This window comes from Monodon monoceros, unplaced genomic scaffold (genome assembly GCF_005190385.1).
Source record: "Monodon monoceros isolate NGI ecotype Baffin Bay Population unplaced genomic scaffold, NGI_Narwhal_1 Super_Scaffold_6, whole genome shotgun sequence".
Classification (NCBI taxonomy): Eukaryota; Metazoa; Chordata; class Mammalia; order Artiodactyla; family Monodontidae; genus Monodon; species Monodon monoceros.
Window position 1 is genome coordinate 95,313,609 of NW_021703783.1, and position 143,284 is coordinate 95,456,892.

The following is a 143,284-nucleotide window of genomic DNA, read 5'->3' on the forward strand; positions in this document are numbered from 1 at the left end:
CACGGTTATCTCAGTCTTCCCCAAAGGACAAATTTCTCCTTGCTACTAAAAACATGTATAACTAGGAAATGGGCCCAGAGGGAGACTGGCTCACAGGGCAGGCCTTTGCGAAGCCTTTTCCTGGAAAGGACACCCAGGACTTGGATTTCTGATGGGGCATTTTTTAGTAGATATAATTTGGGTAGATGCTTCAAAGGTTCCCTAGTTTTACAGAAGAAGGTCAAGAACAGATTAAACGTGCAGTTTCCCAGACTGGATGCCCTCCTGGTCTTGGTAGTGATAAGAGTTAACATGGAAAGGAAGAAACTTACATCTGGAGAGCTCATACTTTATAAATGGGTACAGGCACTGCTCTTGGTTTTGACTCATTTAGCCCCAAACTACCTTCTGAGGAGGCTGAAATTTTCCACATTTCACAGAGCAGAGGTGTGACCTCCCTGCATGGCACTGCCATTAAGTCATTTAGTCACAGAAATCTGTGACTCCAGAGCCCAAGTTCATCTCACTACACTAACCACCCTGCCTTAAAATCCATCAATCTATTGAAGCTGGGACTTCCCTGGTAGCACAGTGGTTAAGAATCCACCTGTCAATGCAAGAGACACAGGTTCGATCCCTGGTCCAGGAAGATCCCACATGCCGTGGAGCAACTAAGCCTGTGCACCACAACTACTGAGCCTGCACTCTAGAGCCTGCGAGCCACAAGTACTGAGCCCGCATGCTGCAACTACTGAAGCCCATGCATCTAGAGCCCGTGCTCCGCAACAAGAGAAGCCATCGCGATGAGAAGCCCGCACACCGCAATGAAAAGTAGCCCCCGCTCGCCACAACTAGAGAAAGCCTGCGTGCAGCAACTAAGACCCAACGCAGCCAAAAATAAATAATAAATAAATAAAAATTTTAAAAAATGTATTGAAGCTTTTGTCACATTTCATATTGCTACTTATGGTCTAATGCAAATTCTAATGTGGCAGATACACATTTGCAATGACTGGTCTACAAAACTAAGCGCTTAGACAACCCAAATCACCTCTCCAGTATTAGCTATTCTGGCAAAAATGTTGGAGAATCAAAACCGTCCATTGATGAATCACTGAAAGCAATTCTTAGACTGGGGCTGGGGGAGTGTAGTTTGTAAATCCACATCCAGTATGCTGATAAGTACCTTCAAAGACTTCTCTTTCCCCATCCCAGCACAACCACCAGGACCAGAACGGAACTTAGTTTTCCTTCTCTGGAATCTATTTACCAATTCAACTTCTTTTAAAATGTTTATATTAATATTCAGACACTGAAGCCACATTTTTATTATTGTATGTTTTAAATATTTTTAACATCTTTATTGGAGTATAATTGCTTTACAATGGCGTGTTAGTTTCTGCTTTATAACAAAGTGAAGCAGTTATACATATACATATGTTCCCATATCTCTTCCCTCTTGCGTCTCCCTCCCTCCCACCCTCCCTATCCCACCCCTCTAGGTGGTCACAAACTACCTAGCTGATCTCCCTGTGCTATGCGGCTGCTTCCCACTAGCTAGCTACTTTACGTTTGGTAGTGTATATATGTCCATGCCACTCTCTCACTTTGTCACAGCTTACCCTTCCCGCTCCCCATACCCTCAAGTCCATGCTCTAGTAGGTCTGTGTCTTTATTCCCATCTTACCCCTAGGTACTTCATGACCTTTTTTTTTTTCTTTTTCTTAGATTCCATATATATGTGTTAGCATACGGTATTTGTTTTTCTCGTTCTGACTTACTTCACTCTGTATGACAGACTCTAGGTCCATCCACCTCACTACAAATAACTCAATTTCGTTTCTTTTTATGGCTGAGTAATGTTCCATTGTATATATATACCACATCTTCTTTATCCATTCATCTGTCAATGGACACTAAGGTTGCTTACATGTCCTGGCTATTGTAAATAGAGCTGCAATAAACATTGTGGTACGTGACTCTTTTTGAATTATGGTTTTCTCAGGGTATATGCCCAGTAGTGGGATTGCTGGATCGTATGGTAGTTCTATTTGTAGTTTTGTTTTTTTTTTTTTTTTGCGGTACACGGGACTCTCACTGTTGTGGTCTCTCCCATTGCGGAGCACAGGCTCCGGACATGCAGGCTCAGCGGCCATGGCTCACGGGCCTAGCCACTCCACAGCATGTGGGATCTTCCCGGACCGGGGCACGAACCTGTGTCCCCTGCATCGGCAGGCAGACTCTCAACCACTGCGCCACCAGGGAAGCCCCTCATTGTAGTTTTGATTTGCATTTCTCTAATGATTAATGATGTTGAGCATTATTTCATGTGTTTGTTGGCAATCTGTATATCTTCTTTGGAGAATTGTCTATTTAGGTCTTCTGCCCATTTTTGGATTGGGCTGTTTTTCTGTTATTGAGCTGCACGAGCTGCTTGCAAATTTTGGAGATTAATCCTTTGTCAGTTGCTTCATTTGCAAATATTTTCTCCCATTCTGAGGGTTGTCTTTTCGTCTTGTTTATGGTTTCCTTTGCTGTGCAAAACCTTTTAAGTTTCATTAGGTCCCATTTGTTTGTTTTTGTTTTTATTTCCATTTCTCTAGGAGGTAGACCAAAAAGGATCTTGCTGTGATTTGTGTCATAGAGCATTCTGCCTATGTTTTCCTCTAAGAGTGTCTGGCCTTACATTTAGGTCTTTAATCCACTTTGAGTTTATTTTTGTGTACAGTGTTAGGGAGTGTTCTAATTTCATACTTTTACACGTACCTGTCCAGTTTTCCAAGCACCACTTATTGAAGAGGCTGGCTTTTCTCCACTGTATATTCTTGCCTCCTTTATCAAGATAAGGTGACCATATGTGCGTGGGTTTATCTCTGGGCTTTCTATCCTGTTCCATTGATCTATATTTCTGTTTTTGTGCCAGTACCATACTGTCTTGATTACTGTAGCTTTGTAGTATAGCTTGAAGTCAGGAAGCCTGATTCTTCCAGCTCCATTTTTCGTTCTCAAGATCGCTTTGGTTATCCGGGGTCTTTTGTGTTTCCATACAAATTGTGAAATTTTTTGTTCTAGTTCTTTGAAAAATGCCAGTGGTAGTTTGATAGGGATTGCATTGAATCTGTAGATTGCTTTGGGTAGTAGTCATTTTCACAATGTTGATTCTTCCAATCCAAGAACATGGTATATCTCTCCATCTATTTGTATCATCTTTAATTTCTTTCATCAGTGTCTTATAATTTTCTGCACACATGTCTTTTGTCTCCTTAGGTAGGTTTATTCCTAGATATTTTATTCTTTTTGTTGCAATGGTAAATGGGAGTGTTTTCTTAATTTCACTTTCAGATTTTTCATCATTAGTGTATAAGAATGCCAGAGATTTCTGTGCATTAATTTTGTATACTGCTACTTTACCAAATTCATTGATTAGCTGTAGTAGTTTTCTGGTAGCATCTTTAGGAGTCTCTATGTATAGTATCATGTCATCTGCCAACAGTGACAGCTTTACTTCTTCTTTTCCTATTGGGATTCCTTTTCTTTCTTTTTTTTCTCTGATTGCTGTGGCTAAAACTTCCAAAACTATGTTGAATAAGCGTGGTGAGAGTGGACAACCTTGTCTTGGTCCTGATCTTAGTGGAAATGCTTTCAGTTTCTCTGGAATCTATTTACCAATTCAACCTCTTTTAAAATGTTTATATTAATATTCAGAGACTGAAGCCACATTTTTTAAAAATTCGTTTTACTATTAATGAAACTAAGGTATAGGGCAGGTTACAAGCAATGCCTCCTCATCACTCTTGCCCTGATCAATCATCAAAATACCCTGACGTTAAAACATTCTTGACATGGTTCTTGAAATAAAATTAAAGCTAAAGTAAATTCACTGTAACTGGAAAATTCTTTTCTAATTTTAAGGGTGAGATTCCCATGAAATATTTTACCTGTTTTATATACTTCCAGTTAAGCTTATATTAACTATTGAAAAAGAAAGTTTGTATCACCACCTGGATTAGTCATGAAAAGATCTAGAAAAGGGACACACACTGTGAATTCCAGGGATTAGGAAGAGAACCCCCGGCCTTCATTCCCAATGAACCTGGCCTCCTGAAAAGGCACCACACTGCAGTCTCCTTGGTTTATACAGGAGGGGGTCAGAGGAGCTCAAGGTTCTAGAAAAACATCCTGATTATAAGACAGACTATCAGAACCTGTTTTTTAAAGTCTCTGAAGTTCTATAGTTCTCAGTGACTTCTTTTAAAAACAGATGTAGCTCTTAAAAAACGGATGCACATTTCACATCTTCTGTACTTTTCCTCTTCCTGCATAGCTGATTAGCTTGGGAAGGCTGTCAAAATTTTAAATTAAGATTAGATCATGTAAAGATGTTTAAAAAAATAAAATAAAATAAAAAAAATAAACTGCAAACTACTCTTTGAAAGCAAAAAAAAAAAGATTAGATCATGAATATAGGGAGACATCAGCAGGAAATAATATTTTAACTTTCCATTTGGTATAAAGAAAGGAACAGTTAAATCAAGGTTATGAGGAAACATGTGATATTTGTGAGGACAAAGGTTCTTTAAAAGCAAGAGAACATTACCATACGACACAGCAATTCCACTCCTAGGTATGTACCCGAGAGAAGTGAAAACATATGTCCACATAAAAATTTGTACATGAAATTTCACAGCAGTATTGTTCGCAGAAGCCAAAAAGTGAAAATAACCCAAAGATCCATCAACTGATGATAAAGTGCGGTGTATCCATGAGTGGAATATTATTCAGCCATAATGAGGAATGAAATACTGATTCATGCTACAACATGGATGTTTAGCATAACTAAACATTATGCTTAGTGAAAGAAGCCAGTTACAAAAGATCATATATTGCATTATTCCATTTTATGAACTCTCCAGAATTGGCAATCTGTTGTGACGTAAGGTATCAGTAGATTAATGGATGTCAGGGATTAGGGGAAGGGGAGTGGAGTGACTGCTAATGAATCCAAAGTTTCTTTTGGGGGTGATAAAATGTTCTGGAATTAGATGGTGGTGATGGTTGCACAACTCTGTGAGTATATGAAAAACCAGGAACTTGTCCATGTTTGAATGGTGAATTTTATGATATGTAAATTATATCTTTATAAAGCTTTTATTTAAAATGCAGATACAACAAAAGGTGACATGTAAAAGAATCAATATATACTATTTGTGAAATTCTGGAAGTGAATAAAGGGGATACATTTTTTAAAAGAAGAAGAGAAAAGCTCTTCATCATTCCTCCCCTTCCCTCCTTCCCTGTCTGTTCCCTCACAATTCAGTCCTACAGTCATTAGATGGGGCAGACAAAAGTGGCGTCTGCAACATGGGGGAGCCGTGCTCCAGAGCCGGGCTGGAGGAAGAGGGCATCCACCTGGGGGTGGAGGTGCTGGACATGGGACATGAGTCACATGCCAGGGAGGCTGATCAAATAAGTGAATATACTCAGAACACAGAAGCCAAGTGGCTCATTGTCTGAAACGGTAGTTACAAACATAGAAAGTGAGAAAATTACAATGAACCCTGAGGTACGGGGTTAGAACTGGCGGTATTGGTGTGCACTCACGGTTTTCAATATATAGATTGATATAGAAATACATGTAGATGTAAGTGTATGTAAATGTGTATATATGTTTATATATGGAATATATCCCCTGGGGCTCTGCCCACTTAGAGCGCCTGGAGCAAACAGCAGCTCTGGTATACTCAGATCCCAGATTCTGGATACTTGGTTCCATTAAAAGGAACCAGAGCTCTTTGGAGAAATGGATGATTCTGGGACCGAGGCAAGGAAAGTACAGGTGAGTTTATAGTATCTTGTATCAGAAAGTAAGGAAGTGCTCAAAGAATGATGGACACATGTCAAAAGGACACAGAAACCAGCATGAAGCGGCTCCTACTGGCTATATTAGGGACAATTGAAACATCAAAATAAATAATGAAAATAATGGATCATAAGCCACTTAATAAAACAGGAAATCCCGAGTCCCTGCAAACATATAAACAATAAATGAATACATGAAAGTTTGGTGAGGAATGGCATATCTACATAGTTTCAAAGTTTCTCCCACAAAATGCTTATTAATTACAAAGTAGATAAAGAGCACTCCACCAGGAAAAAGACAGATGGGTCTGATAGATTCCACCTTAATCAAGTGACTGCAGTGAACATCAGCAGTAATGGGACAGACGGAAATCACCTGTAAGCTAAGAAAAGCGTGGAGAAGAGCACAGCGTCATTTCTGTGACATTCCTGCCAAAGATGCAAGCCTGAATCTAGTCATCAGGAAACATCCGATAACTCAAGTCAGGGACATTCTACAAAATAACAGGTCTGCAATCTTCCAAGTGTTATGGTCCTCAAGACTAAGGAAAGACTGAAGAAGTGTTCTAGACTATAGGAGACTTGCCAAATGCACTGCATGATTGTGACCTGGGGCCTGGGGCTGAGACAGCTGACATGAGATGACATTACTATCCTCACCATGACGGCTGGATTGTGGGTGTATAGAACAGGGCTCTGGTTTTAAGGAAACATACACTGAAATATTTGAGGTAATGGAGCAGCTTACCCCCAAATGGCTTATGAAAGAGAAAATTGTTCTTTTCACTATACTTCCAACTCGTCTGTGACTCTGTGACTGCTTTTTTATAAACAATAAAGCAGGGCTTCCCTGGTGGCGCAGTGGTTGAGAGTCTGCCTGCCAGTGCAGGGGACACGGGTTCGTGCCCCGGTCCGGGAAGATCCCACATGCTGCGGAGCGGCTGGGCCCGTGAGCCATGACCGCTGAGCCTGCGCGTCCGGAGCCTGTGCTCCGCAACGGGAGAGGCCACAACAGTGAGAGGCCCGTGTACCGCAAAAACAAAACAAAAAAACAAAACAAAAAACAATGTGAGAGGAACCTGAAAGAGGAGGAGCAACACTCTCTGTGTACGCGCTCTGTCCACACTTCCAGCTGGCGCTTGAACCATGTGTGTGCGGGTCAGACTCAAGAGCCCCAGCAAAAGACCAGAAAGCTGAATCAAGATATGAATGACTGCCCACTGCAGGTGAGGGAGAATTTGCGAGTTAACTGCCTGTCAAAGCAAAAGTATCAAAAGTCTCAGAGGAATATAACAGAATCCAGAGTCTCCACAGCACAGCATTCGTGACGTTTAGCGCTGCACCGTTTAATGAACAGCCAGAGCCATACGTGACTCCTGAGCACTGGAAACGTGGCTAGGGCAACTGATGAGCTGAACCGTTTGTTAAATTTCATGTTAATTTATTTAAATTCTAAAACTAACTTCGCTTTGGGAAAACTTTTAAGTTTGGAATGACCGGGTATATGAATCTAATATTTCAACAGCAACTTTTATGAACTCTAAATACAGATAAAGTATTCCCAATGGAAATTTAGTGTCAGCATTGAGGTCTTCTGTAAGTGTAAAGTACATACCAGGCTCTGTAGACTTAGTACACAGAAAAGAATGTAAAATATCTTATTACCAATTTTAAATAGTGATTACATGTCGAAATGAGATCATATTTTAGATACATTTATTTGGTCAAATAAAAATATTATTAAAATTAATTTCACCTATTTCTTTTTGTAATGTAGCTACTAGAAAATTTAAAATTATTTATGTGACTCACATTATATTTCTGTTGAATAGCACTAGTCTGGGATATTATCCAAATATGCTCAGAAATGAAGAACCAGAGAAATGTGACCCTTCTCAAAGGAAAAAAATCAAAGCAGGCCAACCCTGAGATGATCCAGATGTTAGAATCACCAGATAAGGACTTTTAAGCAGCTATTTTAACTACGCTCAATGTAGTCAAAGAAATATGCTCATAATTGAAAGAAAAACCAAGAAATCTAAGCAGATAAATAGAAATTATAAAAAAAAGAACCAAATTAAAACTCTAGAACTGAAAAATACAATGTCTAAAATTAAAAATTCACCGAATGGACTTCATAGCAGAATGGAGATGCTAAGAAAGAGTCAGTGAATTTGAAGACACATCAATGAAAATTATGCAATCCGAAAGATAGACAGGAAAAATATTTTATAAAATGAACAGAGCCTCAGGGGTCTGGAAGACAATACCAAAATGTCCAAGAGAGCAGAGGAAGAGGTAGAAAAAAATATTTGAAGAAATAATAGCTGAAAACTGTCTGATTGCTCTGCATTGGGTTGAGCATACAGTAGATGCTCAATAACCACTTCAGGTAAGAACAAACTCAAATACTAAGTTTCAAAGTACATGTTGACCAAATACTCTTTATATGGAAGCCTTAAAAAATAAACTAATATGACTATAATACTGCTACCCACAAAATATGACCCAAGCACATGATAATTGTCCCAAACCTGCCAGAATTTAATTGAATTGTGACAAACAAAACTCTATTTGGGACAGTGGGGGAAAGCCAGACGAGGTTACATGCTCCTGTAATATACTGCATTCCCTCCTCCATACTGGATGATTCTGAGCCTTTTCCGCACTGTACCTGAGCCAGCACATCTTGAAACTGTTCTCTCGTGAGAGGCAGCAGGAAGGTTGTGATGACTCTTCGCAGTTCATTCTTTGTCACCGTCATGTTGTTACTGATGTCGAGCAGGTGAAAGGCTTTCTTCAACTCATCTCCTTTATCAGTAATTTTTTGAAATAAAATCCGCTTAACATCTAAGGACGACAGTATTGGATGTGCAACAGCTGTGGCTATAAAAGAGAGACAGCTATTTATTAAACGCTCTTAAAGCTAAGACAATAAACAGCATTTCACTGTGTACTAGAATCCAACAAACTTCTAAACAGTATTTCTTCCACTATATCTAGGTTTACAAGTAGATGACCTGCAATTGCAAATCTGCAGTCATTTGTTGCACCTCTGAAATTTACATTTCAATCAATATAAAGTAATAGTAGTAACATTAGAAAAAAAAAGCGAAGATAATCTTCCCTATAAAGGACCTATGTCACAAGTGAAAAACATGGACATTGAAATAAAACTTAGTTAAGAATCAATTTTATCTCAAATAAATCTTCAAAATATTATATTCACTTTTCATCCCCTTGCCAATTTTTGAGGGGAAAACACGTAATTCTTAAATCTACAACCTTTTCCTTTCAAAGACAAGGAAGAGGTAAGCATCACTGGATGCTAAAGGATAATGAAGAATGTTTAGTTCTGGAATGAGCTTGCAGGGCGCCTGCACTTCCTGGTGGGGAAAGGGGTCCCAGCTGTAATGGTTTAGGTCCCAGAGTCCCCGTGTCACCAAAGGGCAGCTGACACCCTACAAACACAGTAACTACAAATTAACTCATGGTGCCAATCGGTATCATAAACATGAAGATGTGATTAGTCCCTTTTGATATTTTATAACCTAGTAGGTAAAGAGGAGGCTAAGAACCATGGTAGCTTGGTAAATCTCTTATATCTATTAATGAGATTGCAAAGCCTGGGTGACCATCATTCATTTAGGATGCTCTGCTCCTGGAAAGCTTAGACTCTGGAGGGGGAAGCAAAACAAGAAACAGACAAATGAATGATGAGGTAACGGTAGATAGTGCCAAGTGCCGCAAAAGCAGCAGGACAAACCAACGAGGTGGGGGGCAGCCGGGGAGCTTAGGACGGGGGTCACAACGGAGCTGCTGTTTGTTACGGGGGGTGTTTCGGGATGTGGAACCAGATGTTCACCTAGGAGAAGACAGACAGGCAGAAGAGGGCTGGGCACAGAGCCTGGGGGAGAAGGGTCTTAAATCTCCCACAGGAGCTCCAAGGATGCTCAATGTGCAGAGTGGCTGCCTGCGTCCCTCTGAGTTTCTGACTGTCGCTTCTCAATGCGCAGAGTGGCTGCCTGCGTCCCTCTGAGTTTCGGACTGTCGCTTCTCAATGTGCAGAGTGGCTGCCTGCGCTCCTCTGAGTTTCTGACTGTGGCTTCAAACCTCAGAAGCCGCTGATTCACGTGGCGGAGCTGCAGGGCTCCACATCAGCTGGTGGAGAGTATTTCTCCCTCTGCCCACCCAGCCTGGAATTCCTCCTCCTGAACCCAGCGTCACAGAGGGACCCCTTTATGTCTTTATGTCTCCATCTTGCAATCTTTTTTCAGAATTTTCATGCGCATTTTCAGGTGCTTTCCAAGCAGCCCCATCTTGGCAATCAATAATTCTAATTTTGAAGTATCAGAAATATTGCTTTGAAACTATTTGAGTTAACTTGAGGGCAGACTTTTTATTTCACAAGCCTAATGCAACTTCTGGAATTTAAAATGAAAGCGGTAGCCAAACTTGCACAACCTGCTGGTGGGAGAGTACTAACTGATATGATCTTTCTGGAGGGGAATTTGACAAAATTTTCTACATCCGTTTAGGATACAGAAAGTCACAGCAGATTGTCATTCTGACCCTGGCACTGAGAACAAGTAGGATAAGCTAAAAAAAGAGAGGGGTGTGAAACCCACCAAAGAACTGAGGGTACAAATAAACTAAACTCCAGAAAGGACCAGCCACTCCTCAGAGAGAAAACACCCATGACTCCTTTCACCCTTGAAGAGTCTTGGGCAGAGAAGCAGATTCATTCCACACAGGGGTATGGAGAAAACAAGTGATTGCTTAGTAGCCACGTGGACCGATCCCATGGATTTGCATCCCAAGAGCCTCAGTCACAGTACGAGTCTGCACCCGTCCTCGTGGGCCTTCACACGTTGCACAGGAAGCACCCCAAAGCTGGGAGTGAGGCAGAAGAGCTGTGTGAAATGCCCCGAGGGATGCAGGGTCTTCCCTAAGTGTCAGGCAGCTGCTCACCGTGCCTGAGCACAGACGAGCGGCAAACCCCTCTGAAGCATACGGGGCCCTCACCGAGTGCACCTCAGCAGCCCACTGCAATTGCAGGCAGGGCAGCAGGGCGGAGGGCGACCTCCTAAGGTGCACGAAGCTAGCAGCTGAGCTGGAGGACAAACAGAGCTCCCCAGAAACCCTCCAAAAGTGGCAGGAGGGCTGGAAAGCAGAGAGCCTGCCACAGGATGCCAAGCTGGCAGCTGGACTCTGAAGCAGAGATGGCTGGAGTCTCAGCAGTGCTCAGCAACCAAATCCAGACGAGTTCAACTGAGAAATTAAACTGAGCCAGCCCACCTCACCAGCAGCCTGAGCAGAAGGGGCACTCCTTTTCCTGGTGGTAAATATGATTTACTTCTGTCTCTACTCTGTTTTACACAAATGTCTGGTGTTAAATGCTTTTAAAATTGCAAGACAAATAAACAAAGAAAAGGTGACCTGATCAAGAGCAAAAAAGAATCATGGAAGACCCACAGAGAGAACAGATGTAGAAACGATCAGGTATTTAATCCAAGAATGACAAATACGTTAAAGAGATTAAGGGAAAACTGACAAAATGCTGAACACTAGGGAATTTCAGCAGAGAAGTGGAAACTTTTTTTAAAGCACATGAAAAAGCTAGAAATTAAAAATACAATATCAAAGCGAAGAGCTCATTTAATTTGTTTAACAGCAGAACTGTACACAGTAGAAGAAAGGACTAGTGAACAGAAAGTCAGGTCAACAGAAATTATTCAGATTGAAACATAAACATAAAGCAAAAACATCTTAAAAGGAAACAGGGTGTCTAATATCTGTGGCTCACAGATTCACCCATTAATTGTGCTTTCTTTAATATGAGTCATATAAGTACATATCTACACGTGTGTGTGCATGCATGACATGCATGAGAGACAGGCCAGCCAAACACTTAATGGTGACCAACTCTGGAGAGAAAAGGGGTGCTAGGAGACATTATATATGTATGTATATAATTTTTAGCTAAATATATTTGTTTCTATATATATAATTTTTATTTAGAAAAGAAAAAAATAATTCAGTACTTAAAAAAAACATAAATAAAAGGCAAATGAAAAAAGATACTGATGGCACATAAGGCAGATAAAGGATTAATATTTTTAATACAGAGAGCTCATACAAATAACTAAAAAGACCAACCCACAGTGGGTAAATGGGCAAAGGACATGAAAAGGCAGCTGACAAAAGAAAGACATAAACCTGATGAACTTGACAATCAAAGTTAACCTCACCATTAGAGAAATGCAGATTAAAATCACAACAGAAGGGCTTCCCTGGTGGCGCAGTGGTTGAGAGTCCGCCTGCCGATGCGGGGGACACGGGTTCGTGCCCCGGTCCGGGAAGATCCCACATGCCGCGAAGCGGCTGGGCCCGTGAGCCATGGCCGCTGAGCCTGCGCATCCGGAACCTGTGCTCCGCAACGGGAGAGGCCACGACAGTGAGAGGCCCGCGTCCGCAAAAAAACCAAAAAAAAAAAGAAAAAAATCACAACAGAATATTGTTTATGCATATCAAATGGACAAAATGTAAGAGATAATATTCTGTGTTAGGATATTCAGAAACAAGTACTTGTGGGCATGTGCAGTACAAGCTTCCAAAAGGCAATTTGGTGGTGCTCACAAGCCTTAAGGGTGTGGATGCCCTTTACTCCAGTAATCCCACTTCACCCCATTCTTCTTTGCACTGTCAGAAAGCTAGTTAAACTGAGATACATCCAAAGTATACTCTAGGCGTGGAGCTATTGGGCTGGAAGACATTTATTATGGATGATAAATGTTTGTGTTGGAAATTGCCAGTTATCCCTCAACATCCATTCTCGCCTCTTTCCTGAGATTTGGACAGACACATGGCCCACTTGAAATAGTCTCTCTGGTAGATGCCTGTGGCCTCTCACGGATGCAGGTGAGCACAGGTGGCGAGCGTGACTTCTGACTAGATTGCCTTTCTTCTGGTCCATCCTTTCACTACGTCCCACTGAGTCCTTCCAGTTCCTCAGGCTGTGCACTCATAGCGCTTTGTACGTGCTTCTGGACCGGCACTGGTATTGTTCTGCTGGAATTCCTCCTCTCCCTCTCAAGACTGTGGGATCCTCCAGGGCAGACTCTCTACCGGACCCATCTCTTTATCCTCCATCCCTGTGACAGTTCTTGTCACATATTAGGGCTCAGAAAATGTTTGTGAAGGAAGGGAGGGAGGGAGGAATGAACAAATGAAAAGACACATTTTGGGGAAGTTATAATGTCAAATTTTATTGCTTTAAAACTGGGTGATCCAAATAAGTTAAAATTTTACGTCCACACAAAAATCTGCACGCAAATGTCTATAGCAGCTTTATTCATAATTGCCAAGGCATGAGAGCAACCAAGATGTCCTTCAGTAGTGAGTAAACTGTTGTATCCATACAAGAGAATATTATTCAGAGAAAAAAAGAAATGAACTATCACATCATGAAAAGACATGAAGGAGCATTAAGTGCATATTCCTAAGTGAAAGAAGCCAATGTGAAAATGCTATGGACTGAATGATTCCAACTAAATGACATTCTGAAAAAGGCAAAACTACGGAGACAGTACGAAGACCAATGGTTGCCTGGATTGCAGCGGGGAGGGATGAATAGGCAGAGCACAGAGGATTCTCCGGGCAGTGAAACTACTCTGTATGAAGCAGTAATAGTAGACACATGTCATTATACGTTTATCAAAACCCAAAGAACGCACAACACAAAGAGTGTGAACTCTAATAATGTGTCAATAATGGCTCATCAATTCTAATGAATGTACCACACTAATGCCAATGCTGCTAATAAGGGAAACTGAGGATGGGGAGTGAAGAGGTGTATGGGAATTCTCTGCACTTTAGCTCAGTTTTTCTGTAAACCTAAAACTACTCAGGGAGTTCCCTGGCAGTACAGTGGTTAGAACTCGGCACTGTCACTGCCATGGCCCAGGTTCTATCCCTGGTCAGGGAACTAAGATCCCACAAGCCACACAGTACGGCAAAAAAAACCCAACAAACAAACAAAAAAACCTACTCGAAAAATATAGTCTATTAATTAAGAAAAAACTGAGGAGTGAGGCAGTATACTAGATAACATAGTAGTTAATTCCATGGATCCTGGAATCACACTGTCTGGGTACAAATCTCAACCCTGCTACCCAAAAGCTATGCAACTTTTGGGCAAGTAGCTTGATAAACCTGTATCTCAGATTCCCCATAAAGAAAACTGGGACAATAACAGAATTTATTTCACAGCTTTACTGTGAGGATTAAATGTCATGTGAGGCCTTTGTACAGAGTCTATTACATACTAAACATACATAATGATATCTACTGTTAGCGTCATTTGCTCAGGAATACTCACATGAAGAAGGTCTGAACACATTTTGGAAACCATTCCTTGAATACACTCTACATGGTCAAGAGTGGGGTCTCAAATGAGTGAATTTTTGTGTGTGAGGATACAAAGTATGCCAATCTGGTACAACTGCCGTTTTGCACGTTAAATCCCTGTGATATTAAAAAAAAAAATAGGTTACATTATCTTCAAGCACATCCTATAAATGTGGCCAACCTCCTATCTACCTCTTCTGAGAGGGCAGCTGGAGACTGTAGAAATGCCGCTAATCATGACCTTCATGCCAATGTTTCAAAGACTATTCTTAAAGGGAACACAGAATTGTGATTTTAGACTCACTTTTACAGCAGATCCAATAATCTTCAAAAATGGGACAACAAAGAGGCATTTGGATAGGAAAACCCACCTGCGCCTCAACTACCAGTGACTCATTTTCTGGGGGGGTGGGCAGCAGGGGTGGAAAGTGTGGGTACTCTGAGCTCTCCTGAAGTGCCTCACTGCACATCCAACACACAGTCAGAGGCACAGCTGGGGAAAACAGCACCGAAAATGGTGGAGCAACAACCTCTGAAAATCACCTCTAAAAAAGTAAGGAGAACACTGGCGAAAACTGTCCGAATCAGCTGTGTCAGAGCTCTGGAAATTAACCAAAGGTTTGCAGCAATCTGGGGAGTGCTTACTCATGAGAGATGCCAGAATCTCAGAATGAACACCAAGTTGTATGGCATTTTAACTTCTCCTATTCCCATCTCCCCTCACCTCCAAATCTGCAATAGCCTTGAAACCAACATCCTACAATCACAGTGAAAACCCAGCAGCCTGCCAATCACTGGAAGGGAAAGAACAGGGTTAAAACTCCTTCCAAGCCCCATTATCAGAAAATTTTCATCGTATGACTTACCTGATGGCTCCCTGAAAGACCCCTCTCACAAGGCTGTCTTTATTAGAACTGACTCAGAGCTTGCCCAGTGAGAACAAGCTATTGTCAAAAGGCATTTGTTGAAAAAAATTCAGGGGCAATTGTTTAAAATTTTAGCTGCCTGAACGGGTGGATAACAGAGCAAATAATAGCCTAACCAAAAAGCTTAAACCGAAAAGCTGAGGAATGAGACGTCCATAGTGGCTTTGAGAAGCTCCCACATATTCCTGGGAATCTAGAAGGCTGTGAGCATGTCCAGGGCTATGTGCTTGCCTAGGAAAGACCTGAGAAGGCCCTAAGCTCCCAGCTCTGGCTGACCTTGAGGCTCTGCCCAAGCAGGAGGTGGAGGCTGAGGCTGTAAACTGCCTGGCTGAGGGCTGACAGAATGCTCCAACACACACCAAGAGCCCCTCGGCAAAGACTGGAAAACTGCTGCGTCCAGGCGTTTAAGGAAAGCTCTGTCCCATCACACACTGACCAATAAGCTAACCAGTCAGGGACTTCAGTGGCCACACGTGACAAACAATACAGACCTTACCAAGTTAATTTAGAAAAGTCACTAAACAAACAAAACATGGAAAGGAGGGAGAACATGATTTTGAGAACTGCCACATTCTTAGAATGTCTAGTTTTCAACAAAAATTTTATGAGACGTGCAACAAAAAAAAAGTACGCCCACACATACGTATCTTCAGAAACCATACAAGCAAGGAAAGAGTGGGATGAAACGTTTAACCTGTCAAAGGGGAAAAACCCACCAACCTAGAATTCTGTATCCAGCAAAACAGCCTTCAGAGTTAAAGACAAATAAAGACTTGATCATACAAACAAAAATCGAGGAAATGTCACCAGCAGACCTGCTTGTAAGCAGACCTGCTTGTAAGAAGTACTAAAACAACTTCTTCAGAGAGAAGAAAAAATCATATGGGTCAGAAACTCAGACCTACATAAAGAAAGAAAGAGCATTAGAGAAAGAATAAAGGAAGGCAAAATAAACATATATGCATCTAATAACAGAGCCCCAATATACATGAAGTAAAAACTGGTGAACTGAAAGGAGAAACAGACACTTCAACAATAATAGCTGGAGACTTCAGTGCTCACTTTCAGTACGGACACAACAATTAGCCAGAAGATTAACAAGGAAACAGAACACTTGAACAACGCTTTAAACCAATTAGACCTAACAGACATCTATAGAACACTCCACCCAACAACGGTAGAATACACCTTCTTCTCGAGTGGACGTGGAACATTCTCCAGGATAGACCATTTGTTAGGCCATGACACAAGTCTCAATAAATTTAAAAGGACTGAAAACATCAAAGTATGTTCTCCAACCACACGGGAATGAAATCAGAAATAAGTATCAAAAAAAATGAGATAATTCGCACATATGTGGAAATTAAACAACACACTCTTAAATAACCAATGAGAAATTAGCAAATACTTTTAGATGAATGAAAATGAAGGCACAACATACCAGAACTTATGGGATGCAGCTAAAGGAGTGCTTAGAGTAAAAATTATAGCTGTAAATGTCTATATTAAAAAGGAAAATTTCAAATTAATAATTTAACCTTCTTCCTCAAGAAACTAGAAAAATAAGAGTAAACTAACCCCAAAGTGAGGAGAATGAAGGAAATAATAAAGATTAGAGCAGAAATAAATAAAATCAAATTTAGAAAAACAATAGAGAAAGCCAACAAAATTAAAAGTTAGCTCTTTAAAAGATCTGCAAACTGCCAAGTTTTTAGCTAGACTGACCAGGAAAAAGTGAGAAACACTCAAATTACTAAAATCAAGAATGAAAGAGAAGACATTACTATCGACCTCACCAAAAAAAGGATTCTAAGGGAATACTATGAACAATTAATTGTATGCCAACAAATTAGATAACCTACATGAAATGGAAAATTCTTTAAAAAATGCAAACTACTGAACCTGACTAAAAAGGAAACAGAAAATCTGAATAGACCTAAAACAAAAGACTGAATTAACAGTCAAAAATCTTCTTGCAAAAAAACCCAGGACCAGATGGGTTCGCCGGTGAATTCTACCGAGTATTTAAAGAAGAATAATTAAAACCAATTCTTCAAAAACTCTTCCAAAAAACAGAAAAGGAGAGAATACTTCCCAACACATTCTATGAGGCCAGTATGACATCAATACCGAAACCAGACAAAGACACCAAAAGAGAGAGCTAAAGGCCAATATTCCTTATGGATACAGGAAATATCCTCAACAGAGCACAAACATACTGAATCCAGCAACACTAAAAAGAATCAGACATCATGACCAAGTGAGGTTTATCCCAGGAATGCAAGAATGGCCGGACATAGGTGGGCACAAGGCACCGAGCTGATCTCCCTGTGCTATGCGGCTGCTTCCCACTAGCTATCTAGTCTACCAAATGTAAATTAGATAGCTAGTGGGAAGCAGACGCATAGCACAGGGAGATCAGCTCCGTGCTTTGTGACCACCTAGAGGGGTGGGATAGGGAGGGTGGAAGGGAGATGCAAGAGGGAGGGGATATGGGGATATAGGTGTACATATAGCTGATTCATTTTGTTACACAGCAGAAACCAACACAACATTGTAAAGCAATTATACTCCAATAAAGATGTTAAAAAAAATAAAAAATTAAATTAAAATATATGCCCCTAAAAAAAAATGAATGTGATACACACCACATTAATAGAATCAAGAAAAAACACACGATCAACTCAACTGATGCAGAAAAAGCATTTCACAAAATCCTATATCCTTTCACGATAAAAACACTCAACAAACTAGAAATAGAAGGGAACTTCCTTGACCTGACAAAAGGCATCAGTGAAAACCAATAGCTAACATCATACGTAATGATAAAAGAATAAAGGATAAAAGTTTTCCCCTAAGATCAGGAACAAGACAAGGATGTCTATTCAATATTGTATTGAAGGTTCTAGCCAGAGCAACTAGGCAAGAAAATAAATAAAAGGTATCCTGATTGAAGACTAATAAGTAAAACTATCTCTATATGCTGATAATATGACTTCGTACGTATAAAATCCTTGGGAACACACACACAAACACACACAAAAACACACAAATACACACAACTATTAGAAATAATAAACAAGTTCAGTAAGGTGTAGGATACAAGATCAATATACAAAAATCATTTAAAAATTAAAAATATATATATACAAAAAACAATTGTAGTTCTACACAACTGCAGTGAACACACTGAAAAGAAAATTAAGAAAACAATTCCATGTACAATAGTATCAAAAAGAATAAAATACTTATGAATAAACTTAACAAAAAGTACACAATTCGTACACTGAAACTACAAAGTATCACTGAAAAGAAATTAAAGAAGATCTGAATAAACAGAAAGACATCCCATGTTTATGGATAAGATTATAATACTCCTCAAATTGATCAAGAGATTCAATTTAATGCTCATCAAAATCTCAGCTGCCTTTTTTGCTGAAATTGACAAGTTTAGCCTAAAATTCATATAGAAATTTAAGAGATTCAGTATAGCCAAAACAATCTTTAAAAAATAAAAACAGGGGCTTCCCTGGTGGCACAGTGGTTGAGAGTCCACTTGGCGACGCAGGGGGCACGGGTTCGTGCCCCAGTCTGGGAGGGTCCCGCGTGCCGCGGGGCGGCTGGGCCTGTGGGCCGTGGCCGCTGAGCCTGCGCGTCCGGAGCGCTCCGCGACGGGAGAGGCCACGGCAGTGACAGGCCCACGTACTGCAAAAAAAAATAAAGTAAAAACAAATAAAAACAAAGTTACAGGACTTACACTTCCTGATTTCAAAATTTACTACAAAGCAACAGTAGTCAAGACAGTGTGGTGCTGGCATAAGGACAGTCATGCGGATCAATGGGATAGAATGGAGAATCTGGAAACAAACCCTTAAATGTAGCATTAACCAATTTTTGACAAGGGCTGCAAGATCATTCAATGCAGAAAGAATAGTCTTTTCAACAAATGGTGCTGGGACAACTGGATATCCATATGCAAAAGAATGAAACTGGACCCCCACTTCATACCATATAAAAAAATTAACTCAAAATCAACCAAAGACCTAAATTTAAGAACTGAAGCTAGAGAGATTGGTTCAAGATGGCAGAGTAGAAGGACGTGCGCTTACTCCCTCTTGCGAGAGCACCAGAATCACAACTAACTGCTGAACAATCATTGACAGGAAGACACTGACTCACCAAAAAAGATACCCCACATCCAAAGACAGAGGAGAAGCCACAATGAGACAGTAGGAGGGATGCAACCACAATAAAATCAAATCCCATAACTGCTGGGTGGGTGACTCACAAACTGTAGAACAATTATATCACAGAAGCCCACCCAATGGAGTGAAGGTTCTGAGCCCCACATCAGGCTTCCCAACCTGGGGGTCCGGCAATGGAAGGAGGAATTCCTAGAAAATCAGACTTTGAAGGCTAGTGGGATTTGACTGCAGAACTTCGACAGGGCTGGGGGAAACAGAGACTCCACTCTTGGAGGGCACACACAAAGTAGTGTGCGCACTGGGACCCAGGGGAAGGAGCAGTGACCCCATAGGAGACTGAATCAGACCTACCTGCTAGTGTTGGAGGGTCTCCTGCAGAGGCAGGGGGTGGCTGTGGCTCACCGTGAGGACAAGGACACTGGCAGCAGAAGCTCTGGGAAGTACGCCTGGGCGAGAGCCCTCCCAGAGTCTGCCATTAGCCCCATCAAAGAGCCCAGGTAGGCTCCAGTGTTGGGTCGCCTCAGGCCAAACAACCAGCAGGGAGGGAACCCAGCCCCACCCATCAGCAGACAAGCAGATTAAAGTTTTACTGAGCTCTGCCCACCAGAGCAACACCCAGCTCTACCCACCACCAGTCCCTCCCCTCAGGAAGCTTGCTCAAGCCTCTTAGATAGCCTCATCCACCAGAGGGCAGACAGCAGAAGCAAGAAGAACTACAACCCTGCAGCCTGTGGAACAAAAACCACATTCACAGAAAGACAGACAAGATGAAAAGGCAGAGGGCTATGTACCAGATGAAGGAACAAGATAAAACCCTACAAAAACAACTAAATGAAGTGGAGATAGACAACCTTCCAGAAAAAGAATTCAGAATAATGATAGTGAAGATGATCCAGGACCTCGGAAAAAGAATGGAGGCAAAGATTGAGAAGATGCAAGAAATGTTTACAAAAACCTAGAAGAATTAAAGAACAAACACCTAGAAGAATTAAAGAACAAACAAACAGATATGAACAATACAATAACTGAAATGAAAAATACACTAGAAGGAATCAATAGCAGAATAACTGAGGCAGAAGAACAGATAAGTGACCTGAAGACAGAATGGTGGAATTCACTGCCGTGGAACAGAATAAAGAAAAAATAATGAAAAGAAATGAAGACAGCCTAAGAGACCTCTGGGCCAACATTAAACACAACAACATTCGCATTATAGGGGTCCCAGAAGGAGAAGAGAGAGAGAAAGGACCCGAGAAAATATTTGAAGAGATTGTCAAAAACTTCCCTATAATGGGAAAGGAAACAGCCACCCAAGTCCAGGAAGCACAGAGAGTCCCAGGCAGGATAAAACCAAGGAGAAACACACCGAGACACATAGTAATCAAATTGACAAAAATTAAAGACAAAGAAAAATTATTGAAAGCAGCAAGGGAAAAATGACAAATAACATACAAGGGAACTCCCATAAGGTTAACAGCTGATTTCCCAGCAGAAACTCTACAAGCCAGAAGGGAGTGGCATGATATATTTAAAGTGATGAAAGGGAAGAACCTACAACCAAGATTACTCTACCCGGCAAGGATCTCATTCAGATTCGACAGAGAAATCAAAAGCTTTACAGACAAGCAAAAGCTAAGAGAATTCAGCACCACCAAATCAGCTCTACAACAAATGCTAAAGGAACTTCTCTAAGTGGGAAACACAAGAGAAGAAAAGGACCTACAAAAACAAACCCATAACAATTAAGAAAATGGTCATAGGAACATACATATCGATAAGTACCTTAAACATGAATAGATTAAATGCTCCAACCAAAAGACACAGGCTCACTGAATGGATACAAAAACAAGACCCATATATATGCTGTCTACAAGAGACCCACTTCAGACCTAGGGACACATACAGACTGAATGTGAGGGGATGGCAAAAGATATTCCATGCAAATGGAAATCAAAAGAAAGCTGGAGTAGCAATACTCAGATAAAATAGACTTTAAAATAAAGAATGTTACAAGAGACAAGGAAGGACACTACATAATGATCAAGGGATCAATCCAAGAAGAAGATATAACAATTATAAATATATATGCCCCCAACATAGGAGCACCTCAATGCATAAGGCAACTGCTAAAGGCTATAAAAGAGGAAATCGACAGTAACCCAATAATAGTGGGGGACTTTAACACCTCACTTACACCAATGGACAGATCATCCAAACAGAAAGTTAATAAGGAAACACAAGCTTTAAATGACACAACAGACGAGACTGATTTAACTGATATTTATAGGACATTCCATCCAAAAACAGCAGATTACACTTTCTTCTCAAGTGCACACAGAACATTCTCCAGGACAGATCACATCTTGGGTCACAATTCAAGCCTCAGTAAATTTAAGAAAATTGAAATCATATCAAGCATCTTTTCTGACCACAACACTATGAGATTAGAAATGAATTACAGGGAAAAAAACGTAAAAAACACAAACACATGGAGGCTAAACAATACGCTACTAAATAACCAACAGATCACTGAAGAAATCAAAGAGGAAATCAAAAAATACCTAGAGACAAATGACAATGAAAACACAATGATCCAAAACCTACGGGATGCAGCAAAAGCAGTTCTAAGAGGGAAGTTTATAGCTACACAAGCCTACCTCAAGAAACAAGAAAAATCTCAAATAAACAATCTAACCTTACACCTAAAAGAACTAGAGAAAGAAGAACAAACAAAACCCAAAGTTAGCAGAAGGAAAGAAATCATAAATATCAGAGCAGAAATAAATGAAATAGAAATAAAGAAAACAATAGCAAACATCAATAAAACTAAAAGCTGGTTCTTTGAGAAGGTAAACAAAATTGATAAACCATTAGCCAGACTCATCAAGAAAAACAAGGAGAGGACTCAAATCAATAAAATTAGAAATGAAAAAGGAGAAGTTATGACACTGCAGAAATACAAAGCATCCTAAGAGACTATTACAAGCAACTCTATGCCAATAAAATGGACCACCTGGAAGAAATGGACAAATTCTTAGAAAGGTATAACCTTCCAAGACTGAGCCAGGAAGAAAGAGAAAATATGAACAGACCAACCACAGTAATGAAATTGAAACTGTGATTAAAAATCTTCCAACAGGGCTTCCCTGGTGGCGCAGTGGTTGAGAGTCCCCCTGCCGATGCAGGGGACACAGGTTCGTGCCCTGGTCTGGGAGGATCCCACATGCTGCGGAGTGGCTAGGCCCGTGAGCCATGGCCGCTGAGCCTGCGCGTCCGGAGCCTGTGCTCTGCAACGGGAGAGGCCACAGCAGTGAGAGGCCCGCGTATCGCAAAAAAAAAAAATCTTCCAACAAACAAAAGTCCAGGACCAGATGGCTTCACAGGTGAAGTCTGTCAAATATTTAGAGAAGAGCTAACACCCATCCTTCTCAAATTCTTGCAAAAAACTGCAGAGAAAGGAACACTCCCAAACTCATTCTATGAAGCCACCATCACCCTGATACCAAAACCAAAGATACTACAAAAAAAGAAAATTACAGACCAATATCACTCATGAACATAGATGAAAAAATCCTCAACAAAATATTAGCAAACAGAATCCAACAACACATTAAAAGGGTCATACACCATCATCAAGTGGGATTTATCCCAGGGATGCAAGGATTCTTCAATATACACAAATCAATGTGATACCCCATATTCACAAATTGAAGAAGAAAAACCATATGATCATCTCAATAGATGCAGAAAAAGCTTCTGACAAAATTCAACACCCACTTCTGATAAAAACTCTCCAGAAAGTGGGCATAGAGGGAGCCTACCTCAACATAATAAAGGCCATATACGACAAACCCACAGCAAACATCATTCTCAATGGTGAAAAACTGAAAGCATTTCCTCTAAGATCAGGAACAAGACAAGGATGTCCACTCTCACCACTATTATTCAACATAGTTTTGGAAGTCCTAGCCATATCTATCAGAGAAGAAAAAGAAATAAAAGGAATACAAATTGGAAAAGAAAAAGTAAAACTGTCACTGTTCACAGATGACATGATACTATACAAAGAGAATCCTAAAGATGCCACCAGAAAACTAGTAGAGCTAATCAATGAATTTGGTAAAGTTGCAGGATCCAAAATCAATGCACAGAAATCTCTTGCATTCCTATACACTAATGATGAAAAATCTGAAAGAGAAATTAAGGAAACACTCCCATTTACCACTGCAACAAAGAGAATAAAATACCTAGGAATAAACCTAACTAGGGAGACAAAAGACCTGTATGCAGAAAATTATAAGACACTGATGAAAAAAATTAAAGATGATACAAACAGATGGAGAGATATATACCATGTTCTTGGATTGGAAGAATCAATATTGTGAAAATGACTATACTACCGAAAGCAATCTACAGATTCAATGCAATCCCTATCAAATTACCAATGGCGTCTTTTACAGAACTAGAACAAAAAATCTTAAAATTTGTATGGAGACACAAAAGACCCCGAATAGCCAAAGCGGTCTTGAGGGAAAAAAACGGAGCTGGAGGAATCAGACTCCCTGACTTCAGACTATACTACAAAGCTACAGTAATCCAGACAATATGGTACTGGCACAAAAACAGAAACACAGATCAATGGAACAGGATAGAAAGCCCAGAGATAAACCCACACACCTACGGTCAACTAATCTATGACAAAGAAGTCAAGTATATACAATGGAGAAAAGACAGTCTCTTCAATAAGTGGTGCTGGGAAAACTGGACAGCTACATGTAAAAGAATGAAATTAGAACACTCCCTAACACCATACACAAAAATAAACTCAAAATGGATTAGAGACCTAAATGTAAGACTGGACACTATAAAACTCTTAGAGGAAAACATAGGAAGAACACTCTTTGACATAAATCACAGCAAGATCTTTTTTGATCCACCTCCTAGAGTAATGGAAATAAAAACAAAAATAAACAAATGGGACCTAATGAAACTTAAAAGTTTTTGCACAGCAAAGGAAACTACAAACAAGATGAAAAGACAACCCTCAGAATGGAAGAAAATATTTGCAAATGAATCAACAGAAAAAGGATTAATCTCCAAAATATAAAAACAAACAACCCAATCCAAAAATGGGCAGAAGACCTAAATAGACATTTCTCCAAAGAAGACATACAGATGGCCAAGAGGCACATGAAAAGCTGCTCAACATCACTAATTATCAGAGAAATGCAAATCAAAACTACAATGAGGTATCACCTCACACCAGTTAGAATGGGCATCATCAGAAAATCTACAAACAACAAATGCTGGAGAGGGTGTGGAGGAAAGGGAACCCTCTTGCACTGTTGGTGGGAATGTAAATGGATACAGCCACTATGGAGAACAGTATGGAGGTTCCTTAAAAAACGAAAAATAGGGGCTTCCCTGGTGGCGCAGTGGTTGAGAGTCCGCCTGCCGATGCAGGGGACATGAGTTCGTGCCCTGGTCCGGGAAGATCCCACATGCCGCGGAGCGGCTGGTCCCGTGAGCCATGGCCGCTGAGCCTGCGCGTCCGGAGCCTGTGCTCCATAGCGGGAGAGGCCACAACGGTGGGGGGCCCGCGTGCTGCAAAAAAAAAACAAACTAAAAATAGAATTACCATATGACCCAGCAATCCCACTACTGGGCGTATACCCAGAGAAAACCATAATTCAAAAAGGCACCCCAATGTTCACTGCAGCACTGTTTACAATAGCCAGGTCATGGAAGCAACCTAAATGCCCATCGACAGACAAATGGATAAAGAAGATGTGGTACATATATACAACGGAATATCAGCCATAAAAAGGAACGAAACTGGGTCATTTGTAGTGACGTGGATGGATCTAGAGACTGTCATACGGAGTGAAGTAAGTCAGAAAGAGAAAAACAAATATCGCATGTTAACGCATATATGTGGAGCCTAGAAAAATGGTACAGATGAACCGGTTTGCAGGGCAGAAATAGAGACACAGATGTAGAGAACAGACGTATGGACACCAAGGGGGAAAAGTGGCCGGGGGGGCGGGGGTGGTGTGATGAACTGGGAGATTGGGATTGACATGTATACACTGATGTGTATAAAATGGATGACTAATAAGAACCTGCTGTATAAAAAAATTTTAAAAATTAAAAAAAAAAAGAACCTTCTGTATAGGGCTTCCCTGGTTGCACAATGGTTAAGAATCCACCTGCCAATGCAGGGGACATGGGTTTGAGCCCTGGTCCAGGAAGATCCCACATGCCGCAGAGCAACTAATCCCGTGTGCCACAACTACTGACCCTGCGCTCTAGAGCCCACGAGCCACAACTACTGAAGCCCACGTGCCTAGAGCCCATGTTCCGCAACAAGAGAAGCCTGCACACCACAAGAAAGACATAAATAAATAAATATACTTCTTTTCTAAAAGAAAAAAACCTGCTGTATAAAAAAATTAATAAAATAAAATTTAAAAAGAACTGAAACTATAAAATTCTTAGGAGAAAACAGAGGTGTAAATCTTTGTGATTTGAGGTTATGTGATAGTATCTTAGATATGACATCACAAATACAAGCAACCAAAGAAGGAATGTTAATTGGACTTCATCAAAATTAAAATTTTTGTGCTTCAAAGGACACTATCAAGAAAGTGAAAAGACAACCCACAGAATGGAATCAATTATTTGTCAATCATATATCTGATAAGAATCTAATATGTAGAACATATCAAGAACTCTTTCAACTCAATAATAGAAAGCCAAATAACCCAATTTAACAATGGGCAAAGGATCTGAACAGACACTCCTCCCAAGAAGATAAACAAATGGCCAGCAAGTGTATGAAAAAATGCTCAGCATCGTAAGTCATTAGGAAAATATAGATCAGAACACGATAAGCTATCACTCTGCAGCCACTAGGATGGCTATAATCGAAGTAACAAACAATAACAAGTATTGGCGAGGATGTATTGCTATTGGAACCCTCATACATTGCTGGTAGGAATGTAAAATGGTTCAGCTGCTTTGGAAATAGGTTGTCAGTATCTCAAAAAGTTAAACATAGAGTTAGCATATGACCCAGCAATTTTACTCCCAGGTATATAGTCAAGGGAACTGAAAACCTATGTCCGCGCAAAAACTTGTACATAAATGTTCATAGCAGCATACCCACAACAGCCAAAAAATGGAAACAACCCAAAGGTCCATCAACTGGTAAATGGATCAGTCTATTCATTCAGTGGACTATATGTAATTCAGCCATAAAAAGGAATGAAACACTGATTCGTGCTACAACAAAAATGAATCTTGAAAATATTAGGCTAAGGCAGACCCAAAAGACCATATACTATATGATTCAATTGATATAAAACATGCAGAATAAGTAAATCTATAGAAACGGAAAGTAGGTTAGTGGTTACCAGGGGCTAAAGGAAGGGGGAAATGCGACTGCTAACGGGTATGCGGTTTCTTTGGGGGTGACAAAAGTCAGGTAGTGGTGATGGTCACACAACTTTGTGAATATACTAAAAGCCAGGAAATTGTATACTTTGATTCATTTTATGGTATGTGAATTACATCAGAATTAGAAAGAAAAAGGAGGAGGAGGGGAAGAGGGAGCAGTGCTTGGTGGGCAAAGAGAGAAGCTGCTCCCCTGGACGCCTCTGGCATGGGGGGTGCCTTCTCAATAATTTTTAAGGTAATATGTTTACTTGATGGTTATTGAGAATGCGATTAAAAGACCTTAGAGGAAGCAAGGCCAAAGCCGGACACAAAACCAGATGCATCCCAGAGACAGTCCCGGGGGATGTCCTGTTTATCTTGGGCGCTGTGGGTCTCACCCAGGCTCACGCCCCCACTGTTAGAGTGAACCTGGCCGCGCTCCCATGCCCACCAGCAGAAGGCCCTGGCGCTCAGTGGTCACCACGTTATTACATGCAATTATGAATTTATAACTCATGGATTCTGCCAGTCTGTGGCTTATTGGCATTTCAAAAATCAGGGCAAATTTTCTGCTCATTCCTTTCTGGCTGCTCTCAGCATCAGAGCAAGAAACAAAACTCTCCCTTGCCTCAAGTGAATCAGGAAGCCTAAGTTCCAGCTCTACAGGGAAGTTTTATAGCCATCAATTGTCTGAGGCTCCTAACTTGGCTATCCTTCTCAGCAAAAAAAAAAAAAAAAAAAAAAATATCCCTACTGGGCTTCACATTTAAACGCAAGTGCGTAATGAATAATATTCGAAAACAGTTGGATGTGCATGGCACTATACGAGTATAGAAAATCAGGCTAGGCAACACCTCTAAAGCACTTGATCTGAAGAATCTCAAGTTTACAGGGTTGAAGAAATGAATCCGAACTTTTTCATGTATAGGAAATCCACATTGGCCAGTGCTCTGCTTCCCTCTTCGGGCAGCCCTGACTACCTGGCACAGTATCAGTCTGGACCTGTCTTATCTGCCACCATCCGTTGGCAGGTCCCTGTGGGCAGGGACCATGTCAGGGCTGATGCCATGTGAGGCTGAGAGCTTCATCCAGAGTGCCAGATACATCCTTCTTCAACTAGGTACATTTAACTGAACTGAAACCTAGAATCAAAACATAGGTAAATTTCCAGAAGAACGTGGCTTGGTACATGTTCATACAGTCAAAACGTGTTTATTAATCTCCTTCTAGAAGCTTGAGGGTCAATGAACAAAACTGGCACAATCACGGACCTTATATTCTAGTAATGGAAGACATACAGTAAATAAAGTAAGTAAATTATACACATGCGTAAGGGCTATGGAGGTAAATGGAGCGGAGGAGGAAAACAGGTGACATTGAGCAGAGATCTGAAGGGAACCAGAAGGGGAACAATGCCACGAGGAGGACAAAGAGGCAGCAGGAGGCTAGATGGAGGAAAACCACATGGGTCCCCGTGAGCCGTAGGCTGTGCGTGATGTGTGAAGCAGCTGGAGGGTTTTGTACAGAGAAGAGGGTTACACAAAGGGTTATGACCTGGACTTTGCATTTAAAGGAGCCCTCTGGCTGTATGTCAAGAATAGATCTGCATTTGGGGAGGGAGGGAGACGCAAGAGGGAAGAGATATGGGGATATATGTATATGTATAGCTGATCCACTTTGTTATAAAGCAGAAACTAACACACCATCGTAAAGCAATTATACTCCAATAAAGATGTTAAAATACAAAGATCTACAGAGGCAAGAGAGGAAGCAGGGAGTCCAGTTACAAGTCTACTGCAATCATCCACGCAAGAGAAGCTGTGGCTTGGACCAGGGTGCTTTTGGAGAAAGTGTTGAAAAATGATCAGATTCCAGACACATTCTGAAGGAACAGCCAATGTATTTCCTTACACACGTGACCTGGCAGGCAAGAAAAAGGCGGGATTGAATGGCTATTAACTGAGATGGGAGAGACCGTAGGTAGGTCAGGTGTGGAGGAGAAGATCAAGAATTCCTTCTGGACATATTACAGTTGAGATGCTTATTCAGTAGCCCAGTGGAGATACTGAATAGGCAGTTGGATGTATGAGGGATGAAGACAGAAGTTTGGGGATTGTCAGCAAACAATGTACATAAAGGCATGATATCAGATCAGCCCACCAGAAAAGTAGGTGTAAAAAAGGAAGAGCTGTCAGGGCCGAGCCTTGGGGTATGCCGACATTCAGAGCTCAGGGAGATGAGGAAGAACTGGCACAGGCGACTGAGGGAGAGTGACCAGTGAGAGAGGAGAAAAACCAGGGGACTCGAGTGTCCAGGAAACCAAGTGAAGAAAGTGTGTCAAGGAGGAGGGGGTGATGTTGTGTGTCAAAGGTGACAGGGATAATCACGTAAGATGAGGACCAAGAACTGCCCTCTGGATTAAGCCAGCTGGGAACCACCCATGACCCTAATAGTAGCCATACAGGTGGAACTGGGTGGTTGGGAGGAAGCCTGTCTAAGTGAGTTCAGATAAACTCAGAGAGGAGTCAGTGACAGCAGACAGAGATGCCTGTTTCAAGGAACTCTGCTGTAAAGCAGAAGGGTGGGAACCGGAGGAGGGATGGGGTCAGGAGAAAACCGTCCTTAACACAGGAGAATCAGTAGCACGTCTGGATACTCGTGATCACGACCCAGCCTCAGGGCCAAGAGGGATGAAGCGGGAGAGAAGGGAGAGAATGGCTGGTTCCCATAGGTTTGCCTGCGGAGACAGGGTCTCCTCTCGTGGCCAAGCCTCTTCTAGGCGCACGGACCGTTCACGCCTCGTGACGAGGAGAAGAGAGCGCGTGTGAACGAATGCGTAGAGGAGGGCGTGTGGCAGTTCCCTTCTGCTGGTGTCTCTTTTCTCTGTGAAAGCTGGGTCATCAGCAGCGAGTGAGGACGGGGAAAGGATATGGAATGAAACGGTCGTCTGGAAGGGAAGGCAAGCAGGAGAAGCAGCAGCAGTGCCGGGAGTGCTGAGCCCCCCGAGGCCCGTGGACAGGAACTCATGGGCCAGTACTCGTGGCGGTGCCGCGTTTCTCCAGCCACATTCAGCTGCACGGCAAGGCCACTGAGCTGGGTTTACCCGGGGTCAGAGTTTTGAAGAGCACATGTGATACGGCAAGGTGAGGGCACGTGCAAGGGACGCGATGACATGGCACAGAGGGCTCAGAAGGAGCACCAAGGATGGCGGGGATGATCGTGTACGTGAGGTAACTGGACCAGACTGAAGAAGAGACAAGGGACTCAAGCTTAGGAAGAATTTTAAGAAGGGAAAAAAATGATTCAAATCCAATTAGCATTTAAGAGGGACTTACTTTGAACCAGGAAATGTGCTTAAGATTGATGAAAAACTCATTTAACCCTTCCCAGGCCCAATCACTTACTGCTCTTCCCGTTTCATAGGTGAGGAAACGGGTGCTCAGAGCAGGCAAGCAATTTGCCCAGGAGCACAGTGCTAAACCCCGAGCTGGGTCCAGAGTCAGGCTCTTCCCAGGTATCAAGTTTGCATGGCTGTCAACAGCCAAGGCTTTCCTGCCTTTTGCAAAATTCACAAGTTCCTTGAAGGCAGTGGCGAGTCTCTGGCGCCCCCGTTGCTGCCTGCACGGCTAAGGTTCTGGTCTCCTGCCCGACCTGCTCTCCAAGCACGGGGGTGGGGGGATCCGCTGTAACTGCGTTCCTCGTTGTGGTTATCGCTGATGTAGTTAACCACTTTATTTTATCCATAAATTCCCTTCCTAATAACAATAAGGCGTGCCAGGGCTTTGGCCTCATGCCTTATTATACCACCTGAGGAGTGAGATAATCACCCAGAAATGTGCTGCCTGTTGTGCATTTTATTACTTGAATACAAAGAGATTCGATTCAAGAAACACTTAGTTGAAGACAGCACACACACAAAAGAATAGTAATCATATGAAAAGTAATGCCTCCTAATGCTACTGAGTATACTGCAGGGAATAATCCTCTTCCAGCGGGAGAACGGGCTGGATGACCCGTTGGGTCTTCTCCAGTTCTAATTTCTACCAACTGCAGGGTCATAAAAGCTAGTGAGACTTCAATTACAATACTAATACTCGGAAAAGCCAAATCTGGATCACTCTGAAAACGGAGCCTATGTGGATGTTACACCTAAACGATCTTGGTTGTAAGCATTTTCCAACCAACTCTGCTCTCAACCGCTCGCTCTTCAGCGAATGCTGCAGGCCACACACTGGCGAGAGTGGAGGAACAGAAAGAGAAGTATGGCCCACCCAGCCCCCAGGAGTTCAAGACCTAACTTGGGATGTAAAGAAAATGGCACGTTTTAAAAGAACAGAAACAAGGTATACCCACAGGACGTCTAACTACCCTGACGTAGCTTACAGAAACTCAGTGACACCTGTCTTCCTAGAGTTGATGAGAGTTGAAGTGTACCACCCCATCGCAGGGGTTACGCTAAAGACTTTGCCCAAGGGATGTCCTCACCAGTTCATCTCAAGAGGACAGGAGCTATTATTCCATTTTTAGATTCCTCAAGCAGACATAACATGGTTTTCTATTGTTACTAAAACCATTATTTTCTACATGCATTTATTTTCTATTTAAAAAAATTAGTTTTGGGAACTTCCCTGGTGGCACAGTGGTTAAGAATCCACCTGCCAATGCAAGGGACACGGGTTCGAGCCCTGGTCTGGGAAGATCCCACATGCCACGGAGCAACTAAGCCTGTGCACCACAACTACTGAGCCTGCGCTCTGGAGTCCATGAGCCACAACTACTGAGCCCGACTGCCACAACTACTGAAGCCCGTGTGCCTACAGCCCATGCTCTGCAACAAGAGAAGCCACCGCAATGAGAAGCCCGTGCACCGCAACAAAGAGTAGCCCCCGCTCTCCGCAACTAGAGAAAGCCCGCACACAGCAATGAAGGTCAAACAAAGCCAAAAAATAAATAATTAGAAAATAAAAAAATTTTTAAAAGGCTATTGAAGCAGACATGCAGCTTTGAAACAGTGGTTCTTAAAATGTGGTCCCTGAACCAGCAATATCAACATTACCTGGGACCTTTCTAGAAATGCAAATTCTCAGGCTCCAACCCAGACCAACCAACCTGAAACTCTGGGGTGGTGGCCCAGCCATCTGTGTTTTAACAAGCTGGGACCACTGCTTTAGAAGAAGCTGAAGCTGATTTCTAAGTACAAGTCTATAGTTTTTAAGGAGGCTCATGTGTAAAGTTCCCGGCTTGATATCAAAATGAAGCTAAAAGACCAGCACACGTGGCATTTAGGTGATTCTAGTAGCGTCACCTCGCAATAACCTATTTTGCTGGCCACTGGTTCATCATCAACCTTGTGAGTTAGACACCATTATCCACATTTTTAGAGGTGGAGAAATGAAACACCACAGGGAAAAGCCGAATTTACTCATGAGGCCAAGACCCGAAGTCGCCTGAATTTAATCCTAGGCTTTTTGCCCAACTGTGCTAGGGGTCTGCACTCACCCAGGTACACGTGAGTGGTCTGTGTGCATGCTCACATCAACACATGGATAAGAACAATGAAGCCTGCACATATTAATAGAGTAGGAAGAAAATCTGCCAATTCTCAAGAATGGATACCTCGCACTTGCAGAACAGTCTAACAATTCTGCAACCTACTCAAAATAACATGTAGAAAATTAAAAGCGAGTCATCTACATACATATCTAATCAAATATTAGGATTCCGGGGGTCATGACCAGCATGTGAAGCCCAGTCCGCCTCCCCCGTCTCGGTCTCACACTCCCTTAAGATCTTAGAATCGGCTGGCAACCCCTCGTTTACTGACCTAAACATAGGAATTATAAGAATGCAAGTTGATTTACAAATACATTCCAAATGATAGGGTATCATAAAAAACAATTTAGCCAGTCATCTGAATTCAATTTAGCGGAAAAATCCCTGGTTATAAACCAACCTTTTCCCCAGCCGGTGGCCCCTGGCGTCTGAGCCTCGGCCTTCCTGCACCCAGGGCCTCCCCCAACGTCAGGGTCTCCTCAAACCCCCAGGCAGGCTCTCACCTTCCTCCCAAACTGCATTTTCACGATACCCTCTCTTGCAGCATAAATTTCAAGTCTACCCACGTGCACTACAAGACACCCACGCCAGCTCAGAAGCCAAACTCAGAATAAAACACAAGCCTCTCAAAGTTTCATCTGGTGATTATTTATCACTATTATAAATAATGATATAGAATATGTCAAAACAGAAAGACATGTTTAGCACAATGTTAAGAGAAAAGGTACAGTGAGGTATACGCTATAAACATGATATAAAAACATATTTTCACAGGAGGCCAGGGTCTACAGGGCCTCATCTTGCAGACAAAAACAGCTATGCTGGGCTGGTGCGGACACTGAGCTTTACTTTAAATGTTCTCTAATAAACGTATCACAGCATGTTAGATATAACATGCCTGCCGGGCATGTGACCCGGCTCCTGCCTTCGCCACTCTCCCCACCTGCTTCCCACGGCCCCATGGGCCCCTCTGCCCAGATCCTCTCCTCCCCCAACTCCTCCCCCAGCTGACTCCTCTCAGCGCCTGATCCACATGTGGCCATGGCCTCCTTAGAGACGGCGCCCTGCTTGCCTTGCCTACATCCTCCTGGTAGAGTCTCTCATCACAGCCTGTCCTTCCCCTGCCCTGCACTCACCTCAGTGAGTAATTACACTTTCATCTGGGAAACTATACACTAGATTATAGGCTCCATGAAATAAAAGTGTTTTTGCACTACTGTACCCCCTGCCCCAGAGTACCCAGTATCACTGGAGCCCCAAAAGCATTTATCAAATTAACAAAGGATTTTCACAGCCCCGTCTTTCAAACAGCACTCTCCTCCAAAAACGCACGCGCACACGCACACGCGCACACACACACACACACGGTGCCACTCCTTGGTCTTGTTGAGGATCGTCACGCTCTTTCCCACCATCCAAGGTAGAAGCCTCGGCATCATCTGTGATTTCTCACTCTCATACCCTGTGCCGAGAACTAGTGACCAGGGTCAAAGGTTTTCTTAATTAACACCCATGACCCTTATGATTGTTTGATGTCTGTGTTCCCTGTTAGACCATCAGTGCCGCGAGAGCAAGGAGCACATCTGATGACGGTGGTCCAAAAAATAATGCTTACTGAGTTTAACTGAATTGAGTGTTGTGGTTTGGGGATCATTTACATCAGCATGAATTCCTTGATGCTCCAGAACACAGATCCTGAAGAAAAGGCTTATTCTGTTTTGTCTGTAACACACCTTCTCTATCATGGACACAGAAGTCTAGTTTCAGAAAGTGCCTCAGAAATTCACTCTTACCTAATGAATATTTTCAGACTCACCACCACACCTAATGTGATGACAGATACAGCAACAGGCAACAGAAAAACAAGCTGCGTCACAGAAGCTGACCACACGTCAGCTGTCAAGCAGCTGTTCCCAGCTCAGACACGGTTTCACCGGCAGCCTTTTAAAATGTAATCCATGGAAACGACCGCATCCTCCCAGCTCCTGTGAGCAGACCAGGAGTGTTGAATGTGTCCTATTTATAGTGCAGCCAGGCCCCAGCAAGTCCTCGGATGCTGGCAAAGGGAAGATGAGACGGTTTCCCAGCTCAAGTTCCGTAACGGAAAGTCGTGGGGCTGCCGCCACCTACAGCCAGACACGTGGACCTGCACTGTCCAGAGAGCCCTGCGGGCCTGGCGGAAGCATCTTCCGAGTTCACCGTAGCCAGCTAACACCTGTGGTCATGTGCAGCACCAAACGAAGGACAATCGACTTTAAAATTTATAAGCCGATGCTTGTTGATACGATATGTAAGTTCCTAGAAGACAACTGTGGCACAAGAATCAGCACTGAGCACACGCCTGCTGCGTGAACAACTGAAACAAACCGGATGGGAGTGATCGTGGTATCACCACCGCTTTCTGAGCACCTTTGTCTCGAGGCCTGAGCCCAGCACCACACAGTGAACTCGCCAGGTTCCTCTGACCCGTCTGCTGACACAGGCGTTGGGGAAAGAGAAGCGCTTGCCTGGCCTTGGCTCTACTCCACGTGGTGCTGGTGGTGGTGGCCCTGTTTTGGAGCTGTTTGGTTTCATTGCCTTCAAGATAAACTATTTCTGAATTTGTGAATTCTGAAAAGTAAGAGAGCAGTGGGGTTAGATGGATTTTCTTATTTAGCTTATCAAGCCATAGGAACAGAGCCCTTGGGTCTGCAAAATAATCCGATCTTGTGAGTTACTGGAAAATTGTGTCCAAAACCTTGGGCGGGTCCTTCATGTGAATTTCACACTAAATCTTAGGTTTCTCAGGTAGAAGTATTTTATGTCAACACAATGAGCACCACTTCTCTTCCCATAACTCAAACACACACACACACCACACACACACACACACGCAAACCACACACACACCACACACACACACCCCACACACACCGCACACACACCGCACACACACACCACACACACACCACACACACCACACACCACACACACCATACACACACACCGCACACACACACACACCACACACCGCACACACTCCGCACACACACACACACACACACCACAAACACACGCATACACACATACATACATACACGCATACATACACACACACATCACACACACACACCACACCACAGCCACACACACACCACAGTCTCACACACACACCACTGTGGTTCCCTCCATTTTCCTCACATCAGCCAGAACAATCATTTTAAAATACTGATCTCCTCGCGTTACTTCCTTGCTTTAAAAACTCCAATTGCTTCCTATTGCCCTTAGAAAACTAGGACCAGAGTCCTTAACCGTGTCACAGGCCTGCTTCTTTCTCCACGACTCTGGCCGCCGGCACTCCTTCTAAGCGGTCAGCAAATGCTGTCAATGTTACTTGCACAACACGTCTTACCTCGACCCCCCTGCCCTCTCCATCCCTCACGTCACTGCCCACGCTTGTCCTCACCCATCTGGATTCCAGAAAGAGCCCCTTAGATGCACCCAGGTCTCCAACTCCTTTCTGCTCCATCCTCCTCTGTTGCCAGGATTTATCTTTCTAAAGCACAGATACAGTTACATTGCTCCCTGGCTTAAAAAACGTGCAAGGCAAAACTACACACGTGTTAAAATTTCACAGGACTATGCACCAAGAAATAAAATGAGTGCCTGTCAAAACTGGTGAAATCTTAATAAAGTCTCTATTTGTTACTAGCACTGTAGCAAAGACAGTGTCCTGGTTTGCTAAGTGTGCTACGGTTATTCTGTAAGATGCTACCACTGGGGGAAGCTGGGGGCACACGGGAACTCCCTGTACTGATTCTGCAACTTTTTTGTGAATCTACATTGCTTTTAATTAAAAAAAAAACAACCAACCAAAAACATGTACTTGCACTACTTCTCCAGGGTATACAGACTGAAATCAAACTTCTAACTGTGGGATGTAAGATCATTCACATCATTAATAACCTGGCCCCAGGAGTCTCTTCCAGACACCACAGCTCCATGCCTGCTGCATTTTTACACAGAATCTGAATGAATATACCATGTAGTCCCTCACCTCTGAGTATGGGTTCATGCTTTTTCCTCCTCTGCCACCACACTCCAATTCATCTTTCAAGACTAAGGGTAGAGCCCCTCCTTCATGAGGCCTTCCTATCCTCCTTAAAACTAATCATGCCTTATATCTGGAAAAGGCGAAAACTCTAATTCAAAGAGATACATGCACCCCAATGTTTACTGCTGCACTATTTACAACAACCTAAATGCCCATCGACAGATGAATGGATAAAGAAGATGTGGCACATACATTTATACAGTGGAATACTACTCAGCCATAAAAAAGAATGAAATTATGCCATTTGCAGCAACATGGAGGGACCCAGAGATTATCATACTAAGTGAAGTAAGTCAGACAGAGGAAGACAAATAGCATATGATATCACTTTCATGTGGAATCTTTAAAAAATGACACAAATAAACTTATTTACAAAACAGAAATAGACTCAAAACAGACATAAAAAACAAACTTATGGTTACCAAAGGGGAAATGGGGGAGGGATAAATTAGGAGTTTGGGATTAGCAAATACAAACTACTATATATAAAATAAACAACAAGTTCCTACTGTATAGCACAGGGAACTATATTCAATGTCTTGTAATAACCTGTAACAGAAAAGAATCTGGGGACTTCCCTGGTGGCACAGTGGTTAAGAATCCACCTGCCGGGCCTTCCCTGGTGGCGCAGTGGTTGAGGGTCCGCCTGCCGATGCAGGGGATGCGGGTTCGTGTCCTGGTCCGGGAGGATCCCACATGCCACGGAGCGGCTGGACCCGTGAGCCATGGCCACTGAGCCTGTGTGTCCAGAGCCTGTGCTCCGCAACGGGAGAGGCCACAGCAGTGAGAGGCCCGCGTACCGCAAAAAAAAAAAAAAAAAAGAATCACCTGCCAACGCAGGAGACGTGGGCTCGAGCCCTGGTCTGGGAAGATCCCACATGCTGAGGAGCAACTAAGCCTGTGCGCCACAACTACTGAGCCCATGTGCCACAACTACCGAAGTCTGCACACCTAGAGCTCGTGCTCCGCAACAAGAGAAGCCACTGCAATGAGAAGTCTGCGCACTGCAACGAAGAGTAGCCACTGCTTGCCACAACTAGAGAAAGCCCGCACGCAGCAACGAAAACCCAACGTGGCCAAAAATAAATAAATTTATTTTTAAAAAAAGAATCTGAAAAAGAATATACATACATATGTGTAATTGAGTCACTTTGCTGTACACCTGAAACTAACACAACATTGTTAATCAACTACACTTCAACTAAAAATAATAAAATTCAATAAATAAAAATTTTAAAAAACTAATCATGCCTTTACAGACAACTTGGTCTTATAGTTTTGCTTTGCCAATTGTTTTATTTAATAAAGAAAAGGACAGGGACTTCCCTGGTGGTCCAGTGGTTGAGACTCCGTGCTCCCAATGCAGGGGGGCCAGGTTCGATCCCTGATCAGGGAACTGGATTCCGCATGCCGCAACTAAAGGAGCCCGCATGCTGCAACTAAAGATCCTGCATGCCGCAACTAAGACCCAGCACAGCCAAATAAATAAATTTTTTTTTTTTTAAAAAAGAAAAGGACAAAAAGGTCAAAGGCATCCATATTTCCATTACCTTGCTAGGGGCCAGGGCACATCAAGAATAAAGTATTAATACCTCCCAGTCCATCCCTCTAGTCCCACATCTATCTTCACTTTGATTCTCTGCTTCCAGACTTTTCTCTTGGCTGTTTGTCTGTGCGCCCTGCTAGTTAGTCAGTGAGCTCTTCCAGTGGAGAGAATCACCTGCACTCATCTTCCTGTACTCAGCACCTGCCATGGGGCCTGGCACGCAGGAAGCACTCTGTTAACCTTTGTTCTCAATGGACCCCAGTTATCAACACCTAACAGTGCAAGGGTGAGGAGCGTGGGTTAATTTTACCCTTGATCTCGACAGCCAAGCAATGTTCTGAGTATGAGCGAGGCCCTGTGATGAGCCCTTTAGGTCACCCCTGGCTTTGCACCATCTTCAGTTTAGGTTTTCTACATAAAGAGAATTAATAAATACGATTATAGCAAAACTTGTATGGTAAGGTAGAAAATAGCACGGATAATAAAACCAATGCCCCCCAAACAAGCACCGAGTCACAGACCGTCAGATGCACTTATTAGCCACAGGCAAAAACATGATCAGAAGGCTATTCCACTGGTATATTTGTTTTACTTGCCAGATAAGTATTGATGTCCAGTTTCTAACAGATGCTATTTATATCAGAATCATAACAAAAGTGCCATCCATCTGCCTTGGCATCCAGAGAAAACATAATTCAACATGACAGTAAGAAATGTGCACAGCCAAACAGAAATGGCATCAGAAGCAAAAACTGTTGGAACTGGTATCATGGGGGGAAAATTATCACTTGACAAAACTGGAAAAAGTTGCAAGCAACACAAAAAATGTTGGCAGTTAAATCCAAATACTTGAGAAAAATCTTCTCCTTGTCTATTCTGATATCAAATGGATGTTTGTCAGATTCTGGGGCACATACACTTTAAAGCTCCCTTTTTAGACCTTCCGTACACTCACTCCCTCATTTACTGAGCATCTCTACTTTTGGACAGTGGAAAAAATAAAGGGTTTGGAGTCAAGAAGACACAGAGTCAAACTGGTCCCACTATCTACCAGGCAAACCTGCAAGTTAATTAACCTCCTCCTGACCCAGTTTCCTCAACTGCAAAATGGAGATAATATCTCTCTTTAAAGCACGTTATTCATAACCTGGAATCTAGGGACAAGGTACACACGTGTGCATTTTTAGATCTTCAGACTCTCAGAGGTTAAATGCCAAAGTGTGTGTGAGGTGATTTTTCTAGAGAGAGGATACATGGCTTCCACCAGGTTCTCAAGGGGCAAGTGACCCACGACGGTTCAGTGCCACACTCCGAAGGCTGTGACAGGACTCAGATAACGTATCTAAAGAGCCTGACACACAGCAGGCTGTGCTCACTCCCGGACGGTTGTCCTTAACTTTAGGTCCTGGGAAGGCACAGAAACATGAATCAGCCAGAGCCCAGGGTCAAAGGCAGGGAGACCGTTACGGTATAAGGTGTTGAGGGTCGTCCCCGGGTTTCATAGGACGAGGAAGAAAGGCAAACTAAAGTCTGTCCAGAAACACTCGAGCGGGAGAAAACAACAGGGTGGAGGCACCGGGCATATCAGGACAGTGACCTGACCATCACCACAGTGTCCTCAATGCCTAGACAGGGCCTGGCATACAGCAAGTGCTCCATAAGTAACTGTTAAGTAAACAAATGACTGGGACCAACCCAGGGTCCAGGATAAGACCATTTACAAATTCCCAGGAGAAAAAACACAATTCAGAAGGTGTTCCTGAAAACTACTACTAGTCAAAAAATTTTCATTTCAAAACTCCTACGCAAATACAATCATCCACATTCTCTCCCTTAACAGTGAGGACACACTGAGCCTACAGCCTGGTCACCCTGTAGTAAACCCGGCCACCCAGGGCTTGGTTATGAACCCCAGGAGAAATGTCCTTTAGATGGAGGCATTAGAAATGCTTTCTTTTTTTTCCAAAGGAACTAGAATGCCTTATTTGCCTGGACAAAATGAATTCAATTGCTTTCTTTTTTTTTTTTCTTTTTAATTTTCTTCTCCTGGGTTCAAGAAGCTCACAGCTAATAAAACAAAAATGAAGCAGACTCACAAATATAGAGAACAAACTAGCGGTTACCAGTGGGGAGAGGGAAGAGGGGAGGGGCAATATAGAGGCGAGGGGAAAAAAGGGGTTATTATGGGATTATATGAACTCATGTGTGTGAAACTTTTGAAAACTATAAAGCACTACAGAATTTAAAGAATCTTTCATTCAATGTAAAAAAAAAAGAAGCTCACAGCTAAATTTGCAGCCCAACTGTGTTAACCATCACAGATGATCTGAGTACCCTCTTTCCTCCTGAAGTTACTTTCCTATTTTACCATATTGTCTATATTTTTAGAAGTCACCTCGAAGCCCAGTGAGACTTCTGGAGTACACACATATCTGAGAGTGTAAGAGCACTGGTCAAGAACACAGGCTCTGGGAATTCCCTGGAGGTTGGTGGTTAGGACTCTGCACTTTCACTGCCGAGGGCCCGGGTTCAATCCCTGGTCAGGGAACTAAGATCCCGCAGGCCGCACGGAGGGCCCAAAAAACAAAAACAAAAATAAGAACACAGCCTCCGTCACCAGGCAGTCCTGACGCAGAAGCCTCACGTCACCATCTATCAGCTTTGTTGTCCCTTAGCTTCTCTGCATCCCTGCTGCCTCATCTATGAAATGGAAATAATAACTGTATTTTTCATATGCAGGAAGTGAGCACTAAATTAAAAAGGTAATGTGAGGTCCCAAACTGTGCCTGGAACATGGTAAGTGCTCAATAAGTATTAGCCAGGCGGAGCAGTAGTAGTAGAGACAGTAAAACTGCAGAAAAACAGATGAAAAGATAACAATGGCGCCTGAAACAAATTAAACAAAAGAGCAGTACAAGATTGAAACCCGAGAAAAAAGTGGAAAATGAGGCTCTTTCGTGCTCGAAGTGCTTCGTGTTCATATGTTATTCATTCACAGAGTTTTCTCAAATGCTCCCTCCCTTTGCATCTCCTCTCCTAAATGGCGTGGATATCCTAGATAGCAGTGCGTTGAAGGTGAATTAATATTTAACAAGTATTCAACCTACATAGTTGCACAAGCCTAGACCTGGGGTATTCTTAGATAAGTATGCTGTACAAAAAAGGTCAGCTCACTAGTGGTATTTAAAGGAAGGAAGCAACTGTTAGCTTCTTGCCTCACCCACACCTTCTCATCTGTACCGTACAGCTTGTTTGTCAATCCTGGCAGGGGAAAGAGTCATCCAAGAAAAACTTCAGTGACCAGCATCATCTACTAACCTTAAACATTCACTCGATACCTGTAAAGAGGCTTTATTAAAGCGACTGTCTGGTTAACAGCCAATGGCCTCCCGCTGGATTCCTGCTCTGGGCGGGCGCCAGACTCCTGAGCATCCTCCTGGAGCTGGTTCTGTCTCCATGTGCCACTCAGCTGCAGGGGTCACAGCGTGGGCGCTGTAGAGATCTCTGCACAGGAAGAGGTGGACAGCTGGAAAAGGTCAGGGAAACGGAAGACAAAATGGACAGCAAATTTAAAGTCTCATGTAAGCATTTCTTGACAAATATCTACAAGCACCTGCCATGAGCCAACAACTAAACTGATGGCATAGGGAAAGGGAGAGCACAGGTAGCTGAAATAAATCCTTGCCCTCCTAAAGCTTCCAGTAAGGCTGAGTGGGAGACAAATACGTCCACAGAAAATCAAAATCCTTGCCTGATTCACTTTCGATTCCCCAGAACTTAGCCAAGTAAATGCTGAATTGAAGACAGCGGATAAAAGAAAGAGATGAAGGAACAGCAGTATGTGAAAGTCAAAAAAAAGTCTTTACAGCATTTCTGTAAGTCTACTCATTTAGGGGCACATACAACTTAAGAAACATTATTAAATTACTCCTCTTGAAAGTGAAGTAAGAGTCCTCTTAACAGGGGCAAGGCATCCTGAAAGGTAAAGATTTTCAGGACAGAAGGAAAAGGAAGTATGGGGTGATTTAACCAACAGTCTTAAAGAACCTCTGAAATTTCAGAGTGCTTCCAAACAACATTTCTGAGAGAGGCAGGGATAACTCGTGCGGCCTGAGGATGAAGAATGTTCCAGAAAGACCAGAGATTCTGACATGCGACATAAGTGCTGAGTTTGAATTCTGGCTCTGCAACTTCCGGTTGTGTGATTTGGGGACAACCCCCTTCACCCCGTGGAATTCAAGTCCTCATCTATAAGGCGGAGTTTAAAATATTCGAAAGACTGCTGTGCGGACAGATGAAATAAGGGACATGAAGCATTTTGTAAATTGGAGCGATGTAACCCTCAAGAGATGCAGAGAGGCAGATTCGCCATCTTCCTCGTTGCTTATAGTCGGTTTCCCCCACACAAATAAGACGGTACTATTCACTGCAGTAGCCCCAGGGCCGACAACGGCTCCTGCCACAGGCAGGCGCGCCACACACATATGTGGAACGAGTAAACGGGTCACCAGCCCTATGCCACGGACGGGGAGGGGACGCTCTGCGTCCCGGGGCTGTGGGACTGCCAGAGCTGCCCGCCCGGGGCCCTCGTCAGCCCCCCCGGGCTCGCGCGCACTCGCCGCCGTCTTACCCCGGCCCCTTCTCAACCCTCCGCCTCGCGGGGCCCCTTCTGAGCGCCGACGCACTTCTAAGCGCGGATCCCAGGGCCCGAGGCCGCAGAAGCCCAGCCCACTCGGCGTCTCTAGGACGCTGTTGCCAGAGCGACGATGGCCCTCGCTGATTGGAGAACAAGTTTCCGCACCTGGCAAGAAGCGGAGCTCCTATTGGCCGAGTCGACTACGGAATTGGGGGCGGAGGGGTGTGCCCAAGCCTGCCGGTGGCTCCGCCCCCTCAGAAGGAACTTCCGCCGGAAATTCTTTCCCCCGGGCGCGGGAACTCGGTCGGAGTTCTGGTGGCCGGCGTCTTGGAAGCGCGTTTCTGTTAACGTGGCCTTCGCGGGAGCTGTCGGACGGGTCTCACAGAACCAATTCGAGCCGCATGGCCACACGGGAGCCAGCCCCTTGCTGCGAAGCAGACTCCTCACCTGTAAAAACCGAGCTTACCCACTCAGGGCCTGGTATCAGGATGAAGGGAGGAATGTATCTAAAGCCGCAACCGCGTGCTACGCCCTTTCTACATGTTAGCACTTAGGGCGATTGTGATTGTTGCATTACTTGGTGTGTCTGATTGTGTCCTGCTGGCCTCCTTCAGGAGACCTGGTGAAGGCAGGACAAGGTTGCTCTGCCAACCCCTGTATCTGCAGCCTGCTCGGGGCCACACGTATATAGTTAAGTAGATAGTCATCAGGTAAGCCAATTCTTACCCACACTCGCAGGCTGAGTGGAAGCTCAGTAAGTCATTTCGATAATAATAGTGGCAATGACAGTAGTTGTCGCTGGCCCTTCGGGAGCACGTCCCTTATCAGGCACCCAGCTAAGTACTTTACATGTCATTTAATCTTTTATCTTCATAACAGCCCTATGAGGTAGGTACTATAGTTATTCCTGTTTTACAGATAGGAAACTGAGGCACAGAGAGGGTCCAAGGACACAGCTAGTCAACGGCAGACCAGGATTAGAACCCAGGCAGGCTAGGTCCCACGTCCTGCTCTTCATCACCGTCATACCACTCACGGTGGGAGAGAAGCAGTGGCCCAGAGGCTCAGCCTTGCCGAGGAATCCCCACCACTGGGCTCTGTCAGCAGGTAAGTTACAGGGTGGCCTGCTGAGTGCCCCGGAGAAGGATGTTTTATGGTTCCTCTTGGCAGTCTGACTGTCCATCACTGGTAAGCGAGTTTTCCTACTCACCGAGAGAGTAAATTCATGTCCTCTGTCTCCTCAGACCTCCTGCACTGAGTGAATGACCTCACCTCAGGTCCCACTGAGAAAACCAGTCCATAAGAAGGGAACAGATGGGACTTCCCTGGTGGTCCAGTGGTGAAGACTCTGCACTTCCACTCAGGGGCCACGGGTTCAATCCCTGGTCAGCGAACTAAGATCCCACATGCCTCACAGTGTGGCCAGAAAAATAGAAGAGGAAGGGAACACATGGTTGCCTCACAACTGCTTTGGCGCCCATCTCTTCTGTTCTTGTTCCAAAAGGTGAAGGGTTGCTTTTCACAGAGGCTACTTCCGCCCCTTGCGTCCTAAACCCCATCACCATTTGCCATCTCTTGGACTTCACTGCTTAGGTCAGCAGTTCTCCAAGTGTGGTCTGGGAACCCCTGGGTGTCCTGAGGCCCTTTCAGAGAGTCCATAATTGTCAAAACTATCTTCATAGTAAGATGTTACTTGCATTTTCAGTCTTATTTTCTTGTAAGTGTACAGTAGGGTTTTCCAGAAGCTACATGATGTGTGACATTGCAACAGATTGAATGCGAAAGAAGATAGGAGAATCCAGCCGTCTTCTGTTAAGACACATTTTAAAGAGATTTTGTAAAAATATAAACTGCCTTTCTTTTCACTAATTCTTTTTGTTTTGGAAAACATAATTGTTCATTAGAATGTTAATATGTGATGGGTTTATTGTTATTTTAAATGAAGTAGTGAACAAGTATCTAAATTTTTTTATCCATTTCACTATCTAGTATGGTAAATAGTGATAGATATAACTCACAAAAAAGCAGAAGCTTTGGGGGACCCTCAGTACTTTTCAGGAGTGTAAATGAATCCTGAGGCGTGGTCCTGAGACCAAAAGGGCTTAGGCTAGGAGTCCCTAACCCCCGGTAGGGAACCGGGCTGCACAGCAGGGCGGGACCATCTAGTTGCAGGAAAACAAGCTCAGGGCTCCCACTGATTCTGCATTATGGTGAGTCGTATAATTATTTCATTATATACTACAATGTAATAATAACAGAAATAGAGTGTACAATAAATGTAAGGCACTTGAATCATCTGGAAACCATCTGCCCCTTTCCCCACCCTGGTCCATGGAAAAATTGTCTTCCACGAAACCAGTCCCTGGTGCCAAAAAGTATGGGGACTGGTGGGTTAAGTTACTCCCTCTCTGTCATAATAGCCAACAGTCTCATTCATTCATTCATTCTCTGCGTTTCTATCTATCTTCTCTTCCCTCCTTCCCTGTTGAAACATGTTCTGGTGTCCCGCATCTTTAACAAAAAAAGATTCTTTTCTAGTTTCCACCCCATTTCTCTTCTCCCCTTTAACCCACTTCTCAGTAGAGTCATCTACACATGCTGTCTCTCTCTCAGTTGCTGTTAACTCTTGATCAGTCTTAACAGAGGCATGGCTCTATTACTCCCTGACACCTGGTCAATTTTCATAAATATTTCTATACCTGACTTTACCTTACTTGACCTCTTAGTAGCACTCAACGCAGTTAATCACTCCTTCCTACATGAAACTCACTCTGATCAGCTACGATAACATCACGTGGTCCTGGGCCTCATCCTGAATCACCAGCTACTCCACTCTCAGGCCCCACTGGTAATTTTCCTCCTCTGTATGGCCTTTGGACATTAGGGTCCCTCTGACTCTGACCTAGGTGGTCCTCTTATACTTATTGCCAGCCTTGACCCCCTCCACTGGTATGTATCGAAGACTACCTGGACTTCAGCCATCCACATAGCCCTTGATCTGCCAACCTCCCTCACTCTGACCCATTTCAATAAATGGTACCACTCGATCCCTTAATGATCATTGCTTCCTCCCTCACGTCTAGTGCTGCAGCAACTCTTGTCGTTCTAACGCCAGAATATGTGCACTGTGATCTCATTCATCCATTCTCTCCAACCTCACCGGCCCCACCCTGTCTTATGAGGAGGGAACATAGGCAGAGCCTTTATTGTGGTTTCCGAAGGAAAAGCCAGGCAGGTTCAGCAGGTTTAGCTTTGGTTAGTTTGAATAATTTCAGCAAGTCTTTTATTATCTGTAGGAGTTGGCTAACCCTGGGAAGAGCAGTCACTCCAGTGTTAGCAAAACCCCAAGACGTCAAAGCTTCGGGAAGTACAGAAAATAAAAAACAAGGGAAATACATGTTAATCCATTCATCTGTTGATGGGCACTTGGATTGTAATGGGTACATAATTGTAATGAAGCGTATTGATTTTGTAAAATTCCTTTTCTAGTCATGTGTTGCTGGTATGTACGAATACAATTGATTTTGTATATTGACTTTACACTGAGTGACTTTCACTTATAAATTCTAATTAGCAATAAGCTTTTTGTATTTTCAAGTTACACAATATTGTGATATGCAAATAATGAGTTTTATTTCTCTAATTCTAATATGTTACGTGTTTTTCTTGACATATTGCACTGACCGGGGTCTCCAGCATAGTGCTAAATTGTAGTGGTGACCACAGACATCTTTGTCTCATTTCTAAGCTTTCAGTATTTCACCATAAAATAAGCTGTTGGCTTTAGGGTTTTGTTTCCTTGTAAGTACAACAGATTAAGGTTTCCTTCTAGTCCTGGTTCACTAAGAGATTTTATTTTAAACAAGTGTTGAATTTTATCACACTTTTTTCTACATTTATTGAAATGATCCTTTGGTGGTTCTCCTTTTTTCTATTAGTGTGGTGAATTTTTAATGTTGAAATTACTTTGAATTCCTGGAATAACTTATTATTTGTATATACATCACAGGATTAAATTAGCTAATAGTTTGTTTAGGATATTTGTCTATTTACTGGACACCCAAAGTTTTATTGGACACTCACAGCCATGCTCATTAATTTATATGCTGCCTATGGCTGCCCTTGCAGTAAGTGGAAGAGTTCAGTAGTTGCAACCGAGATTGTGTGACCCACAAAGCTTGAAATATTCACAAAAAACATTTGCAAAAAAATGGCCCTTTGCCAAAAAAAAAAAAGTTTGCCAATCTTTGGTCATTTTCAAAGGAGAGACTGACCAGTAATTTCCCTTTTTTGTAATGTCCTTGTCAGATTTTAACATTAAGGTGACACTGGCCTCACAGAATAAGTTGAAAAGTGCTTCCACTCTTTCATTTCTCTCAGAATTTTGTGTGATACTTGTGTTTGTTTGTTTGTTTTCTTTAAATATTTGGGAAAATTCACTGGTGAAGGTATTTGGTCCTGGAGTTTTCTTCATGGGAGGCTTTTAGTAATTTGTTCAAGTTCTATATTAGTTGTCAGACTACTCAGATTTTCTGTTTTCTTCTTGTGTCTATTTTGGTAAGTTGTGTTTTCCAAAGAATTTGTCTACTTCATCTCAATTGTCAAACTTACTGGCATAATATTGTTTATAACACCCTCTCAGTACAGTGTCTGTTGGATCTAGGGTGGCAAATCTTGAATCTGTGGCTTAATATCTTTCATCAGTTTTGGAAAATTCTCAGATGCTATGTCTTCAAATATTGTCTCTTCTCCTCTGAGAGCCACAATTACCTACTCACATAACACCAGGACAGTTGTTTAAAAAAAAACAAAAAACATTCTGTGGCTATTTGTTTGTAATCTCCAGGATTATCTCACGGTGATGTTTTTAGTTGCGGCATGCCTGCAGGATCTAGTTCCCCGACCAGGGATTGAACCTGGGCCCCCTGCATTGGGAGCGTGGAGTCTTAACCCACTGGGCCACCAAGAAGTCCCTCACTGTATCTGTTTTTTAAGTTCACTTTAGAAGGCCTATTTAAAATAACACCTAACACATCTAACACCAAAAAATGTAATGATAGGACATTAGGAATTTACTAAGTCTGTGTTAAATTTCTCTCCTTCTCTCCAATTCCATCAGGTGTCCTCTTGTTCAAATCCAGTAATAGTTGAGGTGATTTGTTGTTCAAAATAAAGTTAACTGAGATAAGCTGCTACATTAGAGTCTTTGTAAAGATTCTAGTTTTTAGTAACACTCTTTTCCGAGGGAAAATTGTAGGGGGAAAATGCTAATAGTTGGCTGTGTGAGCAAACACGGGACTTAATAAATGTCTTTTGGACGGCTCTGAACTCAACAGTAAAGCATAAGTGGTGTATGATTGGGTCAACATAGCCTAGAATTGGCTCAAAATCCTTGAAACTCAGAATCCTTGCTTATTTCCTGCAAGAGAAGGATGATTTTTTCCATGTATTTAAACATCTGATTAAATCAGTCTGTCATGAGGTTTTGTCCTAGGACTCTTTTATTCTTTCTTTCTTTTTCTTTTTCTTTCTTTCTTTCTTTCTTCCTTCCTTTCTTTTTTCCTTCCTTCCTTTCTTTTTTCCTTCTTTCTTTTTTCTTCCTTCCTTCCTTTCTTTTTTCCTTCCTTCCTTTTTTCCTTCTTTTCTTTCTTTCTTTCTTTCTCTCTCTCTCTCTCTTTCTTTCATCTTCACTCCAAAGTGTTTACTTTTTTATTGTCCCAATAAAAGCCCATAAAGTCTATTAGATTAGGTTTGCTCTCTGATCAAACAGACCCGAGTTCTATAATGTGACGGTGGCTCCAAGGAGGATGCTGTGGGAGATAGTTTTCCTCCTTGGCCACACCTTCCAAAGAACACTCCCTTAGATGCCCTGAAGTGGGTCTGCTTCCAGCAGGGCTGAACCCATTACCTTGTCCAAGATACCCTGCAGTACCACGGAAACCAGAAACACTGCGCAAGAAATTGTTTCAGCCTCGACGACACAACCCATTGTAGGAACCTGCTGCTCAAAACCTTTGAGGATAATCTGGAGAAGCAAACCATGGAAAGATGAGGGAAATAGTTTTACGCCTGCGGCAGCCAGCAAACAACTCATTCCCTCAGTGATTACGAAGAAACTCGGGGTCATGGTGAGCTCTGTCTGCTCTGTGGGTTCTGAGTACTCATGGCTACATTTTCACCACAATTCAGTACACCTAGGAGACAAGGCTATAAGATCAAGCCTGTAATTATCTCACGGTAATCAACAATGATGTTATAAATGGAAGTTATGCTTTCATGTGGAGAAATAAGCAGCAGGAACTGCTTAACCCCTCAGACGTTTCCACCTCGTCTATTCATAAAGAAGGAGGGAAGAGCCAGTGCGTGACATGGGATACATAATGCATCTGAAGGGAAGCGGAGAATATCCCTGGGAAATCTGCTAGGAAGACTTCCCTGACTGCTGTGCTTCTGGTGGCCTCATAAAATGAAGACCAGAATCTCCTGAGCAATCCTTAGGCGAAAATAAAATAAGAAGAAATGAGGTATAAGTAGCTCTTTTGGAAAAGCCACTGTGGTTATTTTTTCTCTACTAAAATAGGTCTTTCTCTCTCAGATATTTACCTTGACACGTGTCGCAGCTGCTCATTTTAGTTCAGTCAGCCAGCAGCTAAATTGCAGATTTTAAACACTGTCTCTACAAATAATCGATTATCGTTTGTAAACAGGGGGCCATTTTTGTGCCTATTTTAGGATCGTCCGTGGAGAGACTACACAGGCTAGGAGTAGCAGCTCCCCCTTCATGTGCCAGTAAATGAGGAAGCTCTTCATTTCCCTTAACAGTTACTGGTTGTCTCCATTCTTGAAAACAGGAATCAAAATCCACTTGTCTTACCCCTGAACAAGATTCCATAGTGTAGAATACTGGCGTTTAGAATTTTAATGAATCCTGCCCTGCCCTCCGGATATTTGATTGCAGCAATCTGAGAAGAACGGCCCGCCCTCTGGAACAAAGAAGCAGTTAGAAAATAACAATTTCATGTTTCATGCACCTGGGCAACTAGCAAACCCTTGACAATCACAAGTAGTTCTCTTTGCTGAGCGCCAGGATCTCGCAGCAGCTTGTAATTAGTGCTGTTTAGCATTTAATTTGCCTTTAGTTAGGTAACAGGCACTTACTGGTTACCTGATAGGATTGGAGCTCTGTGCTAAGCACAGGATGGGGACAGTGATGAATGAGGCACAGTCTCTGCTTGTGGTCTACTTGGGGCTGAAAACACACACTTTGGAAAGGAAACTTGAAAACGAGTACAAAATGTTTTCTTAACAAACGTAAACCAATACCCTATTGTAGGGAATTATTACTCTTTGAGAGTTCAAGGCTCTAACTCCCGGCATACTCCATTCTAAGGAGAAAGGTACTTGCTGTCACATCTTGTCTCACAGCGAGAGTGGGGACACCCCAGCCACTCATTCTCTGGGCTAAGGAAGGTTCTGGCCTTCTCCTCCTCTGGAGACCCCCAAGTGTGGTAGGGACCCAGGAGAGAGGTAGCCACCAGCCCCTGAAAATCAGTCTGTCTGCCATAATTGGCAACCCTCCTGACGTCTTTGGTAAAAATGGAAACCTGGGTACCTACAGGACGGCAGCGTCAGTGAGCTAAGTTAATTCACGACGGCCTCCTGGAGACCGTTTTGAGCCCAGCTCGCGGCAGGTGGTGGACGTGAATCGGCAACACTTAGAAATAGCAGGGAAGGCTTTCCAAGAGGGCAAAATGGTCCGGCCGAGTTGGGGAAAAGCGCGTGAGGTGTGTAGGAGTGAGCTGTGTGGCCGGACCAGAGAGGGCCCACGTGGTGAGTCACAGACGATGTGCTTGCAGTTGAGATGACCAGGGAAGGCTGAATTCAACGGACGGTGGGACCATTCAGACCACCAACACGTCACTGACGGTCTCTTCTGAGCTAACTTCTCGGCACCAAGGAAAGTGAAAGAGACACGGCCGTAGCCTCAAGAAGCAGATGGTCGCAGGGCCGGGGTCTGTTATGAGAGACACAGGAGTGGGCATGGGAAGGAGACTTCAGGGGCTTCTTGGAGTAGACCTTGCCCGTGCTGAGCTTCAACCTTAAATCACCGTAATCCGGGCTGAGCTGGGGACGGCAATCCAGGCAGAGGGCAGAGCCTGAGGGCGGCACAGAGGCCCAGCCAGCCAGTGGTTCTTGAGCAGAGTTAGATGGGCTCCAAGCTACCAGCTGTATTTGAGTAAGGACGACTTTCTGGAAATCACATGCACTATGGATTGTAAAGGGGGGAAATGAGAGACAGCAGAAATAGGTGGGGGAGATTTTAACCAATTCACTTAAGTTTTTCGAGGATGCAAAAGATTGGAGAAGAGAGAGTCTTGTTGGCCTTGGGAGTCCCTCCTTCTGCAGAGATGGCCTTGCTCGTGATATTTTAAGACTTCTCTTCCCAGCTGGTGCCCAACACCACGGATACATGTAAAGATGACAACTTTAAAGAGGGGGGAATGCATTTTCTGGTTGATTTTTTTATATTTTAAACACACTTAGCATTCTCTGGTGTTTAAAGAATGCTTTTAATAGAGCACAGATTCCTTCCATCAGCGGTGAGGGGACAGATTTAAGGACTGCAGCTCAGACATCGGGTGCCAACTGGCTTACAGGGATCCAAGTGTGAGAATCAGATTGTCATTTGATGTGTAGATTTGGCAAAGGCTCAGCACGCCTTGGCGATGGCTGCTGTGGGCCCAAGCTGTGTGACAGGTGCTTCTGTAACAAATTCTCTTTGCCCTCGCTGGCAAAGTCCATCACTGGCTAAAAATTCACGGTCTCCCCCACTGATCAGCTCCTCTCGGGTTGAACTGATAAGACAGTTTGACCACCGAAGAGTCACAGCATGTTTGAGCTGCATGGGTTTTCAAGACACCTGATACGAGACCTCCTCATTACGAGATGAAAAGGGACCTCCCCCTTGGTCCCACCACTAGTGGCAGAGCTGGGTTAGAACCGGTTGCCTGACTCATTTTACTGCATCCTATTTCTTCCCACCGGGCATGCCCGTCTCTGGCCCCTGCCCTACCCACATCCCACCTGCTGCAGACTCAGCTCTCACCCTAGTTTTTACATCTAGCAGTCTCCCTGCTGTCCGTGCAGTCACCTCTCCTTGCTCGGCATCCTCCGTACCATTCCTTTTGTTCCCGATTGGTGAGGGGGCAGGGCACCAGCCTAGTTCTTGCCTGGGAGGTTACAGCCCCCAAGGGCAGGACCAAGAACAGTGCATAGAAGGGACAGGGCAGATGGTTTTCAGAAAAAAACAAAACCCACTCCAAGAGTGAAAGATTCCACTCACTCGTTAGGCGCTAACTATATGCCAAATCCCGACGTAGGGAAAGACTGACACAGCACGGTCCTGCTTTCAGGGTGTCACTGTCCACGTGGGGAGACAAGCGCAGGGCAGTGAGGCGGGCAGGATGAGAGGAAGGCAGGGGACGCCTGGGAGCGGAGGGGAGCATTCGCCAGGTGAAGGCAGGGCTGGGCGTCTCAGGCAAGGGAGGCCAGAGACGCGGGCAGTCCCGGGCTTGGGTGGGGGTCTGCACAAGTGGCCGGGAAGGACTGCCAGCAGTGGAATGGCTGTCCCAGGAGGTGGTGAGCTTGTCGGGGACGGGTGTCCAGGGATGTCCGAGGGCATCCCTCAGCTGGGTGGGGCTGGACCATCTGGCCAACGTACCATCCCAGTCTGAAAACACTCATTGTACAGTGAAGGGCGGAAGATGGTGCTGCACGGGTAGGGCGGTGGGCCAAACCCTAGGGGTGGACGGCATCCGCGGCCCAGAGTCCTCGGGGACACCCAAGGACTCCCTCCACCCGCTACCAACTGCAGTCACTCTGCTCAGAAAGGTGGTAAAACTGTCCCTCACGTGGGACCTCCCGGGACAGGGACTGTGCACCTCGCCTGTATCCACAGGGCTGAGGGCCACATCCGGAGTGAGGGACCTCACTGTGGACTGAGGAGGTCGGCTGTCACCGGCGACTTGGCCACTAGGGGGTGCTCACCAGCAGTGCCAGGCACAGACCATCAATTCTGCGAATTTTATTCATGCTTTCAAAGCCACTGAGATCATGTAACGACCATCCCACGAGGTAAGCAGGATGAAGCTAACCTCCGTTACGTAAATTATGACACCGGATCAGAGAAATTAAGTGGCCTACATGCTTAGGTGGGAGGGCCACCAAATTTGAGTCAGGAAGGCCCTCCTGGGCCTTTCAGACAAAGAAACTGGGTGAGTGGGGGAAGGTTGACATGTCCCGAATGGCAGAGTGTCAGGGCCAGGCGGAGGGCACAGGGGTGGTCCCAGCTGGTGAGGGGCTGTGGCTGGTGCCCCAGATACTTTCTGGGATCTTTTGGGTCTGTGAAGTCAAAAGGCCAGGCCACCAGGGACTCACTGGAGGCCCCTGACGTGCAGGAACCCTGAGGGATGTCTGTAACATCAGCCATCTGCCCAGGCCTCTCTCCTCTCCATCTGTCCAGACGTTCCTCACCTCACGGCCCCTCAAATCCCATCCACACCCGGATGCTACCCATGGGTCATTCCACTCTCCAAACTGGCGCTACTCGTGGGCTCCACGGCACGTTTTGCCTTGAATCATTTCGCCCCTGACTTTGCTCCGTGTGCACGAGGTAGGAGCCGGTTCCCAGCACACATGGCCCGAGAACGCTTAGAGCCAGCTAAGAGTTGAAAATGCAAACCAGGTAGCATTCCTTCAGTTAAGCCCTCTTGTGCCTTCATTTCTTTGTACAAAATCCAACCCTCACGACCTGCGAGGACTTCTGTGAGCTGACTCCTGGCCTCTCTCCAAACACCGCCCAGTCTCTGGGCACTGCCCAGCACACTCCCCCCACCCTGCCCCTCCCCCAGGCGGCCGCAAGCCTGAGTCTCTCGTGTCCTCCTGGTCTCAGCTCAAGCAGCATCTCTGCACTGGGCTTCCCCGGGTCCTTCAGGAGCACACTGGCCCCTTACAGCCTGCTTGAGCCTGTACTCACCCAAGGTTTCGTGACGTCATCTCCCCACGAGAGCATGAACGCCATGCAGGCCGGGGCCCTCTGCCACTTCACTGCATCCCCAGTGCCTCTAGCAGGGCCCCGTGCAGCGCAGGTGCTCAAGTGTGTACTCAGTGAGTCCATAGGATGTGGTGAAACATCAACTAGGCAGGGCCAGAGTGGACATTCACTAAATAGCACCATGAATGTATGGCACTGCCCTGCTTCTTGATCCAAGGGCTCTGCTTTATTTTAGGTGATTTGTAAGTGATCTGGGAGCAGACCCCCTGGGACACAGCAGACTGGATATTCCTTTAAGTAACCTGGGGCCTGGGGGTCTAGGGTCATCCCAGGTACCAAAATAAATTCCGGGATTTCACCTGAGACCTAAAGGAACTCGTCCATTCGAAAATAAACACGACTTTTCAGAAAGCCGAAGCTTTATTCAGTACAACAATGTCCTGGACTTTCCTTCCACAAGGAATCGGTTAGACGGACTCTGGAATTCACAGGGGCGAAGTGCAATCAGCTGGGTGGGTCTCTATACCACCGTCCACCTTGTTGAAAGTGGGCCCTTCCAAGACAGAGACTGAGACCCCTGGACCCCCAGGTGCACCAAAACCTCTCCCATGCTTTTCTCCTTTCCCCCCGACCCTTCCTTTCACTTCAGCTTTAAAAAGATACCAAAGGCAAAGGGACAAACAGTGAGGGAAATTCAACCCTTGGAACGTTGAGCCTTGAATGACCCAGCCCGACACGGGCCCAAGCCCCTCTGAGCCCCAGCGACGGAGGTCAGCGGGGCTCACTCTCGTTGCCCTGAAGCACTGAGGGGACCACGCAGGGCCCCCGTCTCCACCTGTCAGCACAAGCTGGACACAAGGCATGGGACGTGTCTTTATTAAAGATGCAAGCAAGCACAGAAGTATCATGTGTGGAGCTCAGTGATATCCATACAGTACTAGAAATAGAAAAATAGAAAAGAAATTTCACAGAAAGCTGCCTCTCTCGCAGATACACAGAAAAGGTGCAGCTAAGCCCACCACGAGACGCCGAGTACCACCTGCCCTACTGCAGCTCCTCTTCCCAGCCAGTAGCAAAGCGCACGTCCACACTTTCCAAAGACACCATGCACAACAGACCCCTCGCGCACGGTGGCGACCCCTCCGGCCACCACTCCGGGCACTTCCCAGACAGACAGACAGCCGGGACGGCCCCGTCCCACCGCGGCGGCAGCGTACGTACAAACTGGCCACTGGCCCTGCTCTCACCCGGCCACCCTTCCATCACTCCTCCGGGTTAACGTGGGCCAGTTAACGAAGCGAGTGGCGGGTCAGTAAAGACCGCACCTCCACTCCCTCGGACACAGCACTGAAGGCGACATCGCCAGCCCCGTCTGGGTGAGACAGGGCGCTACGCTCGCCCATTGGGTCTCTGGGGCGCAGAGTTGCAGGCCCAGATGGAACAATAAATGGTATGTAAAGACCCAGTAGTTCTAGAATTTACCATCAATCATCTGGCCAACATAAGCAGGTTTCTGCTTTGGGGAACGAAGGTAAGACTGTGGAACGAAAAGTCAGGTTCCGAGTGGACTCAGTGTCTCTGTGGCAGGCTCTCCAGTCACCGCATCGCGCGCCCGTCCCGCTGGGTCCCCTGCATCAGCCTCGGAGCCACTGGCCGGGGGTCGCTGGCAGGAGGGCATCCTCTCTGAAAACGCCCCAGTGAACGGTTCCTGCTGTATCCCGGGGCGACTACTGAGAACTGAACACCACCAGCGGAAACAAGGTCCCCCCAACACCCGACTCACCCTCGGTCCTCACCAGCATCTCACAACCAGACAAAAACCGAATGGCTGTGCCTTACGGAAGAAAACTACAAAAATAAAGAGTCAACCCTGAGATCTTCCTACCATTCGGGTGTGGCTCGCTCCTGGGTCCCTCGGAAATGAACTTTTATTTGGTTTACTGACATTTATTTAGATTTCCAGTGAAAAGCTCTATAAAATACAATAAATAATGTGGGTTGTAAAAGGTAGACATTCTAGCTGCATATGTTACAGACAGGATACGTATGGTCCAGGTCATCAGAACCGCAATCTTTGTAATCAGACATGTAGACTTCAAATTCCAAAGGTGAGACAGCTGCTCTGGATCGGAAATAACCCCACTTCCTCCATTTCTCCGCCGAGTCTTACGCTGCTTCCAGAGTTTGTCCAGCGGGTAACAAATGAGTGCAAACGGGACTTTGAGCTATTAGTGTCTGGGTACTGTGAGCATGCAAGTTTGCTGTTGCTGTTATTATAAGTAAAAGTCGAACGTGAGGTCACACTTTCCCATCTTCTGTTTATACACCAAATCAAACTTCTCGTTCATGGAGACAGTGAAGATGTCCTTCCACAGCCCGACTCTTCCTAGAACACAAACGAGCAGAATGTGCTGAATTCACTTGCTGTCAGGCTAGCTACCAAACCACAGGAAACGGATCTGGAAGGTTCCAGATCTATTCCCGGACCCCTCTGAACCTGGCCTATTGGGGCAGGAGGGGCCATGTGGACTACAGACCAGCTGAACCCTCTTCCCTGAGTCTGGTCATCCCGATGCGCTTTCCGCACAGCACCACGAGTGTGCAGAGCTGCGGGCCTTGCCCATCCACCACTGAATCCCCAGCACCGGGCACAAAGCGGGTGGGTCACAACACCCCAGAGGACAGACAGCGTCTGTGGAACAGATCTGCGGCTCCGGGCACCATGTGGATATGGGTCCTCGTGACACCACTACTCACTCAGGGCTCAACAGCTCCACCAAGGCAGGATTTGCTTCTGCAGAATTTTAAAAGGAAAAAAAAAATCATCCAAAAAGGTAGAACATTTTATGGTGAGCAGGAAGCCTCCTGACCAGGTCAAGGGTGAAGATTTCGAGAAACCTGCTCGTGCATCGTCAGGGAGAAATTTAAAGGGAGAAAAACAGTCGGAGCTCCCAACTCAACATCAAAAGGAGTCCTGGGCCCCCCCCCCCCCCGCCACTCCATCGCAGCCACAGCTCAGCCAGGCTTGGTCAGAAAATGAGACCTCCGGGCTTCCCTGGTGGTGCAGTGGTTGAGAGTCTGCCTGCCGATGCAGGGGACGCGGGTTCGTGCCCCGGGCCGGGAAGATCCCACATGCCGCGGAGCAGCTGGGCCCATGAGCCATGGCCACTGAGCCTACGCGTCCGGAGCCTGTGCTCCGCAACGGGAGAGGCCACAACAGTGAGAGGCCCGCGTACCGCAAAAAAAAAAAAAAAAAATGAGACCTCCTCCTGGCAGATGTGAGGGAGCCTGGAGAGTGCAGACTGAGGTGCAGACACGGGCCTACCCATCCCTTTACGAAGGGAAGAGAGAGCCCAAAATGACGAAAACTGCTGAACCCACTTTCCTTAACTACAAAATCTTCAGTTCTTCTGGTCACATATGAATGGCGACTGTGAAGATGTCACAAGTGGGGGTCCCGCCCTCCCACCTACAGGAGCTGTGAACGCATCACCCGGAGAGCCGGGGCTGTGCTGTTATATAGCCGCCTCGGGGGACTGAAATGCCTGTTTAGAATTCTATTCACCGTCAGCATCTCTGAGATCAGAGCTCTGACCGGCTCCAGCAAACATCCTTCGTTAGCTCTGTCATTAACAGTCATCCTTGTCCTCGCAGGACCTCACATATGAAACTTCAACCCTGCAAATGCTGAGCTAACAGATCCAAAGTGGCAAGGATTTTCTCTTCGGTGATGAAAAATTATATGTCAGTGTTGGAGAGGAAAAACACTGTTCTTGCTACCCTCTAATGATACCTAAGGGACAAAACTAAAAGCTTCTAGACCAGTCACACCATAAATATATTTTTCCGTGATTATTTTTCTCAGCTGAGGCAGCTGAGAGCTCATCAAAGGAGTCACCCACCTGGTTTAGGATTTGGAATCAAGACAGTGCAATTTATGCTGTGATATGAATCAAATCTAAGCAATGCAGCTGGCTACTCAAGCCCCTGCACGCTCACCAACGCAAGGAGGTCTTCTGAGTAAAGAGGCAATATGCTAAAAGAAAACAAAATCAAAGAACTGAAATAAAGCAAAACCAAGGTAAACGATGATAAAGCAAACACGTCGGAAGGAGCATATGGGCACGCAGTATGTTCTCGACACTTCTTAACCACATAAATGAACCGAAAGGGGGATTCTGGAGAAGGTCACACCCAAGGATAACAAAACACAGCGAAAGCAAAATAAAAAAGAGCAAATAAATTTTAAATAATAAACATTTGTGAAGATGCAGCCAGAAACGAAACGGCAGGGTGAGGTGGCTTGTTAGTGTCTTCTTGGAGAGCGGCCCACCTGCCTTTACAGGAAGGCGCTCGCCCCCTGACCTTCAGAACAGCCCTGGGAGCCAAGTGGGTTGGCAGCCCCGACCCGCCCTCCTTAGAGGAAGGACAAAAGGCCACAGAAGCTCAAAGGCGTGGCCCGAGCTTGGCCAGGCCAGGCTGCAGCCCAGCTCTTCTCTCCGCTCCAGGCAGCTGCCTGCAGAGTCCGGCGTCGTTTCCGGGCCCTCCTCTCGGCACCGGCACCACACGAGGGAGCTGGGAACCGGCCTCGGGTCCACAGCACCGAGTCAGGCGCGACTCTTGCTGAAGGGGTGCTCACAGGCCTGGGCCAGCACCCAGTGGTGCCGGGGATTTTAATGCCCGAGCTCTCCACAGTCGAGCAGCCTCAAATACCACAAGACCTGAGGGCACAGAGAGCAACCCAAGTGGGTCTGGGGAGGATTCCTGCCTGCAACACCTGCCTCACCTCGAACTGCTTCACGCGCAAGACACAGCTCTCGCACCAGGAGGGAGCGCCAGCCTCTGTGATGGCCGAGGCCTGCACCTCCAGCTCGCGCACGCGCTCTCTCTCTCTCACACACACACACACACCAAACACACACCAAACACACACCACACACACACGCGTGCGCATGCGCGCACACCACACACCTCTCCCCCGACGGGGCTGCTCCTCCCGGGCTGCTAGTTCCCCGGGGGATGGAGGGAAACGGCCCTTCCGCACACGGACTCTCCGCACCCTCTTCCCTCGACTCCCACGGGCCAGCTGGAGCTCAAGGAGGCCACGTGCACGCACTGCGCTTCTAAACATCACAGCCCCCAACCCATCCCCAGGGTCTGCCCTGTGGGGCATCTGGGAAGGCGCCCGCCTGAAGCACCTCTTGCCCACAGAGCCTGAGACATCCCGGCAGCCACGCCCGCGAACTCCGGCACCGTGTGCGGGGTGACAAGGCCAACTCCAGCGGGGACCTCCAGGGAGCCTCAGCAACACTTCGTGGGTTACCTTCCTGCCCCTCGAAGAACACAGGGCTCCGGAGAAATGAGGCTCAGGGCAGCGGAACCCTGACACGGGGGGACTGTGGTCCAGAAAGCGCGAGGACACCGGCAGGAAGGGGGACGAGGCCCCCGGGGCCCCAGACAGAGGCAGAGAGAAGGAGGGCGGGACAGGCAGGCGCGTACCCCGGCCCACAGGCAGGGCCTCGGCGTTGCAGCACTGGTCCACCAGCTGGTGGCAGTGCTCGATCAGGGACTCCAGCTGGGCCTTGTCACACGACACCCCCAGGAACCGGGCCAGCTGCTCCACCATCGTCACCAGGTCCTGGAAGACAAGAGCACAGCACGGGAGCCTGTCAGAGGTGGCACCTTTACAGAACACGACTTCGGGGACTGTATCCACAGCCTTACTTAGGCCTCAAGACAAGCCTGAAACCGGCCTCGTCTGGAAATAAAATCCAGGTTAAGAAACTGCCCAAGGGCACTCAGCTCTCAAGTGGCAGACCTGGGATTCAAACCCAGGTCCCGCGGAGGCAGACGTGAGGTCCTAATACAGCTGCGGTCATTCTAAGCAGCAGCAGGAAGGAAAAGCACTTCGGAGCTGCGCCAGGAGCAATAGCAGCTCGCTCTCTCCCGCCCGCCCCGCCCCGCCCCTCCATCGGCTGGGATCTCGACTGGCACTCGGGAGAACTGGGAGACCCCGGGACCCCAGACAGGCCTCAGGGCCGGCCCACCCCACAGGGCAGGCGGAGCTGGCTTGGTGTGAAGCAAGATTCAGCTCTACTTGACTCGCTGACATAAAGCCACCTCTGGGCCCCATCGCCGCACCATTCCTGAGAGCGGAGCATTACGGGCGCAGCCCAGCAGCCTCCGGAGGGGCCCCGCCCACCTGCTCACTCTGGCCCACGTCCCTCCGGGCAGACACCCGGACCCGCACCCCGACCTGCAGGGCCTGACAGCCGGGACCACGCTGGCTTCCATGCTGTTCCTTCAGCCTGTCAGGCAGGTTCTTTCTGGGACTTTAGTTTGCTGTGTCCTGTCTGGAATGTTCGTCTCCAGGTGTCCACATGGGTCACTCCCTCACTTCTTTCAGGTCTCTGTCCCCATCAGTGACGCTTTCCCTGACCTGCACCTAAACCTGCCACCGCCCCTCCCCAGCACTTCCCTTTTCTGCTTTACTTTTCAGCATTTATCATCACCCAGTGCATTTTACTGTTTGTGTTTGGGGGGGGGGGGGGGCGAGAGGAAGAGGCAGGGAGGCTGTGAAAACCCAGGCCACAGTGACACCGACCTGGACCAGGGAAACGGGGTCAGAACTGGGGAGAAACAGTCAAATAAGAGATACGTTTTGAAGGTAGAGCCAACAGGATTTGGAAAATGAAGGCCAGGTGTGAGAGAGGGAGAAGTCAAGGATGAGTCCAGACTTCTGCGTGAGCAGCGAGGACGGAGCCGCTGCCCTGGATGCAGGCGGGTGAAACTGCGGAGGACCCGAGGGGACACCTCCGGAGTTTGGTTTGGAGACGTTAAGTCTGCGATCTGCACCACACACCCTGGCAGAAAGGTGCAGTGGGTGGACGGAGATGAGCCTGGAGAGGGTCCAAATCGTGCCTGGGGGCCCGAGGCCCGGCTGAGGCCACCAGGGGAGGGAGTGTGGATGGAGGAGACCAGAGCTGAGGTCTGGGGGCAGAGGCAGGGCTGCTGCCATGGAGGAGTCAAGGGGAGCGTCCAGGGATGCGGGGACGCAGGACCAAGCGTGACCGACTGCCTGTTGCCTGCTGCTAGGAGGGTGGGACCCAGACACATGGGGGTCGTGGTGACCTTGACAGAGTAGCCTGGGGACGGGGTGAGCCTGCCTGGAGGGGCTCAGAAGCAGAGACAAGTCTGGGGTCCCTCGGCAAAGAGGAGCTGAGGAAAGGGAAGGACATTGCGGGGAGGAGGGCTGGGCTGGGGGAGGTTCGCACTGTCGCCCTGAGAAAGGGGGGGCATCGGCACTTCTGCTCGGGCAGCGGCAGGGTTCAGACCCGGCAGGGGGCAGCGGGGTTCCGCACAACGGTGCTGACACCGAGACGGGATGGGACGTGCCGGCCCCCCTTCCAGACCTCGCTTTCCCGAGGGCACAGGAGAGGTCCTGCCTCGCTGCCCTAGCACCACCGCCCAGCCTGGCACATGCACTCAACCACCACCTAGTGCCTGTCACCCTCTGTGCCGGGCACTCAAGAACTCGTCACAGGAATGGATTCACAGGTACACTCGCTGGGGTTCTCAGCACTTTGAGAATTGCCACCCTAAGGCAAACAGGCTGGGACGAGAAATTCGGACTCTGCCATCTCAGCCCTTTGCCCCAAGCTGGTCACCTATGGAGAGGGTGCTGGGTGGCAGCAGGGTGAGTCCGGCTATCACTCCACTGCTGTTGAAGCAGAAAAACAATAAATGGACCTCTCGAAAGCACCGCATGCCACCAACCCAGAAGCTGTGCTTGGCCAGGGGCCAGGGCAAGGTAGAGGCCTGGGGGGCCAGCACCGGCTAGAGGCGAAACACTGGTCAGGGGGACCCTGGGCCCACCTGGAACTCCTGAGTCCAACTGTCACTCCTGATGCCCGGGGTCTTGGCGCTGCAGGCCCCGCCCACCCACCTGCACTGGGGGCGGTGGCTGTGAGACTGAGGGCGGGGCCGACAGCTGCCTCCCGTGGCGCTCACCCCCATGGCACCACCACTATGGCGCTCACCCCCGTGGCACCACCGCTAAGGCACTCACCCGGTGCATGTCTTCGTACTTGAGGAAAAGCACATTCGAGTCCATACGGTGCTCCCAGAACTCCTGCACGTGCTCAAACCAGGAGCCGTAGCCCACTGTGGAGACAAGGGGACAGGTGACCAGTCACAGGGAGGGAGCGGGCATGTGTGAGGCAGCCTTGCTCCCCGCCTTCCCTGCCAGAAGGCTCCCCTCCTCTGCCCAGTAGCTATGTTTCAGGAAGCCCTGGGCTCCTCCAGCAGCCCCCCAGATGAGCCACGTCCCCTGGCCTCCTGCCCAAGCTCGGCCCCTGCCTCCCGGATGCCTAGAAGCCCCAACCCTTCCGTGGAAGTCTCTGTTCTCCGGGGGTACGGACGGTATCTGGCACCCATGAGTTCCTCTAACAAGGGGTGACCAGGAAGAGGATGACGCCCAGAGGAAGTGGGACACAGGACCCGTGAGTTTTGCTGTCGGGGCTAGGATGGGGTGCGGGAGGCTCTAGACAGAGCTGCGAATGGGGCTTGCCAGGCAAACGCATCACAGCCAGAATCCTGGAACCAGACAGAACCAGGAAGGCGCGGGGATGAAGGCGGGCAGCGGGCCCCGTGCTGGCACATGAGGTTGGGCCGGACGGGACGACAGGTCACACCCACACCCCAGCCCTCGCATCTCCCACGCTCCTTAGGGCCTTGGTGTGGGGTTGAGGTCACACAGGCAGAGACAGATCAGTGTGGCCGGGCTGCTTCACAACGTTTTTCATAAAAACGATTGATTCTCACTGCCGATTCACAATGGTGTGCCCATCGCTGTGAGGACATCTCCCGAGGGGGCTTCCACATTAATCAGCGGAGGGTCTCGGCTGAAGAACGTGGGGGCCCCTGGGCCTGCTGGGCATCGGGAAGTAGGTCCGGCTGGATAACGGGCCAGTCGGGGTGGTGGCCCTGCTGCCTGCGTCCTCACTCGCCCGAGCGCCCGTCCAGCTCGCAAGCACTGGGCCCTGCAGTGGAGCTCCCGGCCTGGCGGCAAAGCCCCAAGGAGACTGGCACGGCGACACGGAGTGACCGGCACTGGGAGGGAGGCCCCGTGGACACGGGCAGGCCTCGAAGGATCAGTGAGGGCTGGGCAGGCAGCGGAGGGGAAGAGGCAGCAGGGGAAATGGCGCACAGAGGCAAGGCCTGCAAATGGGCCTTAAAGACATAAGAAGTGGCCGCGGGGGCCCGTGGAGCGGGTCAGAAGCAGCTGGCAAGGTCAGACAGAGGGCGGAGGGCGAAGGACAAGGGCTCGGGACAGAGGCAGCCGGCCCCTCATCTCCTCGCTGGCCGTGAGACCCGGCGGGCCCTGAGCCTTTCTGCCGCACCCCCAGGGCTGCCGCGGCGCGGAGAGCCCCGCGTACAGGAGGGCCTGCAGGGGCAGCGCCTGTGCGTCCTCCTCTCTGGTGGAAGGTTCCACGGGGTGGGACGGGCAAGGCGCCGGCGAGGGTCCTACTTGTAGCGCTGAGGCCCCTGGGTGGCAGGGCCGCTCCCGCCCCCGCACAGGCACACCTCAAGGTGCTGACAACCTCTTACACCTACACGCGTGACCAAGGCTGGGGAAACAGGGGTGACCCAACGCCTGGGTCCCAGGCAGCGCGACCCGACAACGTCAGCCTGCCATCCCGCCAGCAGGTGGCAGCACAGCAGCAGCCTGGGCCCCCGCAGCCCCACGAGAGGTCCTGAGGGATGGAGGCGCAGGTCAGGGGGTCGCTGAGGGGCGGGCCCTGGGGACCAGATCAGAGCAGAAGGACCTCTTCGGGCCAACTAGGCGCCCCTCCAGCACTTCATGCGGAACGAAGGTGGGGAGCTCTGGAAGGGGAGGGGTAAGGGGGCGGAAATGAACCAACACAGGGCAGGCTTCAGCCAAAGGCCTTGCTGGGCGAATCCTGGCCCTCTCTGGGCCCCGGTGCTCCCACGGCAGAGTTCTAGCTGCGGGGCCCTGGACTCCAGGCCTGGCACATCCCCGCTCCGTGCACGCACAGGGCAGGAATGTAACAGCCAGGCCGGCCTTCCCGCTTTACAGGACAAGGGCGAGTCCAGAGAAGGAAGGGACCTGCGCAGCTCACGGACAGGCTGATGACCTCGGGGCCCCGAGCGGAGTCTCCCAAGTCTGGGCCCACAGCTGGCACGCAGACCAGGTGAGCCGCGCCCCGGGGCCAAGCAGTCCACTGGGCGTGGACACGGAGGTAAGAAAACGCCACTCCTTCCCAGAGAACACTCACAGACAGACGGCCAGGGCTGCTGGGGACGGGGACGGGGGAGGCTGGACGGGGGTGACTCGGGGACCGCGAGGACGTGAGGACAGGGTCGCTCGCACGGGGACAGGGGTGACAGGACAGTGGTCACACACAGGGACTCCTCCACCCTGCTCCTGTCCCCCAGGCACATGGCTCCAGGGCCCCCCAGCCCTGCAGTGCACAGGTCATGACCCCCAACACAGGGCTCGGGCAGCGTGTCCTCGCTCTGTTAGCGAACAGCATCATTTCACTGCCCCTTCCGCACTTCATTCTTCAGAACCTCGGACAGAGAAGGCAAGCCTCCTCGAGAGCCGGAATTGGGCGGGAGCACAGAGAATGAACAGGATTGGGGAGGCTCAGTACACGGGTGCAGAGGCTTTGGCGGGACCACAGCCAGCGTGTGCAGCCTTGAACTTCAGTGCCGGGCAGTGCTGTGACCTTCACAGCGCGGAGAGGCCTGTACTAGGCAACTTGTAACGGCTCTGGCCCGAGCAGGAAGCTTTCAGCCCTGCACCGCAGGGCAGTCTGCACTTGGGGGACACTGCTATCTATGACAGTGTTGTCCCCATGCAGGTGACTGCTTCTATAAAGGCAGGGATGCAAAGTGGGACTCAGAAATATGGCTTTGGGAACCACAGGAGTGGCTTGCTCCAAATGCCTGGCAGACCCCGAGGGGCCTGAGCCAGGCGGTGGGTGGGCTGGGGGGAAGGGAGGCTGGACAGAGGCCTTCAGCAGGTGCCAGGGGCCTTAGGGTACAGCCGCTGGGGCCACCGACGCCTGTCCCCTCCCACCCGGGCCCCCCCCCCCCAGCTGAAGCAAAGACTCAAGGGCAAGGAAGAGAGGGCCTCCAGGCGGTGCGGGCGGCGCACCAAGGAGGACCTGGTCTTCAGCCAGGCTCAGGAGGCAGCTCCAGTCGGGCCACCCATTTAAATTTGGGGCGCTGTGCTCCTGGACCGCCATTATGCACCCTACCCCACCCCTGTCCCACGACCTCACCGCAGGACCCCTGACTGGGCTGGACAACAAATGGACAGCGAGGCTGAGGGTTACTTGAGCTGGGAAATAAAGCAGGAAGCGCATCTTTACACTCCTCGGGTGCAGAGGAGTCTGGGTGCAGGTTTAATCAACAGGTACGTAAGACCCACTTCAAAACCCTCCTGGGCGCAAACTCTAAACAGAAGGTGCCCAGAGAAGCCAGGGTTGGCGATGGGGGAGCCACCTGGGGGCTGCGGGGAACAGAACCGTAGTGAGGAGCTGCCAGCCCCACTGCCAAGGGGACGGCTCCCTCCCTGGCCCACTGCCTGGCCCACTCCGCCCCGGGGAGGGGAGACGTGGAAGGGCCCTGGCTCGCTCGGCCCCAGCTCGCCCCTCTCCCCTGGGAACAGGCGTCCTGCCCAGAGCACTGCCTTCCCCCTCCCCCCAGAGTGCACCCCGCCTGTCACACGGGCCTGGGGCTGGGGGCCAAGCCTGACCCGCAAGTCCAGCTAAAGGCCCACAGGGCTCTCACATGAAGCCACAGCCTCCACTCTGGCCTCAGGCACCGGTAACAGTGGTATCTGGGCCACTGTTTTCACTGCTCGGAATCTAGGCAGGAAGAGGGATGCTTCTAATCGGGAAACTTCTCAGAACCCCAAGGATGTGGCGAGAGAGAAGGGCTTCAGCGTTGGACACCCACTCTGTCTGGCACTAGCTCGACCTCGGACAAGCTTCCTGACAGCCCTCAGCCCCAGCTCCTCTGCCCGCCAGCGGGAAAGCAGGCCAAGCCCGCTGTTACTGTAGAACTGGGGGCACCGCGAAGGACACGCGGGTGCTCAGCGAGCAGTGAGCACCCCCGCTGTAACATCACGCAGACACTTACACTTGTCGTTCATGAACCTCCGGCAGAACTCCTGGAACGTGCCTCGGTAGCTCATGGTCCGCAGGGAGCGGTGGAACTGGTAATAGGACACCACCAGGTCCTTGGGGTTCCGGGCCATGTATATGACCTGCAAGAGGGAGTGGCGGGGGGGACAGAGGGACGGACGAGGTCAGTCTACGATCCTCCGTCCCAGGCAGGCCGCCCTGTGCAGGTTCCACTGACCCACAACCCACTCTTTTGACCCCGTTTCCAATAGCAAAGTCAGCCCCTCGTGCACCAAGGCCAAACGCTTTTTCTCTATCATTCTGTCTCAGCAGAGATGCACTCCTGTCCACGCAATAGCATCAGCTAGGACAGCTACTTGAGTGTTTTAGTATATTTCTGTTCTCTAGCGCTCCTTTTTTTTTTTAATCCTGTACAATATTATATAAGTTACAGGTGTACGATATAGTGATTCACGACTTTTAAAGGTTATATTCATTCCATTTACAGTTATTATAAAATATTGGCTATACTCCCCATGTTGTACAATATATACTTGTAGTTTATTTTATACGTGATAGTTTGTATTTCTTAATGCCCTACCCCTATCCTGCCCCTCCCCGCTTCCCTCTCCCCACCGGCAACCACTAGTTTGTTCTCTGTATCTGTGAGTCTGCTGCTTTTTTTATTATACTCACTAGTTTGTTGTATTTTTTTTAGATTCCACATAAAAGTGGTGTCAAACAGTGTTTGTCTGTCTCTGTCTGACTTAGCATAATGCTCTCCTAGTCCATCCATGTCGCTGCAGATGGCAAAATTTTGTTCTTTCTCATGGCTGAGTAATATTCCACTGCATACATAACCCACACTTCTTTACCCACTCGGCCGTTGATGGACACTCGGGCTGCTTCCATGTCTTGGCTACTGTGAACAGTGCTGCAGTGAACCCTGGGGTGTCTCTAGCGCTACTCTAAAATCAGCGGAAGACAGAAAGCTTACAGTCCTGACCCTGGTGATGAGAATTATAGGCCTCATACGTCTAATGCAGTTGAGAAAAAAGGAAAAAAATCAGAGACAGTGAAAGCAGCCATGAGCCCTCAGGCCTTCAGTGGGCAGAGGCTGGGCTCTGGCTGGTCAAGTTCAGCTGTGAGGAAAAGCGAAAGTGAGAGGCATGGATCAAATGCTAGAGACATGGGGTCAAGGACAGCCTCTCCAGCGCTCTTAGCACACCGAGGTTGTCTGGGAACTTGGGCCTGTGACAGACCACCGTTTGGACTGGCACATGGGCCTCTGGTTCCGGGAGCAGCGGGGAGCGGCGGGGCGCAGAGTTACCTTGGAGTCGCCGCTGTGGAGGTCTGAGGGCAGGAAGCGGTAAGGGAGGTGGCTTTTGATGAGGCGGGGGGACGTCAGCTCCTGCAGCAGGGCAGAGGGGAGGCGCTCAGAGGACACGCGCCCTTTCTCTGGGGCCCAGGCGGACGGGGCCACAGACGAGTCAGGACCGGCACCACTGCACCCCGAACAACCTTCTCACCTGAGACAGGACCCCCCAGCCCTGCCCAGGCTGGACCCAGGGAGCAGACACAGGCCGACGCGGTCCCCGTCCTCGGCCCCCGTGGCCTGAGTCACAGTGTACCGTCAGGGGTCTGCTCAGAGGACGTGGGCCGCGATGGCAGCCTGGAGCGGTCGCGGAGAGGGGGCCCCGCAGTCAGCCTCAGCGCAGAACTCCTGCGGCTCCTGGACCGGACCGGTCCCTCCCTCGGCCAGTGCTCCGCTCCCAGGCCGTGACTCAGACGTGCCCCCCGCTCCCCGAGAGGCCCGGTCCCGTCCCACTTTGCTCCCGTCTGGGGTGGTCACCCTTCAACCACTAGGACTCTCGGTTTTCCTGTCCTGGGGGCTCCCTCACTGGGATCTCAGCTCTGTGAGGGCTGTGACATCACGGTCAGTTCAGTCCTCGGCGGGACCCCAAAGCCAAGATCAGGGCAGCCCGCGGCGGGGGCCCACGCAGCTCTACTGGAAGGCTCAGCGGTGGGTCAACACGGGCTGCAGCACCGTGGCGGGCACAGGGCCGGGAGGGGCTAGACGCAGGTGGGCCAACGCTGGAGGCTGGGGTGCAGAGACCGGCTTATGCGGGACAACGACCCAGCGGTGGGGGGCATTCTCAGAGCTTATTTCAGGCTGCTCGCCTAGTGGGAGAAGGGACAGGTGGACCATGCAGGAAATGAGGCCTGAATGAAGAGGTGGCAGAGGGGAGGATGGAGAGAAAAAACTCCAGATCTGTCTGAGGGGTAGAAAGGATGGGACTTGGGAATAGGTTTTTTTCACTCTTGACACCAAATGTTCGATGCAAACACACCCCACCCAGCCCCCTCAACAGATGGGATGAGCCACAGCAGGAGGCCCCTCACCCCTACACTCCCCCCCCCATCTCCCCTACTCCTGGCATCTGCCTCCTTTCCCCCTCCAAGCCACCCACGTCACCCACTGGTTCAGTTCCAGGGTCACTGCCACCGGCTCAGGCCCATCAGTCTTCCCCCCCCCGCACCAGCTACCTGGGGGTCCCGGGAGCTCACTGCTCTCCCTCCGCCCACGAGGCCCCCAGGAACCCCTCAGGAGCACCCGTCACTCAGGGTGCAACCGTGGAAAGGCCCCAAGTGGGTCGTGTGGGCTGCTGCCACCCGCCCAGAGCCCACCTTGATGATGTCCAGGCCCGGCTGCGGGTACTCCAGGACCGGGAGCTGCTCGTCGATGTTCATCAAGCCGATCTCATCAGGGTCGGCCCCCTGGCTCACCAAATAGACCACCTCCTGCAGCAAGCTGGTGCCTGGAGGGAGAGAAGCCCAGTGAGGGGCGCCCAGAGGAAGCCCAAGGGCCAGCCCCACTCTTGGGTCAGCGCCTGCCACCCAGAAAAAGGGCTGAAGGGCCGCAGAGCTGGGGGGCGTGCAGCGTCCCAGGAGTGCCTCGAGTCGAGTGGAAGAACACCGGCCTAGGCGTGAGACCTTGGCCCGAATGCCACCTCTCGGGGTGACCGCGGGTGAGCCAGGTTTTCTGAGCTCCTGTTTTCTTGGCACTAAACGCAGGCAGGAGATTTCTCAAGGCTGTTGTGAGGAGTGAACAGGACACACAGTACCTGCCTCCCCAGGGCTCGAGGACTGTCATGAACGGACGATTCTCAGTCCTGGGTTTCCAGAAGCGGAATTTTCGTTTACCCAGGAGTGATGAAGGTCCAGGGGAATGACTCGCCAGCCAATAATGATTTACAATGAAAACTATGTCTACTGGTACCTGCTAAAGTGAAACACAGCTATGCCCTGTGACCGGAGAAATGTACAAGACAACACTGACAGACACATACCGGAACGACCCTGCAGTGTTACTCAGAAGAGCAAACCTTGGAAACATCAGTCAGCAGCAGAACGAATGAATAAGCCAGGATACTCAGACAACGGGACACTAGGCAGCAGTGGAAGCCAGACAGCAAAGGGCGTCTGCTGTGTGATTCTGCACGCCCCCATTCCTGTGCGTTCCGGAATGGGGCAGTAGGCTGCGGTGACAGAGGTGAGGGCAGTGCTTCTCCGGGGGAAGCTTATCGACTCAAAGAGGACATGAAGGAGCTTCTGGGGTGCCGGGATGGCTCTTTACCTTGGTCTGGTGGCAGTTACATGGAAGTATGCACACACAAGGTATAATTCAATTCAAAGGAAACACCACCTGTCTGCCCAGCGCTGTGGTCAGCAGAACCTGCTCCCCGAGAAAGACGGAGGGGGCCCAGCCAGCATGGAGATGGGACAACTCAGCCCAGTGACACCCCAGACCCTCAAAGACGGAGAGAGGCCCTCCAGGGAACAGGTGCGCTGGTGTGTGTCGAGGGCGCCTCCCCCGCTCGTGGGGCCGCAGCTGCAGCCCTGCCCGCCAACTCCTTCCTCTCAGACCACCCCACGGGCTGTCCCAGCAACGCGGCTTGGACAGGTCCCCCATCCAGACTCGAGGACAGCCCTTCTGTGCCTTATGAACAGCGAATTTCAGATTCAGGGTGGATGGCTCCCAGCCTAGACCCTTCTGCAGCTTCCCAGTGTCCATACACTGGAGTCCGGTGGTCCCTTCACCTGTACTCTGCACCAGCCCCCTGGGGTGCGGGTTCCCCTCCCCCAGAGGCTCCCTGCTGGCCCTCACCCGTGCACAGCGGCTTCAAGTCGTCTCCTCCAGCAAGCTGGCCTTCCCGGACCCCCACGTCCCCCATTACTCATCCTCGCCCGGCGCGAATTGCTTACGACGCTCCCAATTACCACACCGACTGCAAGGCCTCACTCCAGGGGCGACAGCGCCGTCTCCCCGCCAACACCCCCGGGGCCCAGCACACAGGACACGGCAGGCAAACCCAACATCTCAGCATCTGTGCAGGAAGGAAAAGCAGGGGCCTGGGTCGGGACATGCAGTGGGCCGATCCCACAAGGGCAGAGCCCCAGCAGCACCCCGGGGTGGCAGGAAGGGAGCCTGGGGAGAAAGGTAGCTCTCTGTGCTCCCCCAGCCCTTGCGCGGCCCCACTCCGTCCAGGCTTTCAGCTCCACTCCGGGACCGCGGCCAGCCAGGGCCTGCCCGGCCATCACCCCATCTGACTCCCCAGAAGAGACACGCTGGCCAGGTCCTCCTCCCCAACCACCCTGGTCCCTTCGCTTCGGGGGAATCGGTCTCTGCTCCTGATTCCTCATCTCCCCCCGCCCCCTGAAAGTGCTGCCCCCTCGTCTCCCAGCTGCACACACTCCCCCGGGGCCTCGAGCAGCCCCACCCCGAAGGCCAGCTCCACGCTGACCCCCGCACGCACCGACCCACATGGAACCTGCCGCCCAGCTCCCCGCCGGACCAGGTGCCCCTGCCTCCTGCCCCCCCAAAGCCCGCCTCGCCCACCTACCATCAAGGTGAGCGCGGAGCCGACCCTTCCATCGGGGGCGCTGCTGGAGGCCCCACAGCCCTCTGCCCTGCTCACCCTCCTTTCAGTCCAACAAAAGCAGCCAGGACCACCCGACCCATCCCAACAGGGACTTCCGAGGGCACCCCGTCCCTCGTAGGACCCCGCACCTCCGAGGACCCTCCGAGGAGTAGAGCAAGGTCTTCAACCTGGCCTGCAGGCCTGCCGGTCACACTCCACGCCCCATGCCCGGCACCTCTCTACCTGCCTCTCTCCCTTTCCCGAGCTCCTACCGGCCTCCTGGCTGGTCCCGTGCCCGGAGCCCTTTCCTCACTCCCTCAGGTCCTTCAGGTGTGAGCGCTCCCCTGAACAGCCACATGACGAGCACCCTTCGCCCTGCCCCGGTCCCCACTGCAGCGACAGTCCGGGAACGGCCTGCACGGTCCTCTGCGCGCTCCCACCCCGCCGCCCTCCACAGGACACGAGCGGTTTTGTCTGGCTCTTTGCCGGGACAGCCAGCACATGGCCAGGCTCAGTTCACCTTTTCTGAATGCACGAACAAACCCTGGGTTTGTTCAATGGGATATGTCGATCAAGGAAGACTCCTCGAGGAGACAGCTTTGCAGCAAAGGCCCTGAAGGAAGAAAGTGTTGCGGCGGCTCTTCAATCAGAAAGAACTTCTGTCCATCAACCACAGGACCCTCACACCAACCTAAGAGGTGGGGACCACCACCCCCATTTACAGATGAGGCTCCTGCTGGTGAGGCCCGTCCACCCGGCAGCTCAGGGCAGCTGCACTGGGCGGGTCCGTGCGCTTAGAAATACGACTGTGCGAAGAGTTTCCACCAAAATAGGCCTCTCCCAGGGAGGTCTTCAGGACGCCCGCCCCTGCAGCCCCTGCAGGTAGTGACCCAGACACACCTCGTTAGTACGTCTTACATCAATATCGACATGCCAGTTCCACAAGCTCCATCCACACCTCCACTGAACATCTGTATCGGAAGGCCAGCCTCGTTAGAGCCCACAGGAGGCGCCCCACCTGTGAGGCTGCACACGGCAGAGGGGGGTTCACAAGCACCCCCGCACTAACAAGGAAGCTCAGAGATCAGGTTCCAGTGCAAGGTCACAGAGCTGGAAAGGGGAGCGCTACCCCGGAAGGGGAGCCCACATCCCCACCTCCCTACGCGGCCTCCCCAGCACCCCCAGGGGAGGGGGGACGGGTGGAGGGTCCTGTGCGAGGCCGTCACGTTGCTGCAGCAGGACGCTGGGGGGCCTCCCCTCCCGCAGGTGCGGGCGAAGCGGGGCCTCAGCCCCCACCCCACCATCCCCCTGCGTCCGAAGCCCCCGGGGAGAGGCGCCTGGGAGGCCAGCCCGCCGCCCAGCAAGTCCGAGTTGAGGCGGGGCACAGCCAGGCTTTCAACCCGGGAACACACAGGGCCGCCGGGTGGGTGGGACCGCCTGGCAGGGAGTAACACAAGCCACACGCTTTCCAACAGCTCGTTTTCAACTCAACAGACGTGATGCAATCCTTCACGGACCTGCTTCTGCTGACGGCAGTGAAATCACTCCCAGGTGGCACCTCAGCGTCGGCAGTGACTCTGACACCAGACCTCTGAGGCCAAGACCCGTAGGAAACCACTGGGGTTCCGGGCGGAACTCCCCCGGGATCCAGAGTCCAGTCCGACCTGCCACAAGGCTGGGGTGGAGCCCATCAAAATTCCCACCAGAACTCTGGGGACGGGGGCGCCAGCACTCTAGGGTCAGAACCAATCAGAACTGAGTCCCCGACCACCAGGATCCCGGGGCTGGAACCCTTTGAAATTCTTTTTATTATTATTATTATTTATTTTCAGCTGTGTTGGGTCTTCGTTGCAGTGCGCGGGCTTCTCATTGCGGTGGCTTCTCTTGTTGTGGAGCACAAGCTCTAGGCGCGCGGGCTCAGTAGTTGTGTTGCACAGGCTTAGTTGCTCCACAGCATGTGGGATCTTCCCGGACCAGGGCTTGAACCCATGTCCCCTGCATTGGGAGGCGGACTCTTAACCACTGGTCACCAGGAAAGTCCTGGAATTCTTTTATTTTCACTTTTATTATTTACCAAAGTCACACATGTACCTAGTTTAAAAGTCAAAAGACTCAGGACAGAAAATCTAGGTCCCCTCCCCACCTGACTCCCACGTCTAGAGCAAACCCTTGCTGATTCTTCTCTTACCCTCAGGTTTCTGACGTGCTTACATCATTGTTTCACGATCTGTGTGTTTTCATGGGCTACTGATTTCTGACTGAGCAAGACGACGACCCAGCCACGTTCCCTCCTGCAGGCTTCCCTGCCCCGACACGGTCCCGGGACAATTTTCAGTCTAATTCAAAGTACACCATGTAGTGACTACACTGCCTTTTTGCACAAGATTTTGTGTTTCCTTCGCTTGCTTGCTTAGTGCTCTACGGACCTATTAATAATTCCTTCTCCAGCTCTGTGGCAAACCCTCTCCATACGGCCAAATGCAGGAGGTGTGCTCTAATCCCATTTATCTCTTGGGGTGGAGCCCCTGCCCCTCAGCGCCCCACGACTGTCTTCCTGCAATCTCCCTCGGGCTGGATGGACTGCGCCCTTGACCCGTGTGCCCCTCGCTGGTGTCCGTGCACACGGTGGCAGAGTCCACCCCGAGCTGCCTGCTGACCGTGACAACTGTGTGGGACGGTATGTGACTACAAGCGCCTGTTTCTACCTCGCTCGGGACCGGCAGTTGGGCTGGGTATGGAATTCCAGGCTGGGGACCACGTCCCCTCAGAACCCTGAACGCACCGTTCCCGTCGTCCAGCTGCCAATGCTGCGTCGAGAACTCTGAGGTCCTCTGTTCCTAGTCCTTTGAACGTGGCCATTCTTCGGGAAGCTTTGCAATCTTCTCTGTATCTCAGGTTTGAAATTTCACAGCTAAGTGCTTCAGCAGGGTCTCTTACTCAATCACGGTGCCTGGGGGCACATTCAGACACAAGGGGAGTCTTTAACTCCCTCCTGGAGTTCTGGAAATCCTGGTTTCAGGAACTTTCTCTCTCCCATTCTCCCTGTTCTCTCCTTCTGCAACTCTGAAATCTTCCACTTTTTCTTCTCTTTTTGCTCCCATTTGTCATCAATTTGTAAAAATTTTTGCTCTACTGCCTGGGATATTTCCTCTGCTTGACCACCCAAACCTCACAACTGAGTTCTTAAAATTTCAACTACAATACCTGTCTTCACTCTCTGACGACATTACAGAGTTAGGAGTGCAGGTGGCAGGGCTTCCCTGGTGGCGCAGTGGTTAAGAATCCACCTGCCAATGCAGGGGACACGGGTTCAATCCCTGGTCTGGAAAGATCCCACATGCCATGGAGCAACTAAGCCCATGAACCACAACTACTGAGCCTGCGCTCTAGAGCCCACAAGCCACAACTACTGAGCCCGTGTGCCACAACTACTGAAACTCACACGCCTAGAGCCCATGCTCCACAACAAGAGAAGCCACCGCAATGAGAAGCCCGCGCGCCGCAATGAAGAGTAGCCCTCGCTCGCCGCAACTAGAGAAAGCTCCCGTGCAGCAACCAAGACCCAACGCACCTAATTAATTAATTAATTAATTAATTAAAAAAAGCATAGTCCTACATACTAGGGATTTGCAACTAGAAGCAGAATTTAAAATAAAAAAAAAACAAAGGAGTGCAGGTGGTGTTTTGTTTTTCAGGTTTTCTTCTGCTCTGTACATTGTCTTTGATTCCGCCAAGCTCCTTTTGCTGCTTTTTGTTTTGTTCGGTTTTTGCAGGTCTCTGTCCTTCACGTTGGAGACGTTAAGATCTGAAGACCTTGAGTCCATCCACAGGTTAAGAACGAGCCACTGGACGCAGCCATCTGCGTCCAGGCTTGTCCAGGACAAGACTTGTTGACTGCAGGGCTTCATGTGTCTGTAAACACAGCCCAGCCTGGGTGCCCTCACAGCTGAGATGGGAGATGCCCACACGCAAGTATTTGTAAGTCTTTTCTTTGGGGTCAGTTTCTCCAGAGAAGGTGCCTCCACTCTCTGTCCTGGGGGACCACAGGCATCCCAGAAGCCAAGGAGCGGAGGGTGCTGGGAACCTCCCTTTCAAGCATGTAGCTTTCATTCGACCCCCGTTTCCAATTCAGCACTGTACCCCAGCCTGTAGCTCTGCATGGCATCCCCAAGCCCACAGCTTCTCTGGATCAACTTCCCCCAAAGAAACCCGTCTTTGTAACAGCTGCCAGCTCTCAGCCTCCGCGTATCACGGCGGCCACCCTGAGGGGCATGATTCCTGGGGCCCTGCAGCCAAGGGGTTCACATGCTGGCTGTGCTGCCCTCTGCTGGCATTAGCTTCTCTACCCGCTAAGTCAGCTAACACTGAGCCTCACATCTGAGCTTCCAAACAGTCCCCACCTCTCCTTCTCCCTGGGAGTAGGGCCTCAGAGCTTCCTACTCCTGGAGCGCCACGTAGTGAGGTTTGAAGAGGAAGCGGCGATGAGCAGGCGTGCTCAAGTCTGCCCCACGGGCACTCTGCAGGCACCGGACGTCAAGGTGTCACAGCCGGGGTCAGTCCAGCTCCCTCAGAAACAGCAACAGCTGCGCACCTGAAGCTGCAGCCCACGGAGCTGCCAAACCAGCCGGGCCTGGGGTCCTGCAGGCCCCTTGCCGGGGTGGGGGGGGGACGTGCTAACCCAGCAGACACTGAGAAGGCCTCCAGGACACGCCCCTTGGAAAGGAAGGAGCAAAGGGAGCTGCTCTCCTTGAGCACCTCCCCGTCCTGGGAACATTCACAGGGGCTGTCTCAGCTCCCGAGACAATCCTGACAGGGGACACGGAGCCCAACAAGGAGGGGCACAGCTCCCGTCTCAGGCTGCAGTGGACGGGAACCGGGACAAGAGGCCCAGGCTGGCTCACACGAGGCGCCCTGCAGGCCCCCAGGGACAGCTGAGGACGGTGCTCAGCGTGCCAGGCGCTGTGCCAGGAGCTCACACGGCCCCTCCCCATCTGAGCCACACAGGCCGCTCAGCGGCCTCTGCCGCCACGTCTCACACACGACAAAGCAGACTTGGAGGCGAACTGCCTGGGGCCACAGACGCGAGTGGGCCGTGAACCCAGGACCCAGAACAGTCTGACTCCAGAACCAGAGTGCTTCGACACACCACACCACACGCACACACGCACACACACACACCACGCACATGTGCCCCCCACACACATATACACAGACACCACACGCACGCAGCACACACAGACACCACACCCATATACCATACACACACCCCACACACGCACACAAACACACACCCCACACACATATACACACACACACCACACACGGCTCACAAAGCAAGTGGGCAGCAAAACCAAGGCCACAAGCCACACGTTCTCATTTCCAGGCTAAAGCTCTAACCTCAGGCCCCACCACTTCCCAGCTGGGGATGGAGCAAGGATGAGACAGAGGGAGGCGGGGCTGGACCCTGGAAAGTGAGCCTGGCCTGTGCTCTGTGCCCTGCTGGACACAGAGGGGAAACAGACTTGGCCACTGGGTGTGACTGTCCCTCCTGTGGGGCGATGCCAGATGCTGTGACACAGCTGGACCGACAGCCAGGTGGCGAGGCTGCCCATCCCCAGACAGCCCTGGCTGCCACAGTCCCTGCTGCTGAGGACTGGCATCTGGGGCCCACATTCCCAGCCGCGCTCTGCAGCGACTGGGGGGCCTGACGAAACCACTAGGCTCCAGCCTTCAGTTTCCTTAGGGTGAAATTCTCCCGGGCCTTGAGCTCTCGGGTTCCTGGGTTCAGAGATGCGGACACACACTCAGGACCCCGCACACAGCCCCCTACCGAGAGGCTGCCGACCCCTCAGGCAGAGCGGGCGGCTCCCCCAGGAGGGAGAGGCCCCACCTCCAGGAGGGTCTGGGGAAGTCTGGGAAGGCTCTTCTTAAACAGCAGCCTTCGACCTGGGACCCAAAGGACAGGAGCACGGACCAGCAAGATGCAGCGTGTCAGGGAGGGGCTGGGGGTACAGCAGTAGGAGCCCCAGTTCTCCACCCTGCCCCACCCACACTGTCTGCCCTGAGACTTCACAGCCCCTCCCAGAAGAGGGTCCCCATGATCGCGGGCACGGCAGGGACTGGCTGTAGCCAGGGAGGCGAAGGCACAGAGCTTTGCACGCTCCCACTTGCTCTTCTGTGCTTCTAGCATTGCCAAGGGAAGGACACTCCCAGCCTAGCCTCCTGGTCCAGGGACACCTGATGAGAACCGCCCCAGCCGCGACCAGCCTGCAGCAGGGCCCCCAGGCAGCCCGCAGATGCACGGGCTGAGATCAGGACAGCGGGCCCTGGGCTACAGTAATAACCCCTGTCTTTAGGCACTGAGTCTGGGCTGTCTCTTACACAGTCACAGGCAGAAAATGCTCCGGGTGGAGCCGGAACGAAAGAGAAGAAATGAAATTAAGGGCTAGCAGCGTATCAGGCTTTCCACGCCCATCATCACATCCGGTCCTCCCAGCAGCCCAGCGAGATATCACCCCATCTGAAAAGGAGCACACCGAGACTCAGGAAGGCTGAGCGCCTTGCCCCAGATCGGATTCGGGCCTAGGTCATTACAACGCCTCCTCCAGCAGACCCTGTCAGCGCCCACCATCCCACCTCGGCGCCCTGGAGTGCGGTGGGCAGACCCCACACGAGGAGCTCCTGCACCCGCTCTCCCTGGGCCCCAAGCACCCTCCACTGCTGGGAAGCAGGAGCTGACGGATGAGGCCCGGCCCCCACCTCTTGAGGGAGACCCCCGTGCTGTGCCCACCCGTCTCCCGAGGGTACCGCTCCTGGCTTCCTCTTTGCCGCACCTCCTGAGACCACCTCCCACCTCACTCCTCCACGCCGAGCCTCGCTTCCAGGTCTCCAGGCCCCAGGCTCACCCCCTCCTCGTGCCGGGCCTCGCCCCTCCCATGGGGGAGGCAAGACCATGTGGGCACGAGCTTCAAGAGGCCACATCTGAAATCCCGGCTCGGCCGCTTCCTGAGGCCTGGACCCCAGGAAGACTCAGCCCGTCCCAGCAGGTCTACCCACCACACCCCAGGGGAGGACCGCCCACGGATCAAACGCCAGGACCCACGTGCTGGGGCCCCGGAGCCAGCCCCCGTGGGCTCTGCCCCCAAGACCCGGGCCCGTTTCTCCTCGGGCCTCAGTTCCTCACCTGATAAGGGACATCTCTGGCCGTGAGGCTCTGAGGATGACAGGACACCCCCCCCGGCCCCCGTTCCCGGCACAGAGACGGGCCACGCTCTCAGCTCCCAGTCTGCTTGAGGCTTGAGAAGGATCAATGCAGACTCGAGCATCTGTGCCATCACCCAGACCACGGCCTGCCGCTGGTGGGAGTGGGGGGCCCAGGAGACCCTGGCTCATCCCAGGCTGAGCTGAGCCTCATGAGAGCCACCTGGAAGCCCAAGCCTCTCTGGCTCTCCAGCCCCTCTGGAAATGACTTGTTTAGCTTCCGGAAACCCCAGGAAGTCTGCAAAGCATGTTTTGGGGGGGCTTCTGCCTCCTGACGGCCCCTGCACTTGCCCTAACGTGCTCCAGAAGCCCCAGCTGGGTCCCTACCCGCTGCTAACAGCAGAGCATCACTCTGTCTAGACCCTGTCTGCCCCCCCAGAAGCTGCAGACACGGCCACCGCCTCACCTGACCATCAGGACAGCGGGAAGCAGTGCCACCCCAGCCAGGGTGCAGAGAGCTGGGAGGAGCACGGCCCGACACTAACCGGCAACGGCCAGACAAGCTGCCAGACCCCACCTGACTCAAGTCCGTCAGAGAGCTGAAGCTGCGGGGCAGCCAAGAGACTGGAACCCCAGGAGGACGGGCCAGGGGGAGGAGAAGCCAGGCGCCACGCACGCAGGAAAGAAGAATCCAGCTGGAATTTCCCCAAAGCGCAAAGGCTGACGGCGGGCTTGCAGATCAAGAGACACAAGGGGAGAGCTGGCACCAAGCAGACGCTCTTCTGCAGACCTACTAGGTGCTCGTGAAAAAGACGAGGGGTGGCAGGGTGGAGACAGCGTTCCTCAACATCATGGCTGCAGGAAAAGGAAAGAAACCTGCTGGGACTCTTCTCCTCTATGGGAAGAATGCATTAAGCCACTGGGTGAGGGGCAGCAAAACCTGTTACCCCCCAGGGTGCTGGTGAAGACCCAACACGGCTGGAGACTGGGTGAAAGAAAAGAACTCTGCCCCTGCGGGAAAGGTAGGAACTTGCCCCTGGGCTCTGAGACCCCCAAATGCTGAAAGAGGAACAGGAAACTCTTTCCTGCGCAAGACCCACCATCAAGGCAGAGCTGGCTGCCACTAAGGGCATCACTGAGAAAGCCCTACCAAGATCCAGGAACCCAGGGCCTGCCTAAGGCTGCAGCTGGACCAGGTGACAGAGGACCTCCCCTCAGAGCCTTCCCCTCTCAGCCAGCAACAGAGCAACCAGAAACAGCAGTCCACCCCTGAGGTAGGGAACAGGGTGTGGGGAGAAACCCCTCTGAGACTCAGACCAAAAGCTGAGGGTAGGGCAGAAACACTGAGGAAAGACCCTCTGGAAACTCAGCTTCCCACGCGAAGCACAAGGTGACGCTATAGGAATTAAAACCAGTCGTCACTCAAGTGCCCAGAGGGACAACAGAATCCAAACACAGCCCTCCTCCTACCAGACTGACTCACCACCTACACTAATGGCAAGAAAAGCCAGGCCCATTTCCAAGCATAAATACAACTGACTCCAATCTCTAATGTGGGCACACTGTGTCCAGCATTCAATCAAAAAGTACTACACATTAAGAAAAAAAAATTATATATATATACACACACACACACACACACACACACACACACACACACACACACATATATATCCCAGTCAAGAAACAAAACAATCAACAGAATCAGACTTTAAAATTAATCTGATTAAAATGTTAAAGGATTTCATGGAGAAGATGGACAAAATGCATAAACAGATGAATATTTCAGCAGAGAGATGGAAGCTACCAAAACAATGAGATACTAGAGGAAAAATAAAAACACAATAACAGAAATACAGAATGCTTTCAGTGAGCTCATCACTAGACCTGACCCAGCGGAAGAATCAGTGAACACATTACTGACCGGGGGATTTTTGCAGAAACTAACGTCCGTGGCCATAATACACCTCTGGTCAAAAATGTGTTGACCTGAAGATTGGTCAACAGAAATTACCCAAAGCTGAAACACAAGGAGAAAAGAAGGGTGAAAAAATAGAATATACAAGAGCTATAGGATAGTATCAAACAATCTAACACATATGTAATTGGAATCTCAAAAGAAGAGAAGACAGAAGAAATATTCATAGGGATAATGGCTGAGAATTCATCCAAAAGTAGGAAAGGCGTCAAACCATAGATCCAAGAAGCTCAGAGAACCCCAAGCACAATAAGAATCCCCCTCCCTGAAAAAATACATACCTAGACACATAATATTCAAGCGCTGAAAATCAAAGATAAAGAGAAGATCTTGAAGGCAACCGGGGGGGGGGGGGGGAGGGATAAAAAGGGCCATTCCAAAAGGAACAAAGAATCACAGCTGACTTTTCAACAGAAGCGATGCAAGCCAGGAGACAATGGAGTGGCAGCTCTAAAGTGCTGAAAGATAGGAGGGAGGCACGGGAGGATGTTCAGTCCCACAATGAACAGATGAGAGGAGCTGGAAAACGGGAAGTCCTCATCAGGTAATCAGAGGGAAGGAAAAGGAGAAGAAGGGAGGGGAGGGGAAGAGCACACCAGACAGAGGGAGAAAGACTGGAGGGAAGAAGGAAGCAGGCATGTTCAGACAGTCCTATGTGGCTGGTGAGAAAGGGGGCAGACCAGGTGAAATCAGACCACAGGACGATGGGCTACAGAGTGGAGTTTACCGTTGACTGAAGGCAATGGGGGGGGCAGTGAAGAGGTGTAACGAGGACTGCCCGAGGTCAGGTTTGTGTTTCTAAGAGGTCACCTCCGCTGCAGAGTGAAAGGTGAACCAAGGGGGGAGGCCACGCAATAGTCCAGGTCAGACAGGAAGGGTCCCATGACTGTCTCAAGGGCTGAGGGCGTAGACGGACCTGAGAGCTTTTACTGGGTGCAGGAGCCACAGAAGCAAGTAACAAAGTGCATGTGGGGGCAGAGGGTGGGGGAGTGCGGAGAAGCCGTCACTGTCTAGGGGGAATGAGAAATGAGAAGCCCGGATGAGACCCTGGAGCTCAGAGTGGGGCCGGGGGTCTCTTCCTGTTCCACTGGTATCAGAAAGATGCTCTTCCCGGAGGCCCTGCTCCTTCCTCCAGAATCCTGTGGGTGCCTCTCAAGGCTCTCTCTCCCAAGCCCCATACAGCGATGAGAAGAATGTTCCCCTGGCCAACCCAGGCGCTTGGACTTGCCCCCTCCTTCCCCAACTGCAAGCCCTCTTCATTATGTGCAAACATGCTGAGTAAGAGCAAAGGGAAGGAAGAGGGAGGAGGGGGGGAGAGGGGAGAGGGGAGAGGAAGTAGGCAGTTGTCCTGCTCAAACCTCCTGGTACCTCTTCAGGCGTCTGCACGCTCTCCCGGGGAGCGGGGAACTGAGCGCTGGGTTGGGGAGCACTCATCACCCTGTGTCGCTGGAAGGGAGGGACGGTCACCCTGATCTTGGCACAAACATGAGCTCAGGGTGGGTGACAAGTCCCTCCCTGAAACCTTGCAGGCTGCTTCCTGATCCGCATTTGAGACCAGTCTCCTCCCCAGACTGTGGGAAAGTGCAATGCGGTAACTGCATGTGAAAACCTGGGGAGTGTCTGGCACAGAATGGATGCTGGGTGGGCGCCGGTTCCCATCCCCACTGTCCCTCTGCCAGCTCTTCCCGTGGCTGCTTCCTCTCCACCGTCTACAAGTGAAAACTGTACGCTCACATGCCGATACCGCCCTTTCCCCTCACTGGGCCTGTTTCTATCCAAAAAAGGAAACAGTCGCAAGAACACAGGACTGTTCTGAGGCTCAAACAAGGGAGAGGGAGTAGCTGCGATTGGTAATCCCACCTGCCCTCATGGCCGGCTCCCTGCCCACCTCCTCCATGCAGGCCCCCAGTGATCCTCCTCCTGCCTGGGCCCCTGACCTGACCCTGGGAATGACCACCCTGGCCTGTCAGACAGCTTTCGGCATCAGGGGCCTGGCTTCCCAGTATCACTGCGGGCTCCTTGAGGACAGCATCACCTCATTCATGACACTTCCCGAGCCCCCCTCTCCTGGGCATGGTGACAGACACAGTCAAAGAAAACGAAGAGCTCTTCCAGCCTGGGGCCTGTGGGCCTCCCCGCCCCAGGGTGTCTTAACATTTAAGACTTACATGAACCCATCAGGCCCAACCCTCTCATATTTCATGAGCAAACTGCAGTCGCACGGTGACAGGGCTAGAGCTGGCGCCAGATGCTCCCGCCTCCCCAGCAGTGATGCGCTGCTTCCCTCCTCATCAGTGACAGGAGAGCGAGGATGCACTTCAAGACAGGTGGGAACCAAAAGGAAAGGGAAGTCAGGAGGTGGGCGCTCTGGCCGAGCCACGGAGCATGCTCCAGAGCCAGTCTCCACGACCTTGGGGACCCCGGGGGCAGACACAAGACGTCTCCCAGACACAACTGGGTTCAACACTCAACATCCTGGGACCAAAGAGGCTGTAAGAACGGATGACGACCAACAAGCGACAATGAGAAGGGTCCCCCTCAGAAGGCACAAGGGGCTCCCACTGCTGGTGTCGCGGTGTGAACCAGCGTGAGGATGGACACAGCTGACATCCGTGCTGCGCAAAACGAGAGCCACTAGCCATGCGGCTCCTGAGCTCGTGAAATGTGGCGACTGCCACCGGGGAACCGAATCTCTAATTTTATTTCATTTCAATTCATTAAACTTCAATACCCACCTGTGTCTAGAGGCACAGTCCTAACCTGTCACCCGAGCTCAAACGTCAGAAACAGAAAAAAGTTCTAGAAGTAGTGGCGTGCTGTGGGAAAAAAGCAGGATCCACTTATTACTACCTTTACCACCAGACGTCCCCTGCCCTGTGAACCCCAGTTCCCCACCAGAGGGGGCAGGGTGGACAAGGGACCCTGGGGCCACCTGCAAGTTCACTAAGACCTCCTAGACTTGGGCACTGGAAACCCAAGGGGCCCCGTGGTCCCCTGCAAGGCAAGGAGGGGCCTCTGCTAGTCCTGACTACTCGCCCCAGTCCCAGCACCGATCACCCTACAGCTGCCTGTCCCCCAGCGGACTGAGCGCTCACTGAGGGCAGGCACCAGATGGGACTCTGCTCTGCACCCCCGGCACCTAGGAAAGCCTCTGGGCACCGCGGGCGCTCAGGGAGTGAAAGCTGGCATCAACAGCACGAGCCTTTCCTGTGCTCACGGTGCATCCGGGACGGGAAGGAGCCCTCGCCCACCATCTCACTCATCCTCACAGCCACCCGGCAAGGCGCTGAGGTGGTCTCTCCTATCCCCGAGGAAAGCCCAGCTCAGAGGGGTGATGTCATCTGTCCGGGGCCATCCAGCAGGTAAGTAGCACAGCTGTGTTCAAACCCAGGCCTTCCAGCTCCAAAGCCAGGCGCTTAATCTCTAAGCACCAGTGCCTCCTACAAATCCACTCCTGGTGGGGAGGAGAAGTGGGGGAGGGAAGGGAAGGGAAGGGAAAGGAAGCGTGAACTGGGCCACCTGAAGTTCACGTGACTCAGAGCAGTGACAAAAACCCTAAAATCCCAAAGTGCCCTGCGACTTCCATCCCAAAGCGCACAAGAGAAGGTGGGAGCCTCCCTCCGCCTTGAGGCCCGAGTCTGGCTGTCCTCCTCTGGAGGGGAAGGGGTAAGGCTGGCTGCGGACCAGGGGACCTGACTAGACTGACTGTCCTTCAGCAGCTGTGTGACTCTGAGCAAGTTCCTGCCTTCTCTGAGCCTCTGGATTAACATGGCAGAGCACCTGGCACACGGGACTCGCCAAGGGGCCGCTTCATTGTTCCTAGGGCATCCCAGGTCCCATCACAAAGTGCGAATGGCCTGTGTTCAAAGTAACAGTCCCTCCAAGGATCCCAGAGCCAGAGTCGCCTCTGCAACTATGCAATTTATGATGTGGATTTCACAGCAGAGGAAACAGGGGCTCAGTATCACCCAAGGGCGACGACTTGGGAGAGCCCAGATCCTGCCGCCCCAGACCGCCCCTCCTGTTGCACCAGCTGCCGCTGGAGATGACTTCCAGGGCCCTCCTCCTCTGGTTGAGAGAAAACCTTTCGGGCAGATCTTTGGGACCAATTCTTCAGTCCCCTTCGTGATCATTTCGTGTAATGAACTTTACAGGCAGTGTGGGTTGGGGGAACGGGGGATCTTCAGAAGCACTGGTTTCAGCTAGTGCAGGTCATCCTTCCTGAGAAAACGTCTCACCTATCCTGTCACCATCCCACAAACTGGATGAGAAGGATGGACTGGGCCAAGGTCGAGAACCAGGAAGAAAGCAAAGAAGGAACAGAAGATACTGGCCTACACAAAACCCAGGACTCTGCTTCTCCTTTACTCCTGGGCTCGTGGTCAGCTCAAACAAGCCTCATACCGGGCACGTGAGCTTGAGCACGTCACTTCACCTCCCAGAGGCTCCGTGCCCGACCTGTGAAAGGGGAGACCACCTCTGATCAGAGAGCTCTGAAGGGAGTTTGCTGTGATGACGAACACACACAGCGACAAAGCATGGCAGGTAGTCAGCTGTGCAGTTACTACTGTCATTTGCTCCTGGCTTACATAGTTCTAACAAGGGAGTCTTCAGGCTGCCCAGCCCTCAGGTAGAAGGTAAAAGATAAAAGGAGCAGGCAGGGGGCAGACGGACAAACAACGAGGGCCTGGAAAGGTTATAAGGTCTGTGGAAAACATTTTTTAAGTTTTAAAAAGGAGGCTCCCTGGGGCTCTGTGCAAAGGGACCCCACACAAGGATCTCTGGCCACCGTTGGATTCTCCGTCACCAAAAGAAAGAGCCACGTGTTTACTCTCCTTGTGAAAAACTCTAGGATATGTTTTTGTCTGTCTCTGAAAGATGCAAGTTACAAACAAGATGTGAGTTTTGGTTACCTAGAAAACTTCCTTAAACCTACACCTCATTCCCCATCGAGGTGCCCAGAAAGAACCCCAGCAGGCCCCCAGTGCAGGGCCCCTCTAAAGGATCCCCCAGAAGCCCCAAGTACATGCTTTTCAACTAAGCTCTAAGCCTGGTCCTCCCCCAGCCTGCCAGCTACTTAACTTCTCACCCTCCATCTCCTTGCCACGAAATGGAGGGAGGACACAGAGCCACAACTGCGCATCTGCAATTCCGAAGTCCTCAGGAACTCCCCAAGCCAAGGTTCTCACAGTTCACATGGAGGCAAACCCTGCCCTAAACTAACAAGAGACAATTTTTAGTCTTTATTGATCCCACTTAACGTGAGGGTTCAAAGTACAGCCCCACCACACCCAGCTGGGTGGGGGTGGTGGTCTTACATGTAGGAATGGTATCTGTGGCTCTAAAATCTGACCAATTCTGAATCCCCATACCTCCTTCCTTTCCTTCTTCCCAAGGATGGCTCAGCAGCACCTCCAGACTTTTCCCCACCCTCCACTGACAGCCCCTTCTCCAACCTTCCTCGGAGGACCGGGCGTACTCCTCGGGTGTCTGGGACCCTGCACAGCTGGGACAGCCAAGTGTACAGCTCTTCCCGCAACCTACCACCCTGCTCCTCCAACACGACCTCCAGGCTGCCCCCCTCCACACCAGGCGTCAGACGCACTGCACTGTCTGGATTCAGGCGTCTCCCTGCCTCTCCAATTCAGCGGCAGCAATCGAAACCCGCAGGAACGATCAAACAGGAAAGCTGCTTCTTTTCCCTACGAACCTCAGAAGGCAGTACACGATAATGTCTTATATCAGGTCCCGGGCACAGACCAGCCTGGCTTTAAATCTCTGCTCTGCCACTCATCAGCTGTGTGACCTTGGGCAAGCAACTTCCCCTCTCTGAGCCTCAGTTCCTAGACTGTAAAGTGGGGATGATCACCTCTACCTTACACGGTTGTCATGAAAATGACATCAGTTAATGCTGGGAAATGTGAATGCCCTGGGTTCTGCCCGACACCAGGGTGATGGAGGCGGCCCTGAAACAAGGGAACACACCAGGCACGCATTCCGGGCACGGCCAGTCCCATCCCCCACCCGGTGCCCACGCAGGAAATGAGGGACGCACACAGCCCTGCTGCCCCTTTTATCCCCTTCCCCAGATCACTACCAGGACTCTGCGCTCATCAGAGGCTGAACCGGGCCCAGGAACAGAGAGGTTAAGTGACTGTCCAAGGTCACACAGCCAGTTGGACAACGGGAGCGGAAGAAGGGAAGGGTGGTGGGCCTGGGCCTATCCTCCTGGCAGCTCCTGCCAAACCGGCTCCATCCCCACGGGACGCTAGCTGGCCATGGGCACCGGGGCCCACCTCCAAAGACTGGTTTCCCCAAACGCTGGCCGACCACCCCCCACCCCGCCCGGTCGGGTTCTGGGCACCGCGCCCTCGCCCTCCGCCCCCGACGGGAAGCCCCCGGCGCTGGCGCATCGTCTACGCGGGCGCGCCGCAGAGCCGGGCGGGGTCTGCCCGGGGCTCACCGGACTTGGGGTAGGTGACGATCCACACGTCGCTGGGCCGCACCGGGAAGTTGGCGATCTCCTCCATCTTCCCGCGGCAGAAGGGCGGTAGCCGCACGCCATGGAACTCGAAGTACTTGCTCTCGAACTCGCCCGGCGTGCTGGGGGTCTCGGCCTCGCTCTCCGCCATGCCGCCGCCGCCGCCGCCACAGCCCGGCCCCGCAGCCGCGCCGCCCGCTCCCGGCCCGCGCCCCTCACCCGCGCCCTCACCCGCGCCCGCCACCCCCAGCCGCCGCGCGGCGCTCTGCAGGCGTGACGTCACGGCGCCGCCCGGCCCGCGCCCCGCCTCAACCGGCGCTGGCGAAGGCACTCCGTGGCCGTGACGTCACGACGCCGCGGCGCCCAAGCCGGCGTGGAAGCTGCGCTCCGCGGGTATGACGTCATGGCCCCGCCCGACGCGCGCCGGCTGCCCTCCGCAGACCTGCGGTAGTGGGGCCTCCGGGCCCGACCCGCCCCACACCCGGCAGCAGCCACCCACCCGCCCCGAGGGCCGACCAAGACCTCTGTCCGCCGTCCTCCTCCCAGCCCTCCGTCCACATCACCTCCGTCACGCGTACATTCACTAACCTAGTGACTCCGTCATTCAGCAAGCGTTCAACACAGAAATACTCCAGCTAGGAGTGACCTTGAAGATTAATTCATTTATTCAACAAATATTTAGGGAACATCCGATCTGTACCAGACTCTGGGCGAGGTTCCCGACCAGTGAGACTGGCTCCGCTTGGAGCTTACATTTGTGAACAACCGAGATAATTTCAGATCGTAATGGGAGCTGTGAATAAGACGCTTCACAATATCCTGGGCGGAAAGGGGGCTGTTAATTGCAGATTCCCAGGGCCAAGCCGCAGACCTCGGGATATGCAAGGCTCTTGGGATCGTGCCCCGCAAATCTGCATTTAAAACGTACTTCTTATGCAGACCACATTTTGAGAACAACAGGATTCTATAGAGGCTTTAGTACAATCCCTCAACCATTCACTCAAGAAACAGATGCAGGCATACCTCATTTTATTGTGTTTTGCAGATGTTCTGTTTTTTTACAAATTGAACGCTTGTGACAACCCTGCATTGTCAAATGATGGTTAGCAATTTTTAGCAATAAAGTAGTTGTTAATTAAGTCATGTACATTCTTTTTTATAAGAAATTATGCTATTGCACGTTTAATAGACTACAGTACAGTGTAAACATAATTCGTGTGACTAGCTTTATTGCAGTATTCACCCCATTGCAGTGGTCTGGAACCATTCCTGCAATATCTCTGAGGCATGCCTGTATTAAGCACTTACTGTGTGCCTAGGGGAACACAAAGATGAAAATGATAATGTCCTGGCCTAATTCTCTGAGGTTCAGTGTCCCTGGCTTTGAAAAGGGAACAATAATCTCTACCCCTAGGTACTGTAGTTGAGAGGACAGAGAAAACTACACCAGCAACAATCCAGAGCAGAGCAGGTGGACAGGACCTACTTGCCCTCTCTCCTTCGTCCCCTGGACTGAGACACTTGCAGTCTGGCAAGGGAGCCACACACGTGGGCTGAGAGGCGTGGGCCACATGTACACGGTGGATGGAGAGAACAAGGAGAGCATTAACTCACCCGTGCCCCCTGCAGTGGAAGCGCAGAGCCCTAACCACTGGACCGCCAGGGAAGTCCCAAGGATGTCTTTACAAAAATGAAAGAGAAGATTCCAAGCACCAAGACGTTGTTAAGAACAATTAGGTAATGGCGCAAAGACAGGTAGCCGAAGGCTAGAGGAATTGAGTGAATGAATACGCTGATGTTTCAGGTGAGGTTCTCACTACGGAAGAGCAAGGGAGAACCCTTGCTCTTTTTAGATTGGGGTCTAAGGTATTGACATGAATTTATTATTTGAAAAACTATCTATTTCTTATCTTTGCTGAAAAGGCCTTTAGGTTCTGTATTCCAGCAATACTAGGCACAGTCAGTGTCCAAATCTTGGTTTCTAAATACTTCCCACCAAAAGGAACCAGGGGTTCTTGGAGAAAAGACTATTTCCACAGCTGGGCAAGGAAAGTGCAAGATGAGCCTAAAATATCTTTGGGGGCCAAAAAAAAATAAGAAGAAACTGTTAAAAATGATGGGAATAGGTCAAAAGAACACAGGAGCTAGTTTGAAAGATCAAATGAGGAGCACTTTGCACATGTTAGACAAGAATTGGAAACAATTCAAATGTCCATCAACATTAGGCTGGATAAATTGTGATGTATTCATACAATGGAATTCTTACTACATAGTGATTTAAAAAAAGAATTACTGGTATATGCAACAACACAGGTGAATTTCACAGTCAAAATGATGAGCGAAAGAAGCCAAACACAAAAGGCAATATGTTCTATGATTCCATCCATATATAATTCAAGGACAAACAAAACTAATCTACGGTCAGAGGTCAGAAAAGTGTTTAATTTGGGGCAGCGGGAGGGGGTTGACTGGGAATAGACACAAGAGTACCCTCCAGAGTATTGGAAACATTATATCTCGCTCTCAGTGATGGCCACAAGGTGATACATGCATAAGTATAGATGAATATAGATGTGGATATAGATACAGATGCAGACACAGGGTCTGCTTCATGGTCATGCAACCAGGGGAGTCAGAAGGGCCCTGCACTTGGGGTTTAATGCTCTGTGTGTGGTCAGCATCTTAAAATTCTTAATAATTTTATCTTGGAACTTGTGCTTTATAAGTGAAGTCTGATGGTCAATGAGGCATGTGCTGAGGGCTTGGAGCCTTGGCTCATGGGAGGTCCCACCTCCTGCCACCTTCCAAGGTCTTGACTGCCCACTCCTCTGTTCTCTAGTGTCCCAACCCTGTGGCCATGGGGACTTGGGGCCAGCGCCAAGAGGGTCAGGTCTGATGTTGACACCCCATGTCATCTCAGAGTGGGGCATGATAGAAACCATCCCTGTCTTCTCTGTCCTAAACTGACGGCACCCCGGTACATTTGGTGGATGAATCAACAAAGATGAGTCTCTCTCCCACCATCAGTTCAGGTATCCATTCCTCTGGTGGGGATGTTGCAATTCCCTTGGGACATCAGGCCAGCGGGAAGGGGTGATGCCTGGCTTGAGGTCTTCGCTCCCAGCCAGGGCAAGATGCCTCAGCCCCACAGCTGACAGGAGGACATGGACAGCCAATGGGCTGCTCTGGAAGTCATGGGCTGGGTGCCCCAGGCTCCTGTGAAGGTCTGCAGGTACCCCATGAGTACCCCGGTTTTGGAGAGAGTGGCATTAAATAGAAAATTAAAAACACCATGATAGGCTGAGAGATTGTGGAAGAAAGCAAAAAGTTTTATATTTTAGTAATTTTAATGGCATGTTTTAATGCCATTACATTCATGGCTCTACATTTTAATCTTGCACTGGGACCTGCAAATTATGTCCTATATAGTTGTACATGTAAAAAAAGTATTGAGGCGTACACAAGATTTGTGTATGTACTTTGTACCTAAATAACAATTTACTTTGTGTATGCATATCTGTATTTAAGCGAAACAAAAATATTTTTAATGGGTATACGTTAAAATGAATTAGGAAAGGAAGAGTGGGAAAAAAGAACTTCCATACTGAAACTAAGAAAAACAAATGAATGAATGAGGAAAAAAAAAAAAAGGTCTTCTTTTCAGTAAAATGGCAACTAAGAAATATAGAAGGAATGATGGAGTTATAAAATCACCATTTTGCAGTCGTAATAATAATAATAATGAATCAGATAAGTATATCATGTGAAGCGAAAACCATCAATGGGTGAAGAATCGTCGGGGAAAATGTATCTTTCCAATCTCAGTGCATCTACCCACATATTACTTATCAATAACAAAGGAAAAAGGATAACTTTATAGAGAAGAAATCTGGCAGACACCATCTTAACCAAATGATCAAAATTAACATCACCAGTTTGCATGGCAAACTGACACCTGTGCCTCCTGATATGATGTACTGAGAAGGACACAGAATCACTTATGTGGTTTTCCCACCCAAAATTCATATCCTGAATCTAATAATGAGGACAAAATACAAGACCTAAGCCAAGGGACAGTCTGTAAAACAACTGACCAGTACTCTTCAAAAATGTCAAAGTCATGAAAGACAAAAAAAAAAAAAAAGTTGAAAGAACTGTTCTAGATAAAAGGAGAGTAAAAATAATTGACAAGGACATTCCTGGGACAATTTGCAACATATAAATATGGACTCTATATTAGCTGGTAATATTGTATTAATTTTAAATTTCATGAGTTTTAAAGCTGTACTGTGGGTATGTAAAAGAATGTTCTTTTTCTTGGGGGTTACATGCTGAAGTATTTGGGAGTGTATAATTATGTCCGCAAATTGTTTTCAAACGGTTCTGCCAAAAAAAAAAAAAAGGAACAATTATGACACTCTGAGTGCATGTGTATATATACATTGAGAGAGAAGGAAAATGTGGCAGATGCCACAGCTGGTGAATGTAGGTGATGGTATAATTTCATTGTTGTATTAGTTTTCTATTACTGCTGTAATGAATTACCACAAACTGAGTGGCTTAAAACAACACGAATTTATTATCTTACAGTTCTATGTAGGTCATATGTCTAATGCACGTGTCACTATGCTGAAATCAAGGTGTCGGCAAAGCGCCATTCCTTTCTGGAGGCTCTAGGGATGAAGCCAGTTTCTTGCCTTTTCCAGCCGCTAGAGGCCGCCCACTTCCTTGGCTCGTGGTCAGTCCCTTCCTCCATCTTCAAGGCCATAAATGCCGGGTTTAGTCTTTCTCACATCATATTACCCTGATACTGACTCTCCTTCTACCTATACCTCCTCCACTTTTAAGGTCCCTTATAATTATATTAGGTCTACCCAATAAATAATCCAGGATAATCTATTTTAAGGTCAGCTGATCAGCAACCTTAATTCCATCTGCAACCTTAATTCCCTCTGACATATAGCATATTCATAGGTTCTGGGCATTGGGACATGGACATATTTTGGTGGGGGGAGGTTTTATTCTGCCTACCACAGTTGTATTACTTCTTGTACCTTTTCTTTGGGTTTAATTGTTTAAGAATAGAAATCTAAAGAAAAACCTCTGTTAACGTAGAAAACCCTGAGAACTCTACAAAAAAAGCTACTAGAGTGAATAAATGAGTTTAGCAAGCTCATAAGACACAAGGCCAACAAACAAAAATCAATTCTATTTCTACATACTAGCAACAAACAATTGAAAATCGGAATTTTTAAAATACCATTTGCAATAGCATCAAAAAATGTTAAGTGCTTGGGAATAAATCTAAGAAAACGTGCAAGATTTGTATAACAAGAGCTGCAAAACATGGAGGAGATAAATTAAAGAAAACCTAAAGAAATGGAGACATATACCCTGTGCATCAATTGGGAGGCTCAACACTGTTACGATGCCTCTTCCTCTCAAAATTCATGTACAGAGTCTATGCACCCCCAAGCAAAGTCCCAGTGGGCTTTTCTGTAGAAATTAACAAGCTGGTTCTAAAATCTATATGGAAAAGCAAAATAATTAGAATAGTCAAAACTATTTTGAAAAAGAATAGCAAAGTTGGAAGGCTCACACTACCACACTACCTGATTTCAAGACTTACTATAAAGCTATTTACCTTAAAACTATCAATCAAGACAGTGTGGGATTGGCATAAGCATAGACATAAATAAATGGAAGGACGGAGAGCCCAGAAATAGACACACATATATATGATTGATTCATTTTTGACAAAGGTATCCTTAAAGAGCAGGAAACAGAAGCTTCTTATGAGCCAAAACCGTCCACCAAGGCCTGGTCTTCCCCGTGGGTAGTGAACGTCCCTTATCTGGGGGTATTTAAGAGGCTGGATAGTCTTTTGTCCTGCAGAGACTCTTCCTAAGTAATATGGATCTGGAAATTCTCTGCCCTCTGAGATCCCTAAGGCTGCAAAGAGGCAGGGAAGCCGGCGCCGGCCGCTGTCCGCGGTGCTGAAAGCGCCCAGCTCACCATATCCTAACGCCCTCCCAATCTGGCGCTCTGGGTAGCCACAACACCCAGGGGCCCTGGTTGTGCTTTGTTTTACGTTCTATGTTGATGCCTATTTTCCTATTTGTATGTACTATCAAATCTTTAAGGTTACGTTCTCTTTTACTAAGGAAATGTCAAACAAATACAAAATTAAAGAGTATATTATGATGAACTTCTATATCAATGTGTACCCATCACCGACTGTCAACTGATACCAACTCAGGTTTCATCAGCTCTCACCCACCCCTCCCCACTCAGATTATTTTGAAGCAACTCATGTATTATATCACTTCTTTCACAAACATTTTGACACAGATCTCTAAAAGATAAGAACTCTTTGAAAATACATTCCCAATACATTAACACAACTAAAAAGCAATAATTATTTCTTAACATCACCAAATATCCAGCTAGTGTACATTCTCAGATTTATGGGTGGGATGCTAATCTCAGAGGGTTTGAGGTATCTGTGGATGCCTAACGTAGCCAGGATTTAGTGCTGGGGCAGAGGTCACCCACGAGCATCACGTGACCCCAGACACAGACTGGCACATACCAGCCTGCTTGCCACAGGTGACGTTAAGGAAGTCTGAGTCACAGGGTGACTGGCTCAGGCAGGTGGTCATACCCACAGGATGGCCCCTGAGGACACTAGTGCCCAGGGACTACAAGCTCCAACCACATTCCTGCCCAGACAGGTCTAGTTCAAGATCAGAATTTCCACGGAAGAATCTTGAGCATCAATATTTCTACCCAGCATTCTAGTGTGCAGACAGGATGGAACCACAGCCTGACCTGGGCTAGAACTCTAGCTCTACCACTGACTTGCTGTGGGACCTGGGACAAGGCACATCACAACTCTGAGCCTCAGATTCCTTGTCTGTTTAACTTGCTACCCCCAACCTGCCTCTGCACCTGCAGTCCCCACTCCTGGAATGGCTTTCTGCCAATCTAAATTCTAGGCTTCCGCACAGACTCAGTTCAGAAACCTATTCCTCTGTGGCTAATCCCCTCCTGGAATCATCTCTCTTCCCTCTGACCACAGTGGTATTAACTGTCTATGTTATGGGCTCAGAGCAGAGCTGGAGGCCCCTTAGAAGCCAACTAGTGGTTTTAAAGACAAAGAAATGAGGAATTGATCGAGGAAAGAACTCGCCCAGCATCGTAGAGCAGGTGCACAATGAAGCTGTGATGCTCCAGGGATCTTTCTGCTATCTGGAGCGCCCTTGGACATTTCCAGCTCTACCACTTACCAATGCCTCTCTGTGCCTCGGTTTCCTCACCCATAAAATGGGGGAGAATAATGCTTACCTCCCAGAGTTGCTGTGAGAATTAACTGAGATGATTGGCTTTGAAAACTGTAAGTGGTGTGCACGTGTGAGGGTTAGATTCCCTATTACCTCCACAGATATAGTAATAGAGGCATGTGAGCTCCTCGGGGCAGAGATCTGCCTCAGGCATCAGGACACACACAGCAGACAACTGGCATTCAGAAAGCCAGGGCGGGGGGCTTGCAGCCAGCCCAGAAACGTGGCTCAAGAATGGAGCCACACGGCTCTACCAGGCCCCAGGGCCCTGAGAGGTCCTTGGCTGGGACCCCAGGAGAAAGAGGAGGGTGGTGGCCCCATGACTTTAGCACACATGATGGGACACCGTGGTGCAGGGTCCGGGAGGGCTCTGACATCATAAAGGTCCTGGCCCCCATCTCAGCTCCCCTGACTTTTGTCTGGACTCTCCCCCACCCAGGGTCAGTATGAGGCACCAAGGGGGCCCAGAGGTCCTCCTAGTCGGATGCCTAACACAAAGCAGAAGTGTAGCTAATGCACTGTCACTCCCTGCTCTCCCTTTCTGAGCAGCAATCCCTACCATATGATGTAGTCTGCAAGGAGCGTTTAATTTTCTCAAGTAAATATTCCATGAGGTATATGCTGTTGTGTCCATTTTATACAGGGGGAAACTGAGGCTCTGACAGGTAAGGGGATTTCCCTAGGTCACTTCAATGCTAAGTTGCAGAGATGGGACTCAAACCTGAGTCGACCTGAATTCAGAACCCAGGATCCCTCCTCTGCTCTGTAACACCTCAGGGCTGTGTCAGGAGGCCGTAAAGGTAACCCATCAGGGACCTCTGACCTGGATCAGCTCCTAGGCTGTCTGCTTTGTCAGCTGAACCATCTTTAGGCTAAAGGAAGAGCAAAGCACTGTTGGTGGATGGTGGCTCGGTGAAATCCACAGGGGTTGCTCAAACCAAGCTCATTCATTCTGAGGCCACATCAATAGGGTGCAGTGACCAGGAGGTGGGAGGTGAAAGGCAATTCAGGCCCGGCACTGGTCATATCATATTGAGGGCAGGGCTGGACCCCATGTGCCTAGAGGGACTTGGACAAGCAAGGGGCTGGAGCCTACTGAGCAGACTGCCTGGGTTGGGGATGTCCCTGAGGAGTGGTTGTAAGGCATGGGCTGTTCTCCATGGGGAAGAGCAGCCTCAGAGGGACCAGGTCACCACCTTTCCATCCCTGCCAGGCTGCCCCCAGGCAGAGGGTGCAGGCAGGGTCCATGGGCTCAAGAGTGCAAAGCTGGGATCAATGGGCGAAAGCCACATGAGACAACGTCTAAGAGCGAAATAAAAGAGAAAGCAGGAAAGTACTTATGAACTGTGAAGTACCATGAGCGATGCTTGTGAAAAGTCTCTGCAATTTTCAAGCTGAGAATAGATGACCTTGACACATGAGCCACAAATAATAAAGACCAAAGAGAAGTTCTCAGAGTATTATAAGCAACTGAGATATTCAGCCAAGTAAGCCAGGAACATTTAACAACATGCAGCCGAGTGAAGGAGGATGATGGAGAGGAAGGTGGGATTCTCTCTCCCCATCTAAGACACAAAACAAAGCAATGGGGACAAAGGTGGCCCCAGGGCAAGCCCCAAAGAACTGACGAGAGAGGGGGTAATGAGGGGAGGCCTGATGCCCATGGGAATAGAGGCCTGTGTCCTTGATGGGGACAAAGGACAAGGGAGCAAGGATATACTCAGAGGCCTCCTGAGTCTCTAAATCCTTAATCTGGAGACCCACGTGGCCAGGCCTCCCTCTCCATTGGCAGAGGAAATCCCAAGCCCAGAACGTGGGAGTGGGGACAAAGCACACCAGCCCCGGTCAGAGAGCACCACCAGGGCCCGGAGATTACCTGACTCAAGGGAGGACAGCCCCCTTCCTGCTGCAGGGGTTCGTATCTGTGCCTGTCCCCATGCAGCTGACAGCAGGAGGGGGAAAAGGCCAGCTCAGGCACCTCGGCTCGTGCAGACAGGTTGGGAGCTGGAGACCCTCCTGCAGGTCCTCACTCTCCGTCCCTCTCCTCTCTCCCTCTCACCTCCACCCCCACCCCCAGGCCCTCCTGGATGCCACTCACTCTTCACTCACCTTCTTGTTTCTCTGCTCTCGACCCTCCAATGACTGCCCAATCCAAACCCCTTATCACGGCGACGGTGCCCTCCATGCCCCACCCACAGTGCACCCCATCACTCTCATGGTCCAGCCACACTGGCTGCTCGGTTTCTTGAACAGACCAACTTCATTCTCAACCCAGGGCCTTGGCCCTCGCTGTTCCCTCTGCTCGTAAAGCTTTTCCCCAGCTCTCACTTCTCATCTCAGGTCTCACCTCAAATACCACCTCCTCCAAGAAGCCTTCCCAGACCACCTGGTCCCATGTTGCTCCTCCTAAAAACCTCCCCACCATCATTCTCAGCCTCCTGTCTCCTCACAGCACTGCCGCTCCTAGGGATGATCTTATTTTCCCATTTTCCCATTTGCTCTTTAGCATCTGCTCTTGCACCCAAACCAGAATGTAAGTTTTGTTTACAGCTGTGTCCCCAGAGCCTATAACTCATTAAGTGTAAGTCAAGTGCATGGATGAATATGTCTTTTGCTCACATATTTACCCCTTTGCTCCTTTTTCTCTCACACCCGCCTGCCTTTCTCCGCCCTCCCCACCCCTCCTCGGGCTGAACGTCTCTACAGAGCCTGGCCAGGGGCGCAGTGTGGGCTCTGCTCTGAGGACAGGAACAGCAGCCACTCCTAGGAGAGGCCCAAGGCGTGTGGTGCCCCAGCATCCTCTGTGCCCGAGAGGGGGAGGGGGCGGGGCGGGGCTGGAGGCACTTCTGCCCCCTAGCCCTCCCTGAGGAACAAGGGGCGGGGAGCGCCGTGTGGTGGCATCCTGGGGCCTTTGAAACCCTAGCAGAAGCACATGCAGCTGGGATTCTGGGAAGATTTTAATCCCTCTCTCTCCTCCCGCCCTCTCGTCTCCGGTCAGGGGTTCCCTGCCGATGGACCCAGAGGAAGTCAGAGGTCAAGGTTTCTAGAGTGACGTAGACCATGGGTCACTCCCGAGGGCTGGTGCAGGACAGAGAAAGGATGTGAGGGGAGGCACACCCCACCCCATCATTGCAACTTGCTCCCCAATCTGATATGAGCATGTGGCATTTTTCCATCTTCTGTGAAGTGCCCTGCAAGCAGCTCTACAGCGGCACCCAAAGCCCTCTTCTCAGGAGATTCTGCCCCCAGCGCCCCCATATGGAAATTCCAGAACCAAGATGTGTGTCTCACCTCCCGCCTTCCTTTCTCGCACTGATGACACAGACGCAGGGTGACCTGGGCACATGGTGACCAGGGGTGGACTGAGGCTGCACCTTGCCCAGAAAAGAAGTACCTGGGGCCCCTGGAGCGGGGGCTACAGAAGGACTCGGGGGCCCTCTTCCAGCCCTTGGAGGCCACCTGCCCACAAGGCCTGGGACGAGAGTCTCTGTCCTCTCGGTCCTCCATGTGGCTGACAATTCCAGTGCCCACCCTGGGCTAGGGGCTGGGCTCTGAGCTCAGGAGATGGGTCAGGACTCACGGACTCGGGGCAGATGTAGGCACAGGACCAGGGCCACGATGGAATTCAGGAGAGGCCAGTCACTCGGCTGGTCCAACTTGGTCCCCTCAGGCCTGATGGGCGGGTCTGGGCTCCTTGGCCAGGTCCTTGGGAGGAGCAGCCTCAGGCTGGAGGGGGCTGGTGACCAGTAGCTGCAGAGGAAGAGGAAGTCGGCGAATGTGGTTTTCAGAGCTTGGGGTTGGGTGAAGCCTGGATCTTTCTTCTCCCAGGCCTTGCAATAAACCCTTTTTCTGGCTGAGTGGGGATTGCAGAAAGGTTCCAGGGTGCCACTCCCTGGGAGCGCTGCACTGATTTCCACTGGGTGTGGGAGGACGGCCGGGGTCTCCAGCCAGAAGGGAGGGCAGGTCGGGGAGAGGCGGGCAGCCCCAACCCAGACCCCACACAGGGCCCGTGGAGATGTCTGGAAGGATGGCAGAAGGACCGGTGGGGACCTGGCAGAGCAGGGAGATCCACTCGTCCTCCGTGAGCTCAGGCCGTCTCTGTGAAGCAGGCAGAGTGACTCCCCCCAGACTGACCGATGCGATGGGTCAGCTGCTGCATCTAGCCCATCACAGGTCTGGCCCACAGCAGGGACCAAACACGTGTGCTGGGGGCTGTGTGGATGGATGGACAGGGAAACGGATGGTGTGACTGCCTGTCCAGGGTCCGGGGAAACAGCTGGCGCCTTCCCTTCCCACTCCTGTTCTGCCCCGGTCTGCCCGTCTCACCTGCCCGGCCCGAGGAGCTGGTCCTTCGTCCTGGAATAGACTTTGAGGACCAAGTTCCTCAGCAAGCCCCGCATCCACCGCAGGTCGGCCGGCATGTTGGGCAGCCACGCCACCACCCTGGAGGGAGAGGCGGCCACAGCTTCGTCACCCGGCCAAGCCCAAGCGAGCAGCCCCACCAAGCCTACCCTCCCCACGGGTCCAGAGCAGAGCCGGGGGGCCCTGCAACGAGGCGCCAGGGCTAAAGGAAAGGAAAGGGAGTGTTGGCTCCACCGCAGAGCAGGTTGGACACACAGGCACCTGCAGAGGCCTGAGGGGGTGGGGACTGATCCCCCATGGATTCTGAACTTGGTGGAGGCCACTGGGCCCTTTGGGTCATCAACTCCACAGGGCACAGGTGGGAAGCCCAGGGGTGGAAAGGGCGGGGCTTTGGGGTCAGGCTGGCTTGGGGTGCAGCCCGCTCCCCCGTTCATCAGCTGTGTGACCTGGGTGGGTCAGCGAACCTCTCTGGGCCTCGGTTTCTCACAGCCAAGTGAGGATCGTTACCTCACCTCCTCTGTGTTTCTGTCCCTTCCTCTCTCTCCTCCCCAGACCAGCCCCTGCCCTCCATCCTCCACGCCCCTTCATCCACTACCCTCTCGGCAGCCAGCAACTTCCTAGACACACATCTGACCTTGGTCCTCTCTTGCTCAGCGCCCTCCCATGGCTGCCGTGGCCACTCATGACCAGCAGAGGGCAGCATCATCCAGCTGTGGCTGAGGGGATCCCTGGCCAGGCACCGTCTCAGACTTACTGGACACTGCAGGGCCTCCCCTCCCAATGTACTGCCCTTCAAGGGGCCTCTAAACCAGGGCCTCAAACTGGGCAGTCAGTCCACAGGGTGTAGTGTCACAGTGGACTGTCCCCTCATTTGTTCTGGACCTTCTGCCTCTATTATTGCAGCCTACACATTGAGATTGTAGGTTACAGAAAATACCAAATATGAATTTCCCTGCGGTCTGGGCGGGCCTCCCCATCAATGCTCATAAATTGATTTTTTTTTAACTGCAAAGGCTAGCACTTGCATTTATCCTTTTTTATTTCAACCTGTGGTTTCAGTCTAGAAGCTCTCAGCATAAGAAAAATTCATGTCAGCAGAAAGCTGTCTCCCAGGTTTGGGTCACCAGCAATTTAGACAGCAGGGATGACCTAGTCATTAACTCAGCATGGAGCAGGACAGAGACTTGTGGCTCACTGTCATAGACCTTCTTGTAGGGAATAGAGAAGTTTTACAAATACAGGTCTCTCCATGACACTTTCCTGCCCAAACCCTTCACTGCCTTCATGCAACCATCAGGATAAAGACCACACCCCTCACCTGGCTACAGACTCCTGCCTATTCAGCCCTTGCCAGCCTCCTCAGCCCCACCTTGTACACACTCCACATTTTGGCCCCAGCCACAGCAGCCCCCCTTTCTGTTCCTCAGATGAGCCTTACTCCCTTCTGCCTTCTGCCCCAGGACCTTTGCACATGCCCTTTCATCCGTCTGGAACACTTTTCCCTTCCTTCTTTGCCTAGAGGACTCTTACTCATCCTTCAGATGATAGCTCAAAAGATATCTCCCCTAGGTAACCTTTCCTGGCCAGATAGTCCCTCTTGTGAACTGTCCCAGTTCACAGCCAGTGTAGACCTCTCCTAGGAATCCACAGCCAGGGTAGACCTCTCTAGGTATCCCTAGGCACAGCTGGAGTGCATAGGTGAATGTGTGATGATCGGTGGGCTGTGAGCTCCACAAGGCCAGGGACTGGGTCTGAGTCAGTGCTGCCTCCCAGCCCCCAGTCCAGACTTGGCCCTTGGTAAACCCTCAATAGCTATTGATGGAATGAACGAACAAACAATGCAGAGTGATCCATTAACCAGCAGAGTTAGAACCGTTAGTGAGGGCCTAACTACAGCCAATCTGCCCTGCAAAGGCCTCGTTTTGTAGAAAAGGAATCTGAGGCCCAGAGAGGTCAAGATACCTGGCCCAGGCCACACAGTTAATCTGAGGCAGACCAGCCCCTAGAGTTATCCTCAGAAACATCACATTTTCTCTGAGGCTCTGACAGGTGCAACAGTGGGCCAAAGATCCTAGAGGCAGGAGGGGCCAGGCACTGACCGGGCAGCCCTGTTTCCCATGGACTGATGGGTCACAGCTGCTACCCCGCCTCCCCATCAGTCCTGTCTTGCAGGGGTGACCACCAGACTCCTGGGGTCATGCAGCCAACAGCAGGCAGCGTCGGGACGCCAGCCGGGCTCTGCCTCCGCAGTGTTCTGGCCGCCCTTCCTGCCATGGGCACTGGTCTCAACAAGCCAGGCCCTTCCCAGGACCCCTGGCCGGGCCTCACCTTCTGCTCCGGAAGTAGACATACTCAAAGGGCCGTGTGCAAGGTACGTTAGCGTCCACCCAGGGCCCGCCTGGCAGAAGGAAGCCCACGTGCGGGAGTCCCTCAGACAGGCTTTCTTCAGCGCTACAGGAGAGGCCGTGGTGGCCCACCCCTCCCCCCAGCCACCCCCTCAAGGTCACCCTTAGGGAAGATAGCCCGAGCCCCTCTCTACCTCGCACAGGCCATGAAGGACACCCCACCCTCAGCCGGTCTGCAGAGGAAGCAGCTGCATTTATGGAACCCCTACCGGGCTCCCTTGTTATTTTTGAAATGACAGAGTGCGCCCCTTTCACAGATGAGCAGACTGAAGCTCAGAGTGGAGAAGTGACTCGCCCAAGCCCATTGCTGGGAAGTGGCAGGGCCAGGATGGACCCAAGGCCTGTCAGGCTCCCCACGCTGCTTCCATCTCTCCTGCCCCTCTGGAAAGTCTGCTGTGGCCCCCAGGGTGGGACAAGTGTCCTCCCATACTTCCCTGGCTAACAGCAACACATCAGCGGTATTAATAACAAGCAGCTGTGACCACGTGACCACTTCCCGAGCCCCCAGCCCCTTAACGGACCAGAGTGGAAGGGCCCGGCATCCCGGCCGGGGCAGAGCCGGAGCCCGAATCCCGGCCTCCAGACCACGGCTCGGCCACGCACACACCACCAGCCTCGACTCAGGGTTCACGAACAACAGTCCCAGGACCCGGCACCCCGTTACCTGCCATGTGGCCTAGGACGAGTCCCTTCCTGTTCCTGAGCCTAGGTCACCTCCTCTGAAAAATGGGAACACGGGCAGGACCTACCTCCCTGGGGAAGGGGAGGATCAAGGGATGTGTGTAAGGGCGGGGCCTCCGGGGTCGGTCTCGGGCCCCATCTGAGAGGCTCTCTGGTGCCCCCATGTGGCTGCAGAGACACTGCCACAGTCCCAGAGCCCCAAGCTTGGGCCTCAGGGGCTCAGCGCAGATCCAGGCCCCCTTCTGCGTGCCCCGTGCGGTGTCCTGCGCAGAAAGAGGTGCCCTCCTTATCCCCTTGCCCACCCCCTTGTTCCTGCTCTGGCCTCGACCACCATCATCTCTCCACCCAGCCTCCCACCGTGTCAGCCTGTCCCCTCCTGGCTAAGTACAGCAAACACTAGACCCAGAGTTCAGAGCAGTAGCGAACTCTGCAAAGGAGGGGTCGCCCCCCACCCCGGGGGCTCTCCATCTCTCTCCTCCTGCAGCTTTCAAGGCCGCCTGCCCCACCCTCCCAGCCTCCCCAGGCTCATCTCTGCTACCCCACCCCTCCCTCAGCCACAGGGGCCTCCAACTCTCCCCCACCAAACCCAGGACATTTGCACCTGCTGTGCCCGCTACCTGGATGCTCACCTTCCCCCTCTTTTGCTTGGCCAACTCCTCCTTTCAAGTCTCACTTAGATGCCACTCAAACTCCCACTCCCACCACCATTACATGTGCCTATCCTTTCCTGTTGAGGCAATTGTGACCTTTAGGTCACGGAGCAAGAGAGCTGACTAAATGGTTTGTTAGCTGTGTGGCCTTGGGCAAGTCACTTAAGCTCTCTGTGCTATGGTTTCCTCAACTGTCCAATGGGGACAATTCAGTACCATCCTCAGAGAATTATTGGGGGGGGGGATGAAATGAGTCCATCTCCATCTGGAGAGTCCAGAACCTTCTGTGTGTGCCTCTCCTCTGTCCCTCAGCACCTCTTGCCCTTCCCTGGGCAGTGGGCAAAGACCTGGTTTTCTCAGACACAGGCATGTGCTCGAATCCCCCAATTGCAGGTTCTCAGACCTTGGTGAGCCCCTTCCCCTCTCTGAGCTTCGGTTTCCTCATCGGTGAAATGGGCTAAGGAAAACGGGCCCCCAGTTGTGGTGAGGAGTGAAGGGGGCAACATGAAAGGAGCCCCAGCACCACGCCTAGCACTTAGATTGTCGATAAATGAGTCCTGTCCTCTTTCAGACCATGAGCACCTTCAGGGCAGGGTCCCTGGCCCTGGGCCCCTGCGTGCAGGGCACCTGGTAGGTGAGCAAGTATAGGACGGGAGGGGCAGTAGCAGCCTCCAGCTCTGGGGAGAGCTGCTCAAAGACGAGCACATCCCTGACCGGCACATTGGGCACTGGCCTCTGTCACAGTCAGCATCCCGGGTCCCATCAGTTGGGGCTGGGGGCTCCTTAGATACCAACGTCCACAGCACTGGCTCCTTGATGAGTCCTGGATCGGGGAGAGGAAGGATACAACAGGTCAGCACATCTGGAGCCTCCCGGTGACAGTGACCTCCCCAGCTCTGGGGACCCGGTTGCCACAGGAGGGATGGACCCGTGGCTTGTCCTGAATGACTTCGTCCTGTGCTCCCCGGCCCTGCCCTGCCCCCTGATTCCTACGCACCTGCTAGTGGTTAACAGACCCCAGGCCCTGAAGACTCAGCCCAAGGTTCAGATCCTGTGGTCACCACCTGCTATAGCTCTGTGACCTAACAGCTCCATGCTTGGTTTCCCTCCCTGGGAAAGGGGGAAATTAAGACCTGCTGCATACGGCTGTTCCGAGAATTAGATGTGATAAATATAGAAAGCTCAAGCCCAGGTCTGGAATTAAATGTGATAAATATGTAAAGCTCAAGCCCAGGTCTGGGCACATATTATGTGCTCAGCAAATGCTTCCAGCTGCTGTGTGTTTGGGGCTGTAGAGTAGGGGTCAGGGCAAGGGTTCTGGAGCCAGACGGCCTGAGTTCAAATCTCAGTTCTTCCACTTTGAAGAGCATTGCCCTGTGGGATGACATCCAAGCTCTCCAGCTAAGAAAACCTCTCTGGCCCACCCAGTGCTCTGTCACTCACACACACACACACACACACACACACACACACACACACACACACAGGCTCTCCTGCAGCCCCACTGAGGTATGTGCCCTCAAGGTACCAAGCTCTGTTCCTTTGCGCTTGCCCTTCTTCCCTCTGCCTAGAGTGCCCTCTTCCTTTCCATCCTCAATCTCTCTATAGTCTTCATCACTAGTTAAAACCCAGCTTATATATCACCACCTCCAGGAAGCCCTCCTTGCCCACCTAACCCATTGGGCTGGGTTAGGTGCCCCCGCTGGGCTCTCACGGCCCTGAGCATCCCTCCATCACCCTGGGGAAATGCTCTCTCTGGATCTGTCTCCCTCGCACCAGGTGGTGGGCAGCTTGAGAGTAGGACACACGTGTGACTCCTCTCTGTGTCCCCAGCTCAGGCCAAACATAGAGCAGACGCCAAGGAAGAGAATGAGTGAGCCGAGGTCGCTAAAAACTCAAACAGCTGAAACACGGGATTCACCTGGCACTCATGTGGGGGGCGATCCCCAGCTACTGTGGAGGCTGCCACCTACCGCGTCTCTCCAGGAACCTCAGGGCGTCCAGGTAGCCTTGTCTGCAGTTGTCGGCCACTCCCTGCCAACACACAGGTCAGGGTGGGATGGGGAAGGCCTGGACCTGCCCCTCGAGTTGGTGGTCACAGGCCAGAGACTCATCTTCAACTGCAAGTGATCCCAGGGCAGCCTATGCTTCCCAAGAGACCCCTCAGCAGGGCTCAAGGACCCTGAGGGTCCCTGCCCAGCACTGGGCAGAGAGGGTCCCAGGACCTCAGGTGGAGCAGATCTGCTTGAGTGGCCTTCTTCCCCGCAGCCTCGTTCACTTTCTGGCTCTGAGACTCCCTGGCTGCGGGCTCTTGCTCCAGACGCTACTCTCTGGCCTCAGTTCCATCTCCTGAGAAATAGGCCTAGCCAGAGATTCCTGGTTCCCTGAAGATCAGTACATGGTGGTTCCCTTTGCCCTTTGATGCTCACTGCCAGAACTGCCAGGACCAGCCTGAGATGGCAGAGGGGTGCCAGGGCCCAGCCCTGTGTGTCTCAGACAGAGCCCCACTCGTGGGGGAAAAGTACCCGCAGGTCCAGGAAGGAGCTCTGCCTTCCCTTTCTGTGTGACCTCCAGACGTCCACACTGTCTTTCTGAGAGCCTTGCCTTCCTTGTCTATAAAATAGGGCTGAGATTTTCTGTCCACCCCATGGGCGCAGGGAGGATCAGCTTAAATGAACAGGACCTTGTTTCATAAATTACAAAATACTGCAGGACCATAAGAGGTGTGAAGGAATAGGGGAGGGCCAGGATGTGATTGGGGTGGAGGAACGTGTGATGACGGTAAACTGTTGGCAAGAAATACTTCCAGAAATACCAAGGGGCAAAAAGCAGGAAATGTGGGTCTACTGTCCATCGTTTTCTGTGCTTGTGCCTTGCCACCATACAGAAGGTCAATTTGGCCACTGACTAGGGCAGCATTTAAGAGCGTGGGTCTGAGCTAGCTGAGGATTTGAAGCCTGGCTCTGCTGCTTCCAGGCTATGTGACTTTGAAGAAGTTGCTCCCCCAAGAAACTGAGGTGACAACAGTACCTTGTCACAGAGCCTGACCCAGAAGAGCATCAGCAGAGGCCTGGCTTAAACCGAAGTTCAGCAGAGTTGGCCTTGGTGCACTGCCTTGAAGTGGGGGACGAGTAAGGATGCAGCTGGAGCCCAGGCTGAGTTCAAGGGCTTGGCTGTGAGACTCAGGACATGTGTCCTGACTGCCCTGAGGCTGTGGGGAGGGCTCAGGGGCACAGAGTCTGACTCAAGCGGGCACTAGATCATAGCCAAACCTCTAACACCTTCAAGGCCGTTCACGGGGTCCCGACCTACCTCGGGGCTGGAGGTGACCCCCAGGAAGAAGTTCTTGGTGCAGGTGTGGAAGGTGGCATTGAAGGCGTTCAGCTCATGCATGCTGGCCAAGCTGCTCTGGGGGCAGATGTCCACTGTCCCGTGGAAGGGAGACACGGTGATGGTGGAGGGGGAGTCCACAAAGGGCAAGTTGTTGCTCAGAGCGCCGTCGATGTAGCGCTGCAATTCAGGCGGCCGTGTTGCCCTCAGGGTGCCCTCTGCCCACTCGGCTACGAAGCCACCCCAGGAAACAGGCTGCAGCCAGTCACCTCTAGCTGCCCCAAACCACTAGGTGGACCCCAGTCCAGGATGCTCTGAGCACCCCGGGAGCAGTGGGGGGAGGGGCCCTGGTACACAGTAAGCCTTCCAGGAGCACTGTTTTCTCCACCCACACACCTCTCAGCAGTAGGGACCCGGGTGGCCCAGAGCACAAGGCAGGGCCCGGTCATTGAGCCCCCGAAGCGCACTTACCTCCCCTCTGAACTCGGGGGGAATCATCCCACAGTAGAAAGGGAAGGATAAGGTGCAGACCAAGGCCTGGGGAAAAAAGTCAGTGGCAACACAATTGTTCAGAACCTGCCCTGGGCGTGGTGTCTAACCCGAGAGCAGCCTGCGCCGGTGGGTATCAGGAGTGCTGTGTCCAGGGAGGGGGGCTGAGGGCCAGGGAGGCGTCGCCACATCCCAGCCAAATTCTCAAAGTTAAGAAGGGATCTGAGGGACTTCCCTGGCTGTCCAGTGGTTAGAGCTCCACACGTCCACTGCTGGGGGCACAGGTTCGATCCCTGGTGGGGGAAGGAAGATCTCGGAAGCCGTGAGGCACAGCAAAAAAAAAAAAAGGGGGATTTGAACACAGGTTCATCTTGACACCCTCCCTCCTCTTCCTACTGACAGGACCCTTGCTGACTCAGGACTGCTACAGAAACCTTTCCCCCAAGGACAGACAGGCATCAAGTACCATTTCTCCTTCAACCAACATCTAGGAATTCCCCACCGAGAATCTAGTTATGTCTCCCAAAGTGCGTTCCCTGGACACTGGTCCTACCACGGGTACCTCAAACAAGAAATCCTGATTCTCTCCCCACTTGGAAAACATTGTCTACTCTTCCCAGTAGAGGCTCTGACAAGTCCTGCAGTGAAAAAGATGCTTAACAGAGACCCTGACGCTAGTGACTAGTGATGTTTGGGGCTGGAGAATTCTCTGTTGGGGGAAGGGCCGCTGTCCTGTGCATTGCAGGATGTTTAGCAACCATCCCTGGTCTGTATCCTCTAGGTGCCAGTACTTTGTGCCCATGTGCACATCCTGGGGATGGGCCAGGATCTTCCAGGAGCATTTCACCCAGGACCCAAGACCCAGATTTGACAAGTGGATGCCAGCCTACTTGGGTTCTGGAGTGGACTCTGCCACTGAGGCTTGGGACAAGTCACTGCCTCTCTCTGGGCCTCAGTTTCCCCACCTGTAAGTCGGGGAAATTGAGCTACATCATAGACCTCAACCTTTTCAAGAATGAGGGTCTCACTTCACACACACACCTGGGGAGTCGCCTGGCAATTGTCGTTTTAGCATCCACTGATGGAGAAAATACCGAACGACCAAGAGCTGCTGTGAATTCAGCAACACTTGGGTAAAGGTGAGCAGTGTATTGGTCACAACAAATACTGGAAAATGCTTGTCCCTGTGTGTCCAAAGCGATCTGTTTACCTCCATCACAGGCTTGCATGGTGTGGACCCAGGTCTGGGGCCTCCACCAGTTCCCTTCCATGTGCCCAATGCCCAGCATGGAGCCTGGGCACAGCAGGTCCTGACTAAGTCCAGAGGCAACAGGGCCGTGGGCCTGGGGGGCAGGCATAGGGACAAGAGAGTCCACCCAAGTCCCACTTTAAGAAGTCCAGGAGAATGATTTGCACAGAGTATTTATAAAAAGACTTCAGACGACCAGCTCTGAGGCTTTGCCTGTAAGACATTGGAGTCCGAGCTATTCCAGACAAATGGGACTTGAGGGGCCGGCAGCGCTGTCCAAAAGCCCCCGCTGCTCGGTGTGTGCAGGGCGGAGGGACAGACAGAGACCAGCAGGGGCCCATGGAGAAGCGGGCAGGGGCTGGGATGGCTCTCCAGGCCTCCTTCAGGACACAGGGTCCAACCTCCTTATTTGTCCTCAGGAGACCAAGGGTGGAAGGTCCCCCCTCGGGTGCCTTTCCAGGGCCAGGCACTGAGCAAAGTCTTTTCCCATGCAGCCCCCAATCCTATGAGGCAGGATTATTATCCCTTTTCACAGATGAAGGGACTGGAGCCCAGAGGTGCCAGGGGGCTTGCCCAAGTAACACAGCCAGTTAGGGCCAAGCTGGGCCAGGGGGCTGGGCCTCCAGGCCTGGGCTGCCCCCAAAATGCTGCCCTAATCCTGCAAGGGAAGAGGGGACCAACTCTTCACAGCATCACCAAGACTCGGCCCCCAAAAGGGGGGAAACCAGCCCTGGGGGTGACCCTGCTAACAGGTCAGCCTCAGGGGGCCCGGGACTGTCCGGTGAGCAGGGCAGGTCCCCACATGACAGCCCTGGGACGGGGAGGACTTCTGAGTGCGGTGACCCAGAGCTTCAGCCTGCACTCCCACCCCCAACCAAGCCCACTCTTAGGGTGCCAGGTGCCACTGCTTCTCGTCACATAGCTGGGGCGCTGACCACACTTCCATACCCCAGCCCCAGCCTTGAGGAGGGGCCAGGAGCAGCTACCTGACCCTGCCCCCCACCCAAGATGGAACAAAGGGGACTCCTGGCCCGGGGAACTCCCCTGAGACGAGAGCTGGGGCTCTGAGTGGACAGTAACACCCATTTGATAGATCTAAGCACCAAAGCCAACCTTCCTTCCTTCCTTTATTTCTTGTGCCCCACCTCCATCCAAAAAGACTGTATGGGGGAATTCCCTAGTGGGCCAGTGGTTAAGACTCTGAGCTCTCACTGCCAAGGTCCCGGGTTCAATCCCTGGTCCAGGAACTAAGATCCCACAAGCCACATAGCGTGGCCGGGAAAAAAAAAAAAACAAAAAAAAACGACTTATGAGGACTTGTAAAATATACCCACGATGTGATTTTTTTTTTTTTTGATGAAAGAAATGGGGACAAGGGCAAGTCCTGGAGGTGAAATTGAGGTTGATGATGAGATACAGCAGCAGACGGGGTGTCTGAGCTTCATCCTGAGAGAGCAGGAGGGTGTTTTAGATGGAATCTTGAAGGCAAAACCCAGAAATGTGAACACGGAGTGGCTGCAGTCTTGGGGTCTCTTGGGGAAGCCTAGGCTGGCCCAGACCCAGCACCCTTTTCCCTGCACCCTGCCCTTCCCTCACTGTGCTCACCCCCGAAAGGGAACCAGTCAGGGAAGGCTGCCTGGAGAAGGGGTTAGCGCAGGGCCTTGAAGGGAGGGAGGATGGTGGGAGGCAGAGATTCAAGAGGGACTTTCTAGAGCGAAGGCACAGAGGTGGGAAAGCATAAGGTGTGTCCGGGACTCAGTGAGGGGCCCTTGGGATGGACCAGAGGCATGGAGGGCAGTGATTCCAGATGAGGCTACTGAGGTCAGTGGGGCTTTAGTGGGGAGGACAAGAGTGCACAGGGGTCTGGGCAGAGAGCATGGGTGTCAGCAGCGGGGCCCAGGCTGTGTCAGAACAGATGACAGTCGGGCCCCCCTCGCACAGGTCTGCCCTCTGGGACCCAAGGCCCAAGGCTCCAGGAAGGTGTCCGCGGCAGGTGATGGCCAGGCTCAGCTTCCTGGGCTCCCCCTCTGGCTCCAGCCTCCCTCACCCTGAGCGGAATGCGGGCGGGTCGGGGTGGAAGGCCGGGCTCAGCAGGGCTGCGCGTGCACTGCCCCCCTGGGAGCTTGTTTCTGCATCTGTGGAAAGGGAATAGCAATGCTGCCTCCAACTGGCCAGTGCCTGTTTATGAAAGATGGTGAGGTCACCGTCACCACCACCCCCTCCCTGTGGTGGGACGCACCACGGGGAGCTTGGCTTAGGAGGCCTCAGGGATGCAGGAGGAAGAAGGGCCGGGACAGAGCCCTTCAGTCTCACCAGCCGTCAAGGCCAATGGCAACGTGCTTGTAAGGAGAGGTGTGGCTGAAGCAGGGCCACCTCTGTGCGCCGGCGGGACAGCAGGGGTGGGGCGGGCAGAGCCCGTTGGTGGGCAGCACAGGCCATAGAGCAGGCGACTGAGAGCACGTGTCTCTGTGCCCTGCCAGGTGCCTGGTCCCACGCAGAAGGGCGCCCACAAGACCCTGCTGAATAGACTCCAGGATGGGCCAGCCGGGGTCAAGCGCCTGTTTCCAGCACAGGACCAGGCAAAGTGAGACCCCTACAGAGAGGCATGTCCTTCTCCTGGCCCCAGGTCAGCACCCAGTCCTCTCCCCACATCTCTCCCTGGAGGAGACAGCCCTCGCCCAGCCCACCCCCAGCTCCTGACACACCCACCCCGTCCCTCTTGGAGCTGCACCTCCAGCCTGGAATTTTCGATGACCTACAGCAACCTCCGTCCGCCACCTCTCCACTCCCTCTCATCCTCTCCCAGTGCCAGAAATGGAGCATCACTGAGCCTCCCGCACTGTCTCGCTGCAGTCTCCTCAATCATCTCACCTCTTCCCTCCTTCCCTGGGACCCAGCAGGCAGGGGCCTCATCACCTCTCACCCCATCACCCGTAGCCTCCCACGCACATGGCAAGGCGGCTCACAAACCTCCCCCGAGCGCCTTGCCGTCCCACTCTTGCAGGTGTGAACCCAGCTCCTCCGAGACAGAACGCCCCCATGTGCTTCCAGATCCCTTCAGCCTGGCTGAACCCAGCCCCCCACCCCGCCCCTGCCACCAGGTCCTGCTGCTGTCTCGGTAGAGGGCTTGTAGATGTGGAGCTGATTGGAGCCCGGGGCGGCACACCTGAGCTGTGTCCCAACTCAGACCTCCCAGGCTGGGCCCCCACAGGCAAGTCACTTCCCCTCTCTGAGCCTGTTTCCTCACCAGATTGGGGCTGATAATGCCTACCTGTATCACTGCCAGCAGACCATGGGCCTTCCAAATCATCAGAAGGGTCACACACGTACGCAGCAAAGAACAACCCAGACCATAGAAGGAAAGATTTAAAAAGACGCAATAAACAAAGCACAGGAAAGAACCAAACTCATCAGAGGCAGACGCAGCATCAGAGAGTCTCTGGCTGTTGCAAGAGGAGCAGATGTACGTGGACCAGCAAGGGCCATGCCTTTGAGGGAGAAGCGTGGCACTGTGGTGTGCATAGGATTGCACCCCTTGGGTGATTTTTTTTAAAAAGGAGGATAATAGGGGATATAAACACATGAGACTATAAGGATCGAACCTCTCTGGGAAGATCCACAAGGAACTAGAACGCTGGTGCCCCTGGGGAGCAGAGATGGAGGGATTTACCAGGGGAGGCAGGATAGGGGTAGGGGCTTCAGAGGTACAAATTACTATATATAAAATAAATAAGCTACAAGGATATATTGTACAACACAGAGAATATAGCCAATATTTTATAATAACTCTAAATGGAGTATAACCTTGAAAAATTGTGAATCATTATACTGCACACCTATCATTTATATAATATTGTAAATAAACTGTACTTCAATGAAAAAAAGGAAAACATAAAAGGCTGTATCCTTGGAGCAGCTTCTGGGAGCTGGGAGGGCAAGCAGAAGGCATATTCTAAGGACAGGAAAGGGGGTGGGAGCCTCCAATTGCCCGGGTCCAGCTCGCAGGTCAGCTAGCGGTCACGTCTTTTTTTTTTTTTTTTTTTAGTGTTTATTTATTTATTTATCTTTGGCGGTGTTTGGTCTTTGTTGCTGCCCACGGGCTTTCTCTAGTTACGACGAGCAGGGGCTACTCTGCATTGTGGTGTGCAGGTTTCTCATTGCAATGTCTTCTCTTGTTGCAGAGCATGGGCTCTAGGCGTGCAGGCTTCAGTAGTTGTGGCACGTGGGCTTAGTAGTTGTGGCTCACGGGGTCTAGAGCGCAGGCTCAGTAGCTGTGGTGCATGGGCTTAGCTGCTCCGCGGCATGTGGGATCTTCCCGGACCAGGGCTCAAACCCGTGTACCCTGCACTGGCAGGTGGATTCTTAACCACTGCGCCACCAGGGAAGTCCCAGTACCATACTGTTTTGATGACAGAAGCTTTGTAGTATAGTTTGAAGTCAGGGAGTATGATACCTCCAGCTCTGTTCTTCTTTCTCAAGATTGTTTTAGCTATTTGGTGTCTTTTGTGTTTCCATACAAATTTTAAAATTATTTGTTCTGTGAAACGCACATATTTATACAGTTCTGTGAAAATGCCATTGGTATTTTGATAGGGATTGCATTGAAATGAATCCGTAGATTACCTTGGGCTCCAAGGAATCGGCCTTGAATTAGAAATGTGTTGATGGTGCTGAGCTATCTGGACTGGGTTCGTGACTAAGCCCAGTTGAGGCCTCTATATAAACTTTAAGATTCTGGTGGGTGCCTGTGGAAACCTACTTATCTTGCAGCTGCCCAAGGCAAGCCTTGTAAGTAAGTACCCTTGCTTATTAAACCTGCCACGTATCAATCTGGAGTGGCCTACCTCTTTCTTTGGTCTCTCCCTGCCCCCCAAGTTGGGGTCCAGTCTCAGATTATATCTGAGGAGGCTGGGAAGCAACAGCAATGTGGGCCCTTCACTCAGCCATCCACAGCAGCTGATACCCTTAACCTAAGGAGACCAGCCTGCACAGGTGTCATGATCACACCTGTCCCTCCACAAGGTTGTTGTGGAGACTGACTCTGAGGGGTATAAGTACCCACAGAGGATCTCATAAATATTTGGGGAAATGAACTGTCCTCTAAATCAAGCAGATAGAGGTTTGGGCATCAAAATCCAGATCTTAATGTAAGTGTGATCCCCCCCGGACATGGCTTCTGGGTAGGAGAATAAAAGTGGTGCAACTGCAGGCTAGGACTAGTGTAGTAGGCAACAGGGACGGTGATGGTAGTGGGGCTGGGATTAAGATGGCCAGAGTGGAAGACATTCGGGAGGGAGAAGAGGCAGGACACATGACTGAAGAGACTGGGGGGGGAGCAATCTGGATGACACCCAGGTTTCTGCTCTGTGTGACTGGGTGGACAACAGTGTCATGGACTGAGATGGGGATCTGGGAGACAGAGCAGACTTGGGACAGGTGATGAATTCAGCTCCAGGCATGTCTCTGGTGTCTGGGAAACGTCTAGGTCAGGCCCCCCATTTCTAGCTGAGGTAGGTGAGACCCAGAGAGTGACGTGCCCCACCCCACACAGCAAGGTGCTGACCCCACTGGGGGGGGGGATTTCCTGCCCCACTTCCTCACTATTGTTTAAAATTTCTCATGAGCAGAACAGAGCGTGTCTTCTATAAACGGAACCTGGCTCCCCTAACCTGCTCCCAGACACAGCCCCATCAGGACACGTGCATGGCTCACGGCTGCAGCCAGGTGACGGTGCATGAAGTCCATCGTACTAACCTCTCCACTTGGGTCTATACTTGAAAATTTCCATAAGAAGAACTTCCATCCAGACATGCCTTGTGCGTGAGCAAATAATCCTATTATTTACCCACTGAATCTCTCTGTCGGCACTGCTCTGGGGTTGGACTCTACTTTTCTTGGGCTCTTTGTCTGCCCTTCTCTCCCGCTCAGGATCTGAGCTGCCTTGGGAAGCCTGAGTCAGCAGCATCCTTGCCTCAGAGACTGTGGGGCTCGGTGCTCACACTGTCCTGAACCGACTCACCTAGGCTGCTGGCAAGTAACCCCAGGCTGTCTCTGGAATGGGCCCCAGCTGGGGGCAATCAGAGGTCCCAGCTGACTCTGGCCCCTGGGGAGGAATCGGACCACATCAGACAAAGCCCAGGACCACCTTACCCCACAGGCATAGCCATGCTGGGCCCCGGAGAAGCTCTGCCTGAAACCCCAAGGGACTCTGAGATCCAGGGACCCAGCTCATGCTCCAGTCCCCTTAACATTATCCCAGTTGGTCATCCAGCCTTGCTTGAGCACCCCTGTGGATGGGGAACTTCCTGCTTATAAAGGAGCCCTCTTTCCCGTGAGAGAAATCTATTAGAGTCTAACTCCCCACACCTGCCGCTGCTGGTTCCAGCTCAGCCCTCGGAGGCCTCAGAACAGATTCACTCCTGCCCAGGGACAGCCTTGCAGAGACAGGTACCCAGGACCTCAAACAGGTCCTTCTACCACTGCGTCTCAGTCCATGTCTGGGTGGGTCTCCTGAGTGTGTTCCAGGTGGTCAGTGCCCCCCTAAGATGCAGGACCCAGCACAGAAACTCCTGCTCCTGGGATAGCCGTAGTGCTGACTTACCTCCTTCATTATGGACACTCTGCTTCTGTTAATGTGGCCCAGGGTCTCATCAGCCTTTGTTAAACCTTATCATACTGAAGTCTCACAGGCAGTTTCCAGCCATTTAAATGCCACTTTGTTATAAAGCAGAAACTAACACACCGTTGTAAAGCAATTATACTCCAATAAAGATGTTTAAAAAAAAAAGTAAAAAGAGAGAGGTAAGATTACTTTTAATAATGTATTTTATTTAACTCAATATATCTTAAATATTATCGCCTCAACTTGCAATAAATATAAACAAGAATTAATAAGAGATTTTATTCTTTTTTTCCCCTAAGCCTTCTAAACCTTTTGCTTTTAAAACACATCTCAATTAGGACATTAAATTTTCAGCAAGCCATTTTCAGTAGCACAAGTGGCTGGCAGTGGTCACGTCGGACAGTGCAGGTCTAGAACCCAAGAAAGAAAGAAATTGACATCTCCTGGCACGTATTGCTTCCTAGACCCCTGGTGTCTCTGAGAGGAGTGAGTGGGTGGCTGCCCCCAGGGAGTCCACCATCCATGGAGGAAGACACACAAGCAGGAATGACGGGCTGGGACGGGCTGGGATGGCCAGTGTGGGTTCAGAAGGGTGGAGTTCAGGGGCCAGCCGTTCCATGGAGACATGTCCAGGGATTCCAGATGAAGAGCAATGTTTGAGCTGGGCCTTGGAGGTTGAGCAAGGATTCATCAGGTAGGGAAAAGAGGACAGGCACAGAGGGAAGAGCATGAGCAAAGGCACTGGGGCAGGGAGGAGGGAAGGATGAGAATCCAGTGTAGCCCGTGTGGGCAGGAGGGGGGGTGGGGCGGCAGGAGGCCTGGGTGTCAGGCTGAGTTTCTGTGTATTTTGTGCTTCAGGAACTGGATTTTGCAAACCTTGGGGTGGCTGTCCAAGGTCTCCCGGAGATAGTCACCAGGAGGCCAGTCTTGTACAGAAGCGCATCCACAGAGCACCGGAGGCTGGTCACCACGCCCCACCAACCCTCCCTTCTCAATCGTGGTCCCGCCTCTTTGCTCCCCAGTCCAGCCATCCTCTCTCCAGTGTCTACTGCTGTCAGAGCCCTGCCAGCCAGGCTGCCCCGCCCTCCCCCATCTCCCCAGTGAATTATTTGGGGAACGACCTTTATCTCTTGTGGTCTTCCTTGGCAGAGGTCAAGAATCCTTTGACGGGCTTCCCTGGTGGTGCAATGGTTAAGAATCCGCCTGCCAATGCAGGGGACATGGGATCGAGCCCTGGTCCGGGAAGATCCCACATGCCGCACAGCAACTAAGCCCGTGCACCACAACTACTGAGCCTGTGCTCTAGAGCCGGTGAGCCGCAACTACTGAGCCCATGTGCCACAGCTACTGAGCCTGCACTCTAGAGCCCATGCTCCACAACAAGAGAAGCCACCGCAATGAGAAGCCCGCGCACCGCAACGAAGAGTAGCCCCCGCTCTCCACAACTAGAGAAAGCCCGCACGCAGCAACGAAGACCCAAGGCAGCCAAAGATAAATAAATAAAATAAATAAATAAATAAATAAGAATCCTTTGAGTTGGTTTCCTACGGTCCCTGGCTTTTACTCCTGCTTTTAAGAAGTAAACTAATCTGGTGAATTCTTGTGTGATGACCACTGATCCCTGAGGACACCCAGATGCTGGCGCCAATCCCAGCCTTGTCCCGCCTTCCCTGAGGGACCCAGGGAGCCACATGCCCTGCCCCGTCCTCCTGAGTGTTTATGAATCTCAGGCACAGAGGAGGTGGCCGTGCCTGCAGCTCCTCTCCCTCCGGCCTCTCTGGGTAACAGGGCAGGCCCGCCCCATCTCAGGACTGTTTCTGGAGACAGATTCTTACCAGAAACTCCAGCCCAGGGGGTCTCGTGCTCCCTGAGGCTCTATATGCTCCCTGGGGCAGCTACTCATGTGCTGCTGTCTCAGATGACCTCATCCTTCACATCTGTGCCCTGCCAGCTGGGTCAGCCCAGGGCTTCTGGTGCGAGTCAGCTGCCTTCTCTTGCAGAAAGCAGGCCAGCTGTTCCGGCTCAGCGTGCCCCTCCTGAAGGCTGGTCTGTGAAGGCTTTCCTTCTTCCAAGACCCATCATCACAGCGACCACCATTCAGAGTTGCTCCAAGCTTTGCCGTTGGCGGGGATTCTTCTCCGATTTTTTCAAAGCGGGGCGCGTGTTCTCAAGGCTGGCTTTGCCTCCTCTTTCCTCTGCAGCTCTCCTCCAAGTTTCTTCAAGGGGAGCCTGTTGCTGTCATTGAAAATGCCTCCAGGTCACTTTAAATAGATACGAGGGGTTTTTGAAAGTAAAATTCTGTGTCTGTGTGCCAACGCACATTGTGGAAACACACATTCCAGTCTTTTCAGTGTACCGTACATGGTTCCAATTTTTTAAATTGGATTTTAAGCTGGGGCGGGCGGGGACCGCATCAGAAGCCCTTTCCCCAAACCCCGTGGTCCCTGCGCAACCTCCACCCCAACACACACGTGGGTTCTGACATCTCTGCACCACCCCCACCTGGGCCCAGCCCCACCCCCCACCCCGTCACCTGGCGGGCTGATGGCCGGCACCAAGGTGAGCCCTGCAGTCACACTGAGGACGAGGGCTGGGGGCCATCACGCACAGACATTCACGGTGAGAGGAAAGGGCTGGTGATAATGGTGGCCAGGGGGCCGAGGGAGTGACGGGGCAGGGCTGATCTGACAGTCTGTGGAAGGTGGGCTTGACCAAGGTGGTGGAGGCAGCTGGGGTGGGAGCTGCATGTGGACCCCACCCTGTTGTAAACGCGCATTTCCTTTTTTTTTGCTTTACGATGTTGTGTTAGTTTCTGCTGTACAATGAAGTGAATCAGCTCTCTGTATACACATATCCTCTCCCTCTTGGACCTCCCTCCCCCCGACCCTCATCCCACCCATGTAGGTCATCACAGAGCACGGAGCTGAGCTCCCTGTGCTGTACCGCAGGTTCCCACTAGCTCTCTATCGTACACAGGGTAGTTAAACACGCATTTCTGGCTTCTTCCTGTCAGGCCCCAGGGAAGCCGTCCAGCAGAGAGATCACCCCTTCCCAGCGCAGTCCTGTCCTCACAGCACACTGCTGGTGGGGCTGCCCTCTCCTGGTCCCTGGGGGACCGGCCCTGCCTTGGGGCTGGGACCCGATTCTCCTGCTGCGAGGCTGGCTGCCCTGGTGAGCAAGACAGGCTGGCAACGAGGCCCGAGGTGAGGCTGAGGCTCGTCACGCATTCCTTCATCAGAGTCACCGAATCCCCTTGGCCTGCGCTGCGCACTGGGGACAGAGATGTGGACCAGCCCACCTGTGTACCTGCCTCCAGGGGGGAGGTGGGGTAACTAAGATGTGCATGTGTAAATCCAAGAAAATGTCACCTCCTCTGAGAAGCCCTCCCTGACCTCCTTTCCTCCTCCCCAACTGAGGTGGCCTTTCCCTTGGTGAAGAAGGAATCTGACTGCCTGGGTTCAAGCTCTGGCTCTACCCCTTGCTGGCTGTGGGCCCTGGGTCAGTCATTCCACCTCTGAGCCTCTGTTTCCTCATCTGTAAAAGGCGGTAGCAATATTACTTACCTCATAGAGTTATTGCAAGCATTAAGCAAAATCCAGGTACAACTCCTAGCATAGGGACCATTACATAGCATGCTCTCAATAGCATTAATACTGGCTACTATTATTGCTGTTGTTGTTGTTATTAAAATCACTATTGCCCTGTTATAGGACTTCCTATCCTTGATTATACATGTATGTGTCTTGGCCACTAGCCCATAAGCTTCCAGAGAGCAGGAACCACGAAGTATTCATTTCTGCATCTCCAGCAAATTTCCTGGCAAACAACAATAGTAATAGTAATAACAATGGGATTGACCTATATACACTACTATGTATAAAACAGGTAACTAATGAGAACCTACTGTATAGCCCAGAGAACTCTACTGAATGCTCTGTGCTGACCTAAATGGGAAGGGAATCCAAAAAAGACGGGATATGTGTGTACGTGTAACTGGTTCACTTTGCTCTCCAGCAGAAACTAAGAGCATTGTAAAGCAACTATACTCCAAAATAAATTAATTAAAAAATGTTAAAAGGATAATAAAAAATAAAAAAAATGATTCCGTACAATGCTGAAAAAGAAACAGCAGCAGTAACAATAACCGGCACACCATCAGTTACCATTTCTTGAGCATCTACTCCCTGCCGGACACTGTTCCAGGCACTCCAGGTGGGCTTTCATTCATCTCAGCGACCCTCCCAGGAAGGGGGCCTCACCCCCATTTCTCGGCCCTGCCCCAGGTCACAGAGCTGTTACTTATGACCCCTACGCCATCCGCAAACCACAGTAGGTCTGGGGCGAGGTGGGGGGCCTCTGTGAGGAGGCCTGGGTCCTGATCAGCCCCCATGCACCCCCGAGGGCTGACTGGACCCTGCCCCTGAGGACATCACCCTGTCTGGATGTCAGGGTGCTTGCTGGCCCAGAGGGCACAGGGGTGGAGCGGGGGTCTGTCCTGCTGAGGCCCCTCCCTCCCTCCTTCACAATTTCCGGCTCGGGGCCCTCCACCCCAAATGACATTTGGGGCCTGTGGATGTTCCCTCTACACCCGATCCTGGGCACTGCCACTCCCAAGCGGGATGCAGTGAGGCCCCTCCCACGCCCAGCTGCAAATGTCCTGATGGGGTGGGGCTGTGGCCCTGAGCCGGCAAGGGGCTGGCCCGGAGTCACATGGCAAAACCCAAGTTGCCTCTGATTCTGCCTGAGGGGGGGCATCGGAGGGGCTTCCAGAAGCCCCTGGAGGAGGTGCTGGGATGAGGTTGGTCCCGCCTGGGCCTCTCTCTGCTCCCGCCCGTTGCAGAGCTTTGCTTCATGTCAGCCTCGAGGCACAGACCTGGACAGTGGGTGGGTCTTCACCCTCTTGGGGTCACAGACACTTTAAGAGTTTAAAGGAAGCCCCTGGGACTTCCCCGGCAGTCCAGTGGTTAGGACTCCACACTTCCATTGCAGGGGGCACAGGTTCAATCCCTGGCCAGGGAACTAAGATCCCACATGCCACTCGGTGCAGCCAAAATATAATAAATAAAAATAGGGAAAACAAGCAAGCAAGCCCCGGGCCTTCCACACAGACTCACCACTGGGGCCACAGCATCAGGGACCCCGAGGCCTGTCCCCAGTCAGCTCAGAACCCATCTGCGGCGAGTCCTCAGGGCCTTACCCCAAAAACACACTCACGTACGTGGGAACAAAACTACCTGTGCCTCCTCTGCGTACGTGTAAAGGAGGCTGGTGAAGGCCTCCTGGTTTCTGGACATCTCTCTGCATGCCAGGTATGTGGATGGAGCGCTCTTTTGAAGAGGGAAATGTCCAGAAGGGTTGAATTGAGGGTGTTCCCCTTTCCCACCTGAATGTCCTGCACTAGTTCCTGAGAGGAACAAGCAGGGGTTCACTTGTCAGGGGATTGGGGTGCGGCGATGGGGTCGTGTCTCTCCTCTAACACAAGTCTTAGATACCTAATAAGAGTGTCCAGGCGCCACCATTTCCCCAGCAAATTCCACGTCGGGGAGACTTGGGTCTCTGCACTTTGCGGTGAGTTGAACACTGAGCCCCCAGGTGCCGCGTGCTGAGCACACACCCATTCTACAGAGGCAGAAACTGAGGCGCAGCAAGGGCGTGTGACCTGCCCAGGCCACAGTAGTCAGCAGTCCACCCGGGCTCTGCCTGGCCCCCTGGCTTGGTGAGGGGAGTGGAGGAGGGCTGGGGAAAAGACCCCTGAGAGAGAACAAAGAGTGGCTGCAGCTCAGCCCGGAAAGCACAGGTAGGGGGTGAAGATGCAGCGAGACCAGCCCACAGCCTGGGGCGGTGTTTGAAGTGCTCCCGTGTACAGGCTGGACCTCGGCAGCCTTCCTGCATCCTGAGGCCAGTCCTACCTGGTCTGGACCTTCGGGTCTCCCTCACCTCCCCTCACTCATCTCGGAAGCCCCTCTGCCAGGATAAGGCCTCAGAGGCTACTTGGAGGGAGGTCCACAGGCATGACAGGATCCAGTGGAGCCAGGGTCACGGCCACACCCGCTCCAATGTGTGGAAAGAGTCAGAGCTGTCGCAACCCTAGGTTTGCACTTGATTGCCAAAGAGGGGTTGATTCCGTGGCTCAGGCATTGGCTTCTAAATACTAAAGAGGACGGTAAGTGATGGGGGAGGGACGGGAGGCTGGCCGGTGCCTTCACATGCCCCTCCCGTCACTGCTCCAAACCTACACCTCTCCCCAAGGTGACAGTCACGCCCTCCCCAAAGCCCCCGACACATGAAACAACAATCGGTTCCTCCTCCTTGGGAAAAAGATGGGGATGCTGCCAGTTGACTCACTGTGCCTCATCCTGCAGGCGCCTCTCGGAAGGACAGCTGTCACACTGCTACTGTCAGTTAAACATGTAACACGTACAGATTTTTGGTGAGAAGTCCTTGTCTCAAAACCGTACCAGCCTGTGCTTGGCTGGATCTTCTCAGGACGAGTGGCCTCACTGTGCACAGTCAGTGGTGCCCGGTGCGGGCCTTCCCCCAGTGGCCGTTTCGTGCCACACCACCCCTGCCCCCACCAGAAGAGCTGGGGGAGCCCCAGAGGGCCAGATGTCCTTTAAAAAGTAGAGCACAGGACTTCCCTGGTGGCGCAGTGGTTAAGAACCTGCCTGCCAATGCAGGGGACACGGGTTCGAGCCCTGGTCTGGGAAGATCCCACATGCCGTGGAGCAACTAAGCCCGTGCACCACAACTACTGAGCCTGCGCTCTAGAGTCCGCAAGCCACAACTACTGAGTCCACGTGCCACAACTACTGAAGCCTGTGCGCCTAGAGGCCATGCTCCACAACAAGAGAAGCCACCGCAGTGAGAAGCCCGCGCACCGCAACGAAGAGTAGCCCCTGCTCGCCACAACTAGAGAAAGCCCGCGCGCAGAAACAAAGACCCAGCACAGCCAAAAATAAATAAATAAATAAATTTATATATATAAAAGCAGAGTGCTAGGCAACGCTGTGCGGACAGCACTGAGGTGTGGGGAAAACCGGGGGCAGGTCAGTCATCCTTTGCAGGGCCCCCGGGCTCTGAGCCTCTGAACCACGGCCTCTGTTAAAAGAAGGAGAATTAGGTAATTAGGTCTCTGGAACTCACCCCTGATTTTGACAAACCCTCATCCACCTGCCTCAGGCCCTGCTACTTAGCAGGTGACCTGGGTTCCTCCCTCAGAAACCAAGCTCTGAGTCAGGGTCTCCCTCCACTTCGCTCTCTTTGACAGCTAGAAAACTGCAGCCAAACCTTGCCCCTCTCCCAGCAGGTCCTTCATCCCTGCTGAGCCCCTTCTCACCCTGGCGCCCTCCCCATGGTCATCAGCAATGCACCCCCGCCCCATCCGCAGCCTCCGCTCTGCTATTGTGCCCTGGAGATGCTGCATCCCACCAAGAGGCAGCCTCCTTGTTCCTCACCTCTGCTTCCAGGCTGTCTCTCCTCCCTCCGTCCAACCTCCTATTGCTTTGACTCCCAGGCCTACTTCCCCATCCTGACCTGTCCCTGTCACTGTCAACACCCGCTGCTGGCCTCATGTCCTGGCTCGCTGCTTCCTCTCCACCCCGCTCCGGTCTCCATTCCCGGACACTGTACATCCACATTCCACTGTCTCAGTCCCCGTGGGCTCCTCCGATGCCCTTGCCCTCCACCCCATGCCCGTGCCACACCCTCACCGTGTCACCACCACGAACTGCTCCACGCCAGGACCCCATTCCAATCCTCTCATCCCAGGACCCTCACCCTTTCCTCTGCAAGCTGCTCCCCAGCTCCAGCGATGCTCCAGCCCCATGGACCGCCCAGACACTCACCTTACAGCTTTGCCACGAACCCACAGCTCCTTTCAGTCCCTCACTGCCCTGCTTCCTCAGCTTACATTCTTCTGGTCCGCTCGTTCAAAGATAAACTGAAGCATATTAAAACTGTTCAGTTTTGGGGACTCCCCTGGCAGTCCAGTGGTTAAGACTCCACACTTCCCACGCAGGGGGCACGGGTTCAATCCCTGGTCAGGGAACTAAGACCCCGCATGCCATGCGGCACGTCCAAAAATAAAGCAATAAAAATAAAAATGTTGAGTTTTTTGAGCAAAAACCAATTCCACTGGGGGAGTGCCAAAGGGGGAGTGGTTAGGAGCACCCCACCCACAGGAACTGGGGCGGGACCTCGTAGAGAAGACTTGGGAAGCAAAGCCAAGCCAACAAGGACAGTGCTCAGTGGGCTGTACCCTGAGCCGTGGCCTTACATGGGAAGCCCCGTGGGCTGCGTGTGATTGGCTGTCCTCAGGCTTCCATCTCTTCACCTCGAGGCGTTTTTAGGCTTAGGTCTGGGTTTAGATTTGGCTGCTAAATCTAATCTAAGCGAACCTGAGGGCTCCCATTCAATGAAGGAGCGCGGGTCTCAGTGGCTCAGCATCTCCAGACAGCTCTGCACCTTCTCCATTTCTCTTCACCTCTATGCACCGTCCTTATAAGCCGCACCCTCCTCCCCACTCTCATCAGTGACCTGGTTCTTTCCAGAAAGCAAGCAATCCCTTCCCTGCTGACCACACTCATGCCCGTCCCCACGGCGCCTGTCCCCATCACAGTGGTTGATGGCTTCCCAGCGCGTCCAAAGGCAGTCGCTCCCTCGGCACCCTCCTCCTCCCACCGGGTCCTCTTCTCTAAGCACTGGCTCCAGCCACCTCCGCTTCACCTTCCATACCATCCGCACCTCTCTCCTTGACCCACACCTGCTGCATGCAAACACACTTTAAAACCAGCCTCTTCTAAAAGGCCCTCCCTCGACTGACCCCCACCTCTCCCTCCACCTTCTTCAGAGAGCAGTCCCCATGCTTTCCCCCACCCAAACCCCCTGAGGTTTTTGTCCCTCCCCGACACCCCGAGCCCCACGGCCACCTTCGAGATGGTCTTGTCTGCGTTGCCAAAGCCTGTGGGCAGTTACCTGCTCTCACTCTTCGTCTCAAGGTGTCTAGGACACCTGCTCTCTCCTTCCTCCCAGACCTCCATGCGGGACCACTGCAGGCTCTGTCTTCCCTGTTTCTCCGTTTACCCGTCCTGGACGTTCTCCTCTGGTCTCGTGACTTTAAATATCACCTCTACCCCAGCAACCCTCAAATCGTGTGTTCTGGCTTCTGCCCTGGCCTCCAGACCTGCACATCCAACTGTCGACTTGACATCTCACCTGCTGGTCCAGCAGCCTCTCCAGCTCTGCGTGGCCAAGGCAGGATCCCCAGCTGTCTTTCCAAATCCTTCCCTGTCCCCTCTTTCCCTCCACACTCATCTCCAATCCACCAGTAAGTCCACTTTTCTCTACCTCCAGGGTACTCCTCAACTGCGTCCGCCTCTCTCCATTGCCATCTCTACCCAACTAGTCCGAGCTGCCCCCCTCTCCTGGGTGCCTGCAGGGCCCCTAAGCGACCTGCCCACCCCCAGTTCCTCCTCCCCTCAGAGCCCCTTCTCTGCAAGCCGCCCCCAACCTGCTTCTCCTGGAGCCAATGGCCCCTTCTTAGAAGAATGTTTTTAAACATGTGAAATAAAATTCATAGACTCACAAAGGACACCACTTATTTTCAGCTACAATTATAAAAGTACATTTTAATTGTGATAGCATAATCGATGTGCTCCTTTGTTCATGCATTAAATAAGATCTAGGGAATTCCCTGGCAGTCCAGTAGTTAGGACTCCGTACTTCCATTGTATGGGACACAGGTTCAATCCCTGGTAGGGGAACTAAGATCCAGCAAGCGGTGTGGTGTGGCCAAAAACAAATAAATAAATAATAAATTAATTAATAAATACTTATTTTAAAAAAAAGATCTAACGGGGGTCTTTTCAGACACCATAATTTCAAAGTAATAAGCGTAAATATTATCTTGAAATTCACAACCATCGTATGATGTAGAAAGATCTGTGATTTCTATTGGGAACAAAGTCACAGGTCCTTGTAAAAGCATTACTGTCATTTGTTTCCCATATCTGTGTCTGAAGGAAATCCCACATTTCAGGTGGAGGTTCTGCAAATGAAGATGTATTAATACCTCTTTCCCACCCAAGTTTACAAGCCTAATGAATCCTATCCACTGAGGTTTGGACTCCAGGCAGATCTTCCCAATTTGTAAATAAGACTGTGTCCCTCCCCTGCCTGAGCCCTTGAGGGCTTCCTACTGCCACAAGAATCAGATCTAGACTCCATACAGGGCCCTCCCAGGCCCCTGGTCGCCCCACACAGCCCCACTCCCAGCAACTCCCTCCCCTGTCCCCTTCTCTATCTTCCAGCCTCGAGGAGCTTTGCCCAGACTTGAAATTTGTGGATCTTATTACTCCAGCTCAGCTGTGTCTCCTTCTGGCTCCTCCCTCCCTCTCATTTTCATAAGGCTCATCCCTCGTACCCCACATTTTTTTAGGGCACTGACATTCCAAGAAGTTTTCTCTGGTCACCCCAGTAAATGACTTCCCCTGACACTGTGTAGTTTATTTATTGTGATCACTGCTTCTTTTCTTTTTTAAAAAAATTTATTTTATTGACATAGTTGATTTACAATGTTGTGTTAATTTCTGCTGTAAAGCCAAGTGATTTAGTTATACATATGTATATATTCTTTTCCATTATGGTTTATCACAAGATATTGAATATAGTTCCCTGTGCTCTACAGTAAGACCTTGTTGTTTATCTGTTTTATATATAGTAGTTTGTATCTGCTAACCCCAGACTCTGAGTTGATCATCCCCCCGCCCCCTTTCCCCTTTGGTAACCATGAGTTTGTTTTCCATGTCGGTGAGTGTGTTTCTATTTCGTAGATAAGTTCATTTGTGTCCTATTTTAGATTCCACATATAAGTGATATCATATGACATTTGTCTTTCTCTGATTTACTTCACTTATAGTATGATCATCTCTAGGTCCATCCATGTTGCTGCCAACGGCATTATTTCATTCTTTTTTTATGGCTCAGTAATATTCCATCACATATATGTACCACATCCTCTTTATCCATTCATCTGAATTTAGGTTGTTTCCATGTCTTGCGTATGCACAGTTTCTGTCTGCTTCCATATAGAAATGGACAATAGCCAGGTCATATATAAAAAGAGAAGTCTGGCCCAAAACCTGCAGCAACCAGCCCAGGACACCAATCTATCATGTACAGTAGCCAGCCCGGGACACCTGCTGGGTAAGTTAGACTTGTAGGAAGTCAGACCACTATCTCCAGGAACCAGCACAGAAAGTCAAACAATAACCCCATAACCATCGACCTCAAAGGACCAGGATCTGGTTAATCACGGACAGCTTCCCTCATTTTTGTCCCTGCTTCCAACTTAGTACTGAAGAAAGCCAAATACACTCAAAAACGGTTAAAATGGTAAATTTTATGTTCTGTATATTTTATCATGACTGAAAAAAAAAAGTGACTTAGAGCCAGAGCTGGGAAGCTGGGTGAGGGGCGGGGCTGAGGGGAGAAGTGAGGGGCACACGGGGCCGGTACTGTGGTTAGGAAATGGCAGGCCAGGTGTATGGGGGTGGAAGGGCCACGGAGGGCAGGATGGTGGTAGGGTCAAGGCATCCGGCCTCCCACAGGCTCATCCTCAGGCACTGGGAGTTGGTAACCGGGTGAAGGAGGCCTTTCGCCATCCTGCCCTGCACTGTAGGAAGGGGTGAATGGAGCCAGCACAGCCAGGTCAGGGGTGGGGGGGGGGGGGGGCTCTCTGGATGTCCAGTCCCATGGAGGAAACAAACCCCAGAGTTCCCGGCACCTCCCACTCCCCTCCTTCTTCACAGCCGTTATGTTCTAGAAATTCACCAGTTCATCAGTGAATTCCAAATCGCTGCTCCTAGGGGAAATACAAGGTGGGGTTCCTGTGAGCTTCCGGTCACAACATTTTCATCAAGTGATCAGCATACAACCTTGTGTGATGGGTGTTTCTGTTTAAAGAAACCTTGTGTGATATACACTGATAATTCATTAACACTGAACTCACGGCCACCAGCACTATTACTCGTGCCGGAACGAAGCTCACCTGACACACGCATTTTCTCCGTAAGGCTGTCACAGCCTCTTGAGCTTGGCAACACCAGATGGCTCTTAGCCCTAGGCTTGGGGCCCTTTTTTTTTTTTTTTGACTGCGTTGGGTCTTCGTTGTTGCACGCGGGCTCTCTCTAGCTGCGGTGAGCGGTGGCCACTCTTCGTGGCGGTGCGCGGGCTTCTCACAGCAGTGGCCTCTCCTGCCGCTCAGCACAGGCCCTAGGTACACGGGCCTCAGCAGTTGTGGCACGTGGGCTCAGTCGTTGTGGCACACTGGCTCAGCTGCTCCGCGGCACGTGGGATCTTCCTGGACCAGGGCTTGAACCCATGTCCTCTGCATTGGCAGGCGGATTCCCAACCACTGCACCACCAGGGAAGCCACCTTTATTTTCGGGGGGGCCCATTTTAAACAGCAAAGTCACCACGAAAAAGCACCAAAATGTGAAATAAATAAATAAACCAGCCACGAGAAGGACCCTTGTTTATAGCAGGGACTGAAACAAGTGGCCTTGTTTGACAGCAGCTGGGAATGTATTGGGCAACTCCGATTTTTTGGCTGCTCTGCAGACGTCCATGAATGGCCGAAAACGAGCTGTGAGTATTAATCTGGAGTTACAAATACGCTTCAGCGAGTAGGCGAGTTTGCAAATAGACAACCCATAAACAATGAGGAGCGCTGAGCATTTGTTTATATTCCGAGCTGGTCTCTCATGCTCGGCACCTTCTCTTTGGTCTCCCGGCCAGGGGTCTGGCCATTTCCTATTCCACAAGATGAATAATCCTAGGACCATCCTCTTGAAGACTTACAGGCCAGGCAGACCTACCCCTGATATTTCCAAGTGTCGTGGGGTTGACCCATGGTCCCAGTTTGTCTGGGACCAAAAGTTTTCCCAGGATGTAGGACTTTCAATGCCCAAACCAGAAGAGTCCCTGGCAAACTGAGCCGACTTGGACACTATCTATATGTGAAAATGATCTAAAAGTTTGAAATCTCAATTATTTAATATGGCTGAAAGTTGAAACCTTATTAAATATTTTTATCAAGATAAAATCAGTTGCAATTCTACTGTCCCATACCCACCTAGCTGCCAAAGTAAAAATGTATCAAGTTTCACGCGTTACGGCCAGGCCTGTGAATATACCAGCTTAAGAGCAGCATGAACTGCTTAATGCTGCAGAGTGTTCCTCAGTCTTCAGGTACAGCTATGGCCAAAACATCCCTTGTTATATCACAAGTACCATGAATTAGAGCACGAAGGGCAGCAAGAAAATGGACACTTGCTATTTCTGGGTAACGCCACCCTGTGTCCTGCGACCTAATTGCCTCCAGGCTATCAGATGGAAATTTGATCCTTCATTCCTAAATGCTTCGGCTGCCAGTAAAGTTCTGAGTCCTGTGAGCTGTTCTAGCAAATCATAAGGGGGGAGTCGTGGGGACCCCCGACGTTGGCGTCGACTCAGACAGAAGTGTGGGTACCTCGGGGACCCGATTTGCCCCTGGCGTCTGAAGCGGGGCCAGTCTTGTGGGACCGAGGCCTTCACCCGTGGGGTCTGTGCTAACTCTGGGTAGCAAGTGTCAGAACTGAACAGAACGACGGACACCCAGCTGGTGTTTCTGAGAGTCGTAGAAGTGGTGTTGGAAAAGTTATTGACATAATGGGTGTCAGAAGCATGGTGGGTAAAAACAGCTTACCCTGGGCTTCCCTGGTGGCGCAGTGGTTGAGAGTCCGCCTGCCATTGCGGGGGACACGGGTTCGTGCCCCGGTCCGGGAAGATCCCACATGCCGCGGAGCGGCTGGGCCTGTGAGCCATGGCCGCCGAGCCTGCGCGTCCGGAGCCTGTGCTCCGCAACGGGAGAGGCCACAACAGTGAGAGGCCCGCGTATCGCAAAAAAAAAAAACAAAAAAAAAACAGCTTACCCTGGGGACTTCCTTGGCGGTCCAGCGGTTAAGACTCCGCGCTCCCACTGCAGGAGGTGCGGGTTCGATCCCTGGCCGGGGAACTAATATCCCGCGTGCCGTACAGCATGGCCTCCGCAAAAAAACAGCTTACCCTCACACGGTTACTTTCTCCCAATGGACCAGATAAGGAAACTAAGCTAAGAGGTAAATGATGCCTGCAAGGTCTAACTAACTCTGCTAATGAGTGGAGAAGCCAGCATTTGTGTTCAGCCGTCTAATGTCAAAGCTCACAGACCCAGCCACAGCCTGCCCCGAGGGAGCACTGGGACATGGAACCCCTGCCCAGTCCTTTCTTCTCTTTGTTTGGGCAAAGGGCGAGTCCACTTGCTGTCAACATGCAGCCACGAAGAGGAGGTTACTCCTCAGCCCTGCTCCTTTCTCACCTACATCTGGGTCACGCCAGGGAGGACAGATTTCCCAGGCGGCCTGCCATAAATGTGTGTCTGTGGATAGGAAGAGAATACAAATGCCAGTGGCTGGCGGCAGGATGACTCATCCGGGGCCTGCAAGCACAGCCTCTGATTCCCGCCCCGAGCCTGGCCTTCCTGTCATTAGTCCTAAGGGTAGTCATGCAACGCAGGAGGGCTGGCAGGTGCAGGATGAAGGGGTCCCAGGTAAGGGGAGGAAGTGCGAGATTGTGGCCCCAGCTGACCCTGACAACAGGCTCAGTTTTCCCACCCAGAAATCTCATTTCTGTCCCAGCCCTGAGTGTAGGGTGGGTGTGGAGGGCAGTCAGCCGAGACAGGCCTGTGAGTGCTGCCCCCCCGCTGCCCAGCAAAGCCAGCATGGTCAGGGACAGACAGAGGGACCAGCCCTTTCCTTGCTCTGGGCCTCAATCTATGAAGTGTCTGTGTGATGTCGCTGTTGGCTCAGGTGGTCACTAGGGCCTGCAGCATCCACGCCCTGGGATTCCGGTCCATAGATGGGAGACAGAATGACCTGCCCTGGGGGTCTGCAGTCCCTGAGGCAGCCCAGCCTCAGCCTCTGCCCTGATCCTGGGCCCCCTGACACCTCCAGGCACAGGCTCAGCCCAAGCAGGGGATGCCTCAGACTTGGGAAGCTGTGTGGGTGGGAGGGTCATGCATAACCCCTGTGTCCAGGGGCCTCACAGGTGACATTTTGAATCCTGGCAGCATCTCCACCCGTCGTTTTACAGAGGACACGGGGTGGGAGGTGGGGCCTGATCCCAAAGCCCACACTCTGCACTCCATGTGGGCCTTGGTGGAGAAGGGAGGGGGCTTCTCTGTCCACAAAACAGGGGGTAGGATGGCCCAGTAACCTGGGTTGCTGGCTGTGCAACTCTGGGCAAAAGCCTAAGCTCCCTGTGTGGGCTGCTCTGGAAATGCTCCGTGCAGTGTGGACACAGCGGTCAAGGGGACCCTAGACACTTCCTAAGGGCACCAGGAATCACCCAAGCCTGAGCCTCCTGAACTCCCATGGTCCTGCACTGCCCACCCCACCTCCCAGCACCAAGCACCTAAGCACCTGTTATTCACAGTTTTTACTTAGAAGTGAAACTTTGAAAGGGAAGCTTCGTGTCATTATCATTAAATGAAAAATCTCTACCGCTTGCCGTGAACTGAAGACATCATACAAAACCCTGCAGGAAATCAGACACGAAATTCTATTTAGATGCTGGTGTCTGCTGAAGGCTTGCTGACTCGTAAAAAGGGAAATGATAAAGCGCCAAAAAGATATCAACAACCTAAGTGGGCCACTGTTAGTTTCTCCCTGGTTTAAGGGATGAAAAGGAACGGAAAGGGAGCTGTTTCTCTCCACGACACCCACTGTCATTGGAGCGTCGGAAACCTCTCTCCACCCTCACGCGGGCACGGGTCCTCCCCTCTCCTCTGCCCGGGTCCAGGCCCTCCCAGCCCTCCGCCGCCCGCGTGCTCTCCCAGCATTGGGCGGCCCACCGGCTACCTCGCCTGGTCCGAGCGGGGGCGGGGCCGGCCGGGTGACGTCACGCCGGGAATGCCTGGGGTGAGTGCACCCGGGCCGGCTGAGAGCCAGAGTGGGCGCCGGGCGGAGACGCGGCGCTCTCGGACCCCGGACGCCCGACCCGCCGCCGCTATGTACGACCCCGAGCGCGGCTGGAGCCTGTCCTTCGCCGGCTGCGGCTTCCTGGGCATCTACCACATCGGGGTGACCCGCTGCCTGAACGAGCGCGCCCCGCACCTCCTGCGCGACGCGCGCAGGTTCTTCGGGGCCTCGGCCGGGGCGCTGCACTGCGCCTTCTTACTCTCTGGGGTCCCGCTGGGTAGGTCCGGGCCGCCGCGGGGCTCCGCGCGGGGAGGGGGCGCGCGGTGGAGCCGGGATTGGAAACGGAAACTGCGGGGTACACCCGGGGTCTCCCCAGACAGATGCCTCCTCCAGTGCATCTTTTTGCCCCGCACCGGGGAGCTCCGTGGCCGGGCCTGGGAGGGGGGCGCGCCGGGTGAGCGGCTCTTCTGGGTGTGGGAACCCGGAGCGCCTCCTCGCCTCGACACCCTTTTGGCGCCCGGGCTTGAAGAAAGCCCCCCCAGACCCAGCCTGGGACTGAGAGCCAGGTTGTCTCAGAGCGACGGGGAGGAGGGAGCGCGACGCCTGGGGTGGGGGGGCGGGGGGCGGGGGGGGGGGGGGGTCGGAGGCCCGATTTGCCCTGCTTCCGGCCAGGCCAGGAAGGAGGTTTTGGCCTGTGGCCCAGGGTGGCTTCCTTCTTCTCTCTGGGGACCAGAGGGACTGGAGACCCCCGGCCCCGGGCGCCTTTGATCTCCGCCCAGCTCTCGTGGGAGCTCTGGGGGCGGCTGGGTGCCTCTCAGGTAGAGGGCAACTTGCTGGTTTGGATTGAAAGCGGGTTGGGGAGAGGTGTTTTGTGGAGGGGGGGAGACGGGGGTGAGGGGAGGTAGGAAAGTTGTCTCTTCCTTTTCCAGTGTTTGAGACCCTTCTTGGGGGCTGGACATCCCACATCCCCTCCTCTTCTCGCCACCACACCCCTGCTCAGTGCCCTGGAAACGAGGTCCTGTGCATTTGAATCTTGTTCTAGTGAAGCATCTCTGTAATCGTGGGTACCAGTGGGAGGGGCGGACTGGGGCTTGTGGCCAGCTGGCCTAAATCACTAGGGTATGACATCCTTGGCCTGGGATCCTAGCCAGGGAGCAGGGCCTGGAGCAAGTGGCAGCATGGAGCTGTTGGCATCCAGAGGCCCCCAGACAGGAAGGTAATGCACCTTTTCATTAGCCCCTGTTTGTCTGGGCTTCCTTAACGGTTTACTCTTTACTCTACCCAGGGACTGCTGTGTCGGACACTGGCAGCAGGAATCCCTTGCTAGTAAGCACGGCCCTGCCATTGGATAGGATCAGGGAGCAGACCCTGGGCTGATGGAGAGGTGGAGATTAGGAGAGGCCACCGTGGCCGCCTTCCCCATCGAGGGGGAGAGGAGCAAAGGGCAGGAAATGTGACCTCAAGGAGGATCAGACTGGCCACCTTGGGCTTGAGCCAGCCCTTGTGTCCCAGAGTTGTGACCTGGAGACAGCCACATGGTCAAATGTTTAATTGGGACCAGATTCAAATGCACAGACGCCAGCACGTGAAGTGCCCTGACTCCAGCGTAGAGGGCGTTCCTGTCAGGCAGAGGACAGGTGCGGCCTGGGGTTGTGTCCTGCAGGGGCTGGCTCGGGACCACCAAGTCCCTGGAAGGTGAATCTAGAGGTCCTGGCAAGAACTGCTCCGGAGGTTCTGGGAGCCCCAGCTTCCTGCTTTAACTGCCTGTCTCACTTGGGGACCGCCGGGGAGCATTTCCCAGGGCCTGTGACTTGGGCATGGCTCCTGAGAGCGCCTCCAAACCCAGGCTGACTTGGCAGGAGAGACTGGCAGAACCAGCCAGCTGTGTGCAATTTTGTGCCTTCTGCCGGGGCTCAGTGGGGCCACATGTGCAGGGAGAGCTGAGTGGAGGTCGGAAGCAGGTCAGGACCTGCTGATGTGTGTCCGGCCTTCTGCATCCCAGGATCTATGGATGACTAGGGCTTGGGCTGGGACAGGTACTCTGTCCAGGGCAGTGCAGACCAGCCAGAGGGGGCCAGGCCAGTGAGTGAGGTCAGTTGGAGCATGCACGTGCCCTGTGCCCACTGGATGGTCTGGTAATTGTGACATTAGAGTTTAAAAGTGAAGTCTAGTTGTTTATTAGGTGCTTCATCTGGGTTGAGCACCTATAGTTTGTAGTGTATCTAATCTTCTCTATTTCCAAAAGGTAGTTGAGTGTGGTCCCACGTTAAAAACATGCAGTCTGAGACTCAGAGAGGCAGTGAAGTGGCTTAGTTTAGCGGCTCAGCTAGTAAGAGGTGGAGGCAGGATTCAAACTCAGGTCCAAGGCTGTGCTTGCTGTCTGCTCCCTTCAGTGTTAGGCCCATTCGTGCTCAAGGTCCGACGCTGTGAGTGCCTGGCTTCTGGCCTTGACGGAGGGATGGAGGTGAGGAGAGGGTTCACGGGGCCTCTGGAGGCTCGTTCCTGTGGCCAGGGAGGGCCTAGAGCACTAACTTACAGAAACAGGCAATCTTACATTTCCTAGTAGCCGCATGGAAAAAGTAAAAGACATAAGTGAAATTAATTTTATTTATCCCAGTCCAGCCAAAATATTATCATTTTCACATCTAATCAATATAAGACATTATTCATGAGATATTTTACATTTTGTTGTTGTTCTTGTTGCTCTAAGCCTTTGAGATCCAGTGTGCCTTTTACCCAGCTCAGTTTGGGCTAGCCGCATCTCAGGCCCGGGAGCCACACGTGGCTGCCGGATCGGACAGCGCAGGCCTAGAGAAAGGGAAAGGTCAGCAGCTTCCCTGCTGCCAGGTTTCTGGTCCTGCCACAAAGCATTCCCATCTCCAGGGTGGTACATTCCTTTGTATACTTGTCTCTCTCCGTCCAGAGCAGACATTGCAGGCCCTCGTGGACCTTGTCCGGAGCGCCAGGAGTCGGAACATTGGCGTCCTCCACCCGACCTTCAGTTTGAACAAGCACGTCCGAGATGGTCTCCAGAGACACCTCCCAGACAACGTCCACCAGCTCATCTCGGGCAAAATCGTCATCTCACTCACCAGAGTGGCCGATGGAGAAAATGTGCTGGTGTCTGATTTTCGGTCCAAAGACGAAGTCGTGGACGTAAGCAGTTTGCTTATCTGGGTGTTGTCAAGTCATAAAGACCGTTTCATTTCAGAAGCAACAAAGAGAGGGCTGTCGTAAGCCGCCTGACCCGTTCTTTTCTTAAGATGCAAAAGAACCTGGTTGCCCACGATGCTGGCTGTAGCTTCCTGTACCAGGGTGATACGAACTCTGGGTGCATCCAGCGGTCTGGTCCAGAGCATATGCAAAACTGGAGTGTTCCAGGACACTTTCAGTTTCAAATAACCCCTCCCCATCCTTCAAGGCTTGGCTTATGACCTTTTGCTCCAGGGACCTCATCCCACATGTGTCCCTCCTCCCAGTGATGCCTGTTCCTTAATGAGGACCCCTCCAGCGAAGTCCCACAAGGGTGGGAGTGTGTCTTATTTGCCTCTAGCACAGAGAAGCTCATTGGCAATATGAAACTACCACTTAGTTTGGCTGAGGCCTTTTATGAGAACTGCTTGGATATCATTTCACTTAACACAGGTCCCTACGAGCACGCAGCCTGGCACATATAACCAGCAGCTTCTCAGCAGCCAGTGTCATCTTCCACTTAACCTTGTTTGTGGAGGCTTTCTCTAGGCAGCCAGCACCTGTGCGTTCCCACGTGAGCCCTTTCTCTCACTGCATCAGTGTTACATCCTGCTTGATGCTCGCTAGCATGGCGCGACTCAAAGCGTGGGCCCCGGACCAGCAGTCGCAGCAGCGGCATCGCCTGGGAGCTTGTTAGAATTGCAGGCTCTCAGGCCCCGCCTCCAAGCTGCAGCATCAGAGCCTTAGGGGTGGGGCACCGAGTCTGTGGTTCGCCAAGCTCTCCAGGCGATTCTGATGAACCTCAGCGTTTGCAAAGCCCTGATCTAGCCCCTTCCCTGTCAATCAGCTAGTCACCAACTCTTGGTTCTGTCTCTGATGGCCCAGTGTGACCCTCGTGGGGAGCAGGGGCAAGAAGCTACAGTCTGCAGATGGTGTCGTTAGAGAATTGGTACTTGGGCCTGAAATAATAAGTGTGTAGGTTGGTTCATGTTCGTTCAACCATTTATTAAAGCACCTCCTCTGTGCCAGGAGTGTTTTCAGGCTTGTTGCTCTCCTAGCTTGGAGAAGGCTTATAAAGACCCAGGGGAACAAAAGGCAGCCTGCTCTGGGCTGTGGTTTCACTCCCTTTTGTCTCCACAGGCCTTGTCTTGTTCCTCCTTCGTGCCTTTCGTCAGTGGCTTGATCCCCCCCTCCTTCAGAGGCGTGGTAAGTCCGCTTTTAAACTGTGTTTGAGGGAATTCCCTGGTGGTCCAGTGGTTAGGACACCTCACTTTCACTGCCAAGGGCCCGGGTTCGATCCCTGGTCGGGGAACTAAGATCCAGCAAGCCAAGTGTCCAAAAAAAAAGAGGCACTGGGCTCAGGTACCCTGGGCCCCTGAGACCTGTCCCCAGACTCGGAGCCTTTTTGCCTCTCAGCCTTCAGACAGAGATTCCATAGCTGGCCCCCTTCCGGGCTCTGTGGGCAGCAAAACCAACTTCGTGTAGAATAATTAGCTGGTTATCTGTAAGGTAAGCTCTTCAGTTAATCTATTTTTTCTTTCGGGAATTTTTTTTTAACATCTTTATTGGAGTAAAATTGCTTTACAGTGGTGTGTTAGTTTCTGCTGTATAACAAAGTGAATCGGCTGTATGTATACATATATCCCCATATCCCCTCCCTCTTGCGTCTCCCTCCCACCCTCCCTATCCCACCCCTCTAGGTGGTCACAAAGCACGGAGCTGATCTCCCTGTGCTATGCGACTGCTTCCCGCTAGCTATCTGTTTTACATTCAGTAGTGTATATATGTCAGTACTACTCTCTCACTTCATCCCAGCTTACCCTTCCCCCTCCCCATGTCCTCAAGTCCATTCTCTATGTCTGCATCTTTATTCCTGTCCTGCCCCTAGGTTCATCAGTACCATTTTTTTTTGATTCCATATATGTGTTAGCATGCAGTATTTTTCTCTTTCTGACTTACTTCACTCTGTATGACAGACTCTAGGTCCATCCACCTCACTACGAATAACTCAATTTCATTTCTTTTTATGGCTGAGTAACATTCCATTGTATATATGTGCCACATCTTCTTTATCCATTCATCTGTCAGTGGACACTTAGGTTGCTTCCATGTCCCGGCTGTTGTAAATAGAGCTGCAATGAACATTGTGGTACATGTCTCTTTTTGAATTATGGTTTGCTCAGGGTATATGCCCAGTGGTGGGATTGCTGGGTCATATGGTAGTTCTATTTTTAGTTTTTTAAGGAACCTCCACACTGTTCTCCGTAATGGCTGTATCAATTTACATTCCTACCAACAGTGCAAGAGGGTTCCCTTTTCTCCACACCCTCTCCAGCATTTATTGTTTGTAGATTTTTTGATAATGGCCATTCTGACCGGTGTGAGGTGATACCTCATTGCGGTTTTGATCTGCATTTCTCTAATGATTAATGATGTTGAGCATCCTTTCATGTGTTTGTTGACAATCTGTATACCTTCTTTGGAGAAATGTCTATTTAGGTTTTCTGCCCATTTTTGGATTGGGTTGTTTGTTATTTTGATACTGAGCTGCATGAGCTGCTTGTATACTTTGGAGATTAATCCTTTGTCAGTTGCTTCGTTTGCAAATATTTTCTCCCACCTGAGGGTTACCTTTTTGTCTTGTTTATGGTTTCCTTTGCTGTGCAGAAGCTTTGAAGTTTCATTAGTTCCCATTTGTTTATTTTTGTTTTTATTTCCATTTCTCTAGGAGGTGGATCAAAAAGGATCTTGCTGTGATTTATGTCATAGAGTGTTCTGCCTATATTTTCCTCTAAGAGTTTTAAGTGTCTGGCCTTACATTTAGGTATTTAATCCATTTTGAGTTTATTTCTGTGTATGGTGTTAGGAAGTGTTCTAATTTCATTCTTTTACATGTAGCTGTCCAGTTTTCCCAGCACCACTTATTGAAGAGGCTGTCTTTTCTCCATTGTATATTCTTGTCACCTTTATCAAAAATAAGGTGACCCATATGTGCATGGGTTTATCTTTGGGCCTTCTATGCTGTTCCATTGATCTGTATTTCTGTTTTTGTGCCAGTACCATATTTTGTAGCTTTGTAGTATAATCTTAAGTCCGGGAGCCTGATTCCTCCAGCTCCATTTTTCTTTCTCAAGATTGCTTTGGCTGTTCGGGGTCTTTTGTGTTTTCATAAAAATTGTGAACTTTTTTGTTCTAGTTCTGTGAAAAATGCCATTGGCAGTTTTATAGGGATTGCTTTGAATCTGTAGATTGCTTTGGGTAGTATAGTCATTTTCACAATTCACTTAATCTTCACATGAGCACTGAAACAGGTGCCCAGTGGCCTATTAAGGTATAAGATGCTTAAGAGTCAGTTACTCACGTAAGGTAATAAGTTTTTTTTTTTTTCTTGGCTGCACTGGGTCCTCGTTGGGGCATGCGGGCTTTCTTTCATTGCAGCAAGTGGGGGCTACTCTTCGTTGCCGTGCGTGGGCTTCTCATTGCGGTGGCTTCTTTTGTTTTGGAGCACGGGCTTCAGTAGTTGTGGCACACAGGCTCAGTAGTTGTGGCTCGTGGGCTCTAGAAAGCAGGCTCAGTAGTTGTGGTGCACGGGCTTAGTTGCTCTGTGGCATGTGGGATCTTCCCAGACCAGGGCTTGAACCTGTGTCCCTTGCATCGGCAGGAGGATTCTTAACCGCTACACCACCAGGGAAAACCGGTAATAAGGCTTTATTCTTAGGGGTTGAGGGTTATAATCCTCTCTGGGTCTGACTCCATCCTTTTCAGCCCGTGGCTTAGGGCAGAAGCTGCCAACAGGGCTGCAATTTGGTTCCATTCAACAAAGATGTAAACACACGTGGCTAGTCCTGAGCCCTGCCTCTGGTGGAAAAACAGAAGTTGAGGTGTTTGTCCTGCAGGCTCTGGACTGGATGCTGGGCTGTGCTGGACCACCTGGCAGCCTCCTTCTAGGGCAGCAGTTATCAGATGATTCTGTCTTCCCACCCGGGAACATCTGGCGATGTCTGGAGACAGTTTAGGTTGTTACAGCTGTGGGAGAGAAGACACAACATCCCAGTGTGTCAGCAGGAAGGCACTTTAGAAACCCTCCTGGTTCATGCTTTAACAGCAGCACGGTCCTCAATTGGCAAAGCAAGTTGCAAAGGCAGGTTACAGGTAGCCTCACTCATGCCCCAGAGCATCCCCGGGACAGACACATAGTTGCCCCTATTTACAGATGAGAAAACTGAGGCCTGGAGCCGTGAAGTGATCACCTGCAATTCTAACAGCGCCAGCCTGGCAGACAAACCTAGAATCACATGTCTGCTCTAGCCCACGTTAGCTGGACTACTTTGGACACATTTCGTAACCTCTCTGAGATTGAATTGGCAAAGGAGGGTTAATAATACTGAGGGTTAATTGTAGTGCACAGCTGTAGCTCTGTTGTGGGAATTACATGCGATAATGCAGTGAAGACGCGGCATAGAGCCTGGCACAGGTAAGTATTCGGTAAATACGGGTGGTTTTGTCATTGTTGTTATCTTTTCATTTCGCCCAGGCTGCTCCAGCTGTGGTGCACACACAGTCACCCCCGCTCAGCGTACTCAGATGAAACCTGCCGATAATTAGAGCAAAACGTTGAGGTTCCACTGAGCGAACTCAGAATGTTCCTGTAGAAAAGTTCAGGGTGGAGGGAAAATTATACAGGACAGAGGAGTCATTGGACTTTATCCCTTGAGTGAAAAAAGAGTGGATATATGTAAATGTGTAACTGATTGACTTTGCTGTACAGTAGAAACTAACACAACATTGTAAATCAACTAGACTCCAATAAAAACTAATTTTAAAAAATAAATAATAATTAAAAAATAGTCAGCTCCTTCCTCCCTCCTCAGTCTTAACTAAAGATTCCCGACATTTGGTCCTGTGTCCCTTTCTGCCAGTGAGGGTTTTGATGCCTTCCTGTATCTTCCATAGAAATCACACGGCAACAATTTACTGCTGTGTGTGCACATCTAATCATTTTTGGACTCAAGGCAAGAATCTCTTGATAGCTAAGCCATGGCTGAACGTGCCTGATTCTTTTTTGGACTTGTTTTAGGCCAAGGTGTGCCCTGAGATTTCTCCCTTTGGAAGGATTGGCTGGGGAAATTCTCCCAGTTGTGATATTTGAAGCCCCCCCACCCCGCCCCGGTCTGTGGGCATCAACAGCTGGGCTATGATGGTCGTGGGTTTGGGAATCATTCTAGACATTGGTTTCATAGGTGTAGACTCAGTCCAAATTGTACCAAAACCTGCCTGCCCCAGCCTGGCCGTGGGCACTAAGGTTGTTCAAGGATATGGCTACAGGAAAACTGATTCTCACAATACTTACCCCAAATGCACCTTTGTTGTGGGATAAGATGCCATTTTCAGAGAGCTCGAGTCCCAGGTTCACTGCGTCATTTAAGTCTCCAGTGCAGCTTCTCATTTCCCAGGTGTGGACGGGCTCACAGGTTAAGTGTCTTGTCCAAGATTCCTAAAGCAGCAAGGGCCTCTGGAATTGAACCCATGACCGTCTGTCTCCCTTAGGGCCAGGTCTACATCACACTCTGTCCCCAGTGCACACAGCGCCCCTGGTCTAAGCAAATTACATGGGTATGCCTAGGGACGCCCACCTGGGCTCGGGACTTGGCCGTCACGATGTGGGCCAGACGCCAGCCTCCGTCTGCCTCTTGGCCAGGCACTTTTTTGTGCAGTGTGCAAACTACACAGCAGCATGTGGCAACCCTGAGCGCCAGCCTACAGCCTGGCCTGGCACAGAAATGCTCAGTAGGGATTTGCTGAAAGAGTGATCCCAAAGCCCCTCACCGTATGTGCCTGCGGCTCTGAGAAACCTCTGGCCATAATCTGAAACACACAGAAAACACCAGCCCAGAGCTTCTGACAGTATGTCCTTTTTTTTTCTCTCCCTTAAAAGCGATACGTAGATGGAGCAGTGAGTGACATCATACCCTTCTTTGATACCAAAACGACCATCACTGTTTCCCCCTTCTATGGGGAGAGTGACATCTGCCCCAAAGTCAAGTCCACGAACTTTCTTCACGTGGACTTCACCAAGCTCAGTGTGCGCCTCTGCTCCGAGAACCTCTACCTATTAACCCGGGTGCTATTCCCTGCGGATCTCAAGGTGAGGGGGCCTGGGGGCATTTAAACAGCGCTGCTGTTCAGATCCCACCTCCAGGGGCTATAGCATAAGTATGGGCAGCCTGGATAGTAGGATTTTTTTTTTTTAATTATCCCAATGATTCTTATTTGCATCCATGGTCAAGAACTACACTGCAGGACTTCCCTGGTGGCACAGTGGTTAAGAATCCGCCTGCTGAGCAACTAAGCCCATGCACCACAACTACTGAGCCTGCACTCTAGAGCCCATGAGCCACAACTGCTGAGCCCATGTGCTGCAACTACTGGAGCCAGTGTGCCTAGAGCCCGTGCTCCGCAACAAGAGAAGCCACTGCAATGAGAAGCCTGTGCAATGAAGAGTAGCCCCCGCTCGCCACAACTAAAGAAAGCCTGCGCGTAGCAATGAAGACTCAGTGCAGCCAAAAAAAAAAGAACTACACTGCATTTGGTGGTTTAATTTTTTTTTTTTTTTTTTTTTTTTGGCTTGTGGGATCTTCAGAGATTGAACCTGGGCCCTTGGCAGTGAAAGCTCGGAGTCCTAACCACTGGACCGCTGGGGAATTCCCAGTTTAATCTTTTTTTGATTGTCGTTGTAGCGTGGTGGACCCTATCACCCTAACATAGTAAGAAAGTGGGTAGAATCTGCACAGTGCCAGTTCTCTGGGGAGAAGGAAGGCCGTGCCATGCAATGTATATGTCAGCGTGTGCTCGCGGGGAGAGGGAAGGCTGGACAGCAGGATTGGTTTGCCCGTGTGGTTTGTACACCGAGGAGCAAAGGAGGCAGCTCTTACTGTCCCACGACAAGTAGATCAGGCCCTGGTGTTTGTTAGGGTGGAGGCTCGTCCAGGGACCCAGGGAGACCAGAGAAACCAGCACCCATCATGCTGGGGTGCCAGCTGCACGGAGGAGGTGTCATTCGAGCTGAGTCCTGCAGGAAAGCAGAGCCCTGTCCCACCCCGCAGCGGCTGCGCTGGGCACATGGCAGCGGCTTGGAGCTTGGGGGATTCTTGGCTTTGGGTCTGCCGTCTTCGGGTGATGTTGAAAGGAATGGTGCCTAGTGACTGGCCCCCTGCAGTTAATTTACTTGATTTGTTCACAGGTGCTTGGAGAGCTATGCTTTCAAGGATATTTAGACACGGTCAGGTTCTTGGAAGAGAATGGTATGTATGGTAGGGCAACTGAAGTGCCCCTTTAACAAGCTTTCTGTTCACAGTCTTGGTCCACAGTCTTGATTCCATCACTCAGCGCTCAGCACCTTCACCCACCGTCTCGCTCGGCCCTCTCATTAGTCCCGCGAGATAGGAAGTATTTGCCCCATTTTACAGATGGGGAAACAGAGGCTTGGAGAGGCAGCCCAGGTCCGCACGCCACTCACTGGGGAGCAGAGCTGGGACCTACCTGAACCCGGATGTCACAGCCCTAGGGCTATTAGCTCTCCCTCTGCAGTGTCACCTGTCTGTGTGCTGAAGGCAGTTCCTTTGTTTTTCTTTTCTGCTTTTGGACAATTGTGAACCTTTAGTTTGATAAAGAAGGAAGATAAACAGTTTCTGGGCCGCAGGTGACAGAATAGCTCCCGCTCCCTCGAGGCGAGGCGGGTGTGGGCCACGCCCACTAGCCCAGCTGTGTTCTGGGGAAGGTTCCTGCCTTTGACTCATCCTGGCTCGTCCAGGCTGGGGGACTTGGGTTCTGGAAATGTTAGAGTGGAACCAAATATGTTTGGGGCTGTTTTTCTTCGATACTAAAGGTTGGTTCATGCATTAATCCTCTGAATTAGCCTTTGGCCAAGACCAAGGAGATGGTGTGGTTCACGGGACATACATGTATTTATCTACTCAGAAAATGTTTACTGCGTACCGTCTAGGTGCCAAGCAATTGACGACTCCACAGCGAACAGACGGATGTGGCCCCTGCCCACCTGGAGCTTAGTCCCGTGGTTGTTGCCGAAATATTGGCTTCCCTGTGCACCGATGCCGAACAGAAATATGGAGACAGAGATTTTGGAGGAAGACAGAGATTGCTTTATTTTTCTGCCAGGCAGAAGGGAAGACACAGCAGCCTAGGGCCTCAAGAACTGTGTCCCCCCTGCTTCGGGAATCGGAGAAGATTTTATATGTGGGGCTCGCAGTCTGGGGTATATGATAAGGGTCAAAGTAGTGAAGGTCTTGCATTCTTCTTCTTCCTGCATTATTTCAGAATAGTCACAGCTGGTGTCATGTCAGGCAGCCAGGTAATTGGGTCCGTTTGTCTCTGGGTTATTGGCCTGTGACCTTTTTTCTGAAATGCAAATCCTGCAAGGGGTGATTTGCTGCAAGGGAGTGCAGGATGTAATTCACGTAATGTTAAAGAGTCATAGGTTAGCTTTGTGAAGTACAGATCGAGTTACAGAAACTACAGGTTAGTAACAGTTAAGAAACACGACTAGGAGTGATGAACTCTTTCAGGCCACGTTATGATTCTTCTCTTTCTCTAGTCTGTTTCACTGTTCCCTTTATTTTCCTTGTTCTCAGGAGAGGGAAAACTTCATTTCTATTTTTGCTGCAACATGGTCGGGGACAGATATGTCAAGAGAAGGCTGACGGTGTGCTCGGTTGCCCTGGCAGGAAGATACAGGATGCTGTAGGATCACACAGGGAGTGAGGGGATCTGCAAGGCAGGGGAAAGCAGGGCTTCAGGAGGGTGTGAATCCGTGTTGACACTTTGAGGGTGAATAGGAGCATTCTAGGCGTGGGGGACGTGAACACGAGGTGCAAAGAAGGCGTGTGTAACTGGAGTGGCGGGAGTGGGGCACCCAGAGAGATGGACAGAAAGGAGAGGGGCGGGAATGGCAGTAAGTGAAAAGTTGAGGGACAAGGTTGGGCCTCACGGATGTGGTGAAAGGGTCTGCATCCCACAGCAATAGAGAGCCACGGAGGGCTGCCGAGGCGGGAGTGAGGGTGGTCAGAGGGAGCTTTGGAAGCCCCCCCCCCCGCCCCTGGCCGCAGTGCAGAGAGTGTGACGGCAGCATCCAGGAGGTCAAGGAGGCCGCCGTGGGCTTGGCCGGGGTCACGGCAGCAAGGGTGGTGGAAGGGGCCCAAGGGGACAGGACTTGGAGGCAACCAACCAGAGATTCAGGAGGAGGAAGACTTAGGGATGAAGACCTGGCCTCTGGCTTCTGCAGCCGGCACTGGGGGAGAGGGGCTCTTCTCAGTGTTCAGGCCCTCAGGAGGGCGAGGGTTCTGCAGGGAAGCTCAGGCCCCGTGTGCCGTGCCCCGGGGGCACATTTGGGTGGTTGTGCGAGAAGCACAGTGATGTCAGAGTCCGAGGTTCTGGAAAGCATTCTGGACTGGGGATGAAATTTGGAAGCAACATGGGAATAAAGAACAGTGATGGACCCTGTGGAAGTTACTAGGTGACTTTGGGCAAGCCACCTCCCCTCTCTGGGCCTCCGTTTCCACATCTCTAGCAAAAGACATTTGGATTAAATGACGCCAGGTGATTCTTAGTAATTCTAAAGACTGGCATGTGGCTGGGTGCTTGCGGCATCGGTGCTGGGTTTGGGTTTAATGATCTAAGAGAGGTCCTCCCTCTGCCAGGCTGGCCGCCTCGGGGTCCTGCAGAGGACCCGTGGGGCTGGGCCAGGTGTCCTCTGGGAACAGATTCTCTGAAACATGCCTAAGGGAAAGTAAGTCCCAGGGTGTGAGCTGTGTGTCTAAAAGAGGCCGGAAAGATCCAGGGGAGCGTAACTGGGAGCTGTAACTTGGGAGCAAGGTGTGGGCATCCAGGGGCAGCCCCTGGTCTTTTTTTTGTGAATTCTTCTTCTTGCATCCTCTTTTATTTTTTTTTAATTAATTAATTTATTTTTGGCTGCGATGGGTCTTTGTTGCTGCGCATGGGCTTTCTCTACTTGCGGCGAGCGGGGGCTACTCTTCGTTGCGGTTCGCGGGCTTCTCCACGGGCTCTAGGAGCGCAGGCTTCAGTAGTTGCAGCACGCTTGCTCAGTAGTTGTGGCTCACGGGCTCCAGAGCTCAGGCTCAGTAGTTGTGGCGCACAGGCTTCGTTGCTCCGCGGCATGTGGGATCTTCCCAGACCAGGGCTCGAACCCGTGTCCCCTGCCTTGGCAGGCGGATTCTTAACCACTGCACCACCAGGGAGGTCCAGCCCCAGGTCTTTTAATCTGAGGTTGGAAGCAAGAGGTGAGCCGAGGCAGGCGTGGGCATCCGAAACTACCTGTCCCACTGCCCCCACCCAGTGTGCGAGCAGGAACCACCCACTGGTATTGGCTCCTGAGCCCCGGCACCTAGGGCAGGGCCTGCACAAACCCCCTGACCTAATGCTTCTTTCAAGGCCGTGTGATGGAAGGGTGCCATCTTTGACATCACATCTCGGTTCGATTCTCGCTGTGCCACGTATTGGC

General features: G+C 50.7%; 3 protein-coding genes and 1 long non-coding RNA gene across 4 annotated transcripts in view; 1 reads left to right on the top strand and 3 right to left on the bottom strand.

Annotated features, from left to right (window-relative positions):
* Positions 1–14,199: 14,199 nt before the first annotated feature.
* On the bottom strand, positions 14,200–42,745 carry LOC114886100. The gene is made up of 3 exons (XR_003791240.1): positions 42,638–42,745; positions 41,326–41,533; positions 14,200–14,364 (listed from the first exon to the last, which is right to left on the bottom strand). It is a non-coding gene; the product is annotated as an uncharacterized LOC114886100 (long non-coding RNA).
* A 12,568-nt stretch (positions 42,746–55,313) lies between these two features.
* SULT4A1 (sulfotransferase family 4A member 1) lies at positions 55,314–86,601 on the bottom strand. Its single transcript, XM_029206152.1, has 7 exons — positions 86,415–86,601; positions 68,540–68,670; positions 67,182–67,262; positions 65,868–65,994; positions 61,765–61,859; positions 59,196–59,334; positions 55,314–56,082 (listed from the first exon to the last, which is right to left on the bottom strand). Exons 1-7 carry the CDS (start codon positions 86,581–86,583, stop codon positions 55,970–55,972), a joined length of 855 nt encoding a protein of 284 aa, XP_029061985.1. The 5' UTR covers positions 86,584–86,601; the 3' UTR covers positions 55,314–55,969.
* A 10,743-nt stretch (positions 86,602–97,344) lies between these two features.
* PNPLA5 (patatin like phospholipase domain containing 5) lies at positions 97,345–106,908 on the bottom strand. Its single transcript, XM_029206741.1, is given in 10 exon segments — positions 97,345–97,525; positions 98,102–98,218; positions 100,466–100,511; positions 100,514–100,590; positions 102,541–102,607; positions 102,610–102,696; positions 103,847–103,903; positions 105,182–105,383; positions 105,675–105,740; positions 106,903–106,908. Coding segments are annotated over 10 exon segments (906 nt in total).
* A 22,740-nt stretch (positions 106,909–129,648) lies between these two features.
* Positions 129,649–143,284, top strand: part of PNPLA3 (patatin like phospholipase domain containing 3) — a 16,875-nt gene continuing 3,239 nt past the window's right edge. Inside the window, exons 1-5 of the mRNA XM_029206502.1 lie at positions 129,649–129,835; positions 132,482–132,714; positions 133,891–133,956; positions 138,686–138,895; positions 139,991–140,051. Coding sequence (XP_029062335.1) covers positions 129,649–129,835; positions 132,482–132,714; positions 133,891–133,956; positions 138,686–138,895; positions 139,991–140,051 — 757 coding nt within the window. The remainder of the gene's footprint in view (positions 129,836–132,481; positions 132,715–133,890; positions 133,957–138,685; positions 138,896–139,990; positions 140,052–143,284) is intronic.

Excerpts from the sequence above, each read along its gene's own strand:
- SULT4A1 (XM_029206152.1), bottom strand. The coding sequence starts at position 86,583 with ATGGCGGAGAGCGAGGCCGAGACCCCCAGCACGCCGGGCGAGTTCGAG. Across the intron at positions 68,671-86,414 it reads CGTCACCTACCCCAAGTCCG|GCACCAGCTTGCTGCAGGAG; the intron begins GTGAGCCCCGGG and ends CTCTCCCTCCAG. Across the intron at positions 56,083-59,195 it reads GGCCCTGCCTGTGGGCCGGG|GAAGAGTCGGGCTGTGGAAG; the intron begins GTACGCGCCTGC and ends TTTGTGTTCTAG.